At 45.2% G+C, this 144,179-nt stretch overlaps 4 protein-coding genes across 7 annotated transcripts in view; 3 read left to right on the top strand and 1 right to left on the bottom strand.

The window, feature by feature from the left end:
• The window catches only part of XPO5 (exportin 5), a 170,825-nt gene extending 170,793 nt beyond the window's left edge, over positions 1 to 32 (top strand). For both annotated transcript variants that reach the window (XM_063444187.1, XM_063444186.1), the window contains one exon: positions 1 to 32. This exon is cut by the window's left edge and continues 992 nt beyond it. The gene's annotated coding sequence lies outside the window, so the exon portion shown is untranslated.
• A 45,373-nt stretch (positions 33 to 45,405) lies between these two features.
• On the bottom strand, positions 45,406 to 72,340 carry POLR1C (RNA polymerase I and III subunit C). The gene is made up of 9 exons (XM_063444176.1): positions 72,249 to 72,340; positions 69,283 to 69,354; positions 68,215 to 68,322; positions 49,543 to 49,675; positions 49,329 to 49,448; positions 48,899 to 49,054; positions 48,459 to 48,608; positions 46,261 to 46,377; positions 45,406 to 45,722 (listed from the first exon to the last, which is right to left on the bottom strand). Exons 1-9 carry the CDS (start codon positions 72,309 to 72,311, stop codon positions 45,604 to 45,606), a joined length of 1,038 nt encoding a protein of 345 aa, XP_063300246.1. The 5' UTR covers positions 72,312 to 72,340; the 3' UTR covers positions 45,406 to 45,603.
• A 76-nt stretch (positions 72,341 to 72,416) lies between these two features.
• On the top strand, positions 72,417 to 110,902 carry YIPF3 (Yip1 domain family member 3). The gene is made up of 9 exons (XM_063444177.1): positions 72,417 to 72,565; positions 80,317 to 80,526; positions 80,607 to 80,713; positions 97,435 to 97,480; positions 99,600 to 99,692; positions 101,472 to 101,603; positions 105,530 to 105,643; positions 108,661 to 108,784; positions 110,332 to 110,902. The coding sequence occupies exons 1-9, from the start codon at positions 72,497 to 72,499 to the stop codon at positions 110,448 to 110,450; spliced, it is 1,014 nt and encodes a 337-aa protein (XP_063300247.1). The 5' UTR covers positions 72,417 to 72,496; the 3' UTR covers positions 110,451 to 110,902.
• Positions 110,903 to 141,423: 30,521 nt separating this feature from the next.
• LRRC73 (leucine rich repeat containing 73) overlaps positions 141,424 to 144,179 on the top strand; it is a 347,986-nt gene continuing 345,230 nt past the window's right edge. For all 3 annotated transcript variants that reach the window (XR_010086638.1, XM_063444185.1, XM_063444184.1), the window contains exon 1: positions 141,424 to 142,236. Coding sequence is in view for 2 of the 3 variants with exons in the window: in XM_063444185.1 (XP_063300255.1) it covers positions 141,965 to 142,236 (272 nt within the window). In the remaining variant the exon portion in view is untranslated. The remainder of the gene's footprint in view (positions 142,237 to 144,179) is intronic.

The raw sequence follows: 144,179 nt of genomic DNA, 5'->3' as shown, positions 1-144,179 counted from the left end.
GACATCAGTAAACATGTTTGGTAAGAAATCTATTGAATCTATGTTTTCAGTGGGGTGCTTTTACTGGTCCTGTCACTCCATGTAACCCAGCTGGCACCGGTTCTGCCACACCCTGGTAGATCTTGCACTGGCTGGGACGCATTGTCTGAGTGTGTGCGATGATATGGATATGGTCCGGATCGATCAGACAAGTGAGCATGTATCCAATAGAGAATATGGGGCAGGATTTGGTCACCGAGGCTAATACCAATGTTTATAATATTAGATATGGCAAAGGGGTGTGGGGGCACTAGTAGTTATAGTTATGGTCTTGGTGGTGACTACTACCTTCTCTAATATCATAAGTTAAAAAGGTGTGCTCTCTGATATTCGATAGCGGGGGCAGGGGTAAACTATTGTTACTAAGGGAGTCTTAGTATTTTTCCAGAAACCCCCTTCTTCATTAACATTGGAGACAGGGAGTGTTCAAGGCCAATAATATTCTCAACCATTTGTAGATCTAACCTGCCATGTGTAGATATATCATTTATTGAATGAATTACCTAATTTCACCAGTTATGTGAACAACTTCTGTGCTATAACCTCTGGCAGGAGACAAAGAGGCCTAGTAAGCTAAACCTGAGCGCAAGGTAAGTAAAATAGATGTATTGTCTCCCCTTTATCTTAAAAGGGTGTAAATGCCTTACGGGAGAGAATTCACCTCTCCAGAGAGCGAGACCAACTGTAACAATTAAAACACTGGAGCACCCAGAGATAAAGGGCATTCAGATTGCAGACATGAAGATGCTTACTCAAACAATGTATAAATTGACCCCTATAGATAGAGGATCAATGTGTCGTGTTGGGCATTGGAGAATAACTCATTCCAAAGAACCCCTACTAAAAGAGGGAAATGGAAATGAGCAAGTCCCTAAAAAAAGATGAGGAACGTTTATTAAAAATGTATTGAAATCAGAAGTATTCAAGGACTCAAATAATCAGTAAAAAAATATTAATAAACCCATCACCCGACAGAAGAAAATATATACATATGGAGTCTCTTAATTAGATCTCAGTCTATGGAGGCAATATAGGGAGGACATATGTTTATAATCCCACAAAGAAAATGGCCCGGAAATATAAACCACGATCGATCCTTGGATAAATAACAAAGAGGACTGTTACAAATAAAATGCTACAAAATATAGGTCTGTGTTGATATGATACTTTGAGGTAAGTATGTATTAATCGGTAGTAGTGATTAGGTATAATACATTTGACTACATATAACCAGGAGATTTAGGGGAAAGGGTAAAACAAACCAGGAAAACTCCACAACTAATTAATGAAAAAAAGAACACTTATTTTGTAAAGGATAACTTATGCCTAATGCTAAAAGCATATATTGCAATACCACAGGCTGGATCTCCGATATAAGGATGTATCTGAGAGGGCTATCATGACTTTACCACCTTTTCACCTTGCATTTTTTAAGGCTCTCCTACCAATGGTTAAAAAGAGTCAAAAGATAGCTTTGCAATCACACATCCCAAAAATCGGAATATAGCTAGAGACTCCTACAAACAGATCACCACTCACATACCATAAACAATTAAAAAAACAACTAAGCTACCAGACACACATTTCGGCGCCTGTGTGCGCCTTCGTCTGGGGTTCAAGATTGAATGGATATCACTGGGATTTATAAAGCAAATGTTATCAGCAAACTCCACCCTTAGAAACCCTTATCGGTCATGTTCATCATTCATAGCAAGTGTCTTCCCATTACCTATCACACGGGGCATGCCTAAATGAAAAGACAAGTCCTGATAGGAGACTTTTATACCCTACATATGTAAATGGCCAGCTTGCTAGTTCACTATCTGCTGCAACTCATATGCAGCAATGGGTAAATCCATACATATCCCAAGTGGAAAGGCAGTAAAATGGATGTAAGTGTAATAAGTATAAATCCCTTTACATCTGTCACCCACCGTGTTCATAGTCCTTAATAAACCCATATTATACAATTATCTAAATGCATCAATGATAATCTCTAATGCTATTAATTTGGCAAATATGATTCATGACCTCTCATGGCTCATGTGTCGCCCAACATTTTCATTCCTAGTGAATCATCTACCCTTATCTGAATATATGAATGAGATACCATAATGTTATTGATTTGGCAGAATAACTATGGCATTGCAGATATCACAAGGGTGCATGGTGGAGCGTATACCGGAAGGTAATTAATTTGCAGCATTTTTTACATAGTGTCCATCAAAACAACCATTAAATATACACACTATTCCACCATGTTTATAATCTTTAATAAACCAATATCATCCTTTTATCTAAATGCATTGATGGAAAACTACAATAGTAGAAACTATTTGCATCCATCACCTTTCATGTGTCGCCCACCATCTTTATTCATAGTAAATCATCTGCCCTTATCTGAATGTATCAGTAAGATACCAAGCTGCCATTAGGGTCCATGGAATTACAGATATCCAAAGGGTGCAAAGTAGACTAATTAATTAACTTGTAGCACTTAACACATAGTGTCCATCACAACCTCCACTAAACTGCTATGCGAACAACGATTAAAAAGCACTACATCACTTATACAGGGGTCCATCATTAAATACAAAGTGGAGGAAAAAGAGGGATACCAAGATAAATGTAAAATTGGAGCAGTTAAAGCTAATTTCAAGGTAAAAGAAAAAGTTCTCAAATGGTTAAAGTTTTTAGGAATCCACGGGGATAAGGATATGAATGTACACAACCAGGTAAGTGACCAGTGGAATCACTGTGGAGTGTCGCATAGGATAACAACAAAAAAAAACCATCCAGGTATATCCATAGCTATAGTATAAGTGATAATAAAAAGTCCAATAAGTAAGACAACTCATAACTATAATTAACACTTAAAATGTATTATTTGAACACTGATAATCCCTAGTAGATTTATTAGTGAATTATAATGTCATATGGCTTTATGTACATAGATAATGGATAACTCGATGTTGGGGGTCAGAAAAGTATGCTGTGAATTCAACAACAAAAAAAATATGGGGGTCTCTAAAGGATCACTATAGGGTCAGGGACACAAACATGTATTCCTGACCCTATAGTGTTAAAACCACCATCTAGCCCCCCGGCCCCTCATGCCTCCATAAATATAGCAAAATCTGACTGTATTCAAGCCTGAAGCTGTAACTCTGCATGCTGTTTACCTCAAAAAAAAAAAACAAGCAGTCTTCTGACATCAGCAGAAGTGGTAGCCTGATCCAATCACAATGCTTCCCCACAGGATTGGCTGAGACTGACAAAGGCAGATCAGGGGCAGAGCCAGCATGATTCAAACACAGCCCTGGCCAATCAGCATCTCCTCATATAGATACATTGAATCAATGAATCTCTATGAGGAAGGTTCAGTGTCTGCATGCAGAGGGAGGAGATACTGAATGTTTGGATACATTTTAGACAGCCATGACCCAGGAAGGATCTCTAACAGCCATATGAGGAATGGCCAGTGAAGTTATCACTAGGCTGTAATGTAAACACTGCATTTTCTCTGAAAAGACAGTGTTTACAGAAAAAAACCTGCAGGTAATGATTCTATTCACCAGAACAAATTCAATGAGCTGTAGTTGTTCTGGTGACGATAGTGTCCCTTTAAATAAAGGCTGAAAACGTAAAATCCTCATTGAGCCCGACTGGGGAAAGGGTCTGTAACTTATGGGTCCAATAACTCTCACTTTGTCTCCGTTTCAAGTCTAGATTACCACCTTGTTGACCTAGTGTAACATGTTCTATGCCAACAAAAGTAAAGTTCCCAGGAGGAAATGTTCATGGTAGGCCTGTAGGTATAAAAAGAGAGAGTGCGTATATTGGATTAAAATACAATAAATTAGAGTGCTTCAATCACCTGTGGGGTCACTCCACCACACACAAAATCAGTGAAAAAATAATATAAACGGTGAGAGCATACACAAATAGTAGATTTCTTTACCCTTATATTCAATTAAAATCCTGTAAATATAAAATCAGGGAAAAGACATTGGGTAATAACGTCAAAATAGATTGTGAATAATTTAACCCCTTGAGGACGCAGGACGGTTCAGGACCGTCATCGGCATTTTTGCGTTGCCGACCGACGACGGTCCTGAACCGTCCTAAATTTAAAATGTACTTACCCGATCGCCGTCGTTCCCCCGGCGGCGATCGGCGGTGCTCCCGGTGTGGGGAGACTGCCTGCAGCCCAGACAGTCTCCCCATGGCGGTTTAGGACCCCTGGGGCCATGTGATCGCCCAACAGGGCGACCACATGGTCACAATAGGTGTCCTAGTCTCTGCCTGCAGGGGGACTGTCTGTGCTGACAGGCAGTCTCCCTGCCAGTGTAAAATCATAAAAAAAATTAAAGTTATAGTTAATAAAAAAAAATATATTATTATATATGTGTATGTATATGATATATAGACATATATTATACCTATATAATATATGTCTATATATCATATATATAATGTCATGCTAAGTGTATTTTTATATTAATATGTACATATATTAATATAAAAATACACTTATAATTAATTTGCACACGTATATATATAATATATATAATAACTATATATATTGTATATATATATTATTATAAAATACGAATAATAAATAATTTAAATTAAATTAAAAAAATTAAAAATAATAATAAAAAATTGAAAAAAAATTATATATCTATACGAAATTTTATTCTAACTGTATTTTGATATTAATATATATATATTTATATCAAAATACACTTAAAATGAAATTGTATATATATCTATGTATATTTAAATAAATAAAAAGAATGCGAACTATTCATATGTCGATATACAAAATTACATAAATAATTATATAAATATACACGTAGACTTCAAATATATAAATATGCATATATATTTAAATTCTACGTGCGTATTTAGGTAATATTTTTACATAATTAAGTAATTTTATTGATTGCAATTTAAGGGACCTGCCTGCCAACCCAGGCCGAAAGACCAGAGAATTTAATTTGCTATCACTGTATTTTACCCTGTAACGTTCTACGACACCCTAAAACCTGTACATGGGGGGGTACTGTTTTACTCGGGAGACTTCGCTGAACACAAATATTAGTGATTCAAAACAGTAAAACATATCACAGCGATGATATTGTCAGTGAAAGTGACTTTTTTTGCATTTTTCACACACAAACAGCACTTTTACTGATGATATAATTGTTGTGATACATTTTCCAGTTTTGAAACACTAATATTTGTGTTCAGCAAAGTCTCCTGAGTAGAACAGGACCCCCCATGTACAGGTTTTATAGCGTTTTTGAAAGTTACAGGGTCAAATATATAGGTCAAATATTTTTACATTGAAAATGGCCAGGTTGGTTACGTTGCCTTTGAGAGCGTATGGTAGCCCAGGAATGAGAATTACCCCCATGATGGCATACCATTTGCAAAAGAAGACAACCCAAGGTATTGCAAATGGGGTAAGTCCAGTCGTTTTTAGTAACCACTTAGTCACAAACACTGGCCAAAATTAGCGTTCAATTTAGTTTTTTACTTTTTTCACACACAAACAAATATGAACGCTAACTTTGGCCAGTGTTTGCGACTAAGTGGCTACTAAAAAAGTCTGGACATACCCCATATTGAATACCCTGGGTTGTCTACTTTTAAAAAAATATGTACATGTGGGGTGTTATTTAGCAATTTATGACAGATAATAGTGTTACAATGTCACTATTGATACATTTTAAAAATGTATGTTTTGAAACCGCAATATCCTACTTGTACTTATAGCCCTATAACATGCAAAAAAAAAGCAAAAAGCATGTAAACACTGGGTATTTTTGAACTCAGGACAACATTTTGAATCTATTTAGCAGTTTTTTTCATTCGCTTTTGTAGATGAGTAAAAGATTTTTCACATAAAATTCAAAAAACGTGTATTTTTTTCAATTTTTCATCATATTTTTTCATTTTTTAAAAATTAAATTACATGAGATTATATAAATAATGGTATGTAAAGAAAGCCCCTTTTGTCCTGAAAAAAACAATATATAATTTGTATGGGAACAGTAAATGAGAGAGCGGAAAATTACAGCTAAACACAAACACCACAAAAGTGTAAAAAGAGGCCTGGTCGCAAATGTACAACATCGCAAAAACAGTCCGGTCCTTAAGGGGTTAACAAACTCACATATTACTGAGTCACTTAAAAGCTGACTCAGACTAGGAGCTTTGAATGAATAAGGAGTAGTGGTGGCTGGAATCAAATGCCAACTGTTTGCTTGTTCCTTCTTTAAAATGCCCAGGATGCAGGTTCTTTTAAAAAGGTTTTATTGTAAGGTAAAACAGCAGCAAAAATTTGAAAACCGCAATCCCACTCTGCACACACTGACGCGTTTCAGCCGAAACTTTTCTCAAAGTGTAAATCCATTCAGTTCAAACTTGCTTTAAATAGGAGTCCTTTCGCGCCCTTTTTCTGCTTGAGTTTTCGGTTCCTCCCCTTTATTTCTCGACGCAACCGGGCATCCTAGCGTCTATAGTTACCCCCTTCACTTCCGCATTCGTAAGGGTAACGTAGGGGTATGGGAGGGAAATCTCTTGTGCCGGGAACTCTTAGCGTTCGCAAAAGTCTTTCATTAGAACGTGCGGCATAGCAACACTCAAACATTGCAAATTTCTAGCAATCAAGTGGATACATTTATTTACTCTATGTACATAAAAAATTCAATAATACGTGCAACCTGCATTTATCCACGATCTAACATTGCAACTTTCTAACAATCAGAATGATACTTTTACTCACTCAGTATAAAATAATTAATACATAAATTTTCTCTATATAAAAGAATAGATAAAAACAAATTTTAAACCATTTTACTCTGCTAGAAGAAAAAATAGAGAAAAGGGGAGATATTAAAATAAATTCATAACATAAATATGAATGAACATACTTCCAAATTCATTGTCATTTCTAATAATTAAGAAGAAAATAAACATGTATAATTAATTTAATATATTGATAAAAATTAGTTGTACAAATTTACAATCCAATGATATTTAAGTAAATAAATCAAATGTTTAAAAGATCATTAAGAATCAGTAAAATTAATAAACTTTTGAATTACCTAGAAGTCATATGTGATTAGGATTAAGACTTGTTACAAAATCTGATTCAAATTTAAGTATTTATCTCAAAATCGATATTAAGCCCCCTTGGTATAAGTGTGTCCAAGTCGAAAATCCATCTCATTTCAGTCTTACTGAGGACATTATCCTTATCTCCACCCCTCCAATGAATTTGTATACGATCAATTGCAAAAAAATCTAAATAGCTGGGATCTCCGTTATGATATTCCATGAAGTGTTTGGACACACTATGATTAAGGAATTTTCTTTGGATGTTGTATATATGTTCTCTGATTCTTATTTTAAAGGGACATGATGTTTTCCCTATATATTGTAGTCCACAGGGACATACTAGTGTTATAGTATAATTTAGAAATAAACAAAGATGTTTAAATGTCTATCTGTTCCTGTCCAAATTTGAGATGATTATATTGCGTATACGCAGAAGTAATTCAGACTGACACACGGAGTTCAGGTTAAAATAACTTCGAGGAAATTTATTGGCATCTGAGGAAAGAGCGGGCTCGCAGGCCCTTTAAGGGGGATTTTGCATCATCATTGATTATCGAGATATCGGTAAATAAACATAATTAATTGGATTAATTGTTAAGTGTCTGTGTCAGTGTCCACCCATCAATATGATTAATTGGCTCAAAAACTAAGTGGTTAGCTAGGTGCCCTCCCACCGAGAGGTGGTATTGTTTTGGACACGGGTGTGGACGGATGGCTCAAGCGCCATCTTTCAGAGCATGAGGTTTACTCGGTGGAAAGGGGGGCTTGGGCGTCATTTTACGTAGTTAGTGATGTCAGTCTCGTGGTCAGGTGCAAGGCTCTTTTATGAATAGAACATTTCATTAGTACAGTGTTCTCATGGCCTTCAGATTATACTATGTTGCAAATTACAGGAGATTCAGCAATTCCGGGGTTAGTCATGTCTTTATAGAAAATACAGTCTCTGTTCATTGTACTAAATGTTGCTGGGAAATTCTGTCATGTAATGTAGTTTAAAATGGAGGATCTGTCAGGTAATGTGGACAAAATTGAGGGTCTGTCATAGTGTGGGATTAAAATGGAGTTGGTACAATAATTCAATACAGGTTCAATAAAGATTTTTAATAATTCTACATCAGTCCCCCCTATGAAATGTTAGATTCTAAAAGATAAACTTTATTTGTTAATACCAGAAGACGTGTTAGCCCAAAGGCACAGAAACCCCGTGGCCGCTAGCTAGGTGTTAATGCAAAGTGCAATTCTGTCCCTTAATCTGTCCCTAGCAGGCTAACTCATCGTCAGCATGGCTCTCGAACACTTCACTTCCATGGGTGGCCCATGGTGGCTTGTCCACCTCTTCTCCACACGGGGACTTTACCCATTCACTGACAGATGCTGTCCCTAAGCTGGTCCCTTCCTAGAACTCTCGCACTTTATCAACAAAAGGGATAGTTTGCAGCGGTATACAGGGTGAGTTGAGATCTTGAAAATCTTGGTCATCAACTGCCAGATGTGCAAAAGTTGGTGTTGTTTGGTCTACAGTCTTCTGTAGGAATTTTCTCAGACAAGGGAGGACACAACAAACGAGAAGAGCAAAGATAAAAAGAGAAATTAGTATTGCTATACCAATATGCATTAAAGCTCTTTGCCATCCTGTCATCCAACCAAACCATCTTTCCCAGGGATCTTTTATCCCAGAATTTCTTTTTAACTCTTCAGAGAGCTCATTTAATTTTTCTATGGCTAAGGTGACTTTACCATTAGGGCCTGTGTTTTCTGGGATGTAAGTACAACATGTCATGGTGTCGGGCAAAATTTTACATACACCCCCTTTTTCGGCTAGAATCATATCTAAGGCCATTCTATTCTGGAAGGACATTTGGGATGTTGCCTGCAACTGTTCGGCTAATCCCTGGAGGGCATCCCTGGTGTAATTAACAAAGCGCTGTTGATTGTAATAGATGTAATTTATCCAATTCAAATTCTTGTTTGCAGTAACTATGGTAAAAAGTGATTCAAATCCTGCAGCAACTTCATCTCTTGCTTTAAATTCATTGGGCACCCCCCTAGGCACCCCAATGGCATCAATTTAAATGTGGGGGTCGAAACTGCCTTTTACTGGGGCTTCGCGCTTAACCTTGGCTGGTGTGTGTTTGGACTCATGTGTGTCGGGGTGTGTGTCAGAGATAATATGTATAGGCATAATGGCTTTAGCCAAAGTACACTCCCCCCACCATTCCTTGTCCATTCTGGATCTTAGCTGTAAATCCCCACACAACCAGTAAATATCCCCCAATGACCTAGTATGGAACTGCAACAAGTTCATGGAGACATTTCTGTAGGTGGCACAATACCCTTTAGAGAAGTTACCCAAGAATTTACCAATTCCATCATAATTAGCATAACAAGTGTAGTTACCTTTATATACTGTAACACCATCTGGGGGTTTGACATCCTTGGTTAGAAGAGGATACTCTACTGTCCATGCTCTACATATGGACCTGTTGAAATCGTAGTGATAGGCAAAAAGACTCAAAACACATTCTTCTATATCTACTGGCAGGGTTAAAGGCACGGTGCCCAGGTGAGGCCGGGCACCGCCACACACATAGCATGCGGTTTTGTTATGCTTGTTGGCATTAGATTTCATCCATTCTAACCATAGATTAACATCATTAAAACCTGTTTCAGCGGCCATGGTATCTTCAAAGGTGGGGTTAGCGATGGCCATCATGTCCTTAAAGGACTGGATGTGTGGTTTTAATGGATTTGAGACCATATGGGTGGCCCCTTGCCACTCGGAAGAGTTGCACATATCTTTAAGGTAGAAATGCCCTAACTTGTTATAGGAACCTTTTTTCCAATACATTCCCATTACATACTGGTCTGCATCTGTTGGACTTGGATGCTCAATATTTAGGATTAATTTCATTGGTATACCTCCTCCAGGCTTTCTCAGAGTCATTCTTTAGAGAAGGGATCTACCATGATCATCTACTTTAGATAAGGCACTTTTTGGTTTGTAACCCCAGGCAGGCCCGGCATTCCATCCCGCCGCCCCCCAATGGTTACAATTGTGCCCCCATTGTTTGTCAACTACACAAACATAGGGGTCCTTTGAATGAGGGATATCTCTATAGATATTCTGAATCTGTGATGTAGGGAATGGGCATTCTACGATATCACAGTAATCAAAAGTATAAGTAGCCACACGGGTACATGATGAATTGTACCAGAAGGTGTACCCACTAGCATCTTTGGTGATGGCTACTTGCTGGGCCTTAATTAAACTAATTAAGGAGATAATGTACCAGAGGTACATGGTTGTGCGGTATCTGCTTCCTCTGGGGCAGGAGTCTTCTTGCAGTGGGAAGCGTGGATCCAGTGTGGCCTGACGGCCAATTTGACAGAGGTTGCGGTGATCAGGAGAACTTGGAACGGTCCGTAAAATCTTGGTTCCAGGGTATTTTTCCGCACAAATTTCTTGACCAGAACCCAATCTCCGGGAAGCAGGTTGTGGGTACCTGTATCCAAATCGGGATCTAGAATTGAAGAGAAAACTTGGGCATGTATTTTGTTCAAGGCACTTGCAAGTTCAGTTACATAGTCTACTAAAACATCAGATTGAAGCTGCAACTGTTGCGGATAATAACAACCTAGTCTGGGTGCGGTCCCAAATAGAATCTCATATGGGGATAGTGAGTGCTTCCCTCTAGGTGTGTGCCTAACGCTAAATAAAGCTTTTGACAGGCTTTCTGGCCAGGGCATCTTTGTTTCTTGTGACATTTTTAACATTCTGGCTTTTAGAGTGCCGTTCATGCGTTCCACTTTGCCACTACTTTGTGGGTGATAAGGGGTGTGAAAGGCTAGGGTCACTCCCAGAGCAGTCCAAATTTCTTTAGTCACTGTTGCTGTAAAAGCTGGGCCCTGATCACTTTCAATGACTTCTGGAAGTCCAAATCTACATACAATATCTGCAAGTAGACGTTTTGCTGTTGTCTTGGCAGTGATATTGGCCACTGGGTAGGCTTCTGGCCAGCCTGAGAACATGTCCACTATTACTAGTGCATATTCATGGGGCCCACTCTTGGGCATTTGTATGTGATCAATCTGAATTCTCTGGAATGGGTACATGGGCTTAGCCAGGTGTTTCAAGGGCACCTTGGTTGGTTTCCCTGGGTTGCATTTTGCACAAATGACACAGGCCCTACAGAAGCTGTTGATCAATGTTGTGATTCCAGGTGCTTCATAATACTTTTGTATGAGGGCGGCCATTAGGTCTTTTGACAGATGTGCAGGTCCATGTGCCCATTGGACAACTGCTGGATATAAATTTTTAGGAAGGCAGAATTTAAAGTTGTTGTAGTATATTCCGTCCTTTAGGATAGCTCCTTTCTTCTTCCATTTCTGGATTTCTTCGGGGGTAATTGCAGCTTGCTGTTCCCGCAAAATTCTTAGGTCAGTAGGAAGGGTTTGTAAGGTAAAAATAGGAACTTCTTCTTCTTGTCCGGACACTTCTTCATCCACTTCCTGCAAATTTCTTGCTGCTTGCTTAGCAGCCTGATCAGCCAAATGGTTGCCCTTTGCTTCATCTGTATCCAACTTCCCATGTGCCTTGACTTTCAAGACAGCCACTTCTTCAGGGAATAGGAGGGCATCCATTAGTTCCTTGATTGCAGAGCTGTGTTTGACTGGTGTACCGGCAGTGGTAAGAAATCCCCTTGTCTTCCAAATGAAGCCGAAGTCATGTGCCACACCCAGAGCGTATCTTGAATCCGTGTAGATGTTGGCACGTTTTCCTTCGGAAATTTTGCATGCTGAAGTCAGGGCTTGTAATTCAGCTTCTTGTGCAGACATTGCTGGTGGTAAAGATGATGACTTGATAACTTCATCTGTTGTGGTTACGGCATATCCTGTGTGGTATTTTCCTTCTTCATCAGCATACCTTGAACCGTCCACAAACAGGGTGAAATCAGGATTTGGTAATGGATTCTCATGCACAGTTGGTAAGTGTATTGTCTCCATTTTCATCTGTTCAAAACAGTCATGAGGTGTCTCTGGGTCATAATTATTCACTATGACCAGATCTTGAAATTCTTTTTCCAGGAAATGGCGTGGCCATGCTTCAAGAAGATCAGTTGTTGGGTACTTGGCAATGCCATTTTCCTGTAGCTGTGATTCATCCATGGTGGCCCATAATTTTGCCAAGGGCCCAAGATCATTCCATGATTTTGTTTTCAACTTGGTAACAGGGACATGTGGAATAGCAGTATCCCAATGACGGTACAGGTAATTGAGTTCTGGAGGTAGTTGGATCAGGACCATGCTATTGCCTTCAGAGTCACAGTAGAAATCTTGAGCAGTGAGCTTCACCCCCATCCAGTGATAAAGCTCATCTTCATAGCAAGGTTCAGGAGTGATGTTTGGCTTGTACCACGTGGTACAGAAGGCATAATCAGGGCCTTCACAGAGAGGTGTTTGTTCTTCATAGAATGTTAAATCTTGATGCATTCTCTTGATGCATCCGGCGAGAAGGTAGATGTAGGTTTCATCCATGATAAACCCATAGTAAATACCCCCCTCAGGGAGTGGAAGAAGAGTGGATGGATTAAGAACTTGGCATCTTTGAATAGTAATGTTGTCAGGTAGGAGAAGGTGACACTGTAGACGCAGGTGTCTGGCAGGAGACACATGCTTGAGCTGGACTTGGTTGATGATGGCAGAAATGTCATGAGGGGCCAAGACAACCAGAGGGTGGCCGAGGACCAGGTCTGCAGTTCTTTCAATAAGTTCTCTTGCAGCAAACACAGCCCTAAGGCAGGAAGGGGTCCCTCTGGCCACAATATCCAGCTGGCAGGAGAAATATCCAATAGGCCTCTGGCGGCCTCTTAAGTCATTTGTTTGGGTAAGGACTCCTGTAGCATGGCCTTGTCTTTCAGAGACAAATAATTTGAAGGGTTTGGTATAGTCTGGCAGGCCCAAAGCAGGAGCAGATGCAATGGCACGTTTTAGAGTGTGGAAATTGTCCAGTGCTTCATTGGTCAGGCAGAATGGGTCTGACTTGAGTGCATCATAGAGAGGTTGCATGAGCAGAGAGGCTTCTGGGATCCATGCTCGGCAGTAGGAAATGAGGCCTAAGAAGGCATGTAGAGATTTTGAAGTCCTTGGAGGTGGAATATCCAGTACTGCTCTGACTCGGTCCCAAGTGAGATGTCTGGTGCCTTGGGATAGGCAATGTCCAAGGAAGATTACTGAAGGTTGACAGAATTGCAGCTTTAGAAGTGATGCTTTGCATCCTTGTTCTGCCAAATAGCAAAGGAGACTAATTAATTGAACATTCTTCAGTTGTTGGTATGTCATCTCCACAGAGTAATAAATCATCCACATACTGGAGCAGGACAACTTCTGGGTGGTCTGCTTGCCATGGATCAAGGATAGAGCACATGGCCTTTGCAAATTGACTTGGAGAGTTTTGTGCCCCTTGGGGCATGACAGTCCATGTGTACTGTAGCATTTCATGTGTGAAAGCAAACAGGTATTGGCAAATTGGATCCAGTGGTACACTGAAGAAGGCATTGGCCAAATCAATGACTGTGAAGTATTTTGCTGAAGGTGGGACCCCAGAGAGCAGAGTGTGTGGGTTAGGCACAATAGGGGTGTCTAGGACTGTTGCTTCATTAACTGCACGGAGATCCTGAACCATTCTATACTTCTCTGGTTCACCTTTTGGAGTTTTCTTCTTCACAGGAAATAATGGGGTGTTGCATTTTGATTCACATTTTACAAGAGCACCCTTCTCCAAGAGTGCTTTGATTTGAATTTAAATAGCTGCAGCTTGAGCTGGTTTTAAGGGATATTGTGGTTTTCTTGGTAACTTTGCTCCTGGAATGAGCTTTACCACCACAGGTGGAACTTTTAGGTGACCTATGTCCTCTGGGCCTGAGGACCATAATTTTGCAGGTACCTTTGTTTTTAATTCATCTGGAAAATTGGACCTCTGTTCCTTTGCTTCCCCACGGAGTTCTTCTAAGTGCAGCATCAGAGGCAGGGAGCACAAGGCTGAGGTGTCTGATTCAGATAGAGGAGTAGACAGTTCTACATGTCCATCTGGAGTTAAGGTGATAGATGCCTGCAGGCGTGAGAGGACATCAGCGCCTAACAGGTTAATTGGGCATGTGGAGGATACCACAAAACGAGCAAGCAGGCTAGGATAGTTGCCAACTCGTAATGGAGTTGTTAAAGGACTGTGTCTTGGTTGGCCATCCACTCCAACACAAGATACATCAATATTTGACAGAAAAGATGGGTCTGGCAGGTCTTGTTCTCGTAGAAGACTGCGGGCTGCACCTGTGTCAACAAGAAATGTGGTAGGTTGACCTTCAATGGGTAGAGTCACAGTGGCAAGTGGCCCCCCCTTATCCCCTGAAGACACTGCCATGACAGGGGTTAATGACACAGGCTTGCCAATTTCCTAATCATCAGGTTCCTCAACTATTGGAACTGTTGTTGTGGCCTTGGGGGCAGGCTTGGACATCTTCTTGGGTTCTCTCTTAGGTTCTGGGCAATCGTTTTTGAAGTGTCCTTTAGCTTTGCAATTGAAACAATAACCATCCTCAGGTTTAGTGCCTTTGGGAACTGGTGCAGGGCGAGACACCATGAGAGGAGCTGAACTGGGCCTTCTAGGAGTCTGGGCAGATTCCAGTCCTCTAGCAACTAAGAGTAAGGTATCCAAAGGGACTACCTTATATTCAGGGCGTGCAGCAATGATTCCCTTGCGTATGGAGTCTTTAACACCTTGGACAAATGCACCAGACAGCATTTGTGAATGAATCTTGTCAGTAAGATCAAAACCCAAATCTGTAAACATTTGGAACAGTCTTGCTTGAAACCTTTCCACTGATTCCCCTTTGTCTTGTATAATATCAGTAAGGCCAGCAGCCTGATCTGCAAGTTTGTCCTTAGCCCATTCTTTCAGTTGGTTGCAAAAAGTTACTCCGGAGGGGTAATCAATATCACTTACGAGCAGATCTGTACTGAGGTGGCGGGCCATGCTGGGCCAATATGCATCCCCGGCTTTAATAGCACAAATGCTCAGTAAATCACGCCATGCTGCGGAATAAGTCTTTTGAATCTGAACTATCCCTCGGTAAAAAGGCATAGGCTGCTTTTCTGGGTCAGGGAGTGATTTCATTAGAGCACTAGCTTGAGTAGGATTAAAAGCAACATATTTAGGAGGGGCCCGTTCTCCCCGACCCTTATGTCCAAAAGGATCATCGATGGAACGGCGGGCCGAGGGCCCCGCAGCCTCCAATGAGTCCTGGGATACCTCGTCATCCTCATCCTCATCTGTGGTCTGGGCCCTTCTGCGTAAGGGGACCACCTGAGGTGTCAGAACCGGGGGAAATGAGGGATTCCCAGATGCTGGGGTGGCTAGTGGGTTATGAGCTTGGGGTGAATAATCATCGGGAAGTACCGGCATCAAGGGTGCTAGATGACTGGGGGCCGCCATATTGGAGGCGTGAAAGGAAACTGCATTAGGGTTAAGGGAAGAAGTGGCGGCCATGTTGGATGTGGGCACATCCGGGGCAGACTGTGCCGGACTGGGCATGACCGGGGTTTGGGGAGTGGCTTGGGAAAGGAAGTAGGCTTGGTTTGGATGGGGCAGGGTCAAGGGGTAAGGGAAGGGGTAGGGCCAAGACAACTGGGCAGGGTTTTGGGCGGAACCTGGGGAGGATGGATTAGTTGGGCAGGGGTTAGGGAAGGAGGTGGGACATCCGGAATACTGATATGAAACTGAAGGGGTAGGAACTTGGGCTGTGCGAGGAGTGGGAAAGGGAGAGAGCGGAGAGGGATTAGCAGACGCAGGTGTAGTAGGAGGAGCCGGAGCGGGTGTAGTAGGATTGACAGTAGCAAGAGAGGAGGGGTTGGTGAACTGGGTGGATACAGACGGGAGGGTAGGATTATTGACGGAGAGAGAGTGTAGAGAAGGAATGGCAGATGAAATGCTCGGATTAGGCAGAGAAGGTAGTGCAGGGATGGATGAGGATGATGGGAATGTTAGGGATGATGATGGGGAGAGTAATGATCCATCAGAATTCAGGACCGGACCAACAGGGGAAATGACGGGATGGGCGTTGGGAGGGTTGGGGGAGGGGAACATGGTCAGCTGGCTGTCACTTGTTGCTGACTGAACCTTGGGGATAGACATCCCCTGGGCGCCATTTTGGGGCGCTGGCTGAGGGAATACCCCAGCAACACAATTATTATGATACACAAACAATTTCACACCTTTATGATTTATTTCTTCCTCAACCCAACCTCCCTGCTGAATAGCCTTCGCTACTCTGTACCATGCTTCAGCAGTCCGCAATAAATCATCTGTAAACTTGCCTTTCTTCTCTGTCAGTAATCTACGCCAGCTTTCTGGCTGCAATCTACCACATGAAGGCACAGCAATTTTACACACTTTAGCAATCTTTTCAACACCTTTAACCATCTCCTCACCCTCTCTGTCTTCAACTAAATCACATGCGAGCCAGCCCCTACCGGGCTTACTCATTTCCTGTCCCATATCCCCCCTATACAGGCGTCCCAGATATAGGGAAAGAAAAATGAAACAGAACGTCTACAATGCTCGACTGCCACTCAAGGAGGGTGGGTCCCCCTCAAGTGCGTCTTCCCAAAACGTAGACCAGTCACTAAATCCGCCTACCCGAGGTGGTAGTCACGGATTGGAGCGGAGTGAGAAGTGTGTGACCAATCACTTCTCTTACAAGAGAAATAGGAGTGGATAGAGTAAATAATACAGGAAGTATAGGAAAAGTAAAAAGTAATGAGAAATTTTAGAGACAGACACAGGAGTTTGAATGACTCCCAATTAAACAAAAAACACAACAATTCAATTGAAATACAGTGCATGCATCACAGTTCAAATAAAATCAACAGTAATCCCTTTCCTTTACTCGTGTGACCAAAGTCACCTCCCTCAACCTCGTAGTGTCCCCGCTCGGAGAACGACTTTCGTAAGTCTCACTACCAGCGGCCACGGAAAACAACTAACACCGGTCCGAGATCCGTAAGCCTCCCTCGTTACAGCAGTCCACTAAGTGTGGCCACCTCTATCCTCACCCTCGTAGCGCCCCTATGAACCCACTCATAAGTCTCACTACCCCGTGGTGATGGAGACAGCAATGCCTGCCCGAATCCACGCACCACAAATAACAATTGGAATGCCACCAGCCTCAGCGCTCGAAGCTGGAGGGTACCACCTCTCTGCAAGCAGAGTTATGTGCACAATGAGGCTAGCTAGGCTATCAAAGTGACACCAGAAGGACTCCCAGGAAACTATGAGTCTACACAATCTCCACAGATCCAACACCCCTCTTTTTCCTTATAGCCACAGCCACGAGGCTCCTAAAAGAGGTAAACAGGCAAAGAAGACCCCCAGGAAAACTTCCACAGGTCCACCCCCCTTTTTCCCTACAGCCACAGCCACGTGGCTCCTAAAAGGAGTAAACAGGCAACAGAGGACCCCAGGCAAACACCCCCAGGTCCACCCCCCTTTTATCCCCCCCAAAAAAGGGGACACAAATAAACACTCAACCCGGGCACTTAAACTAAAACAGGCCAATACAAACACACCCAGGCAACAGATAGACTAAATGCAGGTAAACAAGTGAGTAACAAGACACCGGGCAAGATATTACCTGTCTTTGATGTCCTCCCGGGAAGCAGTCACAGACACGTGGACGGGTCAATCAAAGGGGCCGGAACATACCGGTGGCTCTGCAGAAGTCTCTACCGTGTGATTGGAGGTGATCAGTCTCCCTTTCCTTCCCCCCGGATTCCTCCGTCCAACAGCGTCTTCCTTAGGACGGCTTACCGGCCAGAGGCCATAGCCCGATGCCCCACGTTGGGCGCCAAATTGTTATAGTATAATTTAGAAATAAACAAAGATGTTTAAATGTCTATCTGTTCCTGTCCAAATTTGAGATGATTATATTGCGTATACGCAGAAGTAATTCAGACTGACACACGGAGTTCAGGTTAAAATAACTTCGAGGAAATTTATTGGCATCTGAGGAAAGAGCGGGCTCGCAGGCCCTTTTAAGGGGGATTTTGCATCATCATTGATTATCGAGATATCGGTAAATAAACATCATTAATTGGATTAATTGTTAAGTGTCTGTGTCAGTGTCCACCCATCAATATGATTAATTGGCTCAAAAACTAAGTGGTTAGCTAGGTGTCCTCCCACCGAGAGGTGGTATTGTTCTGGACACGGGTGTGGACGGATGGCTCAAGCGCCATCTTTCAGAGCATGAGGTTTACTCGGTGGAAAGGGGGGCTTGGGCGTCATTTTACGTAGTTAGTGATGTCAGTCTCGTGGTCAGGTGCAAGGCTCTTTTATGAATAGAACATTTCATTAGTACAGTGTTCTCATGGCCTTCAGATTATACTATGTTGCAAATTACAGGAGATTCAGCAATTCCGGGGTTAGTCATGTCTTTATAGAAAATACAGTCTCTGTTCATTGTACTAAATGTTGCTGGGAAATTCTGTCATGTAATGTAGTTTAAAATGGAGGATCTGTCAGGTAATGTGGACAAAATGGAGGGTCTGTCATAGTGTGGGATTAAAATGGAGTTAGTACAATAATTCAATACAGGTTCAATAAAGATTTTTAATAATTCTACATCACTAGCATATATACAACATCTACAGTACTACACGTCATAAAATGTTTAATTTCATCTTTTTTTTTAATTAAAAGTGCGAAATTTTAAGATTTTTCTATTATTCCTAATTCTTGTTTTGCATCCTTTACAACAATTTTTTAAAGGAACAAAAGGGATTTTTTTTATTGTGGAAGTTGTAAAGGAATAATAGGAAAATCTTAAAATTTAGCTCTTTTAATTCAAAAAAGGAATATGAAATTAAACATTTTATGACGTGTAGTACTGTAAATGTTGTATATATGCTAGTATGTCCCTGTGGACTACAATATATAGGGAAAACATCACGTCCCTTTAAAATAAGAATCAGAGAACATATATACAACATCCAAAGAAAATTCCTGGATAAGAATGTTTAGTGGGACAAGACTGCCCTCTATAGACCAAATACTTAAATTGCTATCTGGAAGGTAACCACACCTCCCGTTTTCTATTGGTCTATCACCTAGTGAATTTTCCCTTTAAAAAGTTAAGACAAAGGGAAGAGAGAGGTATGCAAAGGAAGCAAAGAAGCAAAGAGGTGAGCAGTCGGGGGCAATGCAGAGAAATCCATGACAGATATCCACTCCAGGGCACTCAGAATTTCTTACACACCATCACACATCCATTCAGTTCCTGAGAATACCTATGAATCTGATGAAAATATCTACTCAACTGGTAATTATACTGGTTTCATTTAATTAATCGAAATTAATTAAAAATTTTCTAATAGCATGATATATAACTGGATAAATCACGATCAGATTTCGATATTTAGAAATCTTAGTTACTAAAGAGTTTATAATTAAGCATTCCATTCTGCAGATGGAAAGGAATAATTATATATATTAATGTGACATATCACATGTTAGCATATCGTGATATTTATCCAGGTGTATTGATTTGCTCTAAAATAAGATAAAATATCTGTTTAGGCAAGTTAAAATTCTGCTTATAGAACATGGTAGATTACTCTTATTGGATGGTTCCAGGAAATGACTAATGAGCTGGTTTAAATGTTATTTTATTTAAAATTACATGAGAATAGGTCTTAATTACTTAGGAGGTCTAGCCAGCATTGAAAGGGTTATTCTAACTGTCAGCTAAAGTTTTATGGCCTTAAAGCGGCACTGTCATGCCGAACTTACCTTTCCTCAATCTCTTCCTCTTCTCCCCCTCTCTCAGGATGTGTTATTCTTTTCTTCCTGTCTTCTTTAGTTTTCTTTAAAATCATAAGACAAAGTAGGGACTCTTTGTCTTATGGAGGATTTCTCCGCTTGACCAGTTCAGACCAGCGGAGGAGCAAAGTGTGCTTCATTTCCGCTGGTCAGAGCAATTTTCCCATAATCCCTAGCTTTCCTCCCTGTTCCCACAATGCTTCCTGTCAGTATTGCCGAACGTCCTGTCACTTAGACAGAACGCCGGCAAAACTGCCGAATTGCCTCCTAACAGAATGAGAAGAGTTTCTCCATTGGTTTAAGGATGCAATTCGGTACTTTGTTCGTATCGGAATTTTATTCTAATTAATGAAACTCCGATCCTATTCATTGCCGCGGCTGCATCTTGCAGCCGCTTAGTAGATAACTCCCTAATTCCCACGGTATCAGGGAGCTATCTACTAAATGGCGGAAAGACCTAAATTGGTCTTTCAGCCAAATTTACGAATACTAAGTAAAGATTAGTTAGTATTAGTAAATAATATGCCCCTACTCGCTATACCGCGAGTAGGGGCATGTCTAGTAAGCAGTGAGCAGCCTGTGGCTGCTCACTGTAAAAAAAACAAAAACCTAATAACCCCCACCTGCGCGGGGGTTAAAGACGGGGGGTACCTACTGTCCTCCCCCCTGGCCCCCACCCCTGCGTGGTGGGTGGGGGCCCTAATAAAACAATAAGGGGGGACCTACTGTCCTCCCCCTGTCCCCCACCCCTGCGCGGTGAGTGGGGGCCCTAATAAAACAATAAGGGGGGGGACCTACTGTCCTCCCCCCTGGCCCCCACCCCTGTGCGGTGGGTGGGTGCCCTAATAAAACAATGGGGGGGGACCTACTGGCCCCCACGCCTGCGCGGTGGGTGGGGGCTCTAATAAAACAATAAGGGTGGGGGTGGGGGCCCTAAATGAACCCCATCAAGGTGACTAGGGGTCCCAAGCCCCTAGTCCCCCCCCCACCCAAAACATTCTATCCCCTACCTACCCCCCTCACCCTAAAGATAGTGAGGGGGGAATAAAATAACTAACCTGTAAAAAAAACTTACCATTTGATGTCTTCTTTTTTCTAAATTCTTCTTTCTTCAGCCCCCAAAAAGGCCAAATAAAAATCCATCATACCCGTTGCACTTTAAAAAAAAAAATGAGCGCAAACAAAAATTAATCCATGTTCACCCATGGAGGGCACGCAGCATACTGAGCTCCGCAGGGCGGGTCAAGGCTTATAAAGCCTTGCCCCGCCCTGCAATTAGGCTTAGAACACTCTGATTGGTTGGTTTAAGCCAATCAGAGTGCTCTGTGTTATTTTACACAGCGTGGGAAAATTCAAAAGAACTTTCCCACGCTGTGTAAAATGACACAGAGCACTGTGATTGGATGGTTTTCACAGTGCTCTGTGTCATTTTACCAATCAGAGTGTTCTAAGCCTAATTGCAGGGCGGGTCAAGGCTTTATAAGCCTTGACCCGCCCTGCGGAGCTCAGTACGCTGCGTGCCCTCCATGGGTGAACATGGATTAATTTTTGTTTGCGCTCGTTTTTTTTTTGTTTTGTTTTTTTTAAATGCGACGGGTATGATGGATTTTTATTTGGCCTTTTTGGGGGCTGAAGAAAGAAGAATTTTGAAAAATGAAGACATCAAATGGTAAGTTTTTTTTACAGGTTAGTTATTTTATTCCCCCCTCACTATTTTTAGGGTGAGGGGGGTAGGTAGGGGATAGAATGTTTTGGTTGGGGGGGGGGTGACTAGGGGCTTGGGACCCCCAGTCACCTTGATGGGGGGGCTTAATTTAGGGCCCCCACCCACCGCGCAGGGGTGGGGGCCGGGGGGGAGGACAGTAGGTCCCCCCTCATCTTTATTTAGGGCCCCCACCCACCGCTCAGGGGTGGGGGCCAGGGGGGAGGACAGTAGGTCCCGTCCCCCTATTACCATTTTTTTTTTTACAGTGAGCAGCCACGGGCTGCTCACTGTTTAGTGGACATGCCCCTACTCGCGATATAGCCCCTACTCGCGATTTTAATCTCCCTTATGCTATTATGGGGGTCATATTGACCCCCATAGAGTGAGGGGGGACCTGGGGGGCTAATGAAGTGGCGGGGAGCATTGTTCCCTGCCGCTTCTGTCTTTACATATTACAAGGAGGGAGCAGCACGCCGGTAGCTCCCTCCTTGTAATAAACCGAACGAACAAACGAACACTGATACTCGGTGTTAGTTTGTTCGTCTGATTTTTTCTATTCATTCATTCTTTCGTCTGTCTGATGAATGAATGAATAGGTGAAATTCCCGTTCGCATGTCCAGGTGTTTCACTGGGCATGTGCGGGAATCTCACAGTCTGTGTAGTGTGGGTAGATGACGTGTCCCACAGGGACTTCACCTACCCACACAAAGATGGCGGCGCCCTGAATATAGATCGGGGCAGAAGATAAAGAATAAAAAAATAGGTAATGTGGGGGGCTTAGGGGCATTTGGGGGTGACTAGGGGGTCAATTGGATGTAGTGGAGGCGGGAGTGGGGTTAAAAAAAAAAACGGGATTCGGCATGACAGTGCCGCTTTAAGCTGCAAGCTCTGTGTGTAAGTTTCGCTTTCGTTTCTCTGTGAAGTACTATCATAAATCATTATTAGCCATTGGAATGTGTATTGCATAATACGGTATGTTATACTAAATATTCATTGATCATTGTCACGCATGTTACTTATTATTATTATTTAAATTGTCACAATAAATTGTATCTATTTTTATAACAAATTGTGATTTCATTTATATGGAATACATTTCACTTACACGATAACGATCTTTGGGATCTGAGAACTGAAATAGTGGGCAATTCTTAACTGTTTACTATTATTATCCCATAAATATCCCCACAATACAGAGTGAGTAAAAGTATCATTCTGATTGTTAGAAAGTTGCAATGTTAGATCGTGGATAAATGCAGGTTGCACGTATTATTGAATTTTTTATGTACATAGAGTAAATAAATGTATCCACTTGATTGCTAGAAATTTGCAATGTTTGAGTGTTGCTATGCCGCACGTTCTAATGAAAGACTTTTGCGAACGCTAAGAGTTCCCGGCACAAGAGATTTCCCTCCCATACCCCTACGTCACCCTTACGAATGCGGAAGTGAAGGGTGTAACTATAGACGCTAGGATGCCCGGTTGCGTCGAGAATGAAAGGGGAGGAGCAAAAAACTCAGGCTGAAAAAGGGCGCGAAAGGACTCCTATTTAAAGCAAGTTTAAACTGAATGGATTTACACTTTGAGAAAAGCTTCGGCTGAAACGCGTCAGTGTGTGCAGAGTGGGATTGCGGTTTTCTAATTTTTGCTGCTGTTTTACCTTACAATAAAACCTTTTATAAAAGAACCTGCATCCTGGGCATTTTAAAGAAGGAACAAGCAAACAGTTGGCATTTGATTCCAGCCACCACTACTCCTTATTCATTCAACGCTCCTAGTCTGAGTCAGCTTTTAAGTGACTCAGTAATATGTGAGTTTGTTAAATTATTCACAATTTATAATTTATTTTGATGTTATTACCCTATGTCTTTTTCCTGATGTTATATTTACAGGATTTTAATTGAATAAAAGGGTAAAGAAATCTACTATTTGTGTATGCCTGTAGGTGCCTTGCTACTGGTGTGTCTCTTTGTGAGGAGACCTGGTGAATGTGTTCCATTATCCTTCTAAAGGTTTTCCTACATAATGTAAACCACAAGAACACACTGAGGTAAACCCCCACAGTAGTATTGCTGTTAAAAAAACAAAAAAAACTGTTGCACTGCATGGTTGACAAAGCCATCTCTACTCTTAATTTTGGAATCTTTGGAAATGTATCTGCACTCTACACATTTCCTGCATCTATATGTACCTTTAAATGAAAGCTAAGTTCTCCTAGGTCGATCTCTCATCAAATGGCTATGGACCAAGAAGTGTTTGAGATTCTCCCCTCTCCTCGCTGTTAAAGATACATTGGGGTAACTACCTCACAAAGGTGTTCATCTTGTGAGATAAGGGGCCAAAACCTGTTTAATATTCCTAAGATTACAGAAATCCTTCAGCTTTGAAATCCACTAGACATTCCTTAACGCGGAACTTCTCACAGCATCACACAACAGCACAGCTTAAAGCCATAACTTTTACTATCAGTTAGAATTACACTGTCAACTCACTCACTGCTGGCTACAATTCTCACAGGAAAAACACCTTTAATATTGCAATTAACAATACAATATTTCAGTTGAAATATTCCTTCCATCCAGTAACTAAAAGTATAAGGCACCCAATAAAACGTTAACATTACAGATGATTAACTTAACATGTTAGATTTGTAGCAGAGCTCCAATACCTAGCATTGGTATCTCCGCTATTCCTTCCTCGAAGCTGTATAATAATCCAAGACACTTTCCCCCCCAGCAACTAGACGACACAGTTCTGTGAGTGAATGGCTTTTATGCATATACCCCGACATGGGTTCTCCCATACAATAATACAGGGCTTTTCTTCCCAGGATCCTCTTTGCCTGAGAGATTGTGTGAGAAAAAGCTAGAACTCCATTATCTCTCAGGTACAGAAAAATCTACAATATTTAAAAAAACGCCAAAAATACATTTTAATAACTTTAGAACCCCACAAAAGTCATATCACCGAATAGCTTGGATCTGAGCGCTCACTTTGCCGAAATATCACTCAGATCCCTTCATTGGTTTGGGAATGCCAATTGAATGAAGTTTAGACCGGTCGGCCACGTGGTGATGCCCCAAAACACTTCTAGAGAAAGCAAGGCAACGACCAGTCATCTTTCGGGGGTTCTCGAACGAACACTGATGAATCTATACCCTTGCTGTTAGGATACGAATGCTCCCCCTGTTCGGTATCAATTTCAGCAGTATCAATTTCCCAGGTGTTCGCGGGGTCGTGTATGCCAAAATAGTTCCATGCTGTCGACGACCATGTACCATGTGCCTGTGTTCGGGAGACAAAATGGTCGCCAATTGTTTGAACACCTGCGTTCGGTTATATGAACAGTGGCCACACAGGGAAAACACTTGCACTAATAACCAATTTGTCAACAGCCAGGGGTGGTTGGTAATTAAAAGGTGCGAACAAGGGGAACACAGAGTTGGTTTGGTAAATGAACGAGGGTGTACGGACAGCTGAACAGAAGGGAATAAAAGTGTAGCTAGAGCATCCATTCTGCTACAAAATTAACTATCCCTAAATATAGATAAGTCAATATCTGTGGATAATAACTTGGTAAGCTATACTTGGCAAATTACCAGTAAATATATTGTTCATTTATTCCACCTGCAGTAATGGAATTTGGAACCCTATATTTCCTCAGCTAAGTTATGATTTCAAAATTTTGAATTCAGATCAAATTTTATCCAGAAATATTTCTGCTTTTAGTACAAATGTATTACTTTAAATTAAATAAAACCCGCATATTTACCAGCTTTCTTGGTAGAAATTCTTTGGAGAAATATTCCATGTATGGTGTATGCAGTATGAGTAGAGGATTGTGAAAAAATGTTATCAAGAGTTATCAAGAGTTCTGAGTATTCCAGATTCAGTTGGAAAAAGAATATTAGAGTTCTAGAATTAGTTGGAAGAGATACAGAGTTAGATGTGTCCAGCTTTTGGTTAATGATCAAAGACCAAATACTTTTTTGTCTCCTCCTTGCTTCTTTCTCCAGATCTCAGACTTAAAACACATATCTTCGGCACTCCTCAATTTTTAAAGGAAAGGCTTCCCTAAACTTTCTTTACGTCACCAATTTAAAGTGGCAAATTAAATCAAGTGGGTGTATCCTTATTATCGAGTGTCTTATAGACTACGGTCAATAGATGGCCTTGTAACACCACAAGAAATTCCCATCAGGAAGTCCAACTACCACGTCGTATAAGGGGTTAATTGAATTTCGTGATGCATTTGGAATCATTATTCTTATCTCTAATGGGTCATCAGAGATTTGTCAGTCTTCAAATTATTTTTGGTCCTTTTTAGCAGATAGTCTCCATTTTGGGCCATAAAGTATCTCTTGACGCCACTTGAACCCTTTTTCACCTTCTCTTATAATATATCCTTCTAGCAATCCATTAAATTTTAAAAGGTAAAATTAATTACTTTTAATATTATCTCTTTCTGGGTTTTTGTTTTTTTAGTTACACTGTCTCATTGTGTGAAACTAAATGTAGTACTTAGTAATGTGACAGCATGTGATATATATATATATATATATATATATATATATATATATATATATATATATACATGTTCTTTTACACACATGCAGCTAATATTGGTTTAATAATAATGAATTTTCTTCATTGGGACAATCCATGAATATTCAATATTATTAACATAGGTACTATTTATATATGAGTAAACACAATTTTATTAAAGGACACGGAGGCTCTTATTAGGCTTGGGGTCTAAATGATTGGTCCAACGATCTATATGCCTAATTGGCAACGCAAATGCTGCATTGGCTACTGAGCAGCGTAAGGCTATCCTTATGAAAATTTAGCCGAAACTTGTTAACGTGGCTATATCTGAGTCTGGGCCACAGACAAAAAGGCCTCCTTTTCGGAGATAACTTCGTGAAGGAGTTGGACAAGGCACAAACAAGCATGAAGAGAGTGTTCTCTCCCAAGATTTTTGGTGGGGCCGGCAGACATCTGGGTAGTCTGTCCAGCCGTTCCTACCGGTGATACCGAGGGCCCGCCACACCTAGGTTCCAGCCTCCAGAGAACAAGTCCCCTTCGCCCTTCTTCAGGTGCAGATCAGGTCCCGTTATCTTTGCCCCGTTTTGTAAGCAACCTCTTCCTGATGCCCAAGAAAGCGACCAGTCATCAACCTGCGCCCCCTAAATGCATTCGTCCGGTACCACCATTTCAAAATGGAGGGAATCCACTCCCTTCGGGACCTCCTCAGATTGGGGGACTTGATGGTCAAACTAGACTTACAGGACGCCTATCTCACTATCCCCATTGCCGAAGACTGTCACAACCTTCTCCAATCCCAATGGGACGAGACGACTTGGCGATTCCAGTGCCTTACCTTTGGGCTATCATCGGCTCCGTGGTGCTTCACCAAGCTGCTGAAACCTGTGCTCACTCTCCTACGCAGCAGGGGTGTTCGGATGATCATATACCTGGACGGTATGCTGATCATGGCAAACAATAGTAAGTGAAACACAAAATATACAAACAAAGTGGGATTAAGTGTGGTGGCAATAAATGCCACAGATCACCTGAGTGGAAACCCCTTACACCACTCTATAAAATACAAACATAAAATACATACAATGTAGGAGATGATTCACACTTCTAGAATGGTTCTGTAATATAAAAAGCAATATAGTGTAATATGCTAATACAATTGTATCAATCGAAATGAGCGTCAGGTACTCACAAGCCTAGAGCCAAATTTCTGCATATGGCTCTCATGGATAGCGCTGTGGGACTTTTCAGGGACTTTATCTGTGGGACTTCCCAGATCACTTATATGATGCTCCGGTTGGGTAATAATCCAGGTTCCACAACTTGACTTGAATTTTTCAGGAGAAAACTTTATTGCTCCCAATGTGGAGTAAAACATGGATAAAATTGAAATTTCGATAAAATAAATAAAAGATAGAGTAACTGTATATAGTCCTGCCGATTGGCAAAAGTCCAAATGTCCGAAACGCGTTTCGCCCCGTACCAGGGGCTTTTTCAATCGGTGTATGGGCTTCCTTCTCTGTTTGGCGTCTTCTTAATCCCCTTGTGTCTTTTCACTTCCGGGTTCCGGCTATCGCACGTATGGAACGCAACGTGCGTTCCACCGCTGACGGCATGCGTTCCACTTTCAGATGGCGCCGTCGCTATCAACTGACGTCACTGGAACGCATGTCGAGCGTATCGTGCGTTCCATTTCGGAATTAATGGGAATTTAGATAGCTTTAGTGGCATAACATAAAAGTGCTCAATTAATAGGAATTTGGATAGCATTATTAGCATAGCATTAAAGTGCTGATGTTATTAATGGGAATTTAAATAGCATTACATTAAAGTGCTTAATTAATATAAATTTGAATAGCATTAGTGGCTTAACATTAAAGTGCTGATGTTGTGCAAAAAGTGATAATAGCCTTTAACTTAGATAGTATTGATCACATTGAAAAAAACATATGCTGACATATTATATTAAAGTGCTAGTGTTGTGCCAATGGTGATAATCATTCTTAATATTAATACTGGTATCTTTAAAGTGCTTATAGTTGTAGGGTATTGTTAACTGTCCATTATAATATTAAATATTCATCACACAGGTGTCTCTAGGTGGATAACAAAGTGCTTTCCGTTTTAGAGGATAGCAAATATATCAAATACTTTTAAAAGCCTGTTCTATGTAGTAGGAGGTGACAGCATTTTCCTGATATTGTTCAATTTTATTCTAGCATAAAGATGTTTCTTACAAATAGGCATTTAGAAGAAATGACAGACCTCGAAGTCTGAATTTAATCCGTGGGGTATTAGAGTGTTAAAGTTAAAAAAATAGGTTCTCAGGTTCCTGGTTATGGTGGGTTTTAAAGTGCTTTGATAAACTGTGTGTCTCTAGACCTTTTTTTATGTTGCGCACATGTTCCGAAATTCTTATGTGCAGGCATCTTATGGTTCTGCCTATGTATAATAGGCCACAGGGGCATTTTATCACATAAATGACTCCTTTTGAGAAGCATGTAAGTTGTTCCTTAATGGTAAATTCCTTATTGATGAAATCTTTAATATCGGTCAGGTGTCTCTTTTTACTTTTGGTGGTCCTGCACGCCAGGCAGGTCCCACAACCATAGAAACCTTTATTATAGTTTAGAAAATGTTTTATTTTGGCTGGGCCTTCACTACTTCGAACTAGGGTTTTTTTCATATTAGTGGCACCTCTATAAATTATACGTGGTTGGGTCGGTAAAATAGTTTTTAAAACAGGATCTTCTTGTAAGATATACCAGTATTTCCTGATGGCTCTATTTATTTGTTTGTGGTTACCATTAAAATTGCAAATAAAAGGAATATTCTGGGTATACGTAGATTGTGTGTTTTTGGGTTTGTAGGTTAGTAAATCTTTCCTTGATGTGTTCATTACTTCTTCCATAGCTATGTTCAATTCAGTTTCTTCGTATCCTTTTTCTTTAAATTGTTCTCTTATTCTCCCTGCTTGTGTCATAAAGTCTTCGTCATTAGTGCAGTTTCGCCTTATCCTCAAAAATTGTCCTTTAGGTGCGTTCTTAAGCCATGGTCTATGGTGGCAACTGGATTTCTCGATGTACCCGTTTGCATCTACTGTTTTGAAGAAATTTTTTGTTTTAATTTGCTCATTTTGTACAAAGATGTGGAGATCTAAAAAATGGATTTCCTTCTGACTTTGAGAGGTGGTGAGGATAATCCCCCAGTCATTGTCATTTAAAAAATGTTTGAACATCTCTAAAAGGTCTGTCGTGCCTTCCCAAATTAAAAAGATGTCGTCTATATATCGGTGGTAGGACACCAAATTCGACACCCAGGGATGGATTGAATAGATGAAATGTTCCTCCCAATACGCCATAAAAAGATTTGCGTAACTGGGTGCGAATTTGGTGCCCATCGCCGTCCCTCTAATTTGTAGATAAAAAGTATCGTGATACCAAAAAAAGTTGTTCGTTAAAATGAGGTGGATCCCTTCTAAAATGAACTCTATTTGCTCATCTTTAAAATTCGCTTTAACTAAAAAATGTTTCACCGCTTTTATTCCTATTTCGTGTGGAATAATACTGTACAAGGATGTAACATCACTTGTAACCAAATGATAACTGTGTTTCCATTGGATAGAATCTAAAACTTGTAAGATATGGATTGTATCTTTCAAGTGTGACAATGTTTTAGCAACTATAGGCTGTAGTAGTATATCGATGTACTCTGAAATTCTGGAGGAAATGGAGTCTATTCCTGATATAATTGGGCGTCCTGGTGGGTTTAGTGGGTTCTTATGTACTTTAGGTAAATAATAAAAAAACGGTAATTTCGGGTGTGCTGTCTGTAGATATTTACCTTCTTTTTCTGTGAGTATTTCTTTTTCCAATCCCTTCTTAATATATTCTTCAAAGAGTTTCTTCACTTTGTTGGTGGGATTAGAATTAAGTTTTTGGTAAGTGCTGGAGTCTGAAAGGATTCTTTCAGATTCTTCCATGTATTTCAGCTTCGATAGTACCACTATCCCACCCCCTTTGTCGGCCGGTTTTATAATCAGGTCTTTGTTTTTTTGTAATTTTGTTAAAGTATTTTTTTCTTTTCTAGACAAGACAAGATCAGAGAGGGAATAGGCAGTCTAAAAAAACACTTGACAACAATCCCTCAAAAACCAATTGGTCACCAAAGGCATCAACTTCAGTATATCAACATCCCAATAGGAGCTATAGGGACCCAAATAGGAGCTATAGAGACGTCGTAAAAGAAGGCATAAGGAGAGAGTCCCCACAATATAGAAGGAATACCCAAAGATATGGAGAAAAGAGGAACCCCTCGCCAGATCAAAACATAAGAAGAGGAATTACGCCAAGAGAATATGGAAGGAACAGCCGGAAAGCTCTCAGACCAGAAGATACGAGAGAAAGAGATCCCTCAAGACAACAAAAGGAATCCAGAAGAGACATCAAGTCTCAAGAAAGATATGAAGAGAGAAAAACTTTGAATCTAGAACCACTACACACAGAAAAATATCGAGATACTCCTGTGGATTTTCGGAGGGAACCCACAACAGGGAAGCTCAAATGGCAAGAGAAACCGACATCATGGGAATCCCCGGGCAAACGCCAGAGATCCAGAGAACAAGAATCAGAAGAGGAAGAAAGGGGAAACAAAGAAAAGAAGGGAAGGTTATAGACTCCAATGGAATCTTTAACCTTACTGATTGCCCACTTACTGATGGAGAAATACAAGTCCTAAAAAAAGGCCTCAAGTTCGCCCCTACAGTCGAAATAGATAAATTCAACTTTTTTATTGACATGAATAAATTCATGAGAAATCTATCCTTAAAAAAGTTTTTTAATGAGAAAGACTGCCCGATGAATGAACCCCCGGAAAGCGAACAAAATTTTGTTCAAACACAATTGAAAGAGAAATCAACTTTTTTTCCCAGACACATGATCTCTGATGGAATGAAAACATTTGAGACCATGGTGATGGGGGAAATAAACAAAATTAAAAAACTAAATAAATTTCAACAAAACATGTCTAGAAAAGAAAAAAAATACTTTAACAAAATTACAAAAAAACAAAGACCTGATTATAAAACCGGCCGACAAAGGGGGTGGGATAGTGGTACTATCGAAGCTGAAATACATGGAAGAATCTGAAAGAATCCTTTCAGACTCCAGCACTTACCAAAAACTTAATTCTAATCCCACCAACAAAGTGAAGGAACTCTTTGAAGAATATATTAAGAAGGGATTGGAAAAAGAAATACTCACAGAAAAAGAAGGTAAATATCTACAGACAGCACACCCGAAATTACCGGTTTTTTATTATTTACCTAAAGTACATAAGAACCCACTAAACCCACCAGGACGCCCAATTATATCCGGAATAGACTCCATTTCCTCCAGAATTTCAGAGTACATCGATATACTACTACAGCCTATAGTTGCTAAAACATTGTCACACTTGAAAGATACAATCCATATCTTACAGGTTTTAGATTCTATCCAATGGAAACACAGTTATCATTTGGTTACAAGTGATGTTACATCCTTGTACAGTATTATTCCACACGAAATAGGAATAAAAGCGGTGAAACATTTTTTAGTTAAAGCGAATTTTAAAGATGAGCAAATAGAGTTCATTTTAGAAGGGATCCACCTCATTTTAACGAACAACTTTTTTTGGTATCACGATACTTTTTATCTACAAATTAGAGGGACGGCGATGGGCACCAAATTCGCACCCAGTTACGCAAATCTTTTTATGGCGTATTGGGAGGAACATTTCATCTATTCAATCCATCCCTGGGTGTCGAATTTGGTGTCCTACCACCGATATATAGACGACATCTTTTTAATTTGGGAAGGCACGACAGACCTTTTAGAGATGTTCAAACATTTTTTAAATGACAATGACTGGGGGATTATCCTCACCACCTCTCAAAGTCAGAAGGAAATCCATTTTTTAGATCTCCACATCTTTGTACAAAATGAGCAAATTAAAACAAAAAATTTCTTCAAAACAGTAGATGCAAACGGGTACATCGAGAAATCCAGTTGCCACCATAGACCATGGCTTAAGAACGCACCTAAAGGACAATTTTTGAGGATAAGGCGAAACTGCACTAATGACGAAGACTTTATGACACAAGCAGGGAGAATAAGAGAACAATTTAAAGAAAAAGGATACGAAGAAACTGAATTGAACATAGCTATGGAAGAAGTAATGAACACATCAAGGAAAGATTTACTAACCTACAAACCCAAAAACACACAATCTACGTATACCCAGAATATTCCTTTTATTTGCAATTTTAATGGTAACCACAAACAAATAAATAGAGCCATCAGGAAATACTGGTATATCTTACAAGAAGATCCTGTTTTAAAAACTATTTTACCGACCCAACCACGTATAATTTATAGAGGTGCCACTAATATGAAAAAAACCCTAGTTCGAAGTAGTGAAGGCCCAGCCAAAATAAAACATTTTCTAAACTATAATAAAGGTTTCTATGGTTGTGGGACCTGCCTGGCGTGCAGGACCACCAAAAGTAAAAAGAGACACCTGACCGATATTAAAGATTTCATCAATAAGGAATTTACCATTAAGGAACAACTTACATGCTTCTCAAAAGGAGTCATTTATGTGATAAAATGCCCCTGTGGCCTATTATACATAGGCAGAACCATAAGATGCCTGCACATAAGAATTTCGGAACATGTGCGCAACATAAAAAAAGGTCTAGAGACACACAGTTTATCAAAGCACTTTAAAACCCACCATAACCAGGAACCTGAGAACCTATTTTTTTGCCCACTTAAACTTGTAGAAAAAGATTGGAGGGGAGGTGACTTTAACAAAAAAATCGGAATAGAAGAAATGAAATTCATCTATAACTTTAACACTCTAATACCCCACGGATTAAATTCAGACTTCGAGGTCTGTCATTTCTTCTAAATGCCTATTTGTAAGAAACATCTTTATGCTAGAATAAAATTGAACAATATCAGGAAAATGCTGTCACCTCCTACTACATAGAACAGGCTTTTAAAAGTATTTGATATATTTGCTATCCTCTAAAACGGAAAGCACTTTGTTATCCACCTAGAGACACCTGTGTGATGAATATTTAATATTATAATGGACAGTTAACAATACCCTACAACTATAAGCACTTTAAAGATACCAGTATTAATATTAAGAATGATTATCACCATTGGCACAACACTAGCACTTTAATATAATATGTCAGCATATGTTTTTTTCAATGTGATCAATACTATCTAAGTTAAAGGCTATTATCACTTTTTGCACAACATCAGCACTTTAATGTTAAGCCACTAATGCTATTCAAATTTATATTAATTAAGCACTTTAATGTAATGCTATTTAAATTCCCATTAATAACATCAGCACTTTAATGCTATGCTAATAATGCTATCCAAATTCCTATTAATTGAGCACTTTTATGTTATGCCACTAAAGCTATCTAAATTCCCATTAATTCCGAAATGGAACGCACGATACGCTCGACATGCGTTCCAGTGACGTCAGTTGATAGCGACGGCGCCATCTGAAAGTGGAACGCATGCCGTCAGCGGTGGAACGCACGTTGCGTTCCATACGTGCGATAGCCGGAACCCGGAAGTGAAAAGACACAAGGGGATTAAGAAGACGCCAAACAGAGAAGGAAGCCCATACACCGATTGAAAAAGCCCCTGGTACGGGGCAAAACGCGTTTCGGACATTTGGACTTTTGCCAATCGGCAGGACTATATACAGTTACTCTATCTTTTATTTATTTTATCGAAATTTCAATTTTATCCATGTTTTACTCCACATTGGGGAGCAATAAAGTTTTCTCCTGAAAAATTCAAGTCAAGTTGTGGAACCTGGATTATTACCCAACCGGAGCATCATATAAGTGATCTGGGAATAGGAGAGGGACATCCTGAAAAGTCCCACAGCGCTATCCATGAGAGCCATATGCAGAAATTTGGCTCTAGGCTTGTGAGTACCTGACGCTCATTTCGATTGATACAATTGTATTAGCATATTACACTATATTGCTTTTTATATTACAGAACCATTCTAGAAGTGTGAATCATCTCCTACATTGTATGTATTTTATACATGGCAAACAATGTCCACCAGCTTCGTCCCTCCTACAAAACGTAGGATTTTTAACTAATTGGAAAAAGTCAGTACTAACCCTGTCTTAAACCATGGAGTTTCTGGGATTCAACATAGACTCGACAAACTGGACACTCCGCCAACGAAGGTCAAACTCCTCAAGAAGGAGATCCTATCTCCACAGGAGGAATATGATCCTACTCAGAAAAAGAACTGCACATCAACGGCCTGGAACTCATGGCAGGGTCGTTTGCCCTAAAGAGCCTCCACGGGGCCACGACCAACTGCTCTATTGTTCTGCGAATTATTATTATTATTATTGCCATTTATATAGCGCCAACAGATTCCGTAGCGCTTTACAATATTTTGAGAGGGGGGGATGTAACAATAAATAGGACAATTACAAGAAAACTTACAGGAACAATAGGTTGAAGAGGACCCTGCTCAAATGAGCTTACAGTCGGAATATATCTGCAGTCCGCTACATCAACCACCTCGTGGCACGAAATCCAGGATCCTGATGGACCTGGCCAAGGAGTTTTGGCCATACTGCCTGGATCGCAAGTGGAAAACATTCCCGGCCTGTCCAATATACTAGCAGACTGGAACTCCAGACATCTACGAGACAGCAGCGATTGGACCGCAAAACCTTCCTACGACTTCAAACGCTATGGGGCCCAATGTACATTGACCTTTTCGCGTCTCGTTTCAACTCCTAACTTCCAACATTCTTAAGTTGGAGGCCGCCCCCAGACGCAGCAGATGTCTTCCTCCAACAATGGGCGAAAAGTCGATTGTATGCATTTCCTCCTTTATCCCTCATGGCTCGGACATTAGTACACCTCAGGCGCTCTCAAACATCTTTGGTCCTCATAACTCCATTCTGGACTGCTCAACCTTGGTTTCCTTCACTCATGGAGTTGTCCATCGATCTTCCAAGACTACTACACGATGCTTCACACCTTTTACTGGATCCTGAGAGGAATCCATGCCCCATTCTGATTCAGGGACACCCCAGACTCTTAGCGTGACTCCTTTCCGGGGACCCTGGGTCGTACCAGATGTTCCACAAGAAACTCTCAACCTACTGGCAGGAGAATGGGCCCCTGGAACAGGACGATCCTACAGCTATGCCTGGAATGGATGGAGTGATTGGTGCATGGAACAACAGGTGGATCCCCTATGTGCTCCTTTGAATTACCTGTTACATTTCCTTACCAATCTGTATGACAATAAGGGATTGGCTTACCGCACCATTAATGTCTATAGATCGGCGATCTCTGCTGGCCATCACGGACTAGATGGGTCTCCGGCTGGTAAACAGCTGTTGGTGTGTCGACTCCTACGGGGTATTAAATTTGCTTGACCACCTCAACCTAGATACACGTTGTTGTGGAATGTGAATCTGGTCCTCAACTTATTGGAAACTTGGCCACGGAATGAGGGACTCCATGCTTAAACAGCTGTCAGTAAAATTGGCCATGCTTCTCTGTCTGATATCTTGCAAACGGGTTTCAGATGTTCAAGCGCTGGACATTGACGCACGCTCCTTTACCCCTACAGGAGTTTCCTTCAACATTTCCAGACGTACAAACGTTGGTTTCCTATCCTTCGTTTCCCCATAGTATTAAACTCTGCCCAGTGGCTTGTCTACAGGAATATGAAAAACATACTCTGGGATTCAGTAGTCCAGTATATCAGGAGTTGTTTTTGGCTACCAAAATGCCTCATCACCCCGTGTCTACAGTGATGCTAGCCCTCTGGGTGAAATGGATAATGGCTACGGCCCACATAGATACATCTGTGTAAGGCAGTAGAGGAGCCATGGCTTCAAAGGTTTTCAATTTGGGCTGTAATTTAGAAGATCTTCTTAGAACGGCATATTGGTCTCGTGAATCTACGTTTAAGGAATATTACTTTCGACCTACAGAACACGTCTCATCTATGATTATTTCACAACTTTGAACTGGCCTAATAAGCCTCCGTGTCCTTTAATAAACTGACCAGATTTTACTAATTACATGATGTAAGGACACGGAGGCGAGTATTAGCCCACCCAGTACAGGTAAATTTTGAGTTTTTGTATCCCAACCCAGGTACGTGATAAGTATTTATTGTAAATGGATGAATTGATGTCTCTGTTTGCTCCTATGGTCCTAGGAGATAGTTACCTACTATATGCTTTGTTTAAATGTAACTGATTATATCCTTTTATGGCATTCAATATTGTGGTAATATGAACGATAGTCTGTGGGAACATATTTTACCATTTGTTCTCTCTGTTCTTTCCGGCCTGAAATGTTATGACGCTTCCCGGCAAGACCGACATCTTCCACAGTTCAATGGATCTGTTCCCTCAGATGGAATGGTCGCCAAGACTTCGGCTGTCCGCCTGTTTGTGTTTGATTAAGTTAATTTGTTGTGGTTTGTTGTCATCGATTATAAGCTTCGGCATCAACAGGAAAGAGGACTAGATGGGGGGGTCACATGGGAGTATTTGCTATATGGACTGTTTCCAAAGGCTAGGATATTGTGATGTAATGATTAACCCTCTGAGGGTATTTGTTTATTTTTTCTGCTATGAATACCTTCTTTCTTTGCTGCTGAGGAATAAATGAAAGAGATGAGCCTAATACTCGCCAACGTGTCCTTAATAAAATCATGACTTTACGTCATGTAATTAGTAAAATCTGGTAATTATAGTTTGTGTGTGTGTGTGTGTGTGTTTGGGCTGTTTCAACCCCTCTTGCAGACCGTTCTTGTAGGAAAAGCCATAAACTGGGTCAATGTGTACGTTAGCGCATTCCTGAGTTTTAATGAATATTGTTACAAAATGGAGTCACATATGCTAAGTGGTGACTTACAGTATACATTTTTAATTTCTATCTTAACACAAAATGTCTGCAAGTGAAAATATACTGACATAAACCCTCCTTGTGATTATCCTAGCAATGATTAATTTAGTCTATGAATAATCACAACAGAAGTTACATTTTATTTTTTTTTGTCTACTGATATCACATGTTTGGGCGTTTGCGTACATAACGAACATTTTTGACTATTGATGTACCTGTAAAAGCTTTGAACTTAACACTTAGTACAATCAACCAAAACACCATGATTATCATTGTAAACACAATAACAATTTTAACATAGATGAACCAGCCAACACGAGTGATAAGGTCAGTATCTAGCTCAGAGTACTTAACCCCCTTAAGGACGGCGGGCATTCTATGCCGTCCTTAAGGGGCTGGCTCTAAACGCCGGTGGGCAGCATAGAATGTTCTTGCTGCCCACGTGGCCGGCGCCATGAGCCTGCTGCAGATCGCGGTCGGGGAGCATGCCTGGCCACCCAGGCAGCCCCCCTGTGACTGCGGTCTGCAGCCTCTGATCGCAGTGACAGGCTGTCATTGCGATCAGTATTTACTATATGTCAGCCGATTTTAAAAGCAGCTGACAAATGTGGCCGCGGCATTCTCCCGCTGCAGATCGCAGTCGGGGGACATGGCAGTCCCCCTGCCGTCAGTGACCGCGATCTGCAGAGTCTGATCGCAGTGACAGCCTGTCACTGCGATCAGAGTTACTATGTGTCAGCCTATTGGTTGACACATGTAACTGCAGGCATGATCCCCTGCAGATCGCGGTGGGGGGCATGCCTGTACCACCCAGTCACTCCCCCTGTGGCCAATTACCTCGATCTGCAAGAGGTGATCACAGTGACAGCTAGTCACTGTGATCACTGTTCCTATGTGTCAGCCAATGATCTCAAATCACTGGCTGACACTGTCTCTGCCTCTCTCCTCCCCTTAAGGTTAATTACAGTTAAAAATAAAATATACTTAGATCATTTATTTATTTTTATATATATACATACACACACACATATTTACAGACTAAGTGTATTTTAATATTTATATATATATATATAATTATATATATTATCAAAATACACGTAGAATATTGATTATATATTTATATAATAGAAAACAATGTAAATACGTTAAAAAAATTATTAAAAATGTGTAATTTCGTCCTAACTGTATTTTGATAATATATATAAACATAGAATGAAATAATTTATATCTATATACATAAGTAGATTGCAGGTAGTGATCAGCACTCCTAAAGGGTTAAAAATTTTAAGTTTATTGAATTTCCATTAAAATACAATCAACGTTTCAGTCCCCTCTGGGACTTTCATCAGGATCAGGCATGAATAACACAATAAAACAATGCATTTATATAGGAAAGGAAATTTGAGTGAAATGACTTACCCCTGGTGGTGGGAGTGGTGTCACTAGCGGTCCCTAGTGTTCTATGCGCGGAATAAGCCATGCCTCCACGTGACTTAATAACGTCCCGCGTTGCCGTGGCAGCAGGACGTCCAGTGGAGGTGCTATGTGACCAGTGTTTGTGATTAACTGGCTACTAAAAAAGACTGGACATACCCCATTTGCAATACCTTGGGTTGTCTACTATTGCAAATGGTGTGCCATCATGGGGGTAATTCTCACTCCTGGGCTACCATACAGTCTCAAAGGCAACGTAACCAGTCTGGCGAATTTCAATGTGAAAAAAACTGAAAAATGTAACATGCTATATTTGACCCTGTAACTTCCCACAACACCATAAAACCTGTACATAGGGGGTACTGTTTTACACGTGAGACTTTGCTGAATATAAATATGTGTATTTTATTGCAGTAACAGCAAACAGTATTATGACATTCACAGTTAGAATGGCACGTAGAACTAAACAAATTTTTTAAATCTTATTTTCTCCAATTTTTTTACATTTTATTCATATTATATTGTTTTATACCTAAATATTTGATGTTAAATGAAAGCCCTGTTTCCCCTGAATAAAATGATATATAATAAGTGTGGGTGCACATAATATGAAAGAGGTAAATTACGCCTGAAAAGACATAGAGCGCAAATTCAAGGTTTTGTTTTGATCACAACGTGTACATTTGGCTCCTTTAGGGGTTAAATGTGTGTAGCGGAGAGCTGATTTACCACAGCTTAACTCCACCAATATATCCAGAGGATGCAGGAACAAGTAGTAAATCCCAGAGAATATCCAGCACAGTCAGCAATAAAATCCAATAATCTCCCATCACCTTTCCCAATCACTGGACGACACACAGTACTTCAGTTCTACTCCTGATACTGAGATTCTCCCATGCAAGGGAGGGATTCACATCAATTACACGTTACACCAATCACATAGACGTTACCTCCCACACATCTCCTCCCCTTAGCTTAACAGATAATACAATTATACTGTACATAGTTTTCCCCACTTTCCAGATGTACCCCAAATATGTGTGATATACCTTTAAATATGGTACCCCCTGGTAGCCCTGATCTAGGTGAGCAACATATCCAAAAATCACTTCGGAAGTTATAGGAAGGTAAAGTTTTGACCGACCGCATAGGTAAAGATGCCGAAATTAGTTCCATGAAATCTGGCCCTGTGGTCGGTCTCTATTCGTGCCCCAAAACTCCCGAAAGGCTATGACACACATAATGGAGTCGGTAACCGGATGAATCCCCTAGTTCGTGGGATTCATCCTACCGAATGCCGGGCTATTCGTGAGTTGCTTTCGGTACTTTCTGCCGTCCTGGAGGTCTTAGCGGTGTTCGGCTAGTCGAGTGTCCGTTTTGAGTTCCAGACACTCGACGATCAAACACCGCTGTTCATGGGGTTAAGATGGCCGCCGCCACGTGTTCGGCTGCCGAAATGGCAGCCACCCAGGGAATACAGCAGTGAGTTCGTATGAACCAAGGGAATAAGTGAAACGATCAGGGAGGTAAATTTGCATGATTAATGTACATCAGGGTGGTCCGGTTGTTTGGTACTTTGTTCGTATACCGAACAAAGTATGTCCATAGATGGTGCAATGTCAATCTGTGTAATCCAGGCATGAAAAACCTCAGCAGTGCCAATAAACAAAACAATGAATGGAACAGCCAAAAAGGGGTTCCGCTACACTGCTCCCCCTTGCCCACAAGCCGGCATACACAGTCAGATCTATTACGGATCGACTTAGGGATGTCCGGGTATGCTCACGGATCATTTTTCCAATTCAGTCTGTCTTGACAACCCGTCAGCGTTTCCATTCTGTTTTCCCGGGCGGTATTGTATATTAAAGTCAAAGGGCTGCAGCGCCAAACTCCAGTGCAGCAGCCTGGCATTGTCCCCTGCCACCCGGTTTAACCATACTAACGGGTTGTGATCCAACGAAATGGCTGTCCATACAAATACGGTTGTAATTTCTTTAGGGCCCACACCACGGGCAGGCATTCCTTTTTGATGGCGGCGTAGCTTACTTCCCTTGGTAGCAGTTTCCTACTGATGTAAGTCACAGTATGTTCTCCGCCAACGGCCCCTACTTGGCTCAGTACTGCGCCCAATCCAAACATAGAAGCGTCTGTGTGAACAAGAAAGCGTTTAGTTGGATCAGGGGCTGCCAAGACAGGAGCATTTACAAGTGTGTTCTTCAACTGTTGGAATGCCTGCTCACACTCCGGGGTCCAGGTGACCTGACGGGGAAGGTTCTTACGGGTAAGATCAGTAAGGGGTTTGGCCATGGCGCTATAGTTGGGCAAAAACTTCCTATAATACCCGTCCGTCCCTAGAAACGCTAAGACCTGAGTTTTGGTTCTGGGGGTTGGCCACTGCGCTACGGCCTCTACCTTTGCGGGTTCTGGTTTCTGCATCCCGCAACCTACTTGGTGGCCGAGGTACTGAACCTCAGCCATTCCAATACTGCACTTGGCTGGTTTCAAAGTTAACCCTGCCTCCCTAATTCTATCTATAACGGCTCCTATATGGGCCAGGTGCTCCTGCCAGGTATTTCTGAAGATGGCAATATCATCAAGGTAAGCACAGGTATAGTCCTGGAACCCATCTAGGAGTTGGTCTACCATCCTCTGGCATGTGGCCGGGGCGTTCTTCATCCCAAACGGCATTACCTTAAATTGGTACAAGCCGAATGAGGTGACGAACGCCGACTTAGGGATAGCATCTGGGGCTAAGGGAATCTGCCAATATCCCTTACAAAGATCAATTGTAGTGAGGTATTGGCCCCTGGCCATCCGGTCCAGCAATTCGTCTATCCTAGGCATAGGATATGCGTCGGATACGGTTTTCTCATTTAATCTCCGGTAGTCCACGCAGAAACGGGTGGTACCATCTCGTTTAGGTACGAGGACTACCGGAGACGCCCAGGGGCTCTCAGAGGGCTCAATCACCCCTAGTTGGAGCATCTCATTGATCTCCTGGCGCATGTGTTCCCGCACCGCCTCTGGTATGCGGTATGGGGTTTGGCGAATAGGTAACTGACCCGGGGTTTCTACGCGGTGAGTCGCCAGGGGCATGTAGCCTGGTACATTAGAAATGGATTCTCGTTTTTCTCTCAACAACTGTTGTACCTCACTACGCTCCTGTGGACTCAGCCGCTTCCCCAGCTTAACCTCAGCTATGTCACTATCTGATTTTCTGTCTTCCAACAAGTCTGGAAGAGGAAGGTTGTCAAACTCTTCAGAGGGGGGTGCACAGATGGCGGTCACCTCGTCGGAGCGTTCCCGGTAGGGTTTTAGCATGTTCACGTGAATCATGCGTCGCCCCCCTGAGCCAGTACAGGGGCCCATTATATAGGTGGTGTCGCAGCGCTGCTCCAGCACCTTATAAGGGCCCTGTCAGGCGGCCTGTAGCTTGTCATGCCGGACAGGTTTTAAAATTAAAACTTTCTGTCCTACCTGAAAGCTACGGTCCCTGGCGTTCCGATCATACCATGTGCGCTGGCGTGTCTGGGACGCTTGGAGGTTCTCCCGTACTGCTCGGGTTAGTTCCTCCAGTCGGTTCCGAAACTCCAGTACATATGGTACGATGGGAGTACCTGTGGCGCTGTGCTCTCCCTTCCAGTGTTCCTTAATGAGATCTAGGGGACCTCGTACCCGCCTCCCATACAATAATTCAAACGGGGAGAACCCCGTGGATTCCTGCAGCATCTCCCGATACGCAAAGAGGAGGTGTGGTAGGAATCTTTCCCAGTCCCGATCTGTTTCAATGTTCCATTAAACCATTTGCAGAGCCCATTGGTCTGGGGGTGATATGGGGCACTAATTATTGGCCTCATGTCACAAAATTTCCACAGCTGCTGGGTGACCTCGGCAGTGAACTGAGTACCCTGATCGGAGAGAATCTCCCGGGGTAATCCTACCCGGGAGAAAATCTTCATGAGAGCCTCAGCCACCGTTTCTGCATGAATATTAGTTAGGGTTACCGCCTCTGGATACCTGGTAGCATAGTCTACCACTGTCAATATGTATTTCTTGCCCGAGGGGCTAGCCTTATTTAAGGAGCCTACTATGTCCACCGCTACGCGGCTAAACGGCTCCTCCACTATGGGTAGGGGGTGTAACTTGGCTTTCCTGCAATCTCCCCTTTTCCCTACCCTCGAGCAGGTATCGCAGGTACCGCAATACCTCCGGCGCTCCTGACTTATCCCTGGCCAGAAGAAACTCTGTGTCAATCGATACCGGGTGCGACTGACCCCAAGGTGTCCGGATAGCGGTATATCATGTGCTATCCGGAGTAACTCAGCTCGGTACCTCTGGGGCACCACTAACTGACGCAAAATGACTGGGTCTGCTCCGTCTACCTTTTTATAGGTCTCTCTATATAAGAGCTTACCCTCCCATAGGAATCTCTCTCCATCTGAACCTGCCACCCCTGTGCTTATCTTATCCCTGTAACGTAGGATCTGTAGCTACCTTGGCTTCAAATTCGCTAGGTGGGGCCCAGGGTATACATTCTATAGGTGGGGAAGGATCTCTTACCTGAACCTCCGGGTGTGAGTTGTAGTCCTGGGTGCGGACCTGTTGGCGTGTGACCACGGGTTGAGCCTCTCCAACCGCTGGAGTCTGAGGTTCATATGCCGCGGTCAGTTTCCCCAAATCATTCCCCAACAAAACTTCTCTATTCGTGCCCCAAAACTCCCGAAAGGCTATGCCACACATAATGGAGTCGGTAACCGGATGAATCCCCTAGTTCGTGGGATTCATCCTACCGAATGCCGGTCCGTTCGTGAGTTGCTTTCGGTACTTTCTGCCGTCCTGGAGGTTTTAGCGGTGTTCGGCCAATCGAGTGTCCGTTTTGAGTTCCAGACACTCGAGGACCAAACACCGCTGTTCGTGGGGTTAAGATGGCCGCCACGTGTTCGGCTGCCACCCAGGGAATACAGCAGTGAGTTCGTATGAACCAAGGGAATAAGAGAAACGATCAGGGAGGTAAATTGCATGATTAATATACATCAGGGTGGTCCGGTTGTTCGGTACTTTGTTCGTATACCGAACAAAGTATGTCCATAGATGGTGCAATGTCAATCTGTGTAATCCAAGGCATGAAAAACCTCAGCAGTGCCAACAAACAAAACAATAGATGGGACAGCCAAAAAGGGGTTCTGCTACACTGTGTCCACAGAAATGTTTATTTTTTCTGATTGACATTTGGATTGTGTGGTTGGGCTTATGGTCCAGCAAGAACTTTAGATTAGGATCAAGCGGGATGTGAAGCTTCTGGATGGGATCCACCAACTCAATAGCACTTTCAATGATGTCCGTGTACACTGGATATAGCGTAACATCACCGATAGTGATATGAGCGTTATGGGGTACCTTGATTAGTGAGACAGGTAAGGCAATTACTTTATTAGTCACCTGGTCCCTGCCAAAAACTCATGTTTTTAAGACACATGCTAAACCATTTTTCTTTTACTAAGATAGCATGTAATAACGCTTTATCACTGCTTCAAAGTGTGCGCTTTGAGATATTCTGGAGAGTTTTACTGATTCTTAGACTGTCTAATATTTTTCTCTTTACTGATACAGGTAAGATTCATCTATAGGAAAAGGTTACTGATTGCACAAGGATTGCTTTCCTGTTGGTAATTGGTAAGGCATTTTATTTGATTAGCTAGGTGTTTGATAGTGATTGTTGGTTAATTAGCTATTGTTTTCAAATAAGCATAGGCCTACCCAGTTGTTAAACATTCCTAGTGGGTCGTGCTTTTAGGAGTTCTAGAAGGGTTGTGGTCAGTAGCTTTTTGCTGATGATACTAAGATATGTAACAGGGCTGATGTTCCAGGAGGGATAAGCCAAATGGCAAATGATTTCAGTCAACTAGAAAAAAAGGTCAGAGTTGTGGCAACTGACATTTAATGTGGATAAGTGCAAGATAATGCATCTTGGACGTAAAAACCCAAGGGCAGAGTACAGAATATTTGATAGAGTCCTAACCTCAACATCTGAGGAAAGGGATTTAGGGGTGATTATTTTGGAGTATTGTACGCAGTACTGGAGACCGTATCACCAAAAGAATATTGATGAATATTGAGTTCAAAGAAGGGCTACTAAACTGGTTCATGGATTGCAGGATAAAACTTACCAAGAAAGGTTAAAGGATCTTAACATGTATAGCTTGGAGGAAAGACGAGACAGGGGGGATATGATAGAAACATTTAAATACATAAAGGGAATCAACACAGTAAAGGAGGAGACTATATTTAAAAGAAGAAAAACTACCACAACAAGAGGACATAGTCTTAAATTAGAGGGGCAAAGGTTTAAAAATAATACCAGGAAGTATTACTTTACTGAGAGGGTAGTGGATGCATGGAATAGCCTTCCAGCTGAAGTGGTAGAGGTTAACACAGTAAAGGAGTTTAAGCATGCGTGGGATAGGCATAAGGCTATCCTAACTATAAGATAAGGCCAGGGACTAATGAAAGTATTTAGAAAACTGGGCAGACTAGATGGGCCGAATGGTTCTTATCTGCCGTCACATTCTAGGTTTCTATGTCACTGTGTAGCACAGTACTTTTAATGACACACCTGCAATTTAGAAATAATTTGCAACAAGGAAGGCCAAGAACACAGTGATCACGCCATGTTTTGTTCAGTCATTTACAGAAAATGCTTTATTTTCTACACCATGATTTGCATAACTATCCAAAGCAAATTCAGTTCTTTCTTCCACATTCATGTCTAGCAAGGTTAAAGAGTCCCTGCAGAGCATGTTCCATCCAATCTTCTCATGCGGGTAATGTCCAATGAGATGTCTAAACCCTCTCTCTCTGCTGGGGCTGTTCTAGGACATGGATCCATCCTGTCCTCTCAGTCCATCTGAGGAGCATCTAGCTCGTCAAGAAACCGCCGACACTTCCCCATCAGAACTTTAATGGCTTCAGTGAGCAACGTATCTGGAGGCAAGATTCCTGTGGATTCTATGGAGACTGAAAAAAAGAAATAAAAAGTCCACGTTTGTTTTAATTTATAAAAACACACAAAAAAATGTACCGGTTAAATATGCACCATATTCAATTTCCCTACTGGAAACTCCTCCCAGCCCCCCTAAAAACGGCTGATCCAGCTAAAGCGTATTAAAATGACTAGGATCCCAAGGATTACTCTGTGTATTGGTTGGAGTAACCTTTTATTAAATATTACATCTTTTCAGACAATCCACTGCTCTATCCTGCAGGAAAACACTAACGTAAGAAAATAAAAATATCTGCCCCCTAGAACTGCACCAACAAGGGTTGTTGGAGTAACTCCGGGAAATCTCCACTGAAAACATTTATTTATATTATTCTACTGTGGGTGCAGGTATATCAGACTATCGCACTCGGGGAAAAAAGGGGTCTGCTGAAACACTCATTTATATAGCATTGCTGACCACCTAGCCACACTGTATGGAAAACCCTTGATTCCTAATCTCAACCTCAACAATGTCATCTTCTTCTTGGACATTGAGACCCCAGCCAAACTCACAGATGTAATGATCTCGTACACGTTTCATTTGTACCAGGTCTTTTAACTCTTCATGTCTGAAGATCTCACGGCTGCAGGTATCCAATCGTGAACTTGCCACGTGGGCCACCTTTTTACCTATGAAAGAAGTGGAAATTACAGACAAATCTGGAAACAAGGTGAGCTGCCTTTATATACAGCAATCAAATTACTGTACAAAAGAGAATGACCAAGGTGGGGAAAAAAAAAAAATATATATGATATTATTAAAGGAACACTGTAGTCACCTAAATTACTTTAGCTAAATAAAGCAGTTTTAGTGTATAGATAATTCCCCTGCAATTTCACTATCCTTTAGGAGTTAAATCACTTTGTTTCTGTTTATGCAGCCCTAGCCACACCTCCCCTGGCTATGATTGACAGAGCCTGCATGAAAAAAAAAAAAATGGTTTCACTTTCAAACAGATGTAATTTACCTTAAATAAATTGTATCTCAATCTCTAAATTGAACTTTAATCACATACAGGAGGCTCTTGCAAGGTCTAGCAAGCTATTAACATAGCAGGGGATAAGAAAATCTTAATTAAACAGAACTTGCAATAAAGAAAGCCTAAATAGGGCTCTCTTTACAGGAAGTGTTTATGGAAGGCTGTGCAAGTCACATGCAGGGAGGTGTGACTAGGGTTCATAAACAAAGGGATTTAACTCCTAAATGGCAGAGGATTGAGCAGTGAGGCTGCAGGGGCATGTTCTATACACCAAAACTGCTTCATTAAGCTAAAGTTCTTCAGGTGACTAGAGTGTCTCTTTAATATGTAAAAACTAAGGAAGGAGCTACTGCTCCTAATATCAGAAGTGTTGGGTCACTGAGGTATGCATGCAGACAGTCACCAACCACCACTTCAGTAACTGGATTTGCCAGATCTAGGTGGCTGGCTTCAATTCAAGAACATTACCGTGTGATTCAGGGACTTGTGCACAAATGAGGGATCCGGAAGAAAAAAGTAGTGAAATGCATGAATACTGCAACAGAGATCAATAGCGCTATTAAAGGACCACTACGGCTTATTGTATAGGATACAGCTTATTGCATTTGTTCTGGTGAGTAGAATCATTCCCTTTCGTCTTTTTGCAGTAAACGCTTTGTTTTCAGAGAAAATGCAGTGTTTACATTACAGCCTAGTGATACCTCCATTGGCCACGCCTCAGATGGCTGCTAGAGGTGCTTCCTGGGGGCAGTGCTGCACAGTGTGACTGACAGTCAGTGTCTCCACCATCTGCATGCAGACACTGAACTTTCCTCAAAGAGAAGCATTGATTCAATGTATTTCTATGAGGAGATGCTGATTGGCCAGGGCTGTGTTTGACTTATGCTGACTCTGCCCCTGATCTGCCTCCTTGACAGCCCCATAGGAAAGCATTGTGATTGGCTCAGAGCACTTCTGATGAAGTCAGCCAAGCCGGAAGATCAGGGACAGAGCCAGCAGCAGTAGCCTGGAATAAAGGTAAGATTTTACTATATTTAGGGGGCCAGATGGTGTTTTTAAACACCGTTTGTGTTCCAGACCCTATAGTGCTCTACATCAGGAGAGAGATATACACTCTACAATACCTATTTCTTGATTAATGTTTACGCGGTTAAAATGTACTTTGATATTGAATAGAACAAAATGTGATTTAATCTATTTTATTCTGATCAGCCACTCCTGAAGATCTAACAGCCCAAAACACTCGTCATTCTTTATACAACGGAAATCAAATACTGTTCAGAAAGGTCCTTTACATCAGTGTTGCAGGAGCTCCCACAAATGTGTTTCATTTGGAGGTTGCTCTCCGATAACACCCACATGGTTGATTAGGTTTTAGTTGCCTTTTTCTGCCTGTTATTGTAATTTCCTACTTCTTGCAGTCACTGCCTGTATACAGAGGGTTTGGAAGTAATAAATACATCAGGTTGCAAGACCTAGTGTACGGTCAGTCATTACACAAAAAAGGGTCTTTGTTTCAAACGCTGAAATTTACATAATTTTTTGTTTGTGTTTCTATTACATCTGGCAGTTTACCGATTGCAACAGTTCAGGTTATTCACGCAACAAGAACTTAAATTTGAATAAAAAGTTGAAAAATGGGTGGGTGAGCAAGCTATAGATAGGATATAAAAGAGACACATTGATATACAACAATAAGGGAGAATATAACCATCCACCCCAGATACTCACCATTTACAAAATCCACCGCGATCACCCCCGGAGAGAAGCAGCGTTGCAACACGTCTGCTAGCTCCCCTTCTACGGGCGCTAAAAGGGTAATCTCTGGAAGTAAGCGGTAGCTTGCTGTAGCCACAGGGGAAAACTTGGCATGATCTTTACCTGTGCAGAAGAAGGGGACATTACCCAAACATACAACACACATAAACCATTCCGTCTGTCCCCATGCCGGTATCCTCTCCCCCCCCCCCCGCCCCACCCCGGTTATCCCCACGCCTGTAACCCCGTCCCCACACCTGTATCCTCCCTGTGGCCCCACGCCTTCACTACTGTAACCCTATTGCCATAATTAGAGTGTCAAATCTAAATTTACTCAGAATTTGATTTTGATCTGGTGACTCCCTGGTCGTGGAAGTTTGCATTAAATGGTCTATTTCTTTGGTCGTACTCACCCACTCCCTTAACGCAGTGCATCAGAACATGTATTTCTTGTCCAGGCCTCAGCTGGGCAATGAGAATGTCATCATGTACAGGCCGTGGTGTGTCCGCCTCAGGAAACAGGTCTGCCTGGTTACCCTGTGGGACCCATTTCATGTGGCTGGTGTACACTGGAACAAGTAAATACACCCACAATTAGTCTCTTCTCAAATAATGTAGTTCATGCATCAAAACTGATATACAGTGCAAAATTCCACCTCCATAACAGAGAGCTATGTGAGCATTATAATGCCACGCCCAGAACGCCTATGGAATGGCTCGTGGAGATTCCTGCACTTTCATTGAAAACTCCACTAAAGTGTTCATGAAAAAAAAAAAAAACAACCAGTGGATTTCATGCTTTTTATAGTCTGCAGGTGACAGCCCCTTCCATTGCAGTCTCACCTTTGTGATTTAAATACAGTTCATTGGGATCAGAGGAATCCTTGGAGGCTTGTGGGTTCCTTGTACACTTCACTTTGAGCTCAAACTGTAGGGTGTCTATTTCTGTGCCTTCAGCGTCCTCTGACAAGTGGAAAAACAAAAACATTAGGAGGGGCGGATCAGTCCTCAGGGATCAATGGACATTAATATTGGAAGTCATATCTTCACCACTTACCTGCACTGCGATACTCGAAGAGGCGAGGGTCTGTACGGATGGGGATGAGGCCCAGGCGATGGGCTAAGATCTCGTCTTGTATTATGGAGGTGTTGTTATAGACAAACACTTTCTCAACAGCCATGGTTGGAATCTGTGTATTGGGGAGACATGTGAGGGAGGTGCACATAGACTATATTACATGCTAGAGACAAAGCAGCATTCTACATTCAAGCAAGGCAGGACAGTGCGAGGGTGGTGGAGGGGAAACCAGCAAGGCAGGGCAACGCGAGGGTGGTGGAGGGGAAACCAGCAAGGCAGGGCAACGCGAGGGTGGTGGAGGGGAAACCAGCAAGGCAGGGCAACGCGAGGGTGGTGGAGGGGAAATCAGCAAGGCAGGGCAACGCGAGGGTGGTGGAGGGGAAACCAGCAAGGCAGGGCAACGCGAGGGTGGTGGAGGGGAAACCAGCAAGGCAGGGCAACGCGCGGGTGGTGGAGGGGAAACCAGCAAGGCAGGGCAACGCGAGGGTGGTGGAGGGGAAACCAGCAAGGCAGGGCAACGCGAGGGTGGTGGAGGGGAAACCAGCAAGGCAGGGCAACGCGCGGGTGGTGGAGGGGAAACCAGCAAGGCAGGGCAACGCGAGGGTGGTGGAGGGGAAACCAGCAAGGCAGGGCAACGCGAGGGTGGTGGAGGGGAAACCAGCAAGGCAGGGCAACGCGCGGGTGGTGGAGGGGAAACCAGCAAGGCAGGGCAACGCGAGGGTGGTGGAGGGGAAACCAGCAAGGCAGGGCAACGCGAGGGTGGTGGAGGGGAAACCAGCAAGGCAGGGCAACGCGAGGGTGGTGGAGGGGAAACCAGCAAGGCAGGGCAACGCGAGGGTGGTGGAGGGGAAACCAGCAAGGCAGGACAGCGCAAGGGTGGTGGAGGAGAAACCAGCAAGGCAGGACAGCGCGAGGGTGGAGGAGAAACCAGCAAGGCAGGACAGCGCGAGGGTGGAGGAGAAACCAGCAAGGCAGGACAGCGCGAGGGTGGAGGAGAAACCAGCAAGGCAGGGGTTCCGAACATTTACGCCAAACAAAATAAAAATCTCAATCGCCTGAAATGGCAGCTGGTATCCACATCTACAGTATGCAGTACTCCCATTTTTCCCCAGACCCAGGTACAAAGTAGGGATTGACCGATATTGATTTTTTTTTTTTTTTTTAGAGCAGATACCGATACTCTGAACTTTCAGGCAGATAGCTTACCGATATTCTGTATATTTACCATTAAAAAAAAATAATAAAAAAAAAATAATTAAAAAAAAATAAAAAAAATTATATATATATATATATATATTTCTACACAAATCTACTGTTAACTGAACATGTTTATTTGTTTGCAAATTTTTTATCAAGGTAAATGCACAAAATATACATGCCAGTCAGAATTTGTTTTCAAGAATATGTGTGTGTAGTGGATGCAGTGAGAATATTTGATTAGTGGATGGAGTGTGTGTATAATTAATACAGAGTGTTTGTGTAGGTATGGAATGTGTGTAAAATGGGGGGGCATTTTTATTTTAAATGTAAAAAAAAAATTAAAAGGTTTTTTTTTTTTAGTCCCTGCTTCTTACTTGGTCAGGGATGAGAGGATATGGCCTTCCCTGGTGGTCCCCTGGCATGGACTGTGCAGTGGGGGCCCTCAGCAAGCTCTAACTCACCTTCCCAGCAGCTCCCTTCAGCTCCCCTGTTGGCTGCGGGACTCGCAAGATTTACACAGGGGTGCTGAAGAGCTTGCTGCAGGCCCGCCGGGTTCATTGTGGGCCCGGTGGTCCTTGTATGTATTAATCAGCAATATCGGCATCACTACAGGCCAATACCGATATTGCTAAAAATACCGAATATCGTCCAGACCGATGATCTGTCGATCCCTTGTACAAAGCCATACTGTGACTTATGCACTTCAATAACAATTTGAAGTGTCCCCCAAAAGGACATCTGCAGTATGATCACCTATTCAAAATACACCTCCTAATTTGCCAATTTGGAATATAAAGGGAAAATGGGGTTAAAATCCAGGTACAGAAGAAAGTTATACAAACTTAGGAGGCGTGACTGACCGGATCCCAAGATGCCTAAAAAGGGAGCTCCTGCTTCACGAGGCAATAAACACATGTAAACCACAGGGCAAACGCCAAAATATGCCCATAAAGCGAGTGTCAAAGACTCCCGGCACAGACCCACATCAAGCGAACTGCCCAATGAAGCAGACGCGCCCTCACAAAGTCCCAAGATGGCGCAGACCCCGCATTTAGACATTGACTAGGATGCCTCCTCCACTCACTCAGGCAAAGAGCAAACCGACATCACAGGAAGGGGGAGAGAGAGAGAGAGATTGATTGTGTGGACTGGTCCTTCCTGGGAGCAGTCCTACGAGGGCAGGGGTTCGGTACGAATTGGAGAGGTCTGTTAGCAGCAATCTACGCACATCCACAAGCCCAAATCAAATGTAAGTCTACTCTCTGATTCAGTACAAATTAGAAATAAAACCCACCAGGGTTGCTCACTCTACTCTTATTTGCACTTACACTGGAACAACTACTGAACACCATTAGAAACAATTCAGCAGTAACTGGATTTACTGTGGGTAATAAGGACTACAAAATCACAGCTTACGCTAACCATTTACTTTTCTCACTGTAACGGAACCGCTGGCACCCCGACCGGGTACCCTCCGCTGACGGATGCTCCTAGTGCTTTCCGAGGTCTCCAAGCACTCTGCCTGACACCGTAACCACTGCAGACCTCACGAACCGCCGCAGCTTGGTTGGGGTCTCGCCATCTTCACCCACTCTGGACCCAAGACCAGGGTCCAGCTTCCAGTAGGTGGACCTCTCCGAATTCCAGAGAGCAGGAACAGGAACAAGATCTTAGCAGAGCTCAGCGATTATACCCTGGGGAGTATAGTGATTATAGCAATCCCCAGAGTGTAGTTCTCCAATCCCCCAAACATGAGCCGAAACTTCATGAAGGTACAAGATGATCTGAGGTGCTAGCACACCCAGTCTGCTTTTATTTCCATCTTACACATATAAGACCGCCCACAGGGGCGGGGTAAAATAGCCAATAGCATAATGGTTACAACCCCCAGGTTCCCTCCCCTCAGATAACCAGTTAACATAATTATTACAGCCAGGAAAACTAAATTTTTTATACATGTGCTATAACTTTAAAACCGTACATCCAATCTTCATAAAAAATTACATATTTGAACTCAGCACACTTCAAACATAAACACTTAAAATAATCAGCCAAATCCCTCCAGTGGATCAAAAGTTAGCTGGAGGTCCCTTTATGACCGACCGCAAGCACATTTTCCTGCCCAAAACAGTTCCATAGATTTGGGCTGTGCGGCCGGTCAATTTCATGCCATTTCGAACGGGACTTAGTCTCTGGAGCTGAAAAACGAAGTGTAGGAGAAGGTAAGGGTCAGCGGTGTTCGGTAAAATGTGTAGCCGATTTCAGTTCCACAGAATCTTTAGCATACACCGCTGACCACGTTCGAATGAACAAAGATGGCCGCCGCCACGTGTTCGTTTGCACGAACTGCGGCCACCCAGCGGTCGGCAATTAACCTGCAGTAACCTCACAGCCTGGGAGGTAAATTGCCTGCACACTTCCACTTCTGGGTGGTCCGCCTGTGTGGTACTTAGTTCAGTAAGCCCTATTTACTGAACCAAGTGGGAGAAAGCCAGGAACAAGTTATTTTACAGGTCTGGGGACATAGTCTTAAAGGGACATTGTTCACCAAAGTTACAAGATGTCCCCAGACGGTTCTTAAAGGGCCATACACACCCAATAAAAGTTAATACTTTTCAGGGGCCATAGTCTTAAAGGGTATTGTTACCCAAAGTCTCAATATGTCCCCAGACAGTTCTTAAAGGGCCAGCAGCAGTACAATAAAATACCATTCACTGTGCTTAAAGGGCCAGCAGTCGCACAATAAAATACAATATGCCCAAATGTTGCACCTTAAGGGCCAAATCTCCCAGGGACCATAGTCAACAGGTAAGAGGCTGGCAATTAGGCTCCTCCAACAGCCGTGGGTAAAGGGCAGCTTGTCACCAATAAACTCAGTGACGAAAGGCATTTCGTCACACTCACTCACCAACCCACTACAATTGCTACTGGAACTCATCCATGAAATGAAACCCTGTAGTACTCTGTCACTATTGTCCGTTACCGAGAGAGTAATGCACACACTAAAATAGGGTGAATACTTCCTGTAGGGTGCTCCAATCCCTGAAGACATCAAATGGAAGAAAAAGAAACATCCAGGCAAACCCTTTTTTAATGGCTGACGCGCGTGCATTTTATATACACACACACACACACACATAAGTAAAACAGTGTTTCCTCGATCCAATCCCCTTATGAGCCAACCTTGTATGTTTTTGATAAGCCCTTCTTTTTTGCAAATCAATTTTTACTAAAATTATTATTATTTTTACAGATTTCATATATAGCCATGGGATCTAATAGAGTGACACTGCATGAATGGGACTCCCCACTGGACTGTACCGACTGACACTGCATGAATGGGACTCCCCACTGGACTGTACCGACTGACACTGCATGAATGGGACTCCCCACTGGACTGTACCGACTGACACTGCATGAATGGGAGTCCCCACTGGACTGTACCGACTGACACTGCATGAATGGGACTCCCCACTGGACTGTACCGACTGACACTGCATGAATGGGAGTCCCCACTGGACTGTACCGACACTTTAAATAATTAGAATTTCTGGCTGTACAGTCAGTGGTGCACTTTAAGCACTCTAATACTTGCACTTTCCTTCCATTCGTTTTATTACACCGGCCTTTTTTGATAGATGAATGATGTGTTTGTATTACAGATTTTTTGCACAGAATTTCCTCTTATTATTCTGTACACGGATTATTTCCACAATACCTGCGAGTATTCTGCAATTCACTGTCACATATGTTTTCACTTTGATTAGCACTTGACTCTTAATGGTTATGTAGGATGGTATTTATATGGGTTTAGTTAGACTTGATAAAAGGCTCAGAGAGGAGCCTAAACGTGGTCTCCGCTTACTTGTTTCAAATAAAAACAAACTGCCTTTTAGAAGAAACCTCAGGTGTGTCTTGGTATATTCTCCCTTAACGATGACAACTCTAATTACTTAAAGACTGGCCTGTGATCGGGTTGCCACTACTATTCGAGATTGCTTTTCCTTTCGAGAAAATAAAGCTACAGTATTAAAAACTTACCCCCTTGATATCCAAGCCATTTCCAGACAATTTTCTCCCTCTCTTACAAGCCTTAAAAACTGATCTGCAAAAATGGAACAAACCTCACATTTCCTGGACAGGTAGGCTTAATGTATTAAAAATGAACATCCTACATAGTTGTTACCAAAAAAAATAAATACAAAATTATGAGTAGGGTACGTAGTTCGCTAAATAAAACTCAGCTTGTTTGGACTGTGTGTGGATGGGTAAGAAGCCGCGCCTTAAACAAATAGACATGACAAGACCACATAACATAGGCAGACTAGGTTTCCTAGAAGTAAGAAAATACCATGTTGCCAACATCCTAATGAGAATAAGGGATTTCCATAAACCCTGGAGGCAGTTGGAGGCTAGTTTCTCCTCGAGACCATGCTATGGTAGGTGTCAAGCCCAGTCACAGTTGACCGATTACACCACCCTACCAAACAAGCCACTCTCACTATCAATCTGGAAAAACCACAAAACCAACTCCCAATTACGGTACTTGTATTGACACATAACCCATCCATTCCAAAGGACTTAACGACCTGGCTGTCCTCCTGTTTCCCTAACAAACAAATACGAGACATACTTTCAGGGTAGAAATCCCACGTTCACTGGCAGATTTGAAAAACATACCCCCTTATTAGAAGGTACTGTAAAAACACTCACAGCCTTTGAACTGGCCTTCACCACACAGGTAGGCCGTGAACAGTTACTCTCTGAATCAAAAATACCGTATTTATTGGCGTATAACACGCACTTTTTCTCCCTGAAAATAGGGGGCAAATGATGTGTGCGTGTTATACGCCGATATACATATTTTTCGCTCCATAAGACACTTTTTTCCCCCCTCAAAAGTGAGGGGAAATGTCTGTGCGTCTTATGGAGCGAATGTGAAGGTTTACTTACCTGTCTTAAACGTGGGCTGGTGTTCAGCGCTCACCGCGGTACTGGAACTTCGATTTCAGGTTCCAGTTTCCGGCGGGACTGAAAGGAAGTGCGCACACTTCCTTTCAGTCCCGCCGGAAACCGGAACCTGAAATTTAAAGTTCCTGTACTGCGGTGCGCACTGTGAAGCCGGCCCACGCTTCAAGACAGGTAAGTAATTATGGGACAAGGGGAGGGAAAGTGCACTATGGGACATGGGGAGGGGGGGGGGACACTATTCCCATTTTTATATATTTTTATATTTTATAGGGGGGGGGAGAGACACTATGGGAGGGGGTGGAAAATACTATGGGAGGGGGGGGAGAATACTATGGAAAGGGGGGGGACACCTTGGGATGAGGGTGTGGGAACACTATGGGAGGGGGGGAAATTTGCTTCTTAAAATGAGGTGCGTGTTATACGCCGATAAATACGGTACTTCAGAATCCATTGGGGAACACACTTCCATCTTACATGAAACTGTGGGAGATAGACCTAGGTGTGAGCCTCACTATACATCAATGGCAGACAGACAGACAGACAGACAGACAGACAGACAGACAGACAGACAATCTTCCAAATCACTAACACTCTAATAACTAGCTTCAAATATCTGGAAGTTGGCCTTAAGCTACTAATGAGATGGTATCACACACCTAACAAATTACGCAAATGGAACCCATCAATTCCCAATACATGTTGGACGTTCGGGATCATTTACATAGTTAGGTCATTAATCCACTTACATTGGCGTTCCCCTCAGATCTGTACTATACAGGAATGGAAGTAAAGAGCAGATGACAGACAAATGGAGGAGCTCTCACGAGCAATACGTAAACAGCTGGCATCCTTGGATACATCACTCCATTCTACTAGGGGAACCTGCGCTACTCAGAGTGTCGAGCAAAGTTGAGATGACACGGGTCAGACGGGAACAATTAATGCTGAATGCTACCCCTCAGTACCTTGTTAGCCATAGACTTGGTCTAGAGACGAAGCGTATATTTTCAGAATAATAAATCCGCACTCATAAGTCTAAGGCTTCAATGTGGTAATTAATACTACTATCTGATGCATTGCCTGAACGATTTTGTATTGCACTTTTCTTAAATAAAAATGTAAAAAAAAAATATATATAAACACAAAAAACATGTACAAACTGTGTGAAAGTGGCAGTGGCTATGTATACACTAGTTACATAGCTGAAAAGAGACTTGCGTCCATCAAGTTCAGCCTTCCTCACATATGGTTTTTGCGGTTGATCCAAAAGAAGGCAAAACAAACAAACAAAAAAAAAAAAAAACAGTTTGAAGCACAATTTTGCAACAAGTTCGGAAAAAAATTCCTTCTTGACCCAGAATGGCAGTGAGATTTATCCTTGGATCAAGCAGTTGTTACCCTACATTGAAAGATTATATCCTTGAATATTCTGTCTTTGCAAGTATGCATCTAGTAGCTGTTTGAACATCTGTATGGACTCTGATAAAAGCACTTCTTCAGGCAGAGAATTCCACATCCTGATTGTTCTTACAGTAAAAAACCTTTCCTTTGCCTTAGACAAAATCTTCTTTCTTCTAGTCTAAACGCATGGCCTCGTGTCCTATGTAAAGTCCGGTTTCTGAATAGATTTCCACGCAATGGTTTGTATTGGCCCCGGATATATTTGTATAATGTTATCATAATCCCTCTCAGGTGACTTTTTTCTAAACTAAAGAGGTTTAAATTTGTTAACCTTTCTTCACAGCTGATATGTTCCATTCCTTTTATTAATTTTGTAGCCCGCCTCTGCACTTTTTCTAGTGCCATAATATCCTTCTTTAGAACAGGTGCCCAAAATTGCGCAGCATATTCAATATGTGGTCTCACCAGTGATTTATAAAGAGGCAAAATTATATTCTTATCCGGAGAATGAATGCCCTTTTTCATGCATGACAATACCCTACTGGCCTTGGCCACTGCTGATTGACATTGCACATTGTTGCATAGTTTGTTGTCTAGAACAATTCCCAAGCCTTTTCGTGTGTTGTTATCCCTAATTTTATCACATGACAGGAGGCTTCGTATTTTGCATAACTTTCTTTACTTTATGCCTCCAGCAGCACAAGTCAATCAATAAACTTTAAACCAATCAGTAACAGGCATCACATCCATATATAAAGCCCTGACAGTCACATGATTTCCTCTTTCTTTGCTGCTTCCAGCCAAGGCACAGGTCAGAGTATTAAGCTCTCAACTGTTTTCTATATATAATGCAAATTTATCTTATGGTCCCTTTAAATTGTTTTGGCATTGTACCTTTTTACTTTCCCCCTGTCTGGGGCCTCCCTTTTCATCTGCCTCCTCTATTTCCCCTGCTAGATCCATCCTTCTCCCTGGACTGCAAGATGGTTTGTTTCCCACTGTTTTTTCCCCTGCTGGGATCTGTTGCTGTCTGTCTGCTTGCCTGTTTGTCCCTCGCGATTCGCGGCATTTTACCGCGATCGCGCGGGACCACCAGGCTTCTCTAAGAGTTCCAGGGTACCGAGGGGTGGGTAGGGGGGCGCGAGGGGGTGCCAACCGAGACCGTCGGACCGCAATCGCGCAGCGAATTTGCGTGCGAACGGCGGCCATCTTGGATCTCGCGATACCGCGAGATCCTCGGCGGCCATATTAGTTTCGCCAGTTCGTGATTCCCACGAACTGGCACAGAGTTCCTGCTTCTATAAATGTTTATATTTAGGTTTTATGTGCCATTAAAGTATTACATGAATAATTGGTCCTTCCCACAGGACACCTAACCTAGTTTTAAGGTAAAGTGTTTATATTCTTGATACAGTCGGAAATAAAAAGTTTTTACCACATAATATAATGTGTTAACTACACACACCCCTAATCCCTGCAACTCAGTGTTAAAGGGCCACTGCAGATTACTTACCAGTAGGATGGTATTACACCAAACCAGGAGCAGCTCCCATCAGGCTAAGCACACTTCTCACTGTAGTTAACCCTTACAACTCTGTGCTAAAGGGCCACTGCAGATTACTTACCATTAGGATGGTATTGCACCAAACCAGGAACAACTCCCATCAGGCTAAGCACACTTCTCACTACAGTTAACCCCTGCAACTCTGTGCTAAAGGACCACTGCAGATATCTTACCATTGGGATTGTATTACACCAAACCAGGAACAACTCCCATCAGGTTCAGGCTGCACTGCCCAATTGGATGAACACTCACAGGAGGCAATGATGATTGTTACAAAGCACTGTAGTACTACCCAGAAATCATTACAAACAAACAAACAACAACAACAAAAATCTGGCATTATCCGGAGTGACAATTTTGTCTTACTAAGGGTGACCACCACGCCCAATCAAGGGCTTATAACGAAGTACGCACAATCCACAATGGCAAAATTTCCACAAAATTATACACAAGGGTGAAAGCGTACTGAGGTCTTCGATACCTCCCATTACCGGGCTTACGTCCCGACCATTACCGGGCTTACGTCCCGACCATTACCGGGCTCCGTCCCGACCATTACCGGGCTCCGTCCCGACATTAAAGACCGTTCACCCCGGTCGATAAGAGGGTGACCCCTCTTCAGACCACTAGTCAAACTCCTAGTGGTACTGATTACATGGTACCTGGGTGCCCCCCAGTTGTACGTGGAAGCCACTGTGTAGATACATACGCACTGACGTATACTCTGTCTCCCCACAGACGGGAAAAAATCATACTACCATTGTGTCAGACACTCCACAAGACCCTCGTCAGGGGATGAGGATCCATTATCTCCACCGTCCTTAGAAATCATAGACAAATGGAGGGCAGAGGACTCGCTTTCAGAGGAGGAGGTCTGGCAAGACATACCTCAGGAAGTCAGAGAACCCAGCCAAGACCCGGAATGGCTAAGGACATATAGATATTGGGGTCTAATCCCCACGCCCTAGGACGGGCTGATAACCACGGAGTACGATCTGTCACTGTATGCCAGACCGGAACACAATGGATACATGTATGTCGACAGCACCATGAAGGAGAGCTCACGGTGCTGCCAAAACTCCACAGTACTATACCCAATAAGGGTGACCCCTTGGGTAATTTGGAGACTACCGTACATCCCCATACGGGCTTACGTCCCGACATTTCTGACCGTTCAGCCCGGTCTTATTGAGGGCGACCCCCTCCTCAGACCACTCCAGCAAATCTCTAAGTGGTACTGATGGAAACAGTTCTGGGTGAACCCCAGCTGTATGTGGAGACCCACTAGTGGCAATAAGTGTATTACCGTACCTGACACCTGTCTCGGTACCCCACAGACCGGAAGAGGGTCCCAACAGGCCACAAGGGACATACATACAGGGGTGACCCCCTAAGCTGGGTGACCCCAGGATAGTCTTACCCCGGTGCTAGTGGCATAGGTACGAAGGGGTGATCCCCGCGCCCTTGTCTAGGGTTTTTTCTACCTTCAGAGTATGCTCTGGCATTGCATGCACAGACCAGGACTCACTACAGGCATGTGTTCCGACGCCTCTATGTGTCAATTGGAGGACCCGTACACCCTTCCCTTAACCGAGAAGGAGAACTCACTATACCGCCAAACTCTACAACTCTAGGACATATAAGGATGAACCATTAGATTATACATAGGGAGACTTTCACGTCTCCCATACCAGGGTACATCCCGGTCCTACGGAGGGTGTCCCCATTCTCAGACCACTACCCAGATCCTACGGAAGTGGTACCGATTCATCGAAATGCTGGGTGACCCCGGATATACACAGAGACACACTGAGTGGCAATAAGCGTACTGTTGTACGATACTGACTCCACAGACCGAAAGGGTGTGAACCAACAGGTCGGATTTCCCTCAATTCACCGACCAATTTCCAGGTGAGGATTAAGCTGCCAGGGCAGCTCCGGGGGAAGAAGCCCTCTCCAAGAGGCTGGCTAACAAGTCGGGCACCTTACCACCTAAGCACCATGGTAAGGACCCAACGCGACTTCCCCAAAGGGGAAAGAGAACACTCGACTTAGCGGAACCGTCTCTCAGAACGTCCTGCTCATTGAACATCTCAGACCCTTCATCAGGGGACGAGGACTCCATTCTCTCCTTTCTCTGGAGATCATAAGAGAATGGAGAGTCTCCATCGGAAGAGGAAAAGTGACAGAACCCACTGGAAAACTCGCGTACCACCAGACACCCAGGATCATCCGAAAGGGGTTTGCCGAAGCACCGGGCACACCTTGCAAACCTCCGGCTTCGGGGAAAAGAAGTACGAAACAAGCTCAGGATGGAATGCCCACGTCATCTAGGAACGAACAAGATAGTCCTCAACAGGAAGCTCGGTGTCACTACAGTGATATCTATGCCCCGATCAGACCGAGGTCCACGTAAAGTAGTAAAGAAGAAGACAGGAGACTCTCACCGTCATCAACATAGACCAACCCAATGGTTTTGGGACGTACCGACATCTCAAGAAGGAAGGTATACATCTATTAGGAGACCTACTCCTCGAAAAGGTTTTTACAAGGTTAGATTTGAAAGGACGCTTACCTATTGGCACACATAGTACCTCAAGAAGTTTTGGAAGCTGGTCAGGACACATTGAAGAGCAAAGGGTATCCGCTGTAACTTACTGACCCTTTGCAAGCCCAATTCCTAACTGCGTAGACAAACGAGATTTATTGTCACAGTTCCTGGAATTGTTGGGATTCATAGTGAACAGAGCGGAGTCGGTTTGATTCCAGTCCTGAGTAACTATGTACCTCTACTTCGGAATAGATTCCACATTGGACGGATTGCACCTTCCCCACATCAACGATAGCGACTTTCGTAAGGAAATTCGACGGATATGACGGAAAGGCTCCATAGTACCTTGACAACTTCCCAGGACCACTCCACTGACGGGCCAGACATCGGCTGAAAGCTCACTGCCTGAGATCCGGGCACACCTACGAAATTGGGATCAGAATGGCAAGGACTTCGATAATACTCGTTACTGAGGTAAAGGAGCTAAGCGTGACTTCTGGAATGATTGTTTTAATTGGGATCATCCTCTGCTTCTTCAGTTTTAACTTGCCTTCGGGCAGATCAAAGGGAGAACATCATCGATGGTTAACGCAGGAGCGGCTAGAGTTGGTGGATTGGTGTCTTCCAAGGGAGACTGGTATGTCAAGGGACTATCGCAACCAACTAGAGTCATGGGACTCATGGACAACAGGTATTCCCCGAAATAATTTATCCACACTTGGAAGTCACTGGGGTATGGAAAGGGACTACGATTTTTTATTACCCCTATTTACCTCGATGTTGAATCTTGCTCATAATTTTTCACGACGAGCCGATCGGAACGATCCGACCGCTCCATTAACGGGATACGTTCCGTTATTTCTACAGCGCATAGTACGATTCATGACACTCCGGTCGATCAAGAACCTTTGATAGGCCGTTTTTCCGCGGGGTAACGTACGGTCCCGAACCATGAGTTAAAGTATCACGGTTGTGAGACTTTGATTGGGTTTTTTTTCGGAACTAGTCAGATAACACGATCCTATCCCTCCGTCAGTCATATCACGTTAGATTTTTTTTTTTTTTTTTTGTCGGTTATCAGATATTCTGGAGTTCGACGTATACGATTTTTCGGTATCACCAGAAGGACGGACCTCTACGGTGTCTCGTAGAACTAAACCCTTTCCGCGTCCGTGTTTTACCCTGTTCCCGGCGGTTTTTCCCAGTCTTTGTACAGTTATAGCGGTGTTTGGTTAGATGGAGATCCCGACAACACTTAGATTGACACATTAAGACATCGGCGGGGTTATAACAACCATACAAGCCAGTTCCCATGAACACTCCGTCTAGATGGGTTCACGGGTTGTTATCGTTAACGGGGGAGGAGACGTGCTTTAGGTACTCATTCGGTACGAGGCACGGCTGCTTCTCAGGCCTTCACGAGGGGCCTCTATATATTTTACAGGCGGCGAATGGGACACGGCGAGACATCTTCCGTATATTTATTTTCGTCAACCACACACGCATCCTTTCGATCATACCACAGCTTTAAAAATGCAAAATACGAAGCCTCCTGTCATGTGATAAAATTGTAGATTATGCTAACGTAGTGTACCTATAATCATAATTTTAATAATGACAGGAGGCGAGTATTTTCCCTCCCTGTTTCCCTCCCTATACTCTGGGAAATTCTAATTTTCTGGTTATCATTCTCAGTCTAATTATAAGATTTTGGATATTTCAGTATATTTATGGGATGCTTATTTGGTTGACGGGTGTTACAGCCGTGGCGATTATTTAAGTATACTATGGTTGTTTAATGTTGCAATTTGTTAACGTAATATAAATATAGATGCATATAGTACTGGTTTTTATGTGGACATCAGTTGGGTTCCATCACCTTTCACGTATTTCTGTTCTTTTCAGAGTAACCATCATAAAGATAAAAATCAAGATAAAGCTGGAAGGTTTTTCAAGTCATGTTCCAAATTATGTTCTACACGTTACTCAAGACTGTTATTCGAATTCCCTGACGCTATAATGGACTGTTTTCGCATCAAAGAAAGAGGAAATCATGTGACTGTCAGGGCTTTATATATGGATGTGATGCCTGTTACTGATTGGTTTAAAGTTTTCTGATTGACTTGTGCTGCTGGAGGCATAAAGTAAAGAAAGTTATGCAAAATACTCGCCTCCTGTCATTATTAAAATTAAGATTATAGGTACACTACGTTAGCATAATCTACAATTCGCTTCCATTAAGGGTATACGTTGCTTGTGTATTCTTTACGCCGAAGTGCATAACTTTGCATTTGTCAACATTAAATTTCATCTGCCATTTGAGTGCCCAGTCCTCCAGTCTATCTAAATCCTTCTGCAGCAAAGTAATATCTTGCTCACACTGTATTATTTTACAAAGTTTTAGTGACATCAACAAAGCTGTTAGTATCGGTTGGATTGAAGTAGGTCATGGTTTTAATATTTACATTTTCAGTAAATGATCAAATCTAAAAAAAAAAAAATTGATCTTGTTTTTATGAATTTCCGGAGTAACAAAAAAAAAAAAAAAAAAAAAAAAAAAAGTTATCATTAATATAAATATTAAAATTTTCTTATGTTCCCGTCATCAATATAGCACCTTCAGATAACCAAGTCCGCCCCGTATGGGTTATTGTTCCAAATAGATGTTGTTTTCTCCCAGTAATACATAAAATTGTTGGCATAGCTTGGAGCGAACTTGGTGCCCATGATTGGTAAGGATAAAAAAAAAATAAAAAAATTAATTATGGTTTAGAATGAATTCAATGGATCGGATTTAAAAGAATTGCTAAAATTAGCATACAATTCAGCATCCTGGTTTAGATTGGATAGATGTATCTATCTATAGGGGTATGTGTGCAAGTACATACTTATGCATAAGTACATATAAATGTGACCAGATGTATTATAGGGGTGGGGGTGATTTAAATCCCAGAGGTACGGAACTATAAACAGGTAGGGCGAGTATAAACACGCAGTTAATCTGGGATTGGGACTCAAATATCTCAAACAAATATTAGCAGGGTAATTTGGAGAGGGGTGAGTTCACAGACTCTTACTATAAATGGTAATTTATGGAGAAACTGCTATGTTTACGCTGCAGGGTTAATCCAGCCTCTAGTGGCTTTCTCCCTGACAGCCATTAGAGGCCTCTTCCCCTATTCTTTGTGTGAAAAGCGCATTGAACTTATGCAGCGAGAGTTCAGATCTGTGGCAAAACAGACCTCGCCACGTGTCCTTGGAGGGGGCTGCTTGCCCGCCTCTTGCCTTTAGACTATGGCCCCTGTTCTTTTTCCCTGCAGAAAGGCTGGTTTGTGCCTTTCTGCGGACTGTTAAAGCCATGCTACCCCAGATAGCTATGCCATGGAGCCCAGCCGTATACTGAAAGACTGTATGAAAGACTTTGGCTCCATGGCGATTGAACTGTATGTATGTGATCTGAGCGCCATCCGGTAATAATGTGCGCTCAGATCTAAGCTATCTGGGGATAGGTAGAATGTCTGTATTTTATGTAACCTTGTGTATTTTACTGTCTTTTTACTGCCATGTGCTTAATGGAGTTTTGCCTCTGTCCTTGGAGATAATTGGATTACTTCTCAATTATCTCCAGGATAGAAGACTCAGTGGAACTGGTTTTGTGCAGAAAAGCCATGCTTCATTTGGTCACAAAGGACTTTGGTCCATTTTTTTCAAAAGATAGATCGATTTGGATGATTTTGACATCTATGTTTGTATTTGGAGTATGCCGATTCGGAAAATGTAAGTTATGTGAATGTGATGCATACTTTCAAAGTTATGAATAATGTGTAAAAACTGTATTCCTCTGCCTGTGATAATGAGATTACCCATTGTGTTCAGTAATCATACCACAGGCAGAGGGGAGGAATTTGTGTGGGAGTGTGTGTGTATTGTACGGATTTATTGGTTGTTCTGTAATACCCTGTGGGCTGTACTAGGTTTGTGGATTGGGAATAAAAGACTGTATGTGCCAGGACAGTCAGATTCTGCTTAACCCTCAAAACGAAGTGTCGTCTCGTTATTGGGGGAATTGGATTGTATGCTGACTGCCAGGAGTGTAACCCTTTCGTATGGTTTTCCTGTTCGGCTGTTTCCAGGATTTGTAGAGTTTGTAGTTCGGGAGATTGGTGCTTACAGTTGCTGCCTGGGCATCTGGAAAGGGAAATATCGCCTAAACGGTTTTTAACCTCTGGTGAGGAAAATGGTCAGTTACAAGATCCTAATAGCAAAGCATTGAGTAATGCTTTCCTTTGGGTGGTTTGAATGCGCATTCGGCTCCACTCGGGAGCTGATGGGCAGGGAAGGAGAGGTCACCAGCACCGAGGGAGCCTGACGCTGGATTAAGGCAAGTGGCTGAAGGGGTTTTTACCCCTTCAGCCCAGCAGGAGGGGGGCCACGAGAGAGGGGGGGACCTAATAACCCTATAGTGCCAGGAAAATGAGTGTTCTCCTGGCACTATAGTGCTGCTTTAACCCCTTAAGGACCGGACAGTTTTTGCGATGTTGTACATTTGCGACCAGGCCTCTTTTTACACTTTTGTGGTGTTTGTGTTTAGCTGTAATTTTCCGCTCTCTCATTTACTGTTCCTATACAAATTATATATTGTTTTTTTCAGGACAAAAAAGGCTTTCTTTACATACCATTATTTATATAATCTCAGGTAATTTAATTTAAAAAACAAACAAATATGATGAAAAATTTTAAAAATACATGTTTTTTTGACTTTTACTTGAAAAATCTTTTACTCATCTACAAAAGCGAATAAAACAAACTGCTAAATAGATTAAAAATTGTCCTGAGTTTTAAAATACCCAGTGTTTACATGCTTTTTTGCAAGTTATAGGGTTATAGGTACAAGTAGGATATTGCGATTTCAAAACATATATATTCTTTCAAATGTATCAATAGTGACATTGTAACACTATTTTCTGCCAAAAGTATCTGAATAACACCCCACATGTACATATTTTTTTAAAGTAGACAAACCAGGGTATTCAATATGGGGTATGTCCAGTCTTTTTTAGTAGCCACCTAGTCGCAAACAATGGCCAAAGTTAGCGTTCATATTTGTTTTCTGTGTGAAAAAACTAAAAAACTAAATTGAACGCTAATTTTGGCCAGTGTTTGTGACTAAGTGGATACTAAAAAAGACTGGACATACCCCATTTGCAATAGCTCTTGTTGTCTTCGTTTGCAAATGGTATGCCATCATGGGGGTAATTCTCATTCCTGGGCTACCATACGCTCTCAAAGGCAACGTAACCAACCTGCCCGTTTTCAATGTAAAAATATTTGACCCTGTAACTTTCAAAAACGCTATAAAATCTGTACATGGGGGGTACTGTTCTACTGGGGAGACTTTGCTGAACACAAATATTAGTGTTTCAAAACAGAAAAACATATCACAACAATTATATCATCAGTAAAAGTGCTGTTTGTGTGTGAAAAATGTGAAACAAAGTCACTTTCACTGACAATATCATCGCTGTGATATGTTTTACTGTTTTGAAACACTAATATTTGTGTTCAGTGAAGTCTCCCGAGTAAAACGGTACCCCCCATGTACAGGTTTTAGGGTGTCATAGAAAGTTACCGGGTAAAATACAGTGCTAGCAAATTAAATTCTCTGGAATTTCGGCCTGGGTTGGCAGGCAGGTCCCTCAAATTGCAATTAATAAAATTACTTAATTATGTAAAAATATTACATAAATATGCACGTAGAATTTAAATATATATGCATATTTATATATTTGAAGTCTATGTGTATATTTATATAATTATTTATGTAATTTTGTATATGGACATATGTATATTTCGTATTATTTTTATTTATTTATATATACACAATTTCATTCTAAGTGTATTTTGATATAAATATATATTTTAATATCAAAATACAGTTAGAATAAAATTTCATAGATATGCAATTTTTTTAATTTTTATTATTTTTAATTTAATTATTTGTATTTTATAATAATATATATATACACAATATATATAGTTATTATATATACACGTGTGTAATTTAATTATAAGTGTCTTTATATTAATATATGTACATATTAATATAAAAATACACTTCGTATGACATACATATACATATATATATATATATATATATATATATATATATATATATATATATATATATATATATATATATATACACACACACACACATACATACATACATACATACATACACACACACACACACACACACACACACACACACCGTATTTATCGGCGTATAACACGCACTTTTTCTCCCTGAAAATAGGGGGAAAATGATGGGTGCGTGTTATATGCCGATATCCCATATTTACTTACCTGTCTTGAAGCGTGGGCCGGTGTTCAGCGCGCACCGCGGTACTGGAACTTAAATTTCAGGTTCCAGTTTCCGGCGGGACTGAAAGGAAGTGTGCACACCATTGTCTCCCCACACCGGGAGCACCGCTGATCGGCACCGGGGGAAAGTCGGCGATCGGGTAAGTACATTGCACCGTTAGGACGGTTCAGGACCGTCATCGGTCGGCAATGCAAAAATGCCGATGACGGTCCTGAACCGTCCTCGGTCGTTAAGGGGTTAAAGAAAGCGTATTGGCGGAGTGACCTACCACCTCCGGTCACATGGACAAATTTGGGTGGTGTTTTTTTTCCTCCCTTTCTTTTATCACACTATAATATGTAATGCAATTGCTCTTTCAGAGCAATAACATGGCCCGCGGGGGCCTAAACTGCCGAAGGGGGACTGCCTGGGCTGTCAGGCAGTCCGCGATGGAGCCAGCTTCAGCAGACCTACGCGGCGCATTATAAGCCATAAATCGTAGGATTAAAGTACACAGTGGGACGATACACTTATCACCTCATATCTTGCATAGTCCAGACACCCCACCACTTCCTTTGCCATCCTCTACCTTACAAGTACCTCTGCTAGAAGAATCCGGCGGAATGCATTAGCCAGAGCCGCGTCAATTCCAATCATATCGAACTCCAGGACATCGTCCTCCATTTTAATAATATCTACTCGGAAATTCTGCAAAGAGATAGAGAAGTGTAATAGACATGAAACTAAATGTCTGCCTGCTAAAATTAAAGGAACACTACACGCACCATAACCACTGCAGCACACTGTAGTGGTTTTAGTTCCCCGGTCTAAGTAGTTAAACCAGTTTAGAAGAGTTTGAGTTCTTACCTGGAGTCTGCCTCCACTACAGCCTTCAAAGAGCCAGAAGCTCTCTGCCTGAGCAAAGACTGGCAGTGAAGGGCTTAAAGGACCACTCTAGGCACCCAGACCACTTCAGCTTAATGACGTGGTCTGGGTGCCAGGTCCTTCTAGGGTTAACCCATTTTTTCATAAACATAGCAGTTTCAGAGAAACTGTTATGTTTGTGAATGGGTTAAGCCTTCCCCTATTTCCTCTAGTGGCTGTCTCATTGACAGCCGCTAGAGGCGCTTGCGTGATTCTCACTGTGAAAAAATCACAGTGAGAGCACGCAAGCGTCCATAGGAAAGCATTATGAATGCTTTCCTATGTGACCGGCTGAATGCGCGCGCAGCTCTTGTCGCGCGTGCGCATTCAGCCGACGGGGAGGAGAAGAGGAGGATCGGAGGAGGAGAGCTCTCCGCCCACCGCTGGAAAAAGGTAAGTTTTTACCCCTTTCCCCTTTCCAGAGCCGGGCGGGAGGGGGTCCCTGAGGGTGGGGGCACCCTCAGGGCACTCTAGTGCCAGGAAAACGAGTATGTTTTCCTGGCACTAGAGTGGTCATTTAACTCTTTGGCTGCGAGTGATCATGTTAGAAGTCATCCCGTTCTATAACATTGTGATTATGGTGGGGACGCCTTGTTTTTAAACAATGACGGGTGCCGCTGCCCGCTTTTTCCATTAGCTCTCCTGGGCACAGCTTAGTCTAACAGCTTCCGAGAGCGGTGCCGACAGACTGCGGTCATTCTGGCCAACAGGGGAGACCACACAATATGAAAGCACTACACTCACCTGTTCAAATTTCTTCTGATCCCAAGTGTCATCGTAGCCGGGATAGTTCCCTGGGAAATCTGTGGTGTGGACCTAACAAGGAGATATTTCATTAGGTCGTTTCAACCTCTCATTCACTACCGTGCCGCCACGACGACACTATAACCCGCTACCGTGCCGCCACGACAACACTATAACCCGCTACCGGGCCGCCACGACAACACTATAACCCGCTACCGGGCCGCCACGACAACACTATAACCCGCTACCGGGCCGCCACGACAACACTATAACCCGCTACCGGGCCGCCACGACAACACTATAACCCGCTACCGTGCCGCCATGATAACCAGCTACCGGGCCGCCACAACAACACTATAACCAGCTACCGGGCCGCCACGACAACACTATAACCAGCTACCGGGCCGCCACGACAACACTATAACCAGCTACCGGGCCGCCACGACAACACTATAACCAGCTACCGGGCCACCACATACACTATAACCCGCTACCGGGCCGCAACATACACTATAACCCACTACCGGGCTGCCACGACAACACTATAACCAGCTACCGTGCCGCCATGATAACCGGCTACCGTGCCGCCACAACAACACTATAACCAGCTACCGGGCCGTCACGACAACACTATAACCAGCTACCGGGCCGTCACGACAACACTATAACCAGCTACCGGGCCGCCACGACAACACTATAACCAGCTACCGGGCCGCCACGACAACACTATAACCCGCTACCGGGCCGCCACGACGACACTATAACCAGCTACCAGGCCGCCACGACGACACTATAACCAGCTACCAGGCCGCCACATACACTATAACCAGCTACCGGGGCGCCACATACACTATAACCAGCTACCGGGCCGTCACGACAACACTATAACCAGCTACCGGGCCGCCACGACAACACTATAACCCGCTACCGGGCCGCCACGACGACACTATAACCAGCTACCAGGCCGCCACATACACTATAACCAGCTACCGGGCCGCCACATACACTATAACCAGCTACCGGGGCGCCACATACACTATAACCAGCTACCGGGGCGCCACATACACTATAACTAGCTACCGGGCCGCCACGACAACACTATAACCCGCTACCGGGCCGCCACGACAACACTATAACCCGCTACCGGGCCGCCACGACGACACTATAACCAGCTACCGGCCGCCACGACGACACTATAACCAGCTACCGGGCCGCCACGACGACACTATAACCAGCTACCGGGCCGCCACGACGACACTATAACCAGCTACCGGGCCGCCACGACGACACTATAACCAGCTACCGGGCCGCCACGACGACACTATAACCAGCTACCGGGCCACCACGACGACACTATAACCAGCTACCGGGCCGCCACGACGACACTATAACCCGCTACCAAGCCGCCACAGACACTATAACCCGCTACCGTGCCGCCACGACGACACTATAACCAGCTACCGTGCCGCCACGACGACACTATAACCAGCTACCGTGCCGCCACGACGACACTATAACCAGCTACCGTGCCGCCACGACGACACTATAACCAGCTACCGTGCCGCCACGACGACACTATAACCAGCTACCGTGCCGCCACGACGACACTATAACCAGCTACCGTGCCGCCACGACGACACTATAACCAGCTACCGTGCCGCCACGACGACACTATAACCAGCTACCGTGCCGCCACAACGACACTGTAACCAGCTACCGGGCCGCCACGACGACACTATAACCAGCTACCGTGCCGCCACGACGACACTATAACCAGCTACCGTGCCGCCACGACGACACTATAACCAGCTACCGTGCCGCCACGACGACACTATAACCAGCTACCGTGCCGCCACGACGACACTATAACCAGCTACCGTGCCGCCACGACGACACTATAACCAGCTACCGTGCCGCCACGACGACACTGTAACCAGCTACCGTGCCGCCACGACAACACTATAACCAGCTACCGTGCCGCCACGACGACACTATAACCAGCTACCGTGCCGCCACGACGACACTATAACCAGCTACCGTGCCGCCACGACGACACTATAACCAGCTACCGTGCCGCCACGACGACACTATAACCAGCTACCGTGCCGCCACGACGACACTATAACCAGCTACCGTGCCGCCACGACGACACTATAACCAGCTACCGTGCCGCCACGACGACACTATAACCAGCTACCGTGCCGCCACGACGACACTATAACCAGCTACCGTGCCGCCACGACGACACTATAACCAGCTACCGGGCCGCCACGACGACACTATAACCAGCTACCGGGCCGCCACGACAACACTATAACCAGCTACCGGGCCGCCACGACGACACTATAACCAGCTACCGTGCCGCCACGACGACACTATAACCCGCTACCGTGCCGCCACGACGACACTATAACCAGCTACCGTGCCGCCACGACAACACTATAACCCGCTACCGGGCCGCCACGACGACACTATAACCAGCTACCGTGCCGCCACGACGACACTATAACCCGCTACCGTGCCGCCACGACGACACTATAACCCGCTACCGTGCAGCCACGACTACACTATAACCAGCTACCGTGCCGCCACGACAACACTATAACCAGCTACCGGGCCGCCACGACGACACTATAACCAGCTACCGTGCCGCCACGACGACACTATAACCAGCTACCGTGCCGCCACGACGACACTATAACCAGCTACCGTGTCGCCACGACGACACTATAACCAGCTACCGGGCCGCCACGACACCATAACCAACTCCCGGCCGCCATGACACCATAACCACCGCCCGGCCACCATGACACCATAACCACCGCCCGGCCGCCATGACACCATAACCACCGCCCGGCCGCCATGACACCATAACCACCTACCGGCCGCCATGACACCATAACCACCTACCGGCCGCCATGACACCATAACCACCTCCCGGCCGCCATGACACCATAACCACTTACATTGCGCAGGCCGTACTCGCCCAGGATGACTCGGTCTCGCAGTTCTCTCACTCTCTCCGCCATGGCACGTGTTCCTCCGACAGCCGCTACTTCCTGTTTCCATGGAAACTGCGGCCGCCATCTTATAGGCACCGGAAGCTCCCCCACCAAGATGGCGCTGGCTCGTGACGTCAGGAGGCCCCGCCCTCACCACGTCTCCAACTCTGTTTACTTCCGGGTGTCCGAACCGAGCCTGGAATCGGGGAGACATGGCGAGGGCTCCTGGGGGCCACAACCTGACCGCAGCGGAATGGGGGGGCTTCGAGGACAACGTGCAGGTCAGTCAGCAGGGGCCCCTGACACCCCAAAACCTCCAACCACCAACTGAACCCCAACAGTCAGTCCATGACAACCTCCAACCATCAACTGAACCCCAACAGTCAGTCCATGACAACCTCCAACCATCAACTGAACCCCAACAGTCAGTCCATGACAACCTCCAACCATCAACTGAACCCCAACAGTCAGTCCATGACAACCTCCAACCATGAACCCCAACAGTCAGTCCATGACAACCTCCAACCACCAACTGCACCCCAACAGTCAGTCCATGACAACCTCCAACCACCAACTGAACCCCAACAGTCAGTCCATGACAACCTCCAACCATCAACTGAACCCCAACAGTCAGTCCATGACAACCTCCAACCATCAACTGAACCCCAACAGTCAGTCCATGACAACCTCCAACCATCAACTGAACCCCAACAGTCAGTCCATGACAACCTCCAACCATCAACTGAACCCCAACAGTCAGTCCATGACAACCTCCAACCATCAACTGCACCCCAACAGTCAGTCCATGACAACCTCCAACCACCAACTGAACCCCAACAGTCAGTCCATGACAACCTCCAACCACCAACTGAACCCCAACAGTCAGTCCATGACAACCTCCAACCACCAACTGAACCCCAACAGTCAGTCCATGACAACCTCCAACCACCAACTGAACCCCAACAGTCAGTCCATGACAACCTCCAACCATGAACCCCAACAGTCAGTCCATGACAACCTCCAACCACCAACTGCACCCCAACAGTCAGTCCATGACAACCTCCAACCACCAACTGAACCCCAACAGTCAGTCCATGACAACCTCCAACCATCAACTGCACCCCAACAGTCAGTCCATGACAACCTCCAACCACCAACTGAACCCCAACAGTCAGTCCATGACAACCTCCAACCATCAACTGAACCCCAACAGTCAGTCCATGACAACCTCCAACCACCAACTGAACCCCGACAGTCAGTCCATGACAACCTCCAACCATCAACTGAACCCCAACAGTCAGTCCATGACAACCTCCAACCATTAACTGAACCCCAACAGTCAGTCCATGACAACCTCCAACCACCAACTGAACCCCAACAGTCAGTCCATGACAACCTCCAACCATCAACTGAACCCCAACAGTCAGTCCATGACAACCTCCAACCATGAACCCCAACAGTCAGTCCATGACAACCTCCAACCACCAACTGAACCCCAACAGTCAGTCCATGACAACCTCCAACCACCAACTGAACCCCAACAGTCAGTCCATGACAACCTCCAACCATCAACTGAACCCCAACAGTCAGTCCATGACAACCTCCAACCATCAACTGAACCCCAACAGTCAGTCCATGACAACCTCCAACCATCAACTGAACCCCAACAGTCAGTCCATGACAACCTCCAACCACCAACTGAACCCCAACAGTCAGTCCATGACAACCTCCAACCACCAACTGAACCCCAACAGTCAGTCCATGACAACCTCCAACCATGAACCCCAACAGTCAGTCCATGACAACCTCCAACCACCAACTGCACCCCAACAGTCAGTCCATGACAACCTCCAACCACCAACTGAACCCCAACAGTCAGTCCATGACAACCTCCAACCATCAACTGCACCCCAACAGTCAGTCCATGACAACCTCCAACCACCAACTGAACCCCAACAGTCAGTCCATGACAACCTCCAACCACCAACTGAACCCCAACAGTCAGTCCATGACAACCTCCAACCATCAACTGAACCCCAACAGTCAGTCCATGACAACCTCCAACCACCAACTGAACCCCAACAGTCAGTCCATGACAACCTCCAACCACCAACTGAACCCCAACAGTCAGTCCATGACAACCTCCAACCATCAACTGAACCCCAACAGTCAGTCCATGACAACCTCCAACCACCAACTGAACCCCAACAGTCAGTCCATGACAACCTCCAACCACCAACTGAACCCCAACAGTCAGTCCATGACAACCTCCAACCATCAACTGAACCCCAACAGTCAGTCCATGACAACCTCCAACCACCAACTGAACCCCAACAGTCAGTCCATGACAACCTCCAACCATCAACTGCACCCCAACAGTCAGTCCATGACAACCTCCAACCATCAACTGCACCCCAACAGTCAGTCCATGACAACCTCCAACCATCAACTGAACCCCAACAGTCAGTCCATGACAACCTCCAACCATCAACTGAACCCCAACAGTCAGTCCATGACAACCTCCAACCATCAACTGAACCCCGACAGTCAGTCCATGACAACCTCCAACCATCAACTGCACCCCGACAGTCAGTCCATGACAACCTCCAACCACCAACTGAACCCCAACAGTCAGTCCATGACAACCTCCAACCATCAACTGAACCCCAACAGTCAGTCCATGACAACCTCCAACCATCAACTGAACCCCAACAGTCAGTCCATGACAACCTCCAACCATCAACTGAACCCCAACAGTCAGTCCATGACAACCTCCAACCACCAACTGAACCCCAACAGTCAGTCCATGACAACCTCCAACCATCAACTGAACCCCAACAGTCAGTCCATGACAACCTCCAACCATGAACCCCAACAGTCAGTCCATGACAACCTCCAACCATGAACCCCAACAGTCAGTCCATGACAACCTCCAACCATGAACCCCAACAGTCAGTCCATGACAACCTCCAACCATGAACCCCAACAGTCAGTCCATGACAACCTCCAACCACCAACTGAACCCCAACAGTCAGTCCATGACAACCTCCAACCACCAACTGAACCCCAACAGTCAGTCCATGACAACCTCCAACCACCAACTGAACCCCAACAGTCAGTCCATGACAACCTCCAACCACCAACTGAACCCCAACAGTCAGTCCATGACAACCTCCAACCACCAACTGAACCCCAACAGTCAGTCCATGACAACCTCCAACCATTAACTGAACCCCAACAGTCAGTCCATGACAACCTCCAACCATTAACTGAACCCCAACAGTCAGTCCATGACAACCTCCAACCATGAACCCCAACAGTCAGTCCATGACAACCTCCAACCATCAACTGAACCCCAACAGTCAGTCCATGACAACCTCCAACCACCAACTGAACCCCAACAGTCAGTCCATGACAACCTCCAACCATCAACTGCACCCCAACAGTCAGTCCATGACAACCTCCAACCATCAACTGAACCCCAACAGTCAGTCCATGACAACCTCCAACCATCACCTGAACCCCAACAGTCAGTCCATGACAACCTCCAACCACCAACTGAACCCCAACAGTCAGTCCATGACAACCTCCAACCACCAACTGAACCCCAACAGTCAGTCCATGACAACCTCCAACCATTAACTGAACCCCAACAGTCAGTCCATGACAACCTCCAACCATTAACTGAACCCCAACAGTCAGTCCATGACAACCTCCAACCATGAACCCCAACAGTCAGTCCATGACAACCTCCAACCATCAACTGAACCCCAACAGTCAGTCCATGACAACCTCCAACCATGAACCCCAACAGTGAGTCCATGACAACCTCCAACCATCACCTGAACCCCAACAGTCAGTCCATGACAACCTCCAAATATCAACTGCACCCCAACAGTGAGTCCATGACAACCTCCAACCATGAACCCCAACAGTCAGTCCATGACAACCTCCAACCATGAACCCCAACAGTCAGTCCATGACAACCTCCAACCATCACCTGAACCCCAACAGTCAGTCCATGACAACCTCCAACCATCAACTGAACCATGACAACCTCCAACCATGAACCCCAACAGTCAGTCCATGACAACCTCCAACCATCAACTGCACCCGAACAGTCAGTCCATGACAACCTCCAACCATCAACTGAACCCCAACAGTCAGTCCATGACAACCTCCAACCATGAACCCCAACAGTCAGTCCATGACAACCTCCAACCATCAACTGAACCCCAACAGTCAGTCCATGACAACCTCCAACCATGAACCCCAACAGTCAGTCCATGACAACCTCCAACCATCAACTGAACCCCAACAGTCAGTCCATGACAACCTCCAACCATCAACTGCACCCCAACAGTCAGTCCATGACAACCTCCAACCATCACCTGCACCCCAACAGTCAGTCCATGACAACCTCCAACCATCACCTGCACCCCAACAGTCAGTCCATGACAACCTCCAACCATCAACTGAACCCCAACAGTCAGTCCATGACAACCTCCAACCATCAACTGAACCCCAACAGTCAGTCCATGACAACCTCCAACCATCAACTGAACCCCAACAGTCAGTCCATGACAACCTCCAACCATCAACTGAACCCCAACAGTCAGTCCATGACAACCTCCAACCATCAACTGAACCCCAACAGTCAGTCCATGACAACCTCCAACCATGAACCCCAACAGTCAGTCCATGACAACCTCCAACCATCAACTGAACCCCAACAGTCAGTCCATGACAACCTCCAACCATCAACTGAACCCCAACAGTCAGTCCATGACAACCTCCAACCGTGAACCCCAACAGTCAGTCCATGACAACCTCCAACCGTGAACCCCAACAGTCAGTCCATGACAACCTCCAACCGTGAACCCCAACAGTCAGTCCATGACAACCTCCAACCGTGAACCCCAACAGTCAGTCCATGACAACCTCCAACCATTAACTGAACCCCAACAGTCAGTCCATGACAACCTCCAACCATGAACCCCAACAGTCAGTCCATGACAACCTCCAACCATCAACTGAACCCCAACAGTCAGTCCATGACAACCTCCAACCATGAACCCCAACAGTGAGTCCATGACAACCTCCAACCATCACCTGAACCCCAACAGTCAGTCCATGACAACCTCCAAATATCAACTGCACCCCAACAGTGAGTCCATGACAACCTCCAACCATGAACCCCAACAGTCAGTCCATGACAACCTCCAACCATGAACCCCAACAGTCAGTCCATGACAACCTCCAACCATGAACCCCAACAGTCAGTCCATGACAACCTCCAACCATGAACCCCAACAGTCAGTCCATGACAACCTCCAACCATGAACCCAACAATCAGTCCATGACAACCTCCAACCATCAACTGAACCCCAACAGTCAGTCCATGACAACCTCCAACCATGAACCCCAACAGTCAGTCCATGACAACCTCCAACCATCAACTGAACCCCAACAGTCAGTCCATGACAACCTCCAACCATCAACTGAACCCCAACAGTCAGTCCATGACACGACCACCAACTGAACCCCAACAGTCAGTCCATGACAACCTCCAACCATGAACCCCAACAGTCAGTCCATGACAACCTCCAACCATGAACTGAACCCCAACAGTCAGTCCATGACAACCTCCAACCATGAACTGAACCCCAACAGTCAGTCCATGACAACCTCCAACCATCAACTGAACCCCAACAGTCAGTCCATGACAACCTCCAACCATCAACTGAACCCCAACAGTCAGTCCATGACACGACCTCCAACCACCAACTGAACCCCAACAGTCAGTCCATGACAACCTCCAACCATGAACCCCAACAGTCAGTCCATGACAACCTCCAACCATCACCTGAACCCCAACAGTCAGTCCATGACAACCTCCAACCATCAACTGAACCATGACAACCTCCAACCATGAACCCCAACAGTCAGTCCATGACAACCTCCAACCATCACCTGAACCCCAACAGTCAGTCCATGACAACCTCCAACCATCAACTGAACCCAACAGTCAGTCCATGACCACCTCCAACCACCAACTGAACCCCAACAGTCAGTCCATGACAACCTCCAAACATGAACCCCAACAGTCAGTCCATGACAGCCTCCAACCATGAACTCCAACAGTCAATCCATGACAACCTCCAACCATGAACCCCAACAGTCAGTCCATGTCAACCTCCAACCATGAACCCCAACAGTCAGTCCATGACAACCTCCAACCATGAACCCCAACAGTCAGTCCATGACAACCTCCAACCACCAACTGAACCCCAACAGTCAGTCCATGACAACCTCCAACCACCAACTGAACCCCAACAGTCAGTCCATGACAACCTCCAACCATCAACTGCACCCCAACAGTCAGTCCATGACAACCTCCAACCATCAACTGCACCCCAACAGTCAGTCCATGACAACCTCCAACCATCAACTGCACCCCAACAGTCAGTCCATGACAACCTCCAACCATCAACTGAACCCCAACAGTCAGTCCATGACAACCTCCAACCATCAACTGAACCCCAACAGTCAGTCCATGACAACCTCCAACCATCAGCTGCACCCCAACAGTCAGTCCATGACAACCTCCAACCATCAACTGAACCCCAACAGTCAGTCCACGACAACCTCCAAACATCAACTGAACCCCAACAGTCAGTCCACGACAACCTCCAACCATCAACTGAACCCCAACAGTCAGTCCATGACAACCTCCAACCACCAACTGAACCGCAACAGTCAGTCCATGACAACCTCCAACCACCAACTGAACCCCAACAGTCAGTCCATGACAACCTCCAACCAACTGAACCCCAACAGTCAGTCCATGACAACCTCCAACCAACTGAACCCCAACAGTCAGTCCATGACAACCTCCAACCACCAACTGAACCCCAACAGTCAGTCCATGACAACCATCAACTGAACCTCAACAGTCAGTCCATGACAACCTCCAACCACCAACTGAACCCCAACAGTCAGTCCATGACAACCTCCAACCACCAACTGAACCCCAACAGTCAGTCCATGACAACCTCCAACCACCAACTGAACCCCAACAGTCAGTCCATGACAACCTCCAACCACCAACTGAACCCCAACAGTCAGTCCATGACAACCTCCAACCATCACCTGAACCCCAACAGTCAGTCCATGACAACCTCCAACCATCACCTGAACCCCAACAGTCAGTCCATGACAACCTCCAACCATCAACTGAACCCCAACAGTCAGTCCATGACAACCTCCAACCATTAACTGAACCCCAACAGTCAGTCCATGACAACCTCCAACCATGAACCCCAACAGTCAGTCCATGACAACCTCCAACCATGAACCCCAACAGTCAGTCCATGACAACCTCCAAGCATGAACCCCAACAGTCAGTCCATGACAACCTCCAACCATCAACTGAACCCCAACAGTCAGTCCATGACAACCTCCAACCATGAACCCCAACAGTCAGTCCATGACAACCTCCAATCATCAACTGAACCCCAACATTCAGTCCATGACAACCTCCAACCATCAACCCCAACAGTCAGTCCATGACAACCTCCAACCATGAACCCTAACAGTCAGTCCATGACAACCTCCAACCATCAACCCCAACAGTCAGTCCATGACAACCTCCAACCATCAACCCCAACAGTCAGTCCATGACAACCTCCAACCATGAACCCTAACAGTCAGTCCATGACAACCTCCAACCATCAACCCCAACATTCAGTCCATGACAACCTCCAACCATCAACCCCAACAGTCAGTCCATGACAACCTCCAACCATCAACCCCAACAGTCAGTCCATGACAACCTCCAACCATCAACTATTTTAATAACTTTTTTTTTTTCTTATTACTGCTTGGATTTTAAATTTTGTGATTTTGCAGCCCATGGCTTTGATTGTTTAACTGTTAATATTGTAAATCCCTTTTAAATTGGAAGGGTTCATTGCTTTGTATGAATTTCTCCCCACTATTTTGTGACATGTTATATGTTCTCCTCTCACAGGGTGGCACCGGTGCTGCAGTTATTGACATGGAGAACATGGACGACACGTCAGGCTCCAGTTTCGAAGACATGGGAGAGATTCACCAAAGGATGAAGGAAGATGAGGAGGAAGGGGAGGGAGATGTTGTCACAGAAGAAGGGGAGGAAGATGGTGCTTTCCTTGGTATGAAAGGATTCAAGAGCCAGCTTGGACGGCAAGTAGCAGATGAGGTGAGGTGGCTTTTAGTGCTCTCTGTTTGGCTATGGCTTTATGCTTTTTGTAACTCTCTCTCTGTAACCCTGTGGCTCAGATGTGGCAAGCTGGGAAGAGACAGGCTTCAAAGGCATTCAACTTATATGCGAACATCGATATCCTGCGACCATACTTTGACGTGGAGCCTATACAGGTCAGAAACCGGTAAGTGGGATCTTCCCTTTCAGAAGCTCTGAGAATAAATGAACTTATTTTCCCAAAAGTGTACATGGAGTACTGGTCAGTACGAGTACCTTTAGACTGTAAGCTGGTTTGGGCAGTACTGGTTAGTACGGGTACCTTTAGACTGTAAGCTGGTTTGGGCAGTACTGGTTAGTACGGGTACCTTTAGACTGTAAGCTGGTTTGGGCAGTACTGGTTAGTACGGGTACCTTTAGACTGTAAGCTGTTTTGGGCAGTACTGGTTAGTACGAGTACCTTTAGACTGTAAGCTGGTTTGGGCAGTACTGGTTAGTACGAGTACCTTTAGACTGTAAGCTGGTTTGGGCAGTACTGGTTAGTACGGGTACCTTTAGACTGTAAGCTGGTTTGGGCAGTACTGGTTAGTACGGGTACCTTTAGACTGTAAGCTGGTTTGGGCAGTACTAGTTAGTACGAGTACCTTTAGACTGTAAGCTGGTTTGGGCAATACTGGTCAGTACGAGTACCTTTAGACTGTAAGCTGGTTTGGGCAGTACTGGTCAGTACGAGTACCTTTAGACTGTAAGCTGGTTTGGGCAGTACTGGTCAGTACGAGTTCCTTTAGACTGTAAGCTGGTTTGGGCAGTACTGGTTAGTACGGGTACCTTTAGACTGTAAGCTGGTTTGGGCAGTACTGGTCAGTACGAGTACCTTTAGACTGTAAGCTGGTTTGGGCAGTACTGGTTAGTACGGGTACCTTTAGACTGTAAGCTGGTTTGGGCAGTACTGGTCAGTACGGGTACCTTTAGACTGTAAGCTGGTTTGGGCAGTACTGGTCAGTACGGGTACCTTTAGACTGTAAGCTGGTTTGGGCAGTACTGGTTAGTACGGGTACCTTTAGACTGTAAGCTGGTTTGGGCAGTACTGGTCAGTACGAGTACCTTTAGACTGTAAGCTGGTTTGGGCAGTACTGGTCAGTACGGGTACCTTTAGACTGTAAGCTGGTTTGGGCAATACTGGTTAGTACGAGTACCTTTAGACTGTAAGCTGGTTTGGGCAGTACTGGTTAGTACGGGTACCTTTAGACTGTAAGCTGGTTTGGGCAGTACTGGTTAGTACGGGTACCTTTAGACTGTAAGCTGGTTTGGGCAGTACTGGTCAGTACGGGTACCTTTAGACTGTAAGCTGGTTTGGGCAGTACTGGTTAGTACGAGTACCTTTAGACTGTAAGCTGGTTTGGGCAGTACTGGTCAGTACGGGTACCTTTAGACTGTAAGCTGGTTTGGGCAGTACTGGTCAGTACGAGTACCTTTAGACTGTAAGCTGGTTTGGGCAGTACTGGTCAGTACGGGTACCTTTAGACTGTAAGCTGGTTTGGGCAGTACTGGTCAGTACGGGTACCTTTAGACTGTAAGCTGGTTTGGGCAGTACTGGTTAGTACGGGTACCTTTAGACTGTAAGCTGGTTTGGGCAGTACTGGTCAGTACGGGTACCTTTAGACTGTAAGCTGGTTTGGGCAGTACTGGTTAGTACGAGTACCTTTAGACTGTAAGCTGGTTTGGGCAGTACTGGTTAGTACGAGTACCTTTAGACTGTAAGCTGGTTTGGGCAGTACTGGTCAGTACGAGTACCTTTAGACTGTAAGCTGGTTTGGGCAATACTGGTTAGTACGAGTACCTTTAGACTGTAAGCTGGTTTGGGCAGTACTGGTTAGTACGGGTACCTTTAGACTGTAAGCTGGTTTGGGCAGTACTGGTTAGTACGGGTACCTTTAGACTGTAAGCTGGTTTGGGCAGTACTGGTTAGTACGGGTACCTTTAGACTGTAAGCTGGTTTGGGCAGTACTGGTTAGTACGAGTACCTTTAGACTGTAAGCTGGTTTGGGCAGTACTGGTCAGTACGGGTACCTTTAGACTGTAAGCTGGTTTGGGCAGTACTGGTTAGTACGAGTACCTTTAGACTGTAAGCTGGTTTGGGCAGTACTGGTCAGTACGAGTACCTTTAGACTGTAAGCTGGTTTGGGCAGTACTGGTCAGTACGAGTACCTTTAGACTGTAAGCTGGTTTGGGCAGTACTGGTTAGTACGGGTACCTTTAGACTGTAAGCTGGTTTGGGCAGTACTGGTCAGTACGGGTACCTTTAGACTGTAAGCTGGTTTGGGCAGTACTGGTTAGTACGAGTACCTTTAGACTGTAAGCTGGTTTGGGCAGTACTGGTCAGTACGAGTACCTTTAGACTGTAAGCTGGTTTGGGCAGTACTGGTTAGTACGGGTATCTTTAGACTGTAAGCTGGTTTGGGCAGTACTGGTCAGTACGGGTACCTTTAGACTGTAAGCTGGTTTGGGCAGTACTGGTCAGTACGGGTACCTTTAGACTGTAAGCTGGTTTGGGCAGTACTGGTTAGTACGGGTACCTTTAGACTGTAAGCTGGTTTGGGCAGTACTGGTCAGTACGGGTACCTTTAGACTGTAAGCTGGTTTGGGCAGTACTGGTTAGTACGAGTACCTTTAGACTGTAAGCTGGTTTGGGCAGTACTGGTCAGTACGGGTACCTTTAGACTGTAAGCTGGTTTGGGCAGTACTGGTTAGTACGAGTACCTTTAGACTGTAAGCTGGTTTGGGCAGTACTGGTCAGTACGAGTACCTTTAGACTGTAAGCTGGTTTGGGCAGTACTGGTTAGTACGAGTACCTTTAGACTGTAAGCTGGTTTGGGCAGTACTGGTTAGTACGAGTACCTTTAGACTGTAAGCTGGTTTGCACAGTACTGGTTAGTACGAGTACCTTTAGACTGTAAGCTGGTTTGGGCAGTACTGGTCAGTACGAGTACCTTTAGACTGTAAGCTGGTTTGGGCAGTACTGGTTAGTACGGGTACCTTTAGACTGTAAGCTGGTTTGGGCAGTACTGGTCAGTACGAGTACCTTTAGACTGTAAGCTGGTTTGGGCAGTACTGGTCAGTACGGGTACCTTTAGACTGTAAGCTGGTTTGGGCAGTACTGGTTAGTACGGGTACCTTTAGACTGTAAGCTGGTTTGGGCAGTACTGGTTAGTACGGGTACCTTTAGACTGTAAGCTGGTTTGGGCAGTACTGGTTAGTACGAGTACCTTTAGACTGTAAGCTGGTTTGGGCAGTACTGGTCAGTACGGGTACCTTTAGACTGTAAGCTGGTTTGGGCAGTACTGGTTAGTACGAGTACCTTTAGACTGTAAGCTGGTTTGGGCAGTACTGGTCAGTACGAGTACCTTTAGACTGTAAGCTGGTTTGGGCAGTACTGGTCAGTACGAGTACCTTTAGACTGTAAGCTGGTTTGGGCAGTACTGGTTAGTACGGGTACCTTTAGACTGTAAGCTGGTTTGGGCAGTACTGGTTAGTACGAGTACCTTTAGACTGTAAGCTGGTTTGGGCAGTACTGGTCAGTACGAGTACCTTTAGACTGTAAGCTGGTTTGGGCAGTACTGGTTAGTACGGGTACCTTTAGACTGTAAGCTGGTTTGGGCAGTACTGGTCAGTACGGGTACCTTTAGACTGTAAGCTGGTTTGGGCAGTACTGGTTAGTACGAGTACCTTTAGACCGTAAGCTGGTTTGGGCAGTACTGGTTAGTACGAGTACCTTTAGACTGTAAGCTGGTTTGGGCAGTACTGGTTAGTACGGGTACCTTTAGACTGTAAGCTGGTTTGGGCAGTACTGGTTAGTACGAGTACCTTTAGACTGTAAGCTGGTTTGGGCAGTACTGGTTAGTACGGGTACCTTTAGACTGTAAGCTGGTTTGGGCAGTACTGGTCAGTACGGGTACCTTTAGACTGTAAGCTGGTTTGGGCAGTACTGGTTAGTACGAGTACCTTTAGACTGTAAGCTGGTTTGGGCAGTACTGGTCAGTACGAGTACCTTTAGACTGTAAGCTGGTTTGGGCAGTACTGGTTAGTACGGGTACCTTTAGACTGTAAGCTGGTTTGGGCAGTACTGGTTAGTACGAGTACCTTTAGACTGTAAGCTGGTTTGGGCAGTACTGGTCAGTACGGGTACCTTTAGACTGTAAGCTGGTTTGGGCAGTACTGGTTAGTACGAGTACCTTTAGACTGTAAGCTGGTTTGGGCAGTACTGGTCAGTACGAGTACCTTTAGACTGTAAGCTGGTTTGGGCAGTACTGGTTAGTACGAGTACCTTTAGACTGTAAGCTGGTTTGGGCAGTACTGGTTAGTACGAGTACCTTTAGACTGTAAGCTGGTTTGCACAGTACTGGTTAGTACGAGTACCTTTAGACTGTAAGCTGGTTTGGGCAGTACTGGTCAGTACGAGTACCTTTAGACTGTAAGCTGGTTTGGGCAGTACTGGTTAGTACGGGTACCTTTAGACTGTAAGCTGGTTTGGGCAGTACTGGTCAGTACGAGTACCTTTAGACTGTAAGCTGGTTTGGGCAGTACTGGTCAGTACGGGTACCTTTAGACTGTAAGCTGGTTTGGGCAGTACTGGTTAGTACGGGTACCTTTAGACTGTAAGCTGGTTTGGGCAGTACTGGTTAGTACGGGTACCTTTAGACTGTAAGCTGGTTTGGGCAGTACTGGTTAGTACGAGTACCTTTAGACTGTAAGCTGGTTTGGGCAGTACTGGTCAGTACGGGTACCTTTAGACTGTAAGCTGGTTTGGGCAGTACTGGTTAGTACGAGTACCTTTAGACTGTAAGCTGGTTTGGGCAGTACTGGTCAGTACGAGTACCTTTAGACTGTAAGCTGGTTTGGGCAGTACTGGTCAGTACGAGTACCTTTAGACTGTAAGCTGGTTTGGGCAGTACTGGTTAGTACGGGTACCTTTAGACTGTAAGCTGGTTTGGGCAGTACTGGTCAGTACGGGTACCTTTAGACTGTAAGCTGGTTTGGGCAGTACTGGTTAGTACGAGTACCTTTAGACTGTAAGCTGGTTTGGGCAGTACTGGTCAGTACGAGTACCTTTAGACTGTAAGCTGGTTTGGGCAGTACTGGTTAGTACGGGTACCTTTAGACTGTAAGCTGGTTTGGGCAGTACTGGTCAGTACGGGTACCTTTAGACTGTAAGCTGGTTTGGGCAGTACTGGTTAGTACGGGTACCTTTAGACTGTAAGCTGGTTTGGGCAGTACTGGTTAGTACGGGTACCTTTAGACTGTAAGCTGGTTTGGGCAGTACTGGTCAGTACGGGTACCTTTAGACTGTAAGCTGGTTTGGGCAGTACTGGTTAGTACGAGTACCTTTAGACTGTAAGCTGGTTTGGGCAGTACTGGTCAGTACGGGTACCTTTAGACTGTAAGCTGGTTTGGGCAGTACTGGTTAGTACGAGTACCTTTAGACTGTAAGCTGGTTTGGGCAGTACTGGTCAGTACGAGTACCTTTAGACTGTAAGCTGGTTTGGGCAGTACTGGTTAGTACGAGTACCTTTAGACTGTAAGCTGGTTTGGGCAGTACTGGTTAGTACGAGTACCTTTAGACTGTAAGCTGGTTTGCGCAGTACTGGTTAGTACGAGTACCTTTAGACTGTAAGCTGGTTTGGGCAGTACTGGTCAGTACGAGTACCTTTAGACTGTAAGCTGGTTTGGGCAGTACTGGTTAGTACGGGTACCTTTAGACTGTAAGCTGGTTTGGGCAGTACTGGTTAGTACGGGTACCTTTAGACTGTAAGCTGGTTTGGGCAGTACTGGTTAGTACGGGTACCTTTAGACTGTAAGCTGGTTTGGGCAGTACTGGTTAGTACGGGTACCTTTAGACTGTAAGCTGGTTTGGGCAGTACTGGTTAGTACGAGGTACCTTTAGACTGTAAGCTGGTTTGGGCAGTACTGGTTAGTACGGGTACCTTTAGACTGTAAGCTGGTTTGGGCAGTACTGGTTAGTACGAGTACCTTTAGACTGTAAGCTGGTTTGGGCAGTACTGGTCAGTACGGGTACCTTTAGACTGTAAGCTGGTTTGGGCAGTACTGGTTAGTACGAGTACCTTTAGACTGTAAGCTGGTTTGGGCAGTACTGGTCAGTACGAGTACCTTTAGACTGTAAGCTGGTTTGGGCAGTACTGGTCAGTACGAGTACCTTTAGACTGTAAGCTGGTTTGGGCAGTACTGGTTAGTACGGGTACCTTTAGACTGTAAGCTGGTTTGGGCAGTACTGGTTAGTACGAGTACCTTTAGACTGTAAGCTGGTTTGGGCAGTACTGGTCAGTACGGGTACCTTTAGACTGTAAGCTGGTTTGGGCAGTACTGGTTAGTACGAGTACCTTTAGACTGTAAGCTGGTTTGGGCAGTACTGGTCAGTACGAGTACCTTTAGACTGTAAGCTGGTTTGGGCAGTACTGGTTAGTACGAGTACCTTTAGACTGTAAGCTGGTTTGGGCAGTACTGGTTAGTACGAGTACCTTTAGACTGTAAGCTGGTTTGCACAGTACTGGTTAGTACGAGTACCTTTAGACTGTAAGCTGGTTTGGGCAGTACTGGTCAGTACGAGTACCTTTAGACTGTAAGCTGGTTTGGGCAGTACTGGTTAGTACGGGTACCTTTAGACTGTAAGCTGGTTTGGGCAGTACTGGTTAGTACGAGTACCTTTAGACTGTAAGCTGGTTTGGGCAGTACTGGTTAGTACGGGTACCTTTAGACTGTAAGCTGGTTTGGGCAGTACTGGTTAGTACGGGTACCTTTAGACTGTAAGCTGGTTTGGGCAGTACTGGTTAGTACGGGTACCTTTAGACTGTAAGCTGGTTTGGGCAGTACTGGTCAGTACGAGTACCTTTAGACTGTAAGCTGGTTTGGGCAGTACTGGTTAGTACGAGTACCTTTAGACTGTAAGCTGGTTTGGGCAGTACTGGTCAGTACGAGTACCTTTAGACTGTAAGCTGGTTTGGGCAGTACTGGTCAGTACGGGTACCTTTAGACTGTAAGCTGGTTTGGGCAGTACTGGTTAGTACGAGTACCTTTAGACTGTAAGCTGGTTTGGGCAGTACTGGTCAGTACGGGTACCTTTAGACTGTAAGCTGGTTTGGGCAGTACTGGTTAGTACGAGTACCTTTAGACTGTAAGCTGGTTTGGGCAGTACTGGTCAGTACGGGTACCTTTAGACTGTAAGCTGGTTTGGGCAGTACTGGTTAGTACGAGTACCTTTAGACTGTAAGCTGGTTTGGGCAGTACTGGTCAGTACGAGTACCTTTAGACTGTAAGCTGGTTTGGGCAGTACTGGTTAGTACGAGTACCTTTAGACTGTAAGCTGGTTTGGGCAGTACTGGTTAGTACGAGTACCTTTAGACTGTAAGCTGGTTTGGCCAGTACTGGTTAGTACGAGTACCTTTAGACTGTAAGCTGGTTTGGGCAGTACTGGTCAGTACGAGTACCTTTAGACTGTAAGCTGGTTTGGGCAGTACTGGTTAGTACGGGTACCTTTAGACTGTAAGCTGGTTTGGGCAGTACTGGTCAGTACGAGTACCTTTAGACTGTAAGCTGGTTTGGGCAGTACTGGTCAGTACGGGTACCTTTAGACTGTAAGCTGGTTTGGGCAGTACTGGTTAGTACGAGTACCTTTAGACTGTAAGCTGGTTTGGGCAGTACTGGTTAGTACGGGTACCTTTAGACTGTAAGCTGGTTTGCACAGTACTGGTTAGTACGAGTACCTTTAGACTGTAAGCTGGTTTGCACAGTACTGGTTAGTACGAGTACCTTTAGACTGTAAGCTGGTTTGGGCAGTACTGGTTAGTACGGGTACCTTTAGACTGTAAGCTGGTTTGGGCAGTACTGGTTAGTACGAGTACCTTTAGACTGTAAGCTGGTTTGGGCAGTACTGGTTAGTACGAGTACCTTTAGACTGTAAGCTGGTTTGCACAGTACTGGTTAGTACGAGTACCTTTAGACTGTAAGCTGGTTTGGGCAGTACTGGTCAGTACGGGTACCTTTAGACTGTAAGCTGGTTTGGGCAGTACTGGTTAGTACGAGTACCTTTAGACTGTAAGCTGGTTTGGGCAGTACTGGTTAGTACGAGTACCTTTAGACTGTAAGCTGGTTTGGGCAGTACTGGTTAGTACGAGTACCTTTAGACTGTAAGCTGGTTTGCACAGTACTGGTTAGTACGAGTACCTTTAGACTGTAAGCTGGTTTGGGCAGTACTGGTTAGTACGGGTACCTTTAGACTGTAAGCTGGTTTGGGCAGTACTGGTTAGTACGAGTACCTTTAGACTGTAAGCTGGTTTGGGCAGTACTGGTCAGTACGGGTACCTTTAGACTGTAAGCTGGTTTGGGCAGTACTGGTTAGTACGAGTACCTTTAGACTGTAAGCTGGTTTGGGCAGTACTGGTCAGTACGAGTACCTTTAGACTGTAAGCTGGTTTGGGCAGTACTGGTCAGTACGAGTACCTTTAGACTGTAAGCTGGTTTGGGCAGTACTGGTTAGTACGGGTACCTTTAGACTGTAAGCTGGTTTGGGCAGTACTGGTCAGTACGAGTACCTTTAGACTGTAAGCTGGTTTGGGCAGTACTGGTCAGTACGGGTACCTTTAGACTGTAAGCTGGTTTGGGCAGTACTGGTTAGTACGGGTACCTTTAGACTGTAAGCTGGTTTGGGCAGTACTGGTCAGTACGGGTACCTTTAGACTGTAAGCTGGTTTGGGCAGTACTGGTTAGTACGAGTACCTTTAGACTGTAAGCTGGTTTGGGCAGTACTGGTCAGTACGGGTACCTTTAGACTGTAAGCTGGTTTGGGCAGTACTGGTCAGTACGGGTACCTTTAGACTGTAAGCTGGTTTGGGCAGTACTGGTTAGTACGAGTACCTTTAGACTGTAAGCTGGTTTGGGCAGTACTGGTTAGTACGGGTACCTTTAGACTGTAAGCTGGTTTGCACAGTACTGGTTAGTACGAGTACCTTTAGACTGTAAGCTGGTTTGCACAGTACTGGTTAGTACGAGTACCTTTAGACTGTAAGCTGGTTTGGGCAGTACTGGTTAGTACGGGTACCTTTAGACTGTAAGCTGGTTTGGGCAGTACTGGTTAGTACGAGTACCTTTAGACTGTAAGCTGGTTTGGGCAGTACTGGTTAGTACGAGTACCTTTAGACTGTAAGCTGGTTTGCACAGTACTGGTTAGTACGAGTACCTTTAGACTGTAAGCTGGTTTGGGCAGTACTGGTCAGTACGAGTACCTTTAGACTGTAAGCTGGTTTGGGCAGTACTGGTTAGTACGAGTACCTTTAGACTGTAAGCTGGTTTGGGCAGTACTGGTTAGTACGAGTACCTTTAGACTGTAAGCTGGTTTGCACAGTACTGGTTAGTACGAGTACCTTTAGACTGTAAGCTGGTTTGGGCAGTACTGGTTAGTACGGGTACCTTTAGACTGTAAGCTGGTTTGGGCAGTACTGGTTAGTACGAGTACCTTTAGACTGTAAGCTGGTTTGGGCAGTACTGGTCAGTACGGGTACCTTTAGACTGTAAGCTGGTTTGGGCAGTACTGGTTAGTACGAGTACCTTTAGACTGTAAGCTGGTTTGGGCAGTACTGGTCAGTACGAGTACCTTTAGACTGTAAGCTGGTTTGGGCAGTACTGGTCAGTACGAGTACCTTTAGACTGTAAGCTGGTTTGGGCAGTACTGGTTAGTACGGGTACCTTTAGACTGTAAGCTGGTTTGGGCAGTACTGGTCAGTACGAGTACCTTTAGACTGTAAGCTGGTTTGGGCAGTACTGGTCAGTACGGGTACCTTTAGACTGTAAGCTGGTTTGGGCAGTACTGGTTAGTACGGGTACCTTTAGACTGTAAGCTGGTTTGGGCAGTACTGGTCAGTACGGGTACCTTTAGACTGTAAGCTGGTTTGGGCAGTACTGGTTAGTACGAGTACCTTTAGACTGTAAGCTGGTTTGGGCAGTACTGGTCAGTACGGGTACCTTTAGACTGTAAGCTGGTTTGGGCAGTACTGGTTAGTACGAGTACCTTTAGACTGTAAGCTGGTTTGGGCAGTACTGGTCAGTACGAGTACCTTTAGACTGTAAGCTGGTTTGGGCAGTACTGGTTAGTACGAGTACCTTTAGACTGTAAGCTGGTTTGGGCAGTACTGGTTAGTACGAGTACCTTTAGACTGTAAGCTGGTTTGGGCAGTACTGGTTAGTACGAGTACCTTTAGACTGTAAGCTGGTTTGGGCAGTACTGGTTAGTACGAGTACCTTTAGACTGTAAGCTGGTTTGGGCAGTACTGGTTAGTACGGGTACCTTTAGACTGTAAGCTGGTTTGGGCAGTACTGGTTAGTACGGGTACCTTTAGACTGTAAGCTGGTTTGGGCAGTACTGGTCAGTACGAGTACCTTTAGACTGTAAGCTGGTTTGGGCAGTACTGGTCAGTACGAGTACCTTTAGACTGTAAGCTGGTTTGGGCAGTACTGGTTAGTACGAGTACCTTTAGACTGTAAACTGGTTTGGGCAGTACTGGTTAGTACGGGTACCTTTAGACTGTAAGCTGGTTTGGGCAGTACTGGTTAGTACGGGTACCTTTAGACTGTAAGCTGGTTTGGGCAGTACTGGTTAGTACGGGTACCTTTAGACTGTAAGCTGGTTTGGGCAGTACTGGTTAGTACGGGTACCTTTAGACTGTAAGCTGGTTTGGGCAGTACTGGTTAGTACGAGTACCTTTAGACTGTAAGCTGGTTTGGGCAGTACTGGTTAGTACGAGTACCTTTAGACTGTAAGCTGGTTTGGGCAGTACTGGTTAGTACGGGTACCTTTAGACTGTAAGCTGGTTTGGGCAGTACTGGTTAGTACGAGTACCTTTAGACTGTAAGCTGGTTTGGGCAGTACTGGTCAGTACGGGTACCTTTTAGACTGTAAGCTGGTTTGGGCAGTACTGGTTAGTACGAGTACCTTTAGACTGTAAGCTGGTTTGGGCAGTACTGGTTAGTACGAGTACCTTTAGACTGTAAGCTGGTTTGGGCAGTACTGGTTAGTACGAGTACCTTTAGACTGTAAGCTGGTTTGCACAGTACTGGTTAGTACGAGTACCTTTAGACTGTAAGCTGGTTTGGGCAGTACTGGTTAGTACGGGTACCTTTAGACTGTAAGCTGGTTTGGGCAGTACTGGTTAGTACGAGTACCTTTAGACTGTAAGCTGGTTTGGGCAGTACTGGTCAGTACGGGTACCTTTAGACTGTAAGCTGGTTTGGGCAGTACTGGTTAGTACGAGTACCTTTAGACTGTAAGCTGGTTTGGGCAGTACTGGTTAGTACGAGTACCTTTAGACTGTAAGCTGGTTTGGGCAGTACTGGTTAGTACGAGTACCTTTAGACTGTAAGCTGGTTTGGGCAGTACTGGTTAGTACGAGTACCTTTAGACTGTAAGCTGGTTTGGGCAGTACTGGTTAGTACGAGTACCTTTAGACTGTAAGCTGGTTTGGGCAGTACTGGTTAGTACGAGTACCTTTAGACTGTAAGCTGGTTTGGGCAGTACTGGTTAGTACGAGTACCTTTAGACTGTAAGCTGGTTTGGGCAGTACTGGTTAGTACGAGTACCTTTAGACTGTAAGCTGGTTTGGGCAGTACTGGTTAGTACGGGTACCTTTAGACTGTAAGCTGGTTTGGGCAGTACTGGTTAGTACGAGTACCTTTAGACTGTAAGCTGGTTTGGGCAGTACTGGTTAGTACGGGTACCTTTAGACTGTAAGCTGGTTTGGGCAGTACTGGTCAGTACGGGTACCTTTAGACTGTAAGCTGGTTTGGGCAGTACTGGTCAGTACGGGTACCTTTAGACTGTAAGCTGGTTTGGGCAGTACTGGTTAGTACGGGTACCTTTAGACTGTAAGCTGGTTTGGGCAGTACTGGTTAGTACGAGTACCTTTAGACTGTAAGCTGGTTTGGGCAGTACTGGTTAGTACGGGTACCTTTAGACTGTAAGCTGGTTTGGGCAGTACTGGTTAGTACGGGTACCTTTAGACTGTAAGCTGGTTTGGGCAGTACTGGTCAGTACGGGTACCTTTAGACTGTAAGCTGGTTTGGGCAGTACTGGTCAGTACGAGTACCTTTAGACTGTAAGCTGGTTTGGGCAGTACTGGTCCGTACGAGTACCTTTAGACTGTAAGCTGGTTTGGGCAGTACTGGTCAGTACGGGTACCTTTAGACTGTAAGCTGGTTTGGGCAGTACTGGTTAGTACGGGTACCTTTAGACTGTAAGCTGGTTTGGGCAGTACTGGTTAGTACGGGTACCTTTAGACTGTAAGCTGGTTTGGGCAGTACTGGTTAGTACGGGTACCTTTAGACTGTAAGCTGGTTTGGGCAGTACTGGTTAGTACGAGTACCTTTAGACTGTAAGCTGGTTTGGGCAGTACTGGTTAGTACGAGTACCTTTAGACTGTAAGCTGGTTTGGGCAGTACTGGTCAGTACGGGTACCTTTAGACTGTAAGCTGGTTTGGGCAATACTGGTTAGTACGGGTACCTTTAGACTGTAAGCTGGTTTGGGCAGTACTGGTTAGTACGGGTACCTTTAGACTGTAAGCTGGTTTGGGCAGTACTGGTCAGTACGGGTACCTTTAGACTGTAAGCTGGTTTGGGCAGTACTGGTCAGTACGAGTACCTTTAGACTGTAAGCTGGTTTGGGCAGTACTGGTCAGTACGAGTACCTTTAGACTGTAAGCTGGTTTGGGCAGTACTGGTCAGTACGGGTACCTTTAGACTGTAAGCTGGTTTGGGCAGTACTGGTTAGTACGGGTACCTTTAGACTGTAAGCTGGTTTGGGCAGTACTGGTTAGTACGGGTACCTTTAGACTGTAAGCTGGTTTGGGCAGTACTGGTTAGTACGGGTACATTTAGACTGTAAGCTGGTTTGGGCAGTACTGGTCAGTACGGGTACCTTTAGACTGTAATCTGGTTTGGGCAGTACTGGTTAGTACGGGTACCTTTAGACTGTAAGCTGGTTTGGGCAGTACTGGTTAGTACGAGTACCTTTAGACTGTAAGCTGGTTTGGGCAGTACTGGTCAGTACGGGTACCTTTTAGACTGTAAGCTGGTTTGGGCAGTACTGGTTAGTACGGGTACCTTTAGACTGTAAGCTGGTTTGGGCAGTACTGGTCAGTACGGGTACCTTTAGACTGTAAGCTGGTTTGGGCAGTACTGGTTAGTACGGGTACCTTTAGACTGTAAGCTGGTTTGGGCAGTACTGGTTAGTACGGGTACCTTTAGACTGTAAGCTGGTTTGGGCAGTACTGGTTAGTACGGGTACCTTTAGACTGTAAGCTGGTTTGGGCAGTACTGGTCAGTACGAGTACCTTTAGACTGTAAGCTGGTTTGGGCAGTACTGGTTAGTACGAGTACCTTTAGACTGTAAGCTGGTTTGGGCAGTACTGGTCAGTACGGGTACCTTTAGACTGTAAGCTGGTTTGGGCAGTACTGGTTAGTACGAGTACCTTTAGACTGTAAGCTGGTTTGGGCAGTACTGGTTAGTACGAGTACCTTTAGACTGTAAGCTGGTTTGGGCAGTACTGGTTAGTACGAGTACCTTTAGACTGTAAGCTGGTTTGGGCAGTACTGGTTAGTACGAGTACCTTTAGACTGTAAGCTGGTTTGGGCAGTACTGGTCAGTACGAGTACCTTTAGACTGTAAGCTGGTTTGGGCAGTACTGGTTAGTACGAGTACCTTTAGATTGTAAGCTGGTTTGGGCAGTACTGGTTAGTACGGGTACCTTTAGACTGTAAGCTGGTTTGGGCAGTACTGGTTAGTACGAGTACCTTTAGACTGTAAGCTGGTTTGGGCAGTACTGGTCAGTACGGGTACCTTTAGACTGTAAGCTGGTTTGGGCAGTACTGGTTAGTACGGGTACCTTTAGACTGTAAGCTGGTTTGGGCAGTACTGGTTAGTACGAGTACCTTTAGACTGTAAGCTGGTTTGGGCAGTACTGGTCAGTACGGGTACCTTTAGACTGTAAGCTGGTTTGGGCAGTACTGGTTAGTACCTTTAGACTGTAAGCTGGTTTGGGCAGTACTGGTTAGTACGGGTACCTTTAGACTGTAAGCTGGTTTGGGCAGTACTGGTTAGTACGAGTACCTTTAGACTGTAAGCTGGTTTGGGCAGTACTGGTCAGTACGGGTACCTTTAGACTGTAAGCTGGTTTGGGCAGTACTGGTTAGTACCTTTAGACTGTAAGCTGGTTTGGGCAGTACTGGTTAGTACCTTTAGACTGTAAGCTGGTTTGGGCAGTACTGGTTAGTACGAGTACCTTTAGACTGTAAGCTGGTTTGGGCAGTACTGGTTAGTACGAGTACCTTTAGACTGTAAGCTGGTTTGGGCAGTACTGGTTAGTACGAGTACCTTTAGACTGTAAGCTGGTTTGGGCAGTACTGGTCAGTACGAGTACCTTTAGACTGTAAGCTGGTTTGGGCAGTACTGGTTAGTACGAGTACCTTTAGATTGTAAGCTGGTTTGGGCAGTACTGGTTAGTACGGGTACCTTTAGACTGTAAGCTGGTTTGGGCAGTACTGGTTAGTACGGGTACCTTTAGACTGTAAGCTGGTTTGGGCAGTACTGGTTAGTACGAGTACCTTTAGACTGTAAGCTGGTTTGGGCAGTACTGGTCAGTACGGGTACCTTTAGACTGTAAGCTGGTTTGGGCAGTACTGGTTAGTACCTTTAGACTGTAAGCTGGTTTGGGCAGTACTGGTTAGTACGGGTACCTTTAGACTGTAAGCTGGTTTGGGCAGTACTGGTCAGTACCTTTAGACTGTAAGCTGGTTTGGGCAGTACTGGTTAGTACCTTTAGACTGTAAGCTGGTTTGGGCAGTACTGGTTAGTACGAGTACCTTTAGACTGTAAGCTGGTTTGGGCAGTACTGGTTAGTACCTTTAGACTGTAAGCTGGTTTGGGCAGTACTGGTTAGTACCTTTAGACTGTAAGCTGGTTTGGGCAGGGCTGGTTAGTACGAGTACCTTTAGACTGTAAGCTGGTTTGGGCAGGGCTGCTTCTCCTACTCTTCCTAGATGTCATAAATGTTTTGTTAGAATTGATTTCCTATTGTACAGCTCTGAATATGTTAACCCTATATACCGTATATATAATTGATTTTCTCACCCCTCCTGGGTGGTATATTTATTCCTCATTCTCGGGTCCTCTATCAGTATCTTAGCTGTTCCTAGAACTGCACTCTTCTGGACAGCGATCTCAGATCTCCCATCTGGAATCTGGTGAAGCCACTCCCCCAACTTGGGGGTCACAGCCCCGAATGTTCTTATCACAACTGGGACTACTACTGCCTTCACTTTCCACATATCTTCTAGCTCCTCTTTCAGTCCTTGGTATTTGCCTGTCTTCTCTTGTTCCTTCTTCCTAATGTTAGGGTCACTGGGTTTTGCCACATCCATCCTGTTGCAGTCTTTCGTTCCTTTTCTACCACCACGATGTCAGGTTGGCTGGCCAGTACTTGCTTGTCTGTCTGGATGTGTAAGTCCCATCGGATCTTAGCCCTGTCATTCTCAACTACCCTTTGTGGTATCTCCCATATGGACTTAGGCAGGCCCAGCCTATATTCTGGGCAGATGTTTCAGTGCACAATCCTAACAACTTGGTTATGACTCTCATTTTTAATTATTTTGTACTCGGAGAAGAGGGGTCCTGAATCAAACACAATTCTAAGGTTAGAGAAATGCTCTGCACACTTAAAGCACTCAACTTGCTAAGTGTATGTGTGAAAAGTGTGTTCTATATTTTACAATTTACAAAAAGTGATGATTTTAATATAAATTGACACTTTTATAAATGAACCTTGTTACACCCCCTGGCTGTCAATCAGATAACAGGTCCTTTTACTTCCTGGTTATTTAGCTCAGTGGAGATAAACTCTAGAGGCAGCAATTGCCCAGATCACCTGCCTTGCAAAGACTTCTCATAGAGCTGCATTGGGAAGTCTGTGATTGGACAGACACAGAAGGTCTGGGCTGGGTAAAAAGGGGAGGGATTGCAGAAGAGTTGCAGGTTTTAAAAGTGGTTATTAGATATATCCCCAATGAAAAAACACAGAAATCTTTTTCATTGATGGGCAATATATAATGAAGAGTGATTTGATGCTGCAGTTGTTTCTGTTGTTATTTTTCTTGTATTTCGGCAGTAGTGTGTCCTTTTAACAGTTACCGATAAACACATCAAGTGTTCCTTCAAGCCACTTTGGGCAGTAGTTTGTCAGGACAGTACATGTCACCTCTCATTAGCATTAAATGACAAGAGAACAGTCAAAATACAAAATGATCTTGCGTTTATATAGGCACGGCATTATCAAAACAGCGCCAGAATGTCACAGGTTATCACTAAAATGACAGCATACTTTTTGGCTATATACAAACAAGTGGGGTCACAGCTTTCCACATCCTTCGTGGTGTAAAGATGCACAGTGTCAGTAGTAGATTGTCTGTCTGGATGCGTGAGGAATGTCCAGGAATGGTGGTTTTGTGTGAAACGTGATGCTGGTATTTTCTCGAGGCCATTGCAGGGGACAGGTTGACGCTGGAATGACGCACTGCGTCAAAACAAGTAAGGATGTGACTCTGAATAGCGGTAGGTAGGTGGGCGATATTGTGACCATTACCACGCAGGGACTCGAGCTGGTGTGTGTTCACATATATTCATATGACACCATGGCAGCTTTCCTTGCTGTAGTTATTGACAGAGAAACCCCGTTATTTAATTGATCAGTTTTAATTTCCATTATAACATTATCTGTTTTTGTTTAAAGGATGGGGGTGGGATTTGTAATGAGAGTATGAGACATGCAACCTACATAGTTACCTTTTCGTTGTTGCAGGTTATTGGAGTCTATGATCCCAGTCAGACTAATCAGCTTCCCCCAGGTATGTACGGGCCATTTACCACCAGAACCCCCTGGGCATTCAGTAATCACTACCAGAACCCCCTGGGCATTCAGTAATAACTACCAGAACCCCCTGGGCATTCAGTAATCACTACCAGAACCCCCTGGGCATTCAGTAATCACTGCCAGAAACCCCTGGGCATTCAGTAATCACTACCAGAACCCCCTGGGCATTCAGTAATAACTACCAGAACCCCCTGGGCATTCAGTAATAACTACCAGAACCCCCTGGGCATTCAGTAATCACTCACTACCAGAACCACCTGGGCATTCAGTAATCACTATCCCCCTGGGCATTCAGTAATCACTTCCAGAACCCCCTGGCCATTCAGTAATCACTGCCAGAATCCCCTGGGCATTCAGTAATCACTACCAGAACCCCCTGGGCATTCAGTAATCACTACCAGAACCCCCTGGGCATTCAGTAATAACTACCAGAACCCCCTGGGCATTCAGTAATAACTACCAGAACCCCCTGGGCATTCAGTAATCACTCACTACCAGAACCACCTGGGCATTCAGTAATCACTATCCCCCTGGCCATTCAGTAATCACTGCCAGAATCCCCTGGGCATTCAATAATCACTGCCAGAAACCCCTGGGCATTCAGTAATCACTGCCAGAAATCCCTGGGCATTCAGTAATCACTGCCAGAAACCCCTGGGCATTCAGTAATCACTACCAGAACCCCCTGGGCATTCAGTAATCACTGCCAGAACCCCCTGGGCATTCAATAATCACTACCAGAACCCCCTGGGCATTCAGTAATAACTACCAGAACCCCCTTGGCATTCAATAATCACTATCAGAACCCCCTGGGCATTCAGTAATCACTGCCAGAAACCCCTGGGCATTCAATAATCACTACCAGAACCCCCTGGGCATTCAGTAATAACTGCCAGAACCCCCTGGGCATTCAATAATCACTACCAGAACCCCCTGGGCATTCAGTAATAACTACCAGAACCCCCTTGGCATTCAATAATCACTACCAGAACCCCCTGAACATTCAATAATCACTACCAGAACCCCCTGGGCATTCAGTAATCACTGCCAGAACCCCCTGGGCATTCAGTAATCACTACCAGAACCCCCTGGGCATTCAGTAATCACTGCCAGAAACCCCTGGGCATTCAATAATCACTACCAGAACCCCCTGGGCATTCAGTAATAACTGCCAGAACCCCCTGGGCATTCAATAATCACTGCCAGAATCCCCTGGGCATTCAATAATCACTGCCAGAATCCCCTGGGCATTCAATAATCACTGCCAGAATCCCCTGGGCATTCAGTAATCACTGCCAGAACCCCCTGGGCATTCAATAATCACTGCCAGAACCCCCTGGGCATTCAATAATCACTGCCAGAATCCCCTGGGCATTCAATAATCACTGCCAGAAACCCCTGGGCATTCAATAATCACTGCCAGAACCCCCTGGACATTCAGTAATCACTACCAGAACCCCCTGGGCATTCAGTAATCACTGCCAGAAACCCCTGGACATTCAATAATCACTGCCAGAACCCCCTGGGCATTCAGTAATCACTACCAGAACCCCCTGGGCATTCAGTAATCACTACCAGAACCCCCTGGGCATTCAGTAATCACTGCCAGAACCCCTGGGCATTCAATAATCACTGCCAGAAACCCCTGGACATTCAGTAATCACTGCCAGAACCCCCTGGGCATTCAATAATCACTGCCAGAAACCCCTGGACATTCAGTAATCACTGCCAGAACCCCTGGGCATTCAATAATCACTGCCAGAACCCCCTGGGCATTCAATAATCACTGCCAGAACCCCCTGGACATTCAGTAATCACTGCCAGAATCCCCTGGGCATTCAATAATCACTACCAGAACCCCCTGGACATTCAGTAATCACTACCAGAACCCCCTGGTGTCACATTGTTTAAAGTAGCACCAGGTTCACATGGAGATCTGTGGTATGGGATCCTGTGAACAGATGGGAATTAGTTTACGTGAAGTAGTTCCAAAAATTGTTGATTGCCATTGTTCTGGTTGATGGTTCAGATTGATCTGTATTTTTAGTGTCCCTTTACACTTTTTCCTTTTCTTTTCGGTATCCATCACGTAGAAGATTGCTGTAGAACTTTACGGACCCTTGATGTTGGTATTTACCATGGTGGCAATTCTACTGCATGGAATGAAATCTTCAGGAACTGTTATTGTAAGCAAGGACTAGAGACAGAGAGTCATGACATGGGTAGAGACGGGTGGGGAGCTTGGATACCATTGGGATACTAAGCTATGGGGCAGAGTAATGGAAACTGTGGACATGTTTTGGGAAGAAACGGGTGGGGAGCTGGAAGTCCCATTTGGGTACTAAGCCGTGAAGCAGGTAATGGAATCTAGGGACATGTTTTGGGAAATGGAAGAGTAATGGAAGCTGGGAGTCCATGCATGGCAAGAGACAGGGTGGGGAACTGGAAGTCACAGTGGGGTACTAAGACGTGGGGCAGAGTAATGGAAGCTGGGAGTCCATGCATGGCAAGAGACAGGGTGGGGAACTGGAAGTCACAGTGGGGTACTAAGCCGTGGGCAGAGTAATGGAAGCTGGGAGTCCATGCATGGCAAGAGACAGGGTGGGGAACTGGAAGTCACAGTGGGGTACTAAGACGTGGGGCAGAGTAATGGAAGCTGGGAGTCCATGCATGGCAAGAGACAGGGTGGGGAACTGGAAGTCACAGTGGGGTACTAAGACGTGGGGCAGAGTAATGGAAGCTGGGAGTCCATGCATGGCAAGAGACAGGGTGGGGAACTGGAAGTCACAGTGGGGTACTAAGACGTGGGGCAGAGTAATGGAAGCTGGGAGTCCATGCATGGCAAGAGACAGGGTGGGGAACTGGAAGTCACAGTGGGGTACTAAGACGTGGGGCAGAGTAATGGAAGCTGGGAGTCCATGCATGGCAAGAGACAGGGTGGGGAACTGGAAGTCACAGTGGGGTACTAAGACGTGGGGCAGAGTAATGGAAGCTGGGAGTCCATGCATGGCAAGAGACAGGGTGGGGAACTGGAAGTCACAGTGGGGTACTAAGACGTGGGGCAGAGTAATGGAAGCTGGGAGTCCATGCATGGCAAGAGACAGGGTGGGGAACTGGAAGTCACAGTGGGGTACTAAGACGTGGGGCAGAGTAATGGAAGCTGGGAGTCCATGCATGGCAAGAGACAGGATGGGGAACTGGAAGCCACAGTGGGGTACTAAGACGTGGGGCAGAGTAATGGAAGCTGGGAGTCCATGCATGGCAAGAGACAGGATGGGGAACTGGAAGCCACAGTGGGGTACTAAGACGTGGGGCAGAGTAATGGAAGCTGGGAGTCCATGCATGGCAAGAGACAGGGTGGGGAACTGGAAGTCACAGTGGGGTACTAAGACGTGGGGCAGAGTAATGGAAGCTGGGAGTCCATGCATGGCAAGAGACAGGGTGGGGAACTGGAAGTCACAGTGGGGTACTAAGACGTGGGGCAGAGTAATGGAAGCTGGGAGTCCATGCATGGCAAGAGACAGGGTGGGGAACTGGAAGTCACAGTGGGGTACTAAGACGTGGGGCAGAGTAATGGAAGCTGGGAGTCCATGCATGGCAAGAGACAGGGTGGGGAACTGGAAGTCACAGTGGGGTACTAAGACGTGGGGCAGAGTAATGGAAGCTCGGGACATGTTTTAGGAAGAGACGGGTGGGGAGCTGGGAGTACCAGTGGGGGTACTAAGACATTGGGAAGAGTAAAGGAAGCTGGGGGCATGTTTTGGCAAGAGATGGGTGGGGAGCTGGGGAAACCATTGGGGTACTAAGATGTAGGGCAGAGTAATGGAAGTTCGGGACATGTTTTAGGAAGAGATGGGTGGGATGCTGGGAGTTCCAGTGGGATGCTAAGCTGTGGGGCTGGGAGCACTTTCACATTGGTTTGTATTACACAATATTCACCAAAACCCTTTCCTGTCTTGGCACAGAGAGAAGGCACGCTGATGGGCACTGCCATTGGTACATGTTTTGGGTATTGGCTTGGAGTCTCGTCGTTTATCTGCTTTGTGGCATATTTATGCAATGCTCAGATCACCATGCTGCAGACACTGTCACTCCTTGTAAGTATGCACATATATTAAATCTCTATTATTAAAGCCTATGATTCAGTACTCAGCCGCTGCTATTAAAGCCTATGATTCAGTACTCAGCCGCTGCTATTAAAGCCTATGATTCAGTACTCAGCCGCTGCTATTAAAGCCTATGATTCAGTACTCAGCCGCTGCTATTAAAGCCTATGATTCAGTACTCAGCCGCTGCTATTAAAGCCTATGATTCAGTACTCAGCCGCTGCTATTAAAGCCTATGATTCAGTACCCAGCCGCTGCTATTAAAGCCTATGATTCAGTACTCAGCCGCTGCTATTAAAGCCTATGATTCAGTACTCAGCCGCTGCTATTAAAGCCTATGATTCAGTACTCAGCCGCTGCTATTAAAGCCTATGATTCAGTACCCAGCCGCTGCTATTAAAGCCTATGATTCAGTACTCATCAACAAATGTATCTCAGTGAGGCAGTTGTGGTGTATAGATCATGCCCCTATAGCCTCACTGCTGATTTCTCTGCCAAGTTAAAAAGAAATGCTATCCTGCTAGGGATAGGCGTTGTGCTTAGGAGACCTAGTAGGGGTAATCCAAGATATGAACACAAATATGCCCTAAGACATCCATAGGTCCCTAAATAATACGAAAAGACAAAAAATAAATAAATCCATAAAAAGGGACACTAAAGAGAACACCGTTAAGAAAAGCATTAAATCTTGAAGCTAATAAGGGGGGAGTTAATTAAACTGTAATAAGCTCCTACATGCAGGGTAAATAATGAAATCTAACGAGATTACATCTAACCGTAGTAAATGAATGTATTTATAGAGAGATGTCATTCATCAGAACCTATTAACAGGGTTCCCTTCAACGGACACTATCGTCACCAGAACAACTACAGCTTAATGTGCGCTATGCAGCTTAATGTACGGTATACAGCTTAATGTATAATAAACAGCTTAATGTACAGCTTAATGTGCGCTATGCAGCTTAATGTACGGTATACAGCTTAATGTATAATATACAGCATACAGCTTAATGTACGGTATACAGCTTAATGTATAATATACAGCTTAATGTACGGCTTAATGTGCGCTATGCAGCTTAATGTACGGTATACAGCTTAATGTATAATATACAGCATACAGCTTAATGTACGGTATACAGCTTAATGTATAATATACAGCTTAATGTACGGCTTAATGTGCGCTATGCAGCTTAATGTACGGTATACAGCTTAATGTATAATATACAGCATACAGCTTAATGTACGGCTTAATGTGCGCTATGCAGCTTAATGTACGGTATACAGCTTAATGTATAATATACAGCATACAGCTTAATGTACAGCTTAATGTGCGCTATGCAGCTTAATGTACGGAATACAGCTTAAGGTGCGCTATGCAGCTTATTGTATAATATACAGCTTAATGTACGGTATACAGCTTAATGTATAATATACAGCATACAGCTTAATGTACGGTATACAGCTTAATGTATAATATACAGCTTAATGTACGGCTTAATGTGCGCTATGCAGCTTAATGTACGGTATACAGCTTAATGTATAATATACAGCATACAGCTTAATGTACGGCTTAATGTGCGCTATGCAGCTTAATGTACGGTATACAGCTTAATGTATAATATACAGCATACAGCTTAATGTACAGCTTAATGTGCGCTATGCAGCTTAATGTACGGAATACAGCTTAAGGTGCGCTATGCAGCTTATTGTATAATATACAGCTTAATGTACAGCTTAATTAAGCTGTATACTGTACATTAAGCTGTATATTATACATTAAGCTGCATAGCGCACATTAAGCTGTATGCCGTACATTAAGCTGCATAGCGCACATTAAGCTGTATGCCGTACATTAAGCTTTATACTGTACAATAAGCTGTATATTATACATTAAGCTGTATATTATCCATTAAGCTGTATACCGTAAATTAGGCTGTATATTATACATTAAGCTGCATATTATACATTAAGCTGCATAGCGCAGATTAAGCTGTATAATATACATTAAGCTGTATACCGCACATTAAGCTGTATATTATGATTATATGTAGTTGTTCTGGTGACCATAGTGTCCGTTTAAGGGAACCCTGTTAATAGGTTCTGATGAATGACATCTCTCTATAAATACATTCATTTACTACGGTTAGATTAAATCTCGTTAGATTTCATTATTTACCCACTATAGGCACCCAGACCACTTCAGCTTAATAAAGTGGTCTGGGTGCCAGGTCCATCTAGGATTAACCCTGCCTGCTGTAAACATAGCAGTTTCAGAGAATGTCATTACTATATTCAGAGAACCTGCTATGTTTACATATGGGTTAATCCAGCCTCTAGTGGCGGTCTCATTGATTTTCCCAGTGAGAAGACGCCAGCGTCTATAGGAACGCTTTGAGGATGCTTTCCTATGGACTGGCTGAATGCGCGTGCGGCTCTTGCTGCGCATTCAGCCGATGACTGGGAAAGGAGGAGCGTCCCCAGCGCCGAGGGAGCCCGGCTCTGGAGAAAAGGTAATGGATTAACCCCTTCCTCTCCATTCAGCCCGGCGGGAGTGGGACCCTGAGGGTGGGGGCACTATAGTGGTCCTTTAACTCCCCCCTTATTAGCTTCAAGATTTAATGCTTTTCTTAATGGTGTTCTCTTTAGTGTCCCTTTTTATGGATTTATTTCTTATTTTATTATGAGTTACGAAATTGCAATAAGAGCGTGACTCTCGCAGGTCCACAATCAATGTGTCGAACATGACAGAGGTGTTAGAACCATTATTGCTACTTTATAAGCCAATGATCATGCATAAAGTCAGAGCCACTCACAGCCGTGCGGTTGGCAGCCAGTTTTTACTCCAGTTAAGTGGTAAAGCGCTAGTCAGCTGTGGCTACCAACCAGTGAGACCATATCGCCATGTATTTAGCTATTGCGTCTGAGGCACTCGTGTGTTGTTCTTCAATCACTCTGAGATTCTCCATCTGAGTGAACCAAGTCCTCAGCGGGGGAGTCACTGGTTGTTTCCAAAACTGTGGTACGACCTGTTTGGCCACATTGCCGATACAAATGGACGTTGATTTCTTATATCGGGAACTAGGATTGCTTGTGTGGTGCAAGAGCATCAGGGCCGGCTCAAAGGGGGACAGGGAGTCCGAGAATGTCTTGAGCGTCCTGTGGAAGTAGCTTTGGTGTACAGATCATGCCCCTACAGTCTCGCTGCTCAATTCTCGTCCATTTAGGAGTTAAATCACAGAAGGGTTTATGGATTTATTTAATTTGTTTTTTCATATTATTTAGGGACCTATCTAGGTCCTATGTTGGTTAGGGCATATTTTATTTTGGTATTTTTTGCTTTTAGGAGTTAAATCATTTTTGTTTCTCTTTATGCAGACCTGGTCACGCCTACACTAGCTGTGACTGACGCAGCTCCTGTGAAAAAATGCTTAGTTTTCAATCAGATGGTAACTTGCTTTAGAAGTTTTTATCTCCTGCTCTGTGATTTAACTCCGAAATGGACGAGAATTGAGCAGCGAAGACTGCAGGTGCATGATCTGTACACCAAAACTACTTAATTAAGCTAAAGTGGTTTTGGTGCCCATAATGTCCCTTTACAGCCTATGATTCAGTGCACTGCTGCTGCTAATAAAGCATGTCATTTCATACGTAGATGCTGCCACTTCTTAGTCTGTGATCCTCTGTTGCAAAAGGAACACGTGTAGTGGTTATGGTGCTAGGAGTTTTGTACTGTCTGACCACTTACCTTGGTCCTGATGGCTGCCTGTGCCAGACGTATATTTATAGGGCAATCCAGGGTCTATCGAAGTGCTCTCAGCCAATGACTGCCCTGGGTCTGCCGTGCTTTGCTCTATAGAGACAACCAGCTAATCCTATTGAAGAAAGCAAGCGTAACGCTCCTTATGTCTTTGTCACAGGGCTATGGCCTCTTTGGACACTGTGTCGTACTCTTCATTACGTACAACATTCACTTCCACTCCCTCTTTTACATCTTCTGGCTGAGCATCGGTGGACTGTCCACTCTGCGTATGGTGAGTGTATATATTTACGGAAACCTAGTGAGAGCAGGGTGCAGCCATCTTGCCTTTTACTGATGGAAGAATGTGTGGGATAAGGGCAGAGCTATGGTGAGTGGCTGCTGGTGTACACAGTAATATAGGCTGGGAAGAGTCTCCAGCCCATAACCCTCAGCCTTCCCCACACCACCCATCTTAACTCCAAACTGGCCGTCAGATTTCTCCACATATTGGTTATTCTGTGTAATATATCCAGATGTTGTTTAAAACTCTATTCTGTAGAGCAGGGGTCCCCAACCTTTTTTTTTTTTTATATATAACTTGTGTACCCCATGCAGCACCTTTCTATTAATTGTACTCCTCATATTAGAAAGATGTTTTGTAATTAATCTGTTATTTCAAATGTATACATTTTTCTTTGCCCCGCGATCCTCTGCTTTTTCTCTACCCAGACCTCCCCCTGTTTCTCCTCTGCTATATATATATTTAAAATGTCAGATACACACATCCAGATACAAACATGTACACACTGACACACATGCTGATACACATGCAGATATACTGACACACATGCAGATACACACACTGACTGACATGCAGATACAAACAGTGACACATGCAGATACAGTGACATACACAGATACAAACACTTGACACACATACAGATACACACAAGCAGGTACACACTGACACATTGACACACATGCAGATACACAGGTACACACACGTACACACATGCAGATACACTGACACGCATACAGATACACACACTGACTGACGCGCATATACACACTGACACACATGCAGATACAAACACTGACAGATGCAGATAAAAACATTTGACACACATGCAGATACACACACACACACACACACACACAGGTACATCGTTTATATACAGACACACAGATACCAACAATGACACACACACACACACACACACACACACATAGATACATACAGATATATGCACAATTACAAACACTGACATACAGATACACACATGCAAACACTGACATACATACAGATGTAGATACACTGACATACATACAGATGTAGATACACTGACACACATACAGATGTAGATACACTGACATACATACATACAGATATAGATACACTGACACACATGTACAAACACTGACATATACAGATACACAAAATCAAAGGCACACAGAAACATGCTGATACACAAACACACACACAATGATTACTTATAGATACAGACACCCAAACACACACAATGATTACTTATAGATACAGACACACGCACACACAATGATTACTAATAGATAGACACACACACACACACAATGATTACTTATAGATACACACACACACACACACAATGATTACTTATAGATACAGACACACACACACACACACAATGATTACTTATAGATACAGACACACACACACAATGATTACTTATAGATACAGACACACACACACACACAATGATTACTTATAGATACACACACACACACACACACACAATGATTACTTATAGATACACACACACACACACACACACAATGATTACTTATAGATACAGACACACACACACACACACACACAATGATTACTTATAGATACAGACACACACACACACACACACACAATGATTACTTATAGGTACAGACACACACACACACACACAATGATTACTTATAGATACACACACACACACACACACACACAATGATTACTTATAGATACACACACACACACAATGATTACTTATAGATACACACACACACAATGATTACTTATAGATACACACACACACACACACACACACAATGATTACTTATAGATACACACACACACAATGATTACTTATAGATACACACACACACAATGATTACTTATAGATACACACACACACACACAATGATTACTTATAGATACACACACACACACACACACAATTAATACTTATAGATACAGACACCCAAACACACACACACAGGTCAACATTTTAGGATCCATCTAGGATTAACCCCTTCTGCTGTAAACATAGCAGTTTCTGAGAAACTGCTATGTTTACAAATGGGTTAATCCAGCCTCTAGTGGCTGTCTTATTGACAGCCGCTAGAGGCGCTTCTCACTGTGATTTTCACAGACGGTCACCCAAACAGACACACTCACTGTCAGACACACAGAAAAACACTCAGACAGTGTCACCTACTAACATACAGATACACACACTCACTGACACACACACTCACAAATTATTATTCATTTTTAATTTTAGGTCCACCCATCCTCCCTACCTTGGGGGATCTGGAGTGGATCCTTTCCCTGGGGTCTAGTGTGGCTTCTGAAATCTTCTGGTTCTTCTTGCTCTGCAGTCTTCCACGCCGTTTAGTGATGCCGTGGCTGGCATGACATCATACCCCGCAATCACAGCAGGGTGCGCGAGGGAGCAGAGCAAGAAGAGCCAGAATAGTTCAGCTCCCTCCTGCCCGGCCCCACTCTCGCTCGGCCGGCCGGCTCATGGTGACCTTGTGCCTGCGCTAAGCACCATGCACTCACTATCTGCTCTGAGACCGCCTTAGAATGGCAGTGATTTGTAAACATCTGTTAAAGACGGATGAACTCTCAGTCTGTGTTGTTTGTGCTGCTTGGACTGATCCCTCTCTCCTTCCTGGCAATGTGTGGCTGCCATCATCTTATTGAAGAGCTCAATTCAATGTGCTGTCAAATCATTTACTTATTGTTACATTGAAAGGAATGTATGCTATAAGATGAGACCCCGTGGAGATTGAGGAGAGCCTAAAGCAGCAATTAGCTGTATTTCAGCACCTTTGATTATCATTTTCATGCAGTATCTATCGAATACATTTACACTCTGATACCATTTCAAGCAGATGTCGTTTCTGGTGTAATGACTTGGTCCACATGGTTTGTGAGGTGGGGGCTTGGTGGGTCTCTCGGCCTCTGCTTTTACATTGCAGATTACAGTCTGGGTAGTTTGAGCAGTTGGGATATATCGTATTATTAAACTTTGTATTGTTATACCTTTTCAGGTTGCGGTATTGCTGTCACGCACAGTGGGACACACCCAGCGACTTGTCCTTTGTGGCACAGTGACTGTGCTGCATATGTTGTTCCTGCTTTACCTGCACTTTGCATATCACAAGGTGGTGGAAGGTATTGAAGCACTGCGTCTGTCTGACCTGGGTCTCTGTGTGTCTGGCTGTTCGTGGTTTATGTGTGTCTTACCTGGGTCTCTGTGTGTCTGGCTGTTCGTGGTTTATGTGTGTCTTACCTGGGTCTCTGTGAGTCTGGCTGTTCATGGTTTATGTGTGTCTGACCTGGATCTCTGTGTGTCTGGCTTTTCGTGGTTTATGTCTGTCTTACCTGGGTCTCTGTGTATCTGGCTGTTTATGGTTTAGGTCTGTCTGACCTGGGTTTCTGTGAGTCTGGCTGTTCATGGTTTATGTCTCTCTGACCTGGGTCTCTGTGTATCTGGCTGTTTGTGGTTTATATCTGTCTTACCTGGGTCTCTGTGTGTGTCTGGCTGTTCATGGTGTATGTCTGTTTGACATGGGTCTCTGTGTGTGTCTGGCTGTTCATGGTTTATGTCTGTTTGACATGGGTGTCTGTGTGTCTGGCTGTTCATGGTTTATGTCTGTGTGTCTGGCTGTTCATGGTTTATGTCTGTCTGACCTGGATTTCTGTGTGTGTCTGGCTGTTCATGGTTTATGACTGTATAACCTGGGTGTCTGTGTGTCTGGTTTTTCATGGTTTATGTCTGTCTTACCTGGGTCTCTGTGTGTCTGGCTGTTCATGGTTTATGTCTGTCTTACCTGGGTTTCTGTGTGTCTGGCTGTTCGTGGTTTATGTCTATCTGACCTGGGTCTCTGTGTGTGTCTGGCTGTTCATGGTTTATATCTGTCTTACCTGGGTCTCTGTGTGTGTCTGGCTGTTCATGGTTTATGTCTGTTTGACATGGGTCTCTGTGTGTGTCTGGCTGTTCATGGTTTATGTCTGTCTGACATGGGTCTCTGTGTGTGTCTGGCTGTTCATGGTTTATGACTGTATAACCTGGGTGTCTGTGTGTCTGGTTTTTCATGGTTTATGTCTGTCTTACCTGGGTCTCTGTGTGTCTGGCTGTTCATGGTTTATGTCTGTCTGATCTGGGTTTCTGTGTGTCTGGCTGTTCGTGGTTTATGTCTATCTGACCTGGGTCTCTGTGTGTGTCTGGCTGTTCATGGTTTATATCTGTCTTACCTGGGTCTCTGTGTGTGTCTGGCTGTTCATGGTTTATATCTGTCTTACCTGGGTCTCTGTGTGTGTCTGGCTGTTCATGGTTTATGTCTGTTTGACATGGGTGTCTGTGTGTCTGGCTGTTCATGGTTTATGTCTGTTTGACATGGGTGTCTGTGTGTCTGGCTGTTCATGGTTTATGTCTGTCTGACCTGGGTTTCTGTGTGTCTGGCTGTTCGTGGTTTATGTCTATCTGACCTGGGTCTCTCTGTGTGTCTGGCTGTTCGTGGTTTATGTCTGTCTTACCTGGGTCTCTGTGTATCTGGCTGTTTGTGGTTTATGTATGTCTGACCTGGGTCTCTGTGTGTGTCTGGTTGCCTATTGGTTATATGTGGGGACTGGTCTGTTCATGCGTGGCTGTGTGTCTGGAACTATCCGGCACCCTGTTTGCATCGTGCATAGACTGAACTTTCTTTCTTCTGGTCTAGGAATCCTTGACACCCTGGACGGCCCGAATGTCCCTCCACCATTCCAGCGAGTAGCTCGTGATCTGTCCCTGGGAACAAACGCTGTACTCAATGTCACAGCACAGATCCTATCCTCATAGTACTGCTGATTCCAGGCAACACGCCTGCACCACGATCATGTCTTCTGCACCAGGACACACAGCCAGACCTTCCACTGCCCCAACTGCCCAAAGGTGGACATTGAGGCCGTATGGTAGCCATTTGAAAAATTTTCATAAGGGGTTAAAGGGTTAAACAGAGATGGCTTTCTAATCTCCCAAAGGCAGTACAGAGGTTACAGCATAGACTTTTTTTCTATAAAAGTAATGTAACTTTATCTGACATCAAACTTGAGTGTGGAGTGATGCTTTCTCAAAACCCTCTCAGTGCAGCCTCTGTGTATACTTCACATAGCTAGTGTATATTAGTTCTAGGTATGACTCTGCTGTATAGCTATACACTAGCTATACTTCCTATATTTAGTGTATAATAGTTCTAAGTATGACTCATCTGATGATACTACTCTGTCTGTAATGCTCCCACACACCAATAACATGATGACGCATAACCAGTCTGTACCACGACACACTGTATGTAACACCCCCATCCGATATGACCCATAACCAGTCTGTACCGTGACACACTCTATGTAACACCCCCATCCGATATGACCCATAACCAGTCTGTACCACGACACACTGTATGTAACACCCCCATCCGATATGACCCATAACCAGTCTGTACCACGACACACTGTATGTAACACCCCCATCCGATATGACCCATAACCAGTCTGTACCGTGACACACTGTATGTAACACCCCCATCCGATATGACCCATAACCAGTCTGTACCACAACACACTGTATGTAACACCCCCATCCGATATGACCCATAACCAGTCTGTACCACGACACACTGTATGTAACACCCCCATCCGATATGACCCATAACCAGTCTGTACCGTGACACACTCTATGTAACACCCCCATCCGATATGACCCATAACCAGTCTGTACCACGACACACTGTATGTAACACCCCCATCCGATATGACCCATAACCTGTCTGTACCACGACACACTGTATGTAACACCCCCATCCGATATGACCCATAACCAGTCTGTACCGTGACACACTGTAACACCCCCATCCGATATGACCCATAACCAGTCTGTACCACGACACACTGTATGTAACACCCCCATCCGATATGACCCATAACCAGTCTGTACCACGACACACTGTATGTAACACCCCCATCCGATATGACCCATAACCAGTCTGTACCACGACACACTGTATGTAACACCCCCATCCGATATGACCCATAACCAGTCAGTACTGTGACACAGTGTATGTAACACCCCCTCCCCATATGACCCATAGCACCCCCTATATGACCCATAAACAATACTGATTGTGACAATAGTCTATTGTTAGGGGACTTTCCAATTAACATAGTTATAGAATACATTGAAAAAACAGCAAGATTTCTCTAAGTAATAAACTACAACAAATTCTGTAAGTGTGGCTCTTTTATTTTATAAAATATATATATATTGTGGTGAACATTCCTGTTCCACGGATGTACGCATTCCCTTCCTGACGATATACACATCCACCCTGCTGTAGGCATCAATCACATCTATATCATCAGTAAAACTTAATTCCTGATCAATAACCTATATATCATCAGTAAAATGTCATTTCTGATCAATAACCTATATATCAACAGTAAAACGTCATTCCCGATCAATAACCTCTATATCATCAATAAAATGTTATTCCCGGTCTTTCAGCCACATTTACTAATACTAATTAAAGATTACTTAGTATTAGTAAATTCTGCCTCTACTCCTGTATCGCGAGTAGGGGCATGTCTATGAAACAGTGTTCCCCCCTTCCCGAGTCCCCACCCGTGCTGTTAGCGGCAGGCGGGAGCCCTAAATTAGAATAAGGGGGGGACAATAGGTGTCCCCCCATTTTTCTGACTTAGGGCTCCGACCCGCCGCTCAGGGGTGGGGGTCGAGGGGACACGATAGGTTCCCCCCATTGTCATCCAGGGCCCCGACCCGCCACTCGGGTGGGGGTCGGGGATGCAATAGGTCCCTCCTTCTGTTTAAAAGCCCCCCTCGCACGGCACGGGTGGGGGCTCGGGAGGGCGGACACTTGGGGGTTATTTTTTTTAACAGTGTTTTACTAGACATGCCCCTACTCGCGGTATAGCAAGTAGGGGCAGAATTTACTAATACTAAGTAATTTTTGTCCGTATTGCACAAAATTCGGCCGAATTGACATTTGGAACAAAACGAATTGCACATGTCTAACTTCGACAAGGGTCAAATAGTGATGGCTAGGAAACTGGGTCAGAGCATCTCCAGAACGGCAAGGCTTGTGGGGTCTTCCCGGAATGCAGTGTTCAATACCTACCAAAAGTGGTGAAGGAAGGACAACCGGTGAACTGACGTCAAGGTCATGGGTGCCCAAGGCTCATGATGCACGTGGTGATTGAAAGATAGCAAACAAAAGAGCTACGGTAGCTCACATTGATGAAAAACATAATGCTGGCATGATAGAAAGGTGTCAGAACACAGCGGGCATCGCAGTTTGCTACGTATGGGGCTTTGTAGGCGCAAACCGGTCAGACTGCCCATAATTACCCCTGCACCTTCAATGAGCATCAGAACTGGACTGTGAAGCAATGGGATAAAAGTTGTATGGTCTGATGTATCACGTTTTCTTTTAGATCAGATGGCTGGTCGGGTACATGTGCGTTGTTTACCTGTGGAATAGATGGCAGCGCAATGCACTTGGAAATAAAATAAGAATTCTCTGGCCATCTATTTCATTCAAATAATCTGGGATCTGTAGGCGATTAACATAGGAAGGTATATGCCCTACTGAAACTTCCTTTACTGTTTGGAAGGAGAGGTGAGCAGACATTTTCAGGATATTTGCAGACATTAAAGGGACACTCTAAATCTGCTTCATTAATCTAAAGTGTTTTGGTGCTTAGTGTAAAGATCATGCCCCGGCAGTCTTACTGCTTAATTCTCAGCCATTAAGGAGTAAAATCATTCTTGTTTCTCTCTATGCAGTCCTAGTCACACCTCCCCTGGCTGTGACTGACACAGTCTGTGTGAAAACAAAATGGTTTCATTTCAATCAGATTTTACAGCGCAGTGTGTTTAGAAGTTTTTATCTCCTGCTATGTAATTGCATATTTTTACTTTGTTTCTTTAATTTTTTGAAAAGTCAAGTCATACAGATAAAGTTAGAACAATAGCTTACGTGACACTGTAAGAACACCAGGTATTAAGTGTACAATGAATGAGATATGACGATAAATGAGCCATGTATCAATCGGTGGGACACGTGTCCAACTTAGACAACAGCACAGAGTGTTGAGATGTGAAAGTATTCAGCAGAGAAAAATAGAAAAAAAAGGGAGTGGGCGTTACTGGCAAAACCCATGTAATCAAAGAAACACATCTAATGTAGACCCAGCCAACCAAACCCAAGGAGAATTCTTCCCGATAGCAGTAAGGCGTCATTCTATTATCTGGCTCCTTCTGGGGTCACACAATCCTGAAGGACTAAATGCTGGTTTTGTTTTTCTGTAATTTTCTGCGTTTCTTCATATTTTAGTTTGTTTTTTTTTACAGATTTTATTTTTTTTTTATTTATTATTATGTTCCATTATTTCTATTATTTGTTATCATACTTTTCAGCAATTTTTCTGCGACATTTTACTGTGACCGTTTATATTTATTTTTATTACGATCTTATTCTATCAATGTTTAAAATGTACGCTAAAAAACCCCGGTCTGAGTAACCATGTTTGCACTTGCTATTTGTCACATATTTGTTTTATTCATTCATTTATATATATATGTTTTGTGGTTTATTCCTTATGTACTTTATTGCTTTACCCAACTAGTTTACTAGTCCCTTTTGTTGTTTATTATTGTTATCATCTGTTGTTTATTCTATTAGATTTATCTAGTCTCCCCTTCCCCTCCCAATATGGCTTCTCCCCTCCTTTCACTCTTTTTTATTGCCCTCCCTCACATGGCTGATGCATGTTATATAATAAAGTTATGAGACAAAAAAAAATAAAAAGGTCATGTGACCATGACGTCATTTTGGCGCCAAAATTAAGTAATCCGAGGCCTATATAAAGCCAGTGTTGTCAGGTAAATGTTTTTATCCACTTGAGAAAGCCCTATGGGGAGAAACGCGTTGTGTTTTAATAGAGGTATTTTGGCCTCTTTCTTTGTTGTGAGTTAGCCATTTTATCTTTTTTTACCATTTTTATTATTTTACTACCTGGCATCTGAGTTTTACTTGTTCCAGAGAGATACTACTCCAAAGCATCCTCCGTGGGGATTGTACCACTTACAACCTATCATGGAGCAGTGTGTCTGCCCAATTAAATGTGAGTAACCATTTGCTAGTTTTATACACTCTCCTGGTTTTATTACAGTGAGCACTATTGTTGTTTTTTTTTTTTGTAAATTTGATTTTATTAGGTTATCATATTAGCACGGATTATGGCATATAATTCCCAGATTTTACTAGTAACATGACGTAAAGTCATGATTTTATTAAAGACACGGAGGCGAGTATTATGCATATCTCTTTCTTTATTTCCTCAGCAGCAAAGATAGAGGAATATAAATATTATCGAAATTGAAAGTAAAAAACTGTACAGGCATAACAGGCAGCCAATCACATAACAGAGGAAGTAGCTATACAAGTCCTGTGTCTCCCACAATCCCCCTCTTTCTTGCGAAACCGAAGACCAGGTAAGATGAACGATGCTCCATTAGATCCAAACAGGAAACGGGAAACAATGCGAAAACTTCAAGCTACAAAAAATAGAAAAATATGGTAATTTCCAAACTCAAAACTGTAGACTTACCAAACATAACCGTGAGGAGCCACACATAACACTGGATTCTGAAATATAAAATATATAGAATTAGAAATTAGCAAAAGCAGCCAAAATCATCCAAAAACATGATAAAATACATGAAACAAATACATGATCTAAACACATGATAGAAATACAGACCTGATTGAAAACATACCTGAATAGTATCGAAACATCTCTTGTCCCAAATCCACACCGGGAGGGTGGGAGGGAATAATACTCGCCTCCGTGTCTTTAATAAAATCATGACTTTACGTCATGTTACTAGTAAAATCTGGGAATTTTATTAAAGACACGGAGGCTCATATTATGCAAGTTCAAAGCTGTGCCACCACTCGAGATGCGATGTGTTCAATAGGTCTGAAATAGAAGTCTCGGAAGGTCGATTCCCGGGACCAATCTGCCGCTCGTATAATATCTTCCAGACGGCATCCGACTGAGGAAGCTTTCGAAGCCATTGCGCCTCGCACAGAATGAGGCGTAAATACAGAGGTGTCTATACCCGCAGAGGTTAACAGCCAACGCACCCAACGTGCCAGAGTGGGTGTCGAAAACTGGCCGATGAGGAGACTTAAAAGATACAAAAGTAACACCCTCTGGGGTGAATGCAACGGCGTCCCAATCCAGGGCCCTGACGTCAGAGACCCTCTTGCAAGAGATCAAACATAGTAGCATTACCAACTTGGATGACAATCGTTTTAACGTCAGTTCTCGGTTAGGGTACCATGATGAGAGGAACTGCAACATCACGTTGACATCCCAAAAGGCCGAGAAACGAGGCCGAGGAGGAAGAGCAAGGCGAATACCCTTTAGAAGACGACATACAAAAGGATGTCTGCCTACAGGGAAACCATCCAAACCCTTGTGGCCGGCCGAAATAGCCGAGCAGGAAAGATTGATCGTGTGGTATGCCTTGCCCGAGTCAAACAGGGACGTGAGGAATTCCAGGATCAAACACAGAGGGGCAGATACGGGATCCACTGCCCGTTCCATGCACCAACCAGACCACGATCTCCATGAAGCTCGATAGGCTGTACGGGTGCCTGGGGCCCAGGCGTTATCGAGGAGCAGGAGAGTTGCCTGCGGAACGTCTGGGACAGTCCAAGGTCCCCTGAAAGGAACCACGCTATCAGGGGTAGCTGGTGTTGCAACACCAGCTCGTGTGAGTTCCCATCCGGATCCAGAAGGAGGTCCTGGAAGACAGGTATCAGCCGAGGGTAATCTATCGATAAATCCATCAAGCGAGGGAACCATGGTCGAGATCTCCATAGAGGGGTGATCAACGCTAAACGACAGTCGTGGCGAACCATCTTCGAGATCGTGCACGCGATCATGTTGAACGGGGGAAAAGCGTACAGATGACCCCGTGGCCATTCTTGGAGAAAGGCATCTGTCGCTACCGCTGCAGGGTCCGGCCTCCAGCTGTAGAACTCCGGCAGCTGAGTGTTCAGCCGAGATGGAATCTTCCCCACAGCATGTCCAGGCTCTGGAACACCGAAGCGTGTAAACGCCAATCCCCAGAGTCTCTTAAGTGTCTGGAATTCCAATCCGCTCCCGAATTGTCCAGACCCGGAATGTGTTCCGCTGTTAGCGAAACATTGTTGTAGAGGCAGAACTGCCAGAACTCTTTTGCCAGAATCGCCAACATCTTGGACTTCGTACCCCCCAGGTGATTTATGTAGCGGACCGCCGACACGTTGTCCATCTTGAGGAGAACGCAGCAATTCGCCCGTCCTGGGGTAAGGCTGCGGATCGCGAACGCCCCTGCCAGGAGTTCCAAGCAGTTGATGTGTAACGACTTCTCCATGTCGGACCATCTGCCTCCTGTGGAAACGTCGCCACAACGAGCACCCCAGCCGTGCAAGCTGGCATCGGACTCGATCACTACGTCTGGGATGGAGCCGAAAATTGCTCTCCCGTTCCATGCTTCCATGTGTGCCAACCACCACACCAATTCGTCCCTGGACTCCGCGTCCAAACGTATCCGAGACTCGTAGGAGTGACCTGACCGAAGGTGTGACCCTTTTGAGCCGCTGGAGGGCCCGGTAATGTAGCGGGCCTGGGAAGATCGCTTGAATAGAGGCCGCGAGAAGGCCAATTATTCTCGCCAGTTGTCTGACGGATAAATCTGAGACACGAAGAGCCCTTCGAATTTCTTTCTGGATGGCTCTCACCTTTGAACACGGTAGGAACAGAAATTGTTGGACGGAATCCACTCTGAAGCCCAGGAACTCTATGGACTGGGCGGGAACTAGGACCGACCCAGTTGATCAGAAAACCCAGCTTCTGTAGCAGGCTGGTAGTCCACTCCAGATGTAGGAGGAGGTCCTCCTTTGATTGGGACAAAATCAAAATGTCGTCCAGGTAAATAATGAGGCGAACCCCGCGGGTTCGAAGGAACGACACTACAGGCTTCATGAGCTTGGTGAAGCACCAGGGAGCCGAGGAGAGACCGAAAGGCAGGCAAGTGAAGCGCCAACGACGCCCGTGCCATGTGAAATGGAGGTAGTCTCTGAACTCCAAAGCAATGGGTACCGTGAAGTAAGCGTCCTTCAGATCCAGTTTGGCTAGCCAGTCTGACTGGCGTAGAAGGTCTCTGAGGCAGTGTATACCTTCCATCCCGAAGTGTTGGTAACGTAGGAAGGCGTTGAGGGGGCGAAGATTTATTACAGGGCGAACTCCGCCCCCTTTCTTGGGCACCAGGAACAGATTGCTCGTAAAGCCTACGGCGGCGAACGGCAATTCCTCTATAGCGCCCTTGGACAACATTTCCACGACTTCCGTGGAAATCATCTCGTCCTGATCGAGTGGAAGAGACAGTTCTCTGGGGAAACAAAACTGGACAGGCATGGAAACAAACTCTAGGCGATACCCCTTCACACATTGCAGAACCCAAGCATCCGAGGTGATATTTTCCCACTCTCGGTAAAATAAAGCCAGCCTCCCCGCCACTTGAACGGGAGGGAAAGAAAGGGTACTCACCGTAAGGACGTCTGCCGGGGGTACCACCGCGGGGGTATCTGGAGCCCCAAGCCCGACCTCTGGCTGGGAACAAGGGAGGGGTTCTCTGATCCTGAAATCCCCGGGAGGGAAAAAAGGAACCTCTGGTTGCGCGGAATGCGCCTCGGAAACCACGGCCGGGTGGACGGTTCCTGCTACGCCCGGCCCCTCCAAAAACCTTAGGCGCGAACACGCGCTTCATGTTCGCCTGTGCCTTGTCAATAGCAGTGAAGGTCTTGACATACGACCCCATGTCCTTAACGAAGGAGGAGCCGAACAGCAAACCCTCATCGGTCGGCTCAGGCTCCGCCACATTCATGGTGACCAGCTTAGGGTCGATCTTTAAGAGAATAGCTTTACGCCTCTCTGTAGACATCGCCGTATTGGCGTTCCCCAGTAAGCATATGGCCCGTTGGACCCAACCTACGGCCACATCAATATCTAAGACCGAGTCGCCGGTCCTGGCAGAATCGAGAAGCTCGTATAGCTTCGAGAGGGGTCCTAGCGTATCCAGGATCTTGTCCTGGCACCCCTTCAGGTCGAGGCCCTTCTTGGGCTTCCAGCCCGACTTATTCAAGAACTGGGCAATCTGCGGGTCAATGTCTGGAGTCTTACAGGCAGCGCCCGGGAGGGTGGGGCGTGGGCATTCGGCGCGCAGTTTATTGCGGCCTTCTCTAGAAAGGGGCGTGCGGATGCGTTTAGCCACGTACTGGGCAATATGGTCTGGGGGGACCCATTCAGCGGACCTGGGGTGACGCAGGTCGTCTGGATCAAACAGGGGGTTACCCTGCGGGTCAAGGATTGTTTTGTCATCCCCAATGGGGCCTAATATCTGACCCCGGGCCTTGGCAGAGGACCCCGAGGGGTTCACGCACGTAAGGGGCAAATCCTCTCCAGAATCAATATCGTCAAAGGAGTCATACTCCATGATGTCGGATTCGTCCTCCACACTCCGGTCGGAATCCGACCCATCATCAAGGGCCTTGGCCCGCTTCCACAATCTAGCCTTTTTAGCCCGGCCAGGGGCTCTTTTGCGCGTGGGGTGCGCGCCATCTGTGACCGCCTCTAGCGTGTCAGTCATGGCAGGCAGAGCCTGCATCGAGGAGTGGGAGCCGACATTTTTGGACTTGGCCCTAGCCTTATGGGCCCCAGGCACAGTCTGGGCAGGTGAAGGGGACCCCCCACCCTGGGGAGCCGGGGTGGCCATTGCAGGTAAAACCATGGAATGCAGGGAGTGGGTAAATGAGGAGGAGACGGCCCCCATGGCTGAGGCAATAGCCTTCTGCAGTGAAGAAGCCATAGTGGCCTCTAGCAAGGCTTGAAATTCCTGAGAGGCCATAGCACTCTCAGTAGTCTCCATGTTAAATTCCCCAGAGGGACCTGAAGGCCCATCATCCCTATCCTGCATAATGGCAGTAATTAGAAAACGTAAAAATGCAAACTAATGAGCAGGAGACCTAAAGGGTTGAGTAACCCACAGAGAAGAACAAAAATACAACAATATTCAATAGTCAGACCGTTAGTGTGCCCAGGAGAGATCGAGGCGACCGACTGCACGGCAAAAGGAAGCAGACCGCATGGAGGTCCGTCCAAGATGGCCGCGGCACGCGAGGGGAGTGCTCGCGGCTGTGCGCCCGTCGGGGGAAGGGGCGCATGCACTCTGCCCGCGCGGGGAGCCCGTGAGCGGGCAGGGGAGTGCATGCAGCCGCGGCCGTGAGGAAAAGAGCGGCCGCGGCAGAAAAACCGCCACCGGCACCCGCTAGAGACGCGGGGAGCAAGGGAGGGCAGGGAGATAATCTCCCGGTAAAGGGGAAAACCCCCCCAGGGATCTCTAAGGCACACTAAGGTGTGAGGAACAAATCAAACTCGTAAATAAAACAATGAATACAGATAAATAAAACACAGATAAATAAAACAATTAAAGCAATATAACAATAATCACAGAACAAATAAAGGCAATGAGTAAGAGAGCTAAACATGGATACTTAGCTGTCTGAGGAAGCAGCAAAGAAAGAGGGGGATTGTGGGAGACACAGGACTTGTATAGCTACTTCCTCTATTATGTGATTGGCTGCCTGTTATGCCTGTACAGTTTTTTACTTTCAATTTCGATAATATTTATATTCCTCTATCTTTGCTGCTGAGGAAATAAAGAAAGAGTTATGCATAATATGAGCCTCCGTGTCTTTAATAAAATCGAGACTCGCAGGTCTCACATATAATCTAAATGACAAGATACTGATTTTACATACAGGTGCTTTAGACACGCAGGTCTGTTAGCATAGTAGTGAAGAAGGGACATGTAGTTCCTGCAACATATAACTTATCACCAAATTAGCAGAGATTGTCAAGCGACCTTTTGAGCTATTTATCGTCTCTGAGTGTGCTTTTACGAATTAGTTGTCTTATCTATTTCCGTTATGGTGTATTGCAAACAGTTCGTGTATGTTACTGTGGTGATTCTGTTATTTCGTTTCTTTTTTTGGATATTTATCTAGTGATGAAACCAGGCCTTCGATTGCCTCACGACTTTTGCGAACCCCTTTTTCTCTAGATGTGTGGTGGTGTCCTCAGGCCACCAGACGTTTTGTCTGGCTGCCATATAAGTGTTTGTCCCATGATGTAGCTAGTATGTACCCCTAAAGCCTGGTCCTGTAGGCCACCTCAGGTCCAGGTGTATCGTGGCTCCTCAAAGTGGGGCTTTTAGAGTCCACATGGAGCAAAAGTGGGGATTACCCTTATGGGTGTGTGTAGGGCTGTTAGATTGCCTGAATAGCTTTCCTTTGGGTGCGGTGGTGGTGGGAGGTTGTGTGAATGTCGTCGTGAGAGTAAGATTTGAATGCAGTAGTCGTGCCCGTCCGAGATGTGTGCCCTACCCCCCCCCCCCCAATCTGGTTTGCGTTCCAAACTTCGTAGTGTGTGGTTCCCCGCCGGTCCCGCCCCCATCCCCTGACTCCCCGGCGGCCTTGGTTTCAGCGGGCAAGCGATAATTGTAGCCCTTCAAACCTAGCTTTGGACAATGTCCCTATTTCTAGAGAGAATTGGCATCCTGTCGCCATCATGTCTGTCACTATGGTCTCGTTGTTTTCAGGGGTTCGTCTCTGTGTATTTTCCCCCCTGTATTGCCCTGCTTGGATACCTGTGTGTCTGAGCATGTGGGGTTGTGTGCGCCTAGCCCTCAAGGGGAGGCCTCCCCTCTCCCCCCCCCCAACACCCATCCCCCCCATTCATCCACAACCCGAAGACCAGCGTGGCTAGATATCAGACTAGTGCTGTCCCTGTGGCATTTCCATCCCCAGCTTGCCTGTATCACTGTGTCGTCCCTGGCCATGTCCCGGGGTGTTCCCCCTGTCGAGTGTGGTATATTCCTATGGTTCATGTGTTGTGACGAGAGTATGCCACTGTAGGGGGGGGGAAGGGGAGGGAGAGGGGGGGTAGCAGGGCGAGGCGGCGCCGCAAGTCTCCGGACGCGCCCGGGTCCCATATATCGCCCCCTCCGTCCGGTTCCACCATCTCAGTCTTCATTCGTTTGCCGTGAGTTGTACACGTACCATTGTCGCCACTGTTCAGTGTGTTTTTTCCTTCTTCCCCGCAGCTCTGCAATAGTAGATTCAGCCCTTTGTATATCTTCGACTTTGCATCTCCATTGCCCCAGGGTCGGTGGTCCTCCACAGTAGTGGTATCCGAGATTTTGCTGCATTTAGCAGGTGTCTTAAGATGGATTTTTTATACACCGATAGTGGTACTTCTGTATGGTGAATAAATGCTAATTCCGCTGTCAGGTGCACTTGTTCCCCGAGTATGGTATCTATTTCTTTCTTTATGCTTTCCCAGTATGGCTTGATGCTCCTACAGTCCCACCATATATGTTTGAGCGTTCCTCGGTCTTCCTCACATCTCCAGAAGGTGTCCGGGAACGCTGCATTCATTCGGTGGAGCAGAAATGGGAAGCTGGAGGAGCTTTTGTGTTGGAGGATAAGCACCTGCTCCCATTGAGCATCTGTGAAAGTTCGTTCAGTGAGTTCTTCCCACTGCCTTTTAAACATGTTCTTCTTATCCCGTTCACCGGTGATCAGGCGCTGGTATATGACCAAAACCGTTCCCTCAGCCTCAGGTGCGTGGTATCAGAGTTGTTCATACCATGTTAGGTCCCTGTGTACCTCCTGTCTATGCGAGAGGTTAAAGTAAAAATGTTTCAATTGAGCGTACCTGAATTGTTGCATCAATGTGGGTTCCTCTCCATTTGTCAGTTCCCTCAGTGCTCGAACCCCCGCTTCCGCCGTCACTGTTTGTATGGGCACAAAACCATCCTGTGTTGTCATGGGCCACTCTGACAAGGGAATTCCGTCCCCTATGTCCGCGTTGTGAGTGATGGGCATCAATGGGCTTGGTTTCGGGGAGAGGTACGGTGCCTTCCGTATCCTTGACCAGGTGTTGATCGTCTGTGTGACGGGGGAGTCCTCCCCAAAGTCCTTCGTGGCCTACGACTCCTTGTGCCAAATATGCGAGTATATACGAAAGTCCGCGATCTCCCTGTTGAGGGAGACCCATCGTTTGTGAGGTACTCCTGTGTGTATTTCCCGGAGCAGTTGCAGGACCGTCGCTTGAAAGTATTTTCTGAAGTCTGGTAAGGCGAGACCGCCCCATGTAATCCTGGCTCTCTCGCCCCTCCATACATACTGTAGGATCGCTGTTCTGAGCTCCTTGAAGAAAGCTGGAGGGAGTGTCCGAGGTATGGCATGGAAGAGATAAAGCACCCGGTGCAGGATGTTCATCTTGACTGCGGCTACTCGTCCGTGCCAAGAAATGTGGTCGTAATTCCATCTCTTGAGATCCCTCTGGATCGTAGCTAAAAGCGGTTCATAATTGTGCTTGTAATCCATATGCCCAGATACTTCATCCTCTCCCCACACCATTGGAAGGGGAATCTCTGTTTTAATCGCGTATATTCCTTTTCCGGCACCGTGACGTTCATGGCGTTGCATTTGGAAGTATTCAGCTTCAGTCCAGATACCTTCCCATAGATGTGAAATTCCTCCATAAGCCTAGGTAGAGATTTGAGCGGGTCATCCAGGAAAAACAACATATCATCGGCATACGCTGCCACTTTATGTTCCTGTGTACGGTATTTTAGTCCTGTTATCGCAGGGGTCCCTCTCACTCGATCTAAGAATGGTTCCAACGTAAGCGCAAATAAGAGCGGTGACAGTGGGCATCCTTGTCTGGTGCCATTTCGTATGTCAAAACTGTCAGTCAGTGCTCCATTGACTCGGACCCGCACGTTCGGCTGTTGTGATCCAGGTCATCATCCCGGCGCCTAGTCCGACCCTCCTCAGCGTCTCTGTCATGAAAAGCCAGTCCACTCTTTCGAATGCTTTTTCTGCATCCGTGGAGAGCAAAAGTAGCTTCGACCGCAAGCGTCTCGCCACTTGTTGGATCGTGAGGAGTCGGAGTGTATTATCCCTGGCTTCCCTGCCTGGAATAAACGCGGTTTGATCCGGGTGCACCAGTCTAGGTACAAAGGCTTGTAATCTGGAGGCTAGAATCTTTGAGAAGATCTTGACGTCCGTGTTGATGAGGGATATTGGACGGTAATTCCCCACTTCCTCTGTGTTCTTACCCGGTTTGGGGATCACAGTGATCGTCGCGGCCAAGCACTCCTTATGGAAGTTCGTACCTTCCCGCAAGCCATTCAATGCCTGTGCCAGGCGCGGTATAAGCTCACTAAATTTCTTATAATATTCCACCAGGAATCCGTCTGGGCCCGGTGCCTTGCCCGTCTTTGCCCCTTTCAGGGCCATCCGTATCTCGCCCTCGGTTATGGGGGCGTCTAGGGCCTCCGCTTCAGCCGGCGTGAGGGTGTCCGGGTGGTCACATCTGCTTGCTTCCCCTCAGCGGTATGCCCCTCCCCTTCATGAGTGATGTTGTACAGCCTCATGTAGAACGACTTGAATTCCTCCGCAATTTCCTCCGGAAATTGCGTTAACTTCCCCTGTCTTGTTCGCAGGGTCCGTACCTGTGCCCTATTCTGTGGGCCCCTTAGCATTCGGGCAAGCAGTCTACCCCCCTTGTTGGCGTGTAAATAGAAAAAGGATTTCGAGCTGTGCTGGTATCTGACATATTTGCGTTCGAGTACGTCCATCACTTGTCTCCTTCTGGAGGTCAGCTCCCTATAGGTCAAGTCACTTTGTGTTCGTTTGTGGGTACGCTCCAGCTCAGCTATCTGCCCGGTAAGGTCCATCAGCTGTTGGTTAGCTTCCTTTTTCCGTTGTGTCGCTATCCGTATGAGGTGTCCTCTCAGAACGCTCTTGTGCGCTTCCCAAACCGTCATAGCGGACACCCCGTCTGTAGTGTTTTCCTGGAAGTACTGGCAAAGGTGATCCGCTATTTGTTCCCTAATCGGTGCATCTAAGAGGAGCGCCTCGTTGAGTCTCCACAATGTTCTAGCCGGTCTATAGAGTGGGGACGTCATAGTTATTCTTGCCGCACAGTGGTCTGACCAGGGCGTGGGCTGGATCTCCGCCTCTCTTGGGTACGTTAGCCCCTCTTGTTGTACGAACACATAATCTATACGAGAGTGTCTACGGTGTAACGTGGAGAAATACGTGTAGTCTCGAGCTCCCGGGTGTTTTGCTCTCCATGTGTCCACCAGTCTAAGGTTTCCGAAGGATCTATGAATAGTCATGAGTGCCGATTTCGGTATGCTGCTATGTCCCGTGGATGTGTCACTATTGTTGTTTTTTATATTACATATAGTCAGGGCTGGCCTTAGGCCTTTGTGCGCCCTGTGCGAAAAATCTTCACAGCGCCCCCCCTTCCCACACACCCTGTCACACACACACACAGGCAGACAGCCATACACACACACAAACACACGCAGGCAGTCACACACAGACAGCCACACACACAGACATAGAATGTGACGGCAGATAAGAACCATTCGGCCCATCTAGTCTGCCCAGACAGTCACACATAGGCAGTAACACACACACACAAACACACACAGTCAGACAGCCACAAACACACACAGGCAGACAGCCACACACACAAGCAGGCAGCCACACACACAGACATAGAATGTGACGGCAGATAAGAACCATTCAGCCCATACAGTCACACATAGGCAGTCACACACACACAGAGACACAGAGGCAGGCAGTCACACACAGACAGCCACACACAGTCACACACACACAGGTAGACAGTCACACACACAGACAGACAGTCACACACACACTGGCAGACAGCGACACATACACAGACAGCCATACACAGGCAGACCGCAACACACAGACAGTCTCACACACACACAGGCAGACAGTCTCACACACACACACACACACACACACACAGGCAGACAGTCTCTCTCACACACACACACACACACAGGCAGACAGTCTCTCTCACACACACACACACACACACACACAGTCACACACACACAGGCAGACAGTCACACATACTCACACACACAGACAGCCAGACACAGGCAGGCACAGGCAGACCGCAACACACAGACCGTCTCACACACACACAGGCAGACAGTCTCACACACACACAGGCAGACAGACACACACAGGCAGACAGACACACACAGGCAGACAGACACCCACACACACAGGCAGACAGACACCCACACACACAGGCAGACAGCCACACACAAGCAGACAATCACATAGTTACCTCTGTTCCTTGTGGAGGCAGACAGGCAGTGCAGCTCCTGGATTCTGGTTGTTGGGGGAAGCAGGGACTCCTTCCTGCTTCCCCTGCAGCAGTTAGATGGCATTTTAGCTCCGCCCCTGCCGCACGGTAAGCTCCGTCCCTGCCGCACGCTAAGCTCCGCCCCCGTTGCAATTTTTTAATTTTTTTTATCCGCCCGGCCATGTGTGAGCTGTGCGGTCACACGATAAGCTCCACCCCGCCGCAATTTTATTTTTTATTTTTTTATCCCCGCCGTCTAACTGCTGCAGGGGAAGCAGGAAGGAGTCCCTGCTTCCCCCATCAACCAGAGAGAGACGCATTACATGCAAAGCAAGATAGTTCAAGCCGTGATTTGTCATTAGTGCGATGATTAAAGGGCATTTAAAGCTTTTAAATCAGACAAATCAGATGCATCTTATAAAAGATATAAGAAAGCAAATAATGCGTGCAAAAAGGCAATTAAACTTGCTAAACTTCAAAATGAAAAAATGATAGCTAAAGAGAGCAAAACCAACCCCAAAGCATTTTTTAAGTACATAAATTCCAAAAAAACCAAAAATGAAAGTATAGGTACACTTAAAACTGAAACGGGGTTGTTAGTTAATGAAGACCAAGAAAAGGCAGGAATTCTAAATAACTATTTCTCCTCCGTATATATTAAAGAAGAACCCATGGCAATAGATGTGCAAATGATTGCTACTAAAAACTTGCAGAATAATTGTAATTGGTTAACTCAAGACAATGTGCTGCAGCAACTAAAGAAAGTTAATATAAGCAAAGCTCCAGGGCCTGACGGTATCCATCCACGTGTACTTAAGGAACTAAGTGTAGAAAGAAGTGAACCTCTGTTTTTAATCTTTCAAGATTCTTTTCTTTCAGGAAGTGTTCCGGAGGATTGGAGGAAGGCAGATGTGGTTCCTATATTCAAAAAGGGTTCAAAATCCTTGCCTGGAAATTATAGACCTGTGAGCTTAACTTCTGTGGCTGGTAAAATATTTGAAAGGTTATTAAGGGATAATATTCAAGAATTCCTTGAGAAGAATATGGTTATCAGCAAAAATCAGCACGGTTTTATGAAGCACAGGTCATGTCAAACTAACTTGATTGCGTTCTACGAAGAAGTAAGTAGAAGTATAGATCAGGGTGTTGCAGTGGATGTGATCTATTTGGATTTTGCCAAGGCATTTGATACAGTTCCACACAAAAGATTAGTGTTCAAACTCAAGGAAATCGGTCTCGATGAAAATGCTTGTTCTTGGGTAGAACATTGGCTTAAAAACAGAATACAAAGAGTTGTCGTTAATGGTAAATTTTCAAGCTGGACAGAGGTGGCAAGTGGTGTCCCTCAGGGGTCTGTTCTGGGACCCCTTCTATTTAACATTTTTATAAATGATCTTGAAGACAGCATTGAAAGTCATGTTTCAGTGTTTGCAGATGACACAAAACTTTGTAAAATAATACAATGTGAGCAAGATATTACTTTGCTGCAGAAGGATTTAGATAGACTGGAGGACTGGGCACTCAAATGGCAGATGAAATTTAATGTTGAAAAATGCAAAGTTATGCACTTCGGCGTAAAGAATACACAAGCAACGTATACCCTTAATGGAAGTGAATTAGGGATAACAACACACGAAAAGGACTTGGGAATTGTTATAGACAACAAACTATGCAACAATGTGCAATGTCAATCAGCAGTGGCCAAGGCCAGTAAGGTATTGTCATGCATGAAAAAGGGCATTCATTCTCGGGACGAGAATATCATTTTGCCTCTCTATAAATCACTGGTAAGACCACATATTGAATATGCTGTGCAATTTTGGGCACCTGTTCTAAAGAAGGATATCATGGCACTAGAAAAAGTGCAGAGGCGGGCTACAAAATTAATAAAAGGAATGGAACATATCAGCTATGAAGAACGGTTAACAAATTTAAACCTATTTAGTTTAGAAAAACGTCGCCTGAGAGGGGATATGATAACATTATACAAATATATTTGGGGCCAATACAAACCATTGTGTGGAAATCTATTCACAAACCGGACTTTACATAGGACACGAGGCCATGCGTTTAGACTGGAAGAAAGAAGATTTTGTCTAAGGCAAAGGAAAGGTTTTTTTACTGTAAGAACAATCAGGATGTGGAATTCTCTGCCTGAAGAAGTGGTTTTATCAGAGTCCATACAGATGTTCAAACAGCTACTAGATGCATACTTGCAAAGACAGAATATTCAAGGATATAATCTTTCAATGTAGGGTAATGACTGCTTGATTCAAGGATAAATCTGACTGCCATTCTGGGGTCAAGAAGGAATTTTTTGTCCTAGCTTGTTGCAAAATTGTGCTTCAAACTGGGTTTTTTTTTTTTTTTTTTTTGCCTTTTGGATCAACAGCAAAAAACAGGTGTGAGGAAGGCTGAACTTGATGGACGCAAGTCTCTTTTCAGCTATCTAACTATGTAACTATGTAACTATGATTATGGCTTACAGCTCATGAAAACCCCAAATCCACAATCTCAGTAAATTAGAATATTATATGCAATCAATCAAATGAAAGGAGTGTACATAGAACAATATCGGACCTCTGGAATGTATAAGCATGCATATGGTCTCAGTCAGGGGCGGACTGAGAACCCTCAGGGCCCCCGGGCAAAATAAATCAAGGGCCCCCTTGCAGGCCCCACCCATACTCCGCAGCAAGCGCCACCCATGTCCCGCCTCCATGCACCGCCTCCAGCCACACCCTACACAATCTTTAGACACAAGGAACAAAAGTGCAATAATCCCTTCAAGGCCCCAGTAGAGACTACAATTGAGGGCTAATGGGCCATGGAGGGGGGTCTTTCTAGCAGAGGCTATCTCAGTGTCCTTTAGAGAGTGTGTTAGAAAGAATACCCTCCAGGCCCTATTAGAGACTACAATGGAGTCTAATAGGCTTGGAAGGGGGTCTTTCTAACAGAGGCCATCTCAGTGTCCCTGCTGGAAACAGTCGCCTCCAGGCCCCAGTAGAGACTACAATTGAGGGCTAATGGGCCATGGAGGGGGGGAGCATTCTAGCAGAGGCTATCTCAGTGTCCTTTAGAGAGTGTGTTAGAAAGAATTTCCTCCAGGTCCCATTAGAGACAACAATGGAGTCTAATGGGGCCTGGAGGGGGGTCTCTCCAACACGCTGGTTCCTATTCACAATATAGCAACACAACATAGCTCGCTGATACCTAGGCCAAGTTGGCTCCTCTTACCTTAATTACTGTTGCTGGCTGGCAGTCTGTGGGCTTGCTGGAAGGCTGTGGGCTTACTGGCTGCGGCTGGCAGGCTGTGGCTTGCTGGCTGGCAGGCTGTGGCTTGCTGGCTGCGGTTGGCAGGCTGTGGGTTTGCTGGCTTTAAGCCTAACTGGTGGCCTGTGGGCTGGCTGGCTACTGGCCAGCCTGTGGGCTGGCTGGCCAGCCTGTGGGCTGGCTGGCCGGCCTGTAGGCTGGCTGGCCGGCCTGTGAGCTGGCTGGCCGGCCGGCCTGCCTGTGGGCTGGCTGGCTACTGGGGCACTCGTAGATTATTTAAAGAAATAATCCATGCACAATAACCACTACTGCTCTGTGTAGTCGTTATGGTGCCAGGAGGGCTGGGCCCCCCTCCTAGAGTAAGTAGTCAAACCGTTTAAGAACAGTTTGACAACTTACCTGCGGTCTGCTGGGATATGAGGCTGTAGTAGGGTATAGGAGCAGTGGTGCAATGTGTAAGGGGTGCAGTGTGTGTGTGAAAGGTTCAGTGTGAGGGGGTGTAGTGTGTGAATGTGTAGGGTGTGTGGGGCAATGTGTGTACGAGGGGGCTGTGTATGTGTGTGGCAATGTTAGTATGGGGGGCTGTGTGTGTATGGGTGGGCAGTGTATGTGTGTGTGTGTGAGGCAATGTGTGTAAATGTGTATGGTCTGTGTGGGGGCAGTGTGTGAATGTGTATGGTGTGTGGGGGCAGTGTGTTTATTGGGCTAGAGTTCACTCTCACCACTGCGACCACCAGGAATACCTGGTGGTCACAGTGTTGAGAGTGAACTCTAGCCCGTAGCTCCAGGGCTAGAGTTTACTCTCGCAAGAGCCGTAACGTTGCCGTGGTAACCGCGGCAACGATCTGTGCTCGCGCAAGAAGGACCCAGAGGAGCTGCAGGCTGAGCTCCCGGGTCCTCTATTCCTCCCTCCCCTGCCGGCTGCCTGCGGACAGGGAAGGGGGCAATTGCCCTCCTCTTACTCCCCCCTCCCCCTCTTCTTACCCCCCTCCCCCTCTTCTTACCCTCTTCTTACCCCCCTTCTTACTCTCCCCCTCGTCTTACTCCCCCCTCCCCCTCTTCTTACTCTTCCCTCCCCTCTCTTCTTACCCCCCCTGCCTCTCTTCTTACCCCCCTCCCTCTCTTCTTACCCCCCCTCCCTCTCTTCTTACCCCCCCTCCCTCTCTTCTTACCCCCCCTCCCTCTCTTCTTACCCCCTCTCTTTTAACCCCCTTCTCTTTTAACCCCCCCTCTCTCTTTTAACCCCCCCTCTCTCTTTTAACCCCCCTCCCTCTCTTCTTACCCCCCTCCCTCTCTCTTTTAACCCCCCTCCCTCTCTCTTTTAACCCCCCCCTCCCTCTCTCTTTTAACCCCCCCTCCCTCTCTCTTTTAACCCCCCCCCTCCCTCTCTCTTTTAACCCCCCCCTCCCTCTCTCTTTTAACCCCCCCCCCCTCCCTCTCTCTTTTAACCCCCCCCCCTCCTCCCTCTCTCTTTTAACCCCCTCCCCTGTAGCGTGGCAGAGCTGCACTCCGGTCCGCGGTGCCCGGCCGGAGTGATAGGAAGGTGCACACTGTGCACCTTCCTGTCAGTCCGGCCGGGTACAGGAAACCGAAACTCCTGTTCCGCGTGCACCTTCTGTTCAGTGTGCACCTTCCTATCACTCCGGCCGGGCACCGCGGACCGGAGTGCAGCTCGGCCACGCTACAGGGGAGGGGAGGTGAGGTGAGAAGCTGCAGCCGCCTGAGCGCTCTTAAGAGAGCGCTCAGGCGGCTGCAGCATTTAAAGGGGCGGCTGGGCCCCCTGATGGCGGGCAGTCAGTCCGCCCCTGGTCTCAGTACTTGGTTTGGGCCACTTTTGCAGCAATTACTGCTTCAATGCGGCGTGGCATGGAAGCTATCAGCCTGTGGCACTGTTATGGAAGACCAGGATGCTTCAATAGCGACCTTCAGCTCTTCTGCATTGTTCGGTCTCATGTCTCATCTTTCTCTTGGCAATGCCCCTTAGATTCTTTATGGGGTTCAGGTCAGGCGAGTTTGCTGGCCAATCAAGCACAGTAATCCCACGGCCATTGAACCAGGCTTTGGTGCTTTTGGCAGTGTGGGCAGGTGCCAAGTCCTACTGGAAAATGAAGTCAGCAACCCCATAAAGCTCATCTGCGAAAGGAAGCATGAAGTGCTCCAAAATCTCCTGGTAGACGGCTGCGTTGAACCTCAACTTAATGAAGCACAGTGGACCAACACGAGCAGATGACATGGCTCCCCAAATCAACTTCACACTGGACTTTAAGCATCTTGCAGTGTGTGCCTCTCCATTCTTCCTTCAGACTCTGGGTCCTTGGTTTCCAAATGAGATGCAAAAGTTGCTCTCATCAGAAAAGAGGACTTTGGACCACTGAGCAACAGACCAGCTTTGTTTTTCTTTAGACCAGGTAAGACGCTTCTGATGTTGTTTGTTGTTCAGGAGCGGCTTGACAAGAGGAATACGACATCTAAAGCCCATGTCCAGGATCCGTCTGTGTGTGGTTGCTCTCGATGCACTGACTCCAGCCTCAGTCGACTCCTTGTGAAAGTCCTCAACACTTTTGAATGGCCTTTTCCTGACAATCCTCTCCAGGCTGCGGTCATCCCTGCTGCTTGTGCACCTTTTTCTTCCACACTTTTCCCTTCCACATAACTTTCTATTAATGTGCTTTGATACAGCACTTTGGGAACATCCAACTTCCTTCGCAATTATCTTTTGAGGCTTTCCCTCCTTATGGAGGGTGTCAATGATGGTTTTCTGCACAACTGTCAGGTCAGCAGTTTTCCCCATGATTGTGATTCCTACTGAACCAAACTGAGAGACCCTTTGCAGGTGTTATGGCTTACTTAGCTGATTAGAGTGGGACACTGTGAGCCTAGAATATTGCACCTTTTCACAATATTCTAATTTACTGAGATTGTGGATTTGGGGTTTTCATGAGCAATAAGTAGAGTTGAGCGGACACCTGGATGTTCGCGTTTGCCGAGTTTGGCCGAACTCCGTCTAAAAGTCCGAGTTCGGGCTCGAACTTGACCCCGAACCTGAACCCCATTGAAGTCAATGTGGACCTGAACTTTTAGGCACTAAACTGCCTCTTAAAAAGTCCTGGAAAGGGCCAGAGAGCTGCAAAAGGAAGTAAAATGTGGGTAAGAGTGCCCTGGAAACAAATGTGGATAGCCCCCCTATGATTACACTATAAATACCCCCGGCCCCCCTATAATTACACTATAAATACCCCCGGCCCCCCTATAATTACACTATAAATACCCCGGCCCCCCTATAATTACACTATAAATACCCCCAGCCCCCCTATAATTACACTATAAATACCCCCAGCCCCCCTATAATTACACTATAAATACCCCCAGCCCCCCTATAATTACACTATAAATACCCCCAGCCCCCCTATAATTACACTATAAATACCCCCAACCCCCCTATAATTACACTATAAATACCCCCAACCCCCCTATAATTACACTATAAATACCCCCAGCCCCCCTATAATTACACTATAAATACCCCCAGCCCCCCTATAATTACACTATAAATACCCCCAGCCCCCCTATAATTACACTATAAATACCCCCAGCCCCCTATAATTACACTATAAATACCCCCAGCCCCCCTATAATTACACTATAAATACCCCCAGACCCCCTATAATTACACTATAAATACCCCCAGACCCCCTATAATTACACTATAAATACCCCCAGACCCCTATAATTACACTATAAATACCCCCAGCCCTCCCTATAATTACACTATAAATACCCCCAGCCCCCCTCCTATAATTACACTATAAATACCCCCAGCCCCCCTATAATTACACTATAAATACCCCCAGCCCCCTATAATTACACTATAAATACCCCCAGCCCCCCTATAATTACACTATAAATACCCCCAGCCCCCCTATAATTACACTATAAATACCCCCAGCCCCCCTATAATTACACTATAAATACCCCAGCCCCCCTATAATTACACTATAAATACCCCCAGCCCCCCTATAATTACACTATAAATACCCCCAGCCCCCTATAATTACACTATAAATACCCCCAGCCCCCCTATAATTACACTATAAATACCCCCAGCCCCCTCCTATAATTACACTATAAATACCCCCAGCCCCCTATAATTACAGTACAAATACCCCCAGCCCCCCCTATAATTACACTATAAATACCCCCAGCCCCCCTATAATTACACTATAAATACCCCCAGCCCCCTCCTATAATTACAGTACAAATACCCCCAGCCCCCCTATAATTACACTATAAATACCCCCAGCCCCCCTATAATTACACTATAAATACCCCCAGCCCCCTATAATTACACTATAAATACCCCCAGCCCCCTATAATTACACTATAAATACCCCCAGCCCCCTATAATTACACTATAAATACCCCCAGCCCCCTATAATTACACTATAAATACCCCCAGCCCCCCTATAATTACACTATAAATACCCCCAGCCCCCCTATAATTACACTATAAACACACCCAGCCCCTCTATAATTACACTATAAATACCCCCAGCCCCCCTATAATTACACTATAAATACCCCCAGCCCCCTATAATTACACTATAAATACCCCCAGCCCCCTATAATTACACTATAAATACCCCCAGCCCACCTATAATTACACTATAAATACCCTCAGCCCCCTATAATTACACTATAAATACCCCCAGCCCCCTATAATTACACTATAAATACCCCCAGCCCCCCTATAATTACACTATAAATACCCCAGACCCCCTATAATTACACTATAAATACCCCCAGACCCCCTATAATTACACTATAAATACCCCCAGCCCCCCTATAATTACACTATAAATACCCCCAGCCCCCCTATAATTACACTATAAATACCCCCAGCCCCCTATAATGACACTATAAATACCCCCAGCCCTCCTATAATTACAATATAAATACCCCCAGCCCCCCTATAATTACACTATAAATACCCCCAGCCCCCCTATAATTACACTATAAATACCCCTAGCCCCCTATAATTACACTATAAATACCCCCAGCCCCCCTATAATTACACTATAAATACCCCCAGCCCCCCTATAATTACACTATAAATACCCCCAGCCCCCTATAATTACACTATAAATACCCCCAGCCCACCTATAATTACACTATAAATACCCTCAGCCCCCCTATAATTACACTATAAATACCCCCAGCACCCCCTATAATTACACTATAAATACCCCCAGCCCCCTATAATTACACTATAAATACCCCCAGCCCACCTATAATTACACTATAAATACCCTCAGCCCCCCTATAATTACACTATAAATACCCCCAGCCCCCCTATAATTACAATATAAATACCCCCAGCCCCCCTATAATTACACTATAAATACCCCCCAGCCCCCCTATAATTACACTATAAATACCCCTAGCCCTCCCTATAATTACACTATAAATGCCCCCAGCCCCCTATAATTACACTATAAATACCCCCAGCCCCCCTATAATTACACTATAAATACCCCCAGCCCCCCTATAATTACACTATAAATACCCCCAGCCCCCCTATAATTACACTATAAATACCCCCAGCCCCCCTATAATTACACTATAAATACCCCCAGCCCCCTATAATTACACTATAAATACCCCCAGCCCCCCTATAATTACACTATAAATACCCCCAGCCCCCTATAATTACACTATAAATACCCCCAGCCCCCTATAATTACACTATAAATACCCCCAGCCCCCCTATAATTACACTATAAATACCCCCAGCCCCCTATAATTACACTATAAATACCCCCAGCCCACCTATAATTACACTATAAATACCCTCAGCCCCCCCTATAATTACACTATAAATACCCCCAGCCCCCCTATAATTACACTATAAATACCTCCAGCCCCCCTATAATTACACTATAAATACCCCCAGCCCACCTATAATTACACTATAAATACCCCCAGCCCCCCCTATAATTACACTATAAATACCCTCAGCCCCCCTATAATTACACTATAAATACCCCCAGCCCACCTATAATTACACTATAAATACCCCCAGCCCCCCCTATAATTACACTATAAATACCCCCAGCCCACCTATAATTACACTATAAATACCCTCAGCCCCCCTATAATTACACTATAAATACCCCCAGCCCCCCTATAATTACAATATAAATACCCCCAGCCCCCCTATAATTACACTATAAATACCCCCAGCCCCCCTATAATTACACTATAAATACCCCTAGCCCCGTATAATTACACTATAAATACCCCTAGCCCCCCTATAATTACACTATAAATACCCCCAGCCCCCCTATAATTACACTATAAACACACCCAGCCCCCCTATAATTACACTATAAACACCCCCAGCCCCCCCTATAATTACACTATAAATACCCCCAGCCCCCTATAATTACACTATAAATACCCCCAGCCCCCCTATAATTACACTATAAATACACCCAGCCCCCCTATAATTACACTATAAATACACCCAGCCCCCCTATAATTACACTATAAATACCCCCAGCCCCCTATAATTACACTATAAATACCCCCAGCCCTCCTATAATTACACTATAAATACCCCCAGACCCCTATAATTACACTATAAATACCCCCAGCCCCCTATAATTACACTATAAATACCCCCAGCCCCCCCCTATAATTACACTATAAATACCCCCAGCACCCCTATAATTACACTATAAATACCCCCAGCCCCCTATAATTACACTATAAATACCCCCAGCCCCCCTATAATTACACTATAAATACCCCCAGTCCCCCCCTATAATTACACTATAAATACCCCCAGCACCCCTATAATTACACTATAAATACCCCCAGCCCCCCTATAATTACACTATAAATACCCCCAGCCCCCCTATAATTACACTATAAATACCCCCAGTCCCCCCCTATAATTACACTATAAATACCCCCAGCACCCCTATAATTACACTATAAATACCCCCAGCCCCCCTATAATTACACTATAAATACCCCCAGCCCCCCTATAATTACACTATAAATACCCCCAGCCCCCCTATAATTACACTATAAATACCCCCAGCCCCCCTATAATTACACTATAAATACCCCCAGCCCCCCCTATAATTACACTATAAATACCCCCAGCCCCCCCTATAATTACACTATAAATACCCCCAGCCCCCCTATAATTACACTATAAATACCCCCAGCCCCCCTATAATTACACTATAAATACCCCCAGCCCCCTATAATTACACTATAAATACCCCCAGCCCCCTATAATTACACTATAAATACCCCCAGCCCTCCTATAATTACACTATAAATACCCCCAGCCCCCTATAATTACACTATAAATACCCCCAGCCCCCCTCCTATAATTACACTATAAATACCCCCAGCCCCCCTCCTATAATTACACTATAAATACCCCCAGCACCCCTATAATTACACTATAAATACCCCCAGCCCCCCCTATAATTACACTATAAATACCCCCAGCCCCCCTATAATTACACTATAAATACCCCCAGCCCCCCTATAATTACACTATAAATACCCTCAGCCCCCTATAATTACACTATAAATACCCCCAGCCCCCCTATAATTACACTATAAATACCCCCAGCCCCCCTATAATTACACTATAAATACCCCCAGCCCCCCTATAATTACACTATAAATACACCCAGCCCCCCTATAATTACACTATAAATACCCCCAGCCCCCCTATAATTACACTATAAATACCCCCAGCCCCCTATAATTACACTATAAATACCCCCAGCCCCCTATAATTACACTATAAATACCCCCAGCCCCCTATAATTACACTATAAATACCCCCACCCCCCTATAATTACACTATAAATACCCTCAGCCCCCCTATAATTACACTATAAATACCCCCAGCCCCCCTATAATTACACTATAAATACCCCCAGCCCCCTATAATTACACTATAAATACCCCCAGCCCCCCTATAATTACACTATAAATACCCCCAGCCCCCTATAATTACACTATAAATACCCCCAGCCCCCCTATAATTACACTATAAATACCCACAGCCCCCCTATAATTACACTATAAATACACCCAGCCCCCCTATAATTACACTATAAATACCCCCACCCCCCTATAATTACACTATAAATACCCCCAGCCCCCTATAATTACACTATAAATACCCCCAGCCCCCCTATAATTACACTATAAATACCCCCAGCCCCCCTATAATTACACTATAAATACCCCCACCCCCCTATAATTACACTATAAATACCCCCAGCCCCCCTATAATTACACTATAAATACCCCCAGCCCCCCTATAATTACACTATAAATACCCCCAGCCCCCCTATAATTACACTATAAATACCCCCAGCCCCCTATAATTTCACTATAAATACCCCCAGCCCCCCTATAATTACACTATAAATACCCCCAGCCCCCCTATAATTACACTATAAATACCCCCACCCCCCTATAATTACACTATAAATACCCCCAGCCCCCCTATAATTACACTATAAATACCCCCAGCCCCCTATAATTACACTATAAATACCCCCAGCCCCCCTATAATTACACTATAAATACCCCCAGCCCCCTATAATTACACTATAAATACCCCCAGCCCCCCTATAATTACACTATAAATACCCCCAGCCCCCCTATAATTACACTATAAATACACCCAGCCCCCCTATAATTACACTATAAATACCCCAGCCCCCTATAATTACACTATAAATACCCCCAGCCCCCCCTATAATTACACTATAAATACCCCTAGCCCTCCCTATAATTACACTATAAATACCCCCACCCCCCTATAATTACACTATAAATACCCCCAGCCCCCTATAATTACACTATAAATACCCCCAGCCCCCCTATAATTACACTATAAATACCCCCAGCCCCCCTATAATTACACTATAAATACCCCCAGCCCCCCTATAATTACACTATAAATACCCCCAGCCCCCCTATAATTACACTATAAATACCCCCAGCCCCCCTATAATTACACTATAAATACCCCCAGCCCCCCTATAATTACACTATAAATACCCCCAGCCCCCCTATAATTACACTATAAATACCCCCAGCCCCCCTATAATTACACTATAAATACCCCCACCCCCCTATAATTACACTATAAATACCCCCACCCCCCTATAATTACACTATAAATACCCCCAGTCCCCCTATAATTACACTATAAATACCCCCAGCCCCCCTATAATTACACTATAAATACCCCCAGCCCCCCTATAATTACACTATAAATACCCCCAGCCCCCTATAATTACACTATAAATACCCCCAGCCCCCCTATAATTACACTATAAATACCCCCACCCCCCTATAATTACACTATAAATACCCCCAGCCCCCTATAATTACACTATAAATACCCCAGTCCCCCTATAATTACACTATAAATACCCCCAGCACCCCTATAATTACACTATAAATACCCCCACCCCCCTATAATTACACTATAAATACCCCCAGCCCCCTATAATTACACTATAAATACCCCCACCCCCCTATAATTACACTATAAATACCCCCAGCCCCCTATAATTACACTATAAATACCCCCAGCCCCCTATAATTACACTATAAATACCCCCACCCCCCTATAATTACACTATAAATACCTCCAGCCCCCCTATAATTACACTATAAATACCCCCAGTCCCCCCCTATAATTACACTATAAATACCCCCAGTCCCCCCCTATAATTACACTATAAATACCCCCAGTCCCCCCCTATAATTACACTATAAATACACCCAGCCCCCCTATAATTACACTATAAATACCCCCACCCCCCTATAATTACACTATAAATACCCCCAGCCCCCTATAATTACACTATAAATACCTCCAGCCCCCCTATAATTACACTATAAATACCCCCAGCCCCCCTATAATTACACTATAAATACCCCCAGTCCCCCCCTATAATTACACTATAAATACCCCCAGTCCCCCCCTATAATTACACTATAAATACCCCCAGTCCCCCCCTATAATTACACTATAAATACCCCCAGCCCCCTATAATTACACTATAAATACCCCCAGCCCCCCCCTATAATTACACTATAAATACCCCCAGTCCCCCCCTATAATTACACTATAAATACCCCCAGCCCCCCTATAATTACACTATAAATACCCCCAGCCCCCTATAATTACACTATAAATACCCCCAGCCCCCCTATAATTACACTATAAATACCCCCAGCCCCCTATAATTACACTATAAATACCCCCAGCCCCCTATAATTACACTATAAATACCCCCAGCCCCCTATAATTACACTATAAATACCCCCAGTCCCCTATAATTACACTATAAATACCCCCAGCCCCCTATAATTACACTATAAATACCCCCAGCCCCCCTATAATTACACTATAAATACCCCCAGCCCCCTATAATTACACTATAAATACCCCCAGCCCCCCTATAATTACACTATAAATACCCCCAGCCCCCTATAATTACACTATAAATACCCCCAGCCCCCCTATAATTACACTATAAATACCCCCAGCCCCCTATAATTACACTATAAATACCCCCAGCCCCCTATAATTACACTATAAATACCCCCAGCCCCCCTATAATTACACTATAAATACCCCCAGCCCCCTATAATTACACTATAAATACCCCCAGCCCCCCTATAATTACACTATAAATACCCCCAGCCCCCTATAATTACACTATAAATACCCCCAGCCCCCCTATAATTACACTATAAATACCCCCAGCCCCCTATAATTACACTATAAATACCCCCAGCCCCCTATAATTACACTATAAATACCCCCAGCCCCCTATAATTACACTATAAATACCCCCAGCCCCCCTATAATTACACTATAAATACCCCCAGCCCCCTATAATTACACTATAAATACCCCCAGCCCCCCTATAATTACACTATAAATACCCCCAGCCCCCTATAATTACACTATAAATACCCCCAGCCCCCTATAATTACACTATAAATACCCCCAGCCCCCCTATAATTACACTATAAATACCCCCAGCCCCCTATAATTACACTATAAATACCCCCAGCCCCCTATAATTACACTATAAATACCCCCAGCCCCCTATAATTACACTATAAATACCCCCAGCCCCCTATAATTACACTATAAATACCCCCAGCCCCCTATAATTACACTATAAATACCCCCAGCCCCCCCCCCCCCCCCCCCCCCCCCCCCGCAGGGTGTTTCCCCTTTAAGGCTCTGGGTTGGGGGCGGGGCGGGTGATGACGCGCTGGTTGCTATAGAAACAAGACGGCTTCACCGGGAAAGAACTGATCATCGGTATCTGCTGTCCGTGTCCGGCCCCGGGGGGCCTGAGTTACCCGGACTGGGGGTGTTAGGGGGTCAGTTACCCGGACTGGGGGTGTTAGGGGGTCAGTTACCCGGACTGGGGGCGTTAGGGGGTTAGTTACCCGGACTGGGGGCGTTAGGGGGTCAGTTACCCGGACTGGGGGCGTTAGGGGGTTAGTTACCCGGACTGGGGGTGTTAGGGGGTCAGTTACCCGGACTGGGGGCGTTAGGGGGTCAGTTACCCGGACTGGGGGTGTTAGGGGGTCAGTTACCCGGACTGGGGGCGTTAGGGGGTTAGTTACCCGGACTGGGGGCGTTAGGGGGTCAGTTACCCGGACTGGGGGCGTTAGGGGGTTAGTTACCCGGACTGGGGGCGTTAGGGGGTTAGTTACCCGGACTGGGGGCGTTAGGGGGTCAGTTACCCGGACTGGGGGCGTTAGGGGGTTAGTTACCCGGACTGGGGGCGTTAGGGGGTCAGTTACCCGGACTGGGGGCGTTAGGGGGTTAGTTACCCGGACTGGGGGTGTTAGGGGGTCAGTTACCCGGACTGGGGGCGTTAGGGGGTTAGTTACCCGGACTGGGGGTGTTAGGGGGTTAGTTACCCGGACTGGGGGTGTTAGGGGGTCAGTTACCCGGACTGGGGGCGTTAGGGGGTTAGTTACCCGGACTGGGGGTGTTAGGGGGTCAGTTACCCGGACTGGGGGCGTTAGGGGGTCAGTTACCCGGACTGAGGGTATTAGGGGTTTTATTTGGATGCATTTGATTTTAATGACCTAGATTGGGGGCTTTAGGGGTTAATTACTTAGATTTACCTAGATTGGGGGACTTGCAAACTAGTGACAGGATAGTGGGGTAATGGGTATCCGGGAGGCATGGGAGACCTAGATATTTGTATCCTGATTTGGGGCAGTTGCTATCTAATTACATAAATTGGGGCATGTAATTACCCCAGATTAAACGCTAATAACTGGACCTAATGACATAAACTGGATTATATCAAAATCTATATACCCAGTAATATTCCGAGCTCATTGTATTCTAGCTGTCCCATTCTAATCTCCTAGTTTGTTATAATCGGTGTCAGGTACTTGTCAGATATCACATTGTGCGATGCAGAATATGTTGGCGCCATATAAATGTTAATAATAATAATAATGGATTAATCAGTGTAATTAGAGTTTGGTCGGGGTATTACTGGCATGCAGCAGAGTTAGGGCACTAAATGCCCCATGATGGGGTTTGCCAAATTCAGTACTTTCTATTAGACTATCCTTTTCACCCCATGTAGGGGCACCATGCTGCCGGGATCCATTCACATGTCAGGAGAGGCCCTCTCTGGGGCAGAGGTGAAAGGGGTATGTGAGGGATTGGTGGGGGGCACAGTGCGGCTTCTCTCATTGCGTGGATGCCACCTCTCAGACAGGGATTTTGCCCGCCTCTGCCAGGGGGTATCACAATCATCCTCACTGGTCCAGCTCAACCTGAACCTAGGCATTGTGTCTAGTGGTGCCCGTGTCCAGCAGTTGGCACAAGGTCTGCATGCCAACCGTTCTCTGCAGTCACTATTGTGAGTATACATGGGGTGAGCTATGGGGGGGTTACCTAGGGGAACAGGCGTACTAAGGCAGAGAGAGCGATGGATAGAGAGACAGACAGAGAGCGAGTGATATATACTACATGATAGGTGGATGGATGGATGGATAGATAGACAGAGAGCGCAGCTGTATTATGTAATCAAGGTGTATTGAGGGCATAAATATATTGGGGTGCAGATTTACTGAGAAGTTATGCACTTGTATTAGTGGGCCTCCTTCCCGATTCCCCCCTCCCCATGTGTCCTTCTCCTGCCCATCTTCCCTCTCCTCCCAATTCCCCCCTTCCCACTGTCCTTCTCCTGCCTATATCCCTCTCCTCCCCATTTCCCACCTACCTATCTCCCTCTCCTCCCGATTCCCAACTCTCCATCTGTCCTCCTTCTGCCTTTCTTGCCCCTCCTTCCGTTTCCCTCCTCCAATGCTGTCCTTCTTCTGCTTATCTCCTCTCTCCTCCTTTCCCACCTTCCTATCTGCTCTATCCAGGGCCGGACTGACTCACCGGGATACCGGGAAATTTCCCGGTGAGCCGGCATACTAGCGGTCGCCTAGAATGCACTGGCCCGTGGGCCACACGGTGCAATTACAGGATGACAGTCAGGAGGGGATCCGCTTCCCCCTTGCTGGTCACAGAATGTAGCGTGCCTGAGCTTGGGCGGAAAACTAATGGGACACAGGGAGAGCTGTGCGGGGGAACTAATGGGACACAGGGAGAGCTGTGCGGGGGAACTAATGGGACACAGGGAGAGCTGTGCGGGGGAACTAATGGGGCACAGGGAGAGCTGTGGGGGGGAACTAATGGGGCACAGGGAGAGCTGTGGGGGGGAACTAATGGGACACAGGGAGAGCTGTGCGGGGGAACTAATGGGACACAGGGAGAGCTGTGGGGGGGAACTAATGGGGCACAGGGAGAGCTGTGCGGGGGAACTAATGGGACACAGGGAGAGCTGTGCGGGGGAACTAATGGGACACAGGGAGAGCTGTGGGGGGGAACTAATGGGACACAGGGAGAGCTGTGGGGGGGAACTAATGGGGCACAGGGAGAGCTGTGGGGGGGAACTAATGGGACACAGGGAGAGCTGTGGGGGGGAACTAATGGGGCACAGGGAGAGCTGTGGGGGGGAACTAATGGGGCACAGGGAGAGCTGTGCGGGGGAACTAATGGGACACAGGGAGAGCTGTGCGGGGGAACTAATGGGACACAGGGAGAGCTGTGCGGGGGAACTAATGGGACACAGGGAGAGCTGTGGGGGGGAACTAATGGGACACAGGGAGAGCTGTGCGGGGGAACTAATGGGACACAGGGAGAGCTGTGCGGGGGAACTAATGGGACACAGGGAGAGCTGTGGGGGGAACTAATGGGACACAGGGAGAGCTGTGCGGGGGAACTAATGGGACACAGGGAGAGCTGTGCGGGGGAACTAATGGGACACAGGGAGAGCTGTGGGGGGGAACTAATGGGACACAGGGAGAGCTGTGCGGGGGGAACTAATGGGACACAGGGAGAGGTGGGGGGAACTAATGGGACACAGGGAGGGGAATAAGGTTTAGGTTTATGTGGGCCGCAAAAACAAAACACCTTAAATGTTCATAGAAACGTAGGTTTATTTTAAAAAGTACAGTATAAAAAAAAAACAGCATCCCCCTCTACTAAATCCCAGTCCCCCCACTCTACTAAACCACAGCACCCCCCTCTACCACCCTGTGCCAAATCTGATCGTCCCGCTGACACACTGACAGACACATTTTCACAGACAGACACACACATACTTACTGACAGACCTACACACACACACACACACTGACAGACACATACATACTTTACTTTATTGCTCCCTACCTTTTGGAGCTCCCTGGGGTCCTTCCTGCTCCTCACTGCTCCCTCGCACGGTTTAGTGATGCCGGGTGACGGAATATG

Source organism: Pelobates fuscus, chromosome 2 (assembly GCF_036172605.1).
Source record: "Pelobates fuscus isolate aPelFus1 chromosome 2, aPelFus1.pri, whole genome shotgun sequence".
NCBI lineage: Eukaryota > Metazoa > Chordata > Amphibia > Anura > Pelobatidae > Pelobates > Pelobates fuscus.
This window is presented reverse-complemented; position numbering and strand designations above follow the sequence as displayed.

Excerpts from the sequence above, each read along its gene's own strand:
- POLR1C (XM_063444176.1), bottom strand. The coding sequence starts at position 72,311 with ATGGCGGAGAGAGTGAGAGAACTGCGAGACCGAGTCATCCTGGGCGAG. Across the intron at positions 49,055-49,328 it reads ACTGTATTTAAATCACAAAG|TGTACACCAGCCACATGAAA; the intron begins GTGAGACTGCAA and ends TACTTGTTCCAG. Across the intron at positions 45,723-46,260 it reads TGTACGAGATCATTACATCT|TCTCCATAGAATCCACAGGA; the intron begins GTGAGTTTGGCT and ends TCTTTTTTTCAG.
- YIPF3 (XM_063444177.1), top strand. The coding sequence starts at position 72,497 with ATGGCGAGGGCTCCTGGGGGCCACAACCTGACCGCAGCGGAATGGGGG. Across the intron at positions 72,566-80,316 it reads GCTTCGAGGACAACGTGCAG|GGTGGCACCGGTGCTGCAGT; the intron begins GTCAGTCAGCAG and ends CTCCTCTCACAG. Across the intron at positions 108,785-110,331 it reads ATATCACAAGGTGGTGGAAG|GAATCCTTGACACCCTGGAC; the intron begins GTATTGAAGCAC and ends CTTCTGGTCTAG.